This window comes from Pelophylax lessonae, assembly GCF_965119305.1.
Source record: "Pelophylax lessonae genome assembly, chromosome: 10".
NCBI classification, from domain to species: Eukaryota; Metazoa; Chordata; class Amphibia; order Anura; family Ranidae; genus Pelophylax; species Pelophylax lessonae.
The window spans coordinates 103,947,538-104,091,716 of record NC_138777.1 but is presented as its reverse complement, the minus strand read 5'-3'; positions in this window follow the sequence as shown (position 1 = coordinate 104,091,716).

The following is a 144,179-nucleotide window of genomic DNA, read 5'->3' as shown; positions in this document are numbered from 1 at the left end:
GACCAATAGATACTCAATGACCTGATATGATCTAATCAATAGCCCTATATATAGATAGAGATCAGATAAATATAGGGTATAAGCAAGTGACCGATAGATACTCAATGACCTGCTATGATCTAATCAATAGCCCTATATATAGATAGAGATCAGATCAATATAGGGTATACGCAAGTGACCGATAGATACTCAATGACCTGATATGATCGAATCAATAGCCCTATATATAGATAGAGATCAGATCAATATAGGGTATAAGCAAGTGACCGATAGATACTCAATGACCTGATATGATCTACTCAATAGCCCTATATATAGATAAAGATCAGATCAATATAGGGTTTACGCAAGTGAACGATAGATACTCAGTGGCCTGATATCTAATCTATTGCCCTATATATACAGTGCCTTGCGAAAGTATTCAGCCCCCTTGAACTTTTCGACCTTTTGCCACATTTCAGGCTTCAAACATAAAGATATAATACTGTAATTTTTTGTGAAGAATCAACAACAAGTGGGACACAATCATGAAGTAGAACGAAATTTATTGGATATTTCAAACTTTGTTAACAAATAAAAAACTGAAAAATTGGGCGGGCAAAATTATTCAGCCCCTTTACTTTCAGTGCAGCAAACTCTCTCCAGAAGTTCAGTGAGGATCTCTGAATGATCCAATGTTGACCTAAATGACTAATGATGATATATAGAATCCGCCTGTGTGTAATCAAGTCTCCGTATAAATTCACCTGCACTGTTATAGTCTCAGAGGTCCGTTTAAAGCGCAGAGAGCAGCATGAAGAACAAGGAACACACCAGGCAGGTCTGAGATACTGTTGTGGAGAAGTTTAAAGCCAGATTTGGATACAAAAAGATTTCCCAAGCTTTAAACATCCGAAGGAGCACTGTGCACGCGATAATATTGAAATGGAAGGAGTATCAGACCACTGCAAATCTACGAAGACCTGGCCGTCCCTCTAAACTTTCAGCTCATACAAGGAGAAGACTAATCAGAGATGCAGCCAAGAGGCCCGTGATCACTCTGGATGAACTGCAGAGATCTACAGCTGAGGTGTGAGACTCTGTCCATAGGACAACAATCAGTCGTATACTGCACAAATCTGGCCTTTATGGAAGAGTGGCAAAAAGAAAGCCATTTCTCAAAGATATCTATAAAAAGTGTCATTTAAAGTTTGCCACAAGCCACCTGGGAGACACACCAAACATGTGGAAGAAGGTGCTCTGGTCAGATATAACCAAAATCTAACTTTTTGGCAACAATGCAAAACGTTATGTTTGGCGTAAAAGCAACACAGCTCATCACCCTGAACACACCATCTCCACTGTCAAACATGGTGGTGGTAGCATCATGGTTTCGGCCTGCTTTTCTTCAGCAGGGACAGGGAAGATAGTTAAAATTGATGGGAAGATGGATGGAGCCAAATACAGAACCATTCTGGAAGAAACCCTGATGGAGTCTGCAAAAGACCTGAGAGTGGGACGGAGATTTGTCTTCCAACAAGAAAATTATCCAAAACATAAAGCAAAATCTACAATGGAATGGTTCACAAATAAACATATCCAGGTGTTAGAATGGCCAAGTCAAAGTCCAGACCTGAATCCAATCGAGAATCTGTGGAAAGAACTGAAAACTGCTGTTTATAAACTCTCTCCATCCAACCTCACTGAGCTCGAGCTGTTTTGCAAGGAGGAATGAGCAAAAATTTCAGTCTCTAGATGTGCACAACTGATAGAGACATACCCCAAGCGACTTACAGCTGTAATCGCAGCAAAAGGTGGCGCTACAAAGTATTAACTTAAGGGGGCTGAATAATTTTGCATGCCCAATTTTTCAATTTTTTATTTGTTAAAAAAGTTTGAAATATCCAATGAATTTCGTTCCACTTCATGATTGTGTCCCACTTATTGTTGATTCTTCACAAACTTTCGCAAGGCACTGTAGATAGAGATCAGATCAATATAGGATATACGCAAGTGACCGATAGATACTCAATAGCCCTATATATAGATAGAGATCAGATCAATATAGGGTATAAGCAAGTGACCGATAGATACTCAATGACCTGATATGATCTATTCAATAGCCCTATATATAGATAGAGATCAGATTAATATAGGTTATACGCAAGTGAACGATAGATACTCAGTGGCCTGATATCTAATCTATTGCGCTATATATAGATGGAGATCAGATCAATATAGGGTATAAGCAAGTGACTGATAGATACTCAATGACCTGATATGATCTACTCAATAGCCCTATATATAGATAGAGATCCGATCAATATAGGAGATACGCAAGTGACTGATAGGGATGATCGAACTTTTGAAAATTTCGGTTCGACCAGAACACCCGAACTTCCCGACAGTTCGGCCCGGATTTCAGAACCCCATTGAAATCAATGGGACCCAAACTTCGGTAATCAAAAAAACACAATTTTGAAGCCCTAAAACCCAATAAATGCCCCTAAAAAGTCCCCGGGGGAGGAGCCGGCTCGGAGTACGTCGATTCCTGGAGGTGTACAGAGAGCTGTTTGTGACGCTTGAAGCCCGCACTGCTTTAAGTGCATCCCAAGGTAAGTGTAATGGTATCTGTTTAAGAGGAAATAAATAGCTTTTTGCAAAACAGAGAGCATTAGATCTTCTCTTCTTTTATACACACCGGGTTCCTGGTCTATACGGAGTGATAGCTGGAGGCGGTGAAGGAAGGGACATCAGGCTGTTATCCTTATGCCCGTTACACACGTGCAGATCGTCGGCCGAACGATCGGCCGTCTTTTGTCCCCGGGCTGTCATGTCTGTTGAAAAGTGCAAAAGACTGCACAAGAATTTTGTCCGCCGACTACAGCCGACTGCAGAAGTGATGTCATGTGATGGTTAACTTTCCCTGTGTTTTTTCTTTTCTGAGCATGCCCAGTCTTGCAAATCTGCTGTCTGTCGGCCGAATTCTGTATTGACTGGCGAACAATCGGCCGCTCTGGTGTCGGCATACAAAAATTTTAATGCTTGCACGACAGATTCTTTTCGGCCGAAAGTGCGCTGTCGGCTGTCGGAAGCATCATACTAACAAGCCGAAAATCGGTCGATCGGTCGTCGGCCGAATCTTTTCGGCCGACAATCTGCACGTGTGTACAAGGCATTACATCCCAAAGCGTGTTTGACTCTCATGAGTCTAGTCCTAAGGTGAGCTGCTTATCTTGCACTAGCCACTGGGAGCACTGGAGTGAAGCATGCAGCACTTTTTTTTGTGATCACAGATGAAGATTGTTTTTGGATTTCATCTTTATGATTCACTATTAATTGGGACAATTAATATCACTAGCAATCACTATTATTAGAGTTGATTTATTAACATTGAGTTGTTATGTTATTTATGTTATTTAGACAAATTTATTGATATCTTTTCACTTGGCGCAGCAATATTGTTTATTGATTAGTCACTGGTGTTTTGTGTTTAGCACTGATTGTTTGCAGCCTTGTGTGCACTATTTTGTATGGTTTTTGAATTATTTGAATTTTATGGTTTGCGCTGATTATTACTATTTTATTTTGATATCTAATCTATTGCCCTATATATATATAGATAGAGATCAATGTATTGTATATGTTCTATGGTATATGCTGCACTAATGAATATACTTCACTATCTGATCTCTTAACTTGTAAAAAGCACAAATCTTTCTCCCTGACTAACTGCTACCAATGTCTCTAATTAGACTACACTGCACTGTTTGAAAAACTGCAAATCACTTTGCTCTCCCTGCCTGAAAAACACGATCCTCTCCCTCCCTATACTCACACTGCTAGCAATGTCTCTCTGCACTGTCTGACAAACTGCAAAATAACTATTCTCTCCCTGCCTCAAACACGTACCTCTCCCTGTCTCCTATCTCGCTCACACAATCACACTACATGCTGCGGCTGTGCGAGCAGCCTTTATATAGTGTGTGGCGTGTACTTAGCCCCTGAGCCATGATTGGCTAAAGGCAGCCTGCCTTTTGTCCAATCATGGCACAGATGATTTCATTGGCCAAAGCATGGAGGTCAGGGTGCATGCTTTGGGCAAACACATAACGCACTGCACGCCGCGCACACGCAGTGCATTATGGGCACTCAAATTTCCCATGAAGAAGCACATTTGTTCGCCATTCGACAAACAATCGAACGACCGATATTCGAGTCGAACTTAGCTTTGACTCGAACTCAATGCTAATCCTTAGTCAGAAGGTTTTTTTAATCATAATACATTCTATGCATTAAGATAAAAAGCCTTCTATGTGCAGCAGTCCCCCCTCAGCCCTCCTAATACTTGCCTTAGCCCATCTCTATCCAGCAATGTCCACAAATGCCTTGGACTCTCCCCTCTGATTGACTGAGACACGGCAGCGGTGCCATTGCCTCTCACTGGTGTTAATTTAAAGTCAGTCAGCCAATGAGGAGAGAAAGGCGGCAAGGGCGGGCCGCAGCTCCGTGTCTGAATGGACACATGGAGCTTTGACTCGGGTCAGGTGCCTCCAAAGCAAGCTGCTTGCTGCGAGGGCACTCACCAGGAAGGAGGAGCCAGGAGAGCAGAAGAGGGACCCAAGAAGAGGAGGATATGGGCTGCTCTGTGCAAAACCAACTGCACAGAGGAGGTAAGTATAACATGTTTGTTATTTTTATTTAAATAAATCCAAGACTTTACAATCACTTTAACCAAGTTTGGCTTTGATGGGTTTATACTCTCAGGGATCATGGTACTGTATACAAACCTGTCCACACAACTCTTTCCATCCCATGTCCTTTTTGACATAACTAATGGCACTAGGCAGAGGTGACCTTTATCACCCCTAATATTCTCTCTGGTGATGGAGCTATTTACTGAATCAATCAGAGCTCCCCATTTACAGTATATCAGGTATCCAGTTAGCAGGGAAATCACATTAGATTGGGCTCCTTGCTGATGATTAGATTTTAATTCTAACAGATGTGACTTCTTCCCTGTCCAAAGTTAGTGATGTGATCCAGGCATTTGGAGCAGTGTCATAATACAAAGTTAATGTTAGGGATGGGCAGAACTCCCAAACAGGGGAAATGTTCTAACCCGAACGGCGAACCCTATTGAAGTCTATGGGAGCCAAACAGGAAAAATCAAAAGTGCCCATTTTAAAGGCTTATATTCAAGTAATTGGCCATAAATGGGTTATGTTGGTTTGAGTACTGCCCTGGGGGACATGTATCAATAAAACAAAAAAAAAAATAATAAAAGATAGGTATTTCAAAAGCAGTGATTTTAAATATGATTAAAATCAGATTTAAAGATGTTGTATACCCCTCTGTGGTGTTTGTACCTATAGGTACTATAAATATCTCCTAATTTTTCACCATTTAGGAGATTTCTACATTGCATGCAGCCGATTACAGCATCGGCGCATCTGTCTTAAGGAACGGCTGCCCATGCCGTTTCTTCAGAGCCCTGTGCGGTGACCATAAGAGGGAATGACGTCACACGGCTCCTGCCAGTAGCAAAGCTGGAGTCTGCAGACCTGGAAGGAAGATGGGCAAAGATGGATGTGGCCTCAAGCGGGGACGATGAGGGCTTTGTTAGCAGGTGAGTGTCACATAATGTGCTAGGAAGCGTTGCATCCTAGCACATTATGCATTTACTTTGCAGGTAACCAAAAAAAACATTTTTTTTACAGGCTTTACTTCCTCTTTCAAAAGACTCATGGTTACAATTTACAGCACCCCACTAGGTAGCGGGAATGCCGATCCATGGTACTGGCAGCCGCAATTGCTGCCGGGCGGCCACGATTTCCACTGGGCACCCGCGATCGCTTCCCTGCTGAGAGAGAAAGAAGGCCAGCTGTTGTAAACATAGCTGACCATTGTTCTCTCTGAAATTATCACCTTCTCTATAGGATCACAGGTCTCTATGATCATTTCACAAGTCCCTCCCCCCACAGTTAGAATACACTCCCCATAGGCTCACAATTAACCCTTTAATCACCCCTAGGTTAACCCCTTCCTTGCCAGTGTCATTATTACAGTAACAGTGCATATTTTTAGCATTGTTTACTGTAGTAATGTCACTGGTCCCCCCAAACGTGTCAAAAATGTCAGTTAGGGGTTCGAACTGTCTGCCGCAATGTCGCAGTCCCGCTAAAAATTGCAGATTGCTGCTATTACTAGTAAAAAATAAAAAAATAAAAATGACATACATCTTTCCCTTAGTTTAGTTAGACATGATAACTTTTGCGCAAACCAATCAAAACACACTTATTGCAATTATTGTTTACCAAAAATATGTAGCAGAATACAAATTGGCCTAAAAGGATATGTAGCATCCTACAGGGAGGTGCTAGGTAAATGTATAGTGGGCATTGTCTGCCTAACAGCAGGGCCATGATTGCTTTTTTGGTTAGAGTGTCATGGCTTCCAGGTGTTTCTGCTGAGAGGGGAGTCTCCCCACTGGCTCTGTGAGAGGCTTCTCATAGGGAAGTGGAGGAAACCCAATCAGGGACACATTCAGGCTTGTAACTACCCCAGAAGGCAGATTCTGCTGCAAAGGATTCTGGGAGTGGGTATAAGTCTGAGGGGCGTGTGTGACTCATAGTCTTTGGCGGGAAGCAGAGTCCCAGGAGGGAGAGGATGGCTGTCTGTCCTCCTGTCAGAGGAAGCATATGTCTCGGGTGCTGCCTGAGAATCCAGAGAGTGCTGAGTTGAGCTGAAGGGGATCTGGTGTGCTGAGAACCAGCAGAGAGCGAGAGGGGTCCAGTCCCAGGAAAGCCTACACAGGTAGTGAGTACTGAGGATTGCCCCTGGGGGTCTGCCTAGTGTTAGAGGGGACCACTCCAGAGAAGGTTCTAGGATCCAAGTATCAGCTAGCTGTAAAGGGGGTGCCTGGTCAGAGGACCCTGAAGTGATAAAGGGGGTACCTGTAGTTTGGGCCCTGAAGAGTCAGTGCACAGTGTGTAGTGCATCAGTTAGGAGTTTCAGCCATACAGGAATTAGCAGCAAGCTACATAAAGCCAGTGCAAGGCTGGAGGGAGTAGTCAGTGACTTTGCAGTGCAAGCAGTGTCAGACATTCAATGTTCTACAGTCCTGGATCTTTTGGACTTAAGTCGAAGTTCCAGCACAGCTTTCAGAGATACAGTGTGTTCAAAGCGCCAGTAAGCGTTGGCTAGCATCGGCTGGCGTCAAGACAGCGCTAACGGGCATTTTTGCTATAAAGTCCTGGAATTGTACATAGTCGAGCCAAAGGAGTATCCCACTCATTCCTTTCTCCCATCCCCTAAAACTACAATAAAACAACCAAACAAAGATGCCGGAGTTGTCAATGTGTCAGTTCTCACACCCAGGGCCACAGCACACATGGGCTGGAGAGGTAACCGGTAACAATGGCAGACCCACCTCAGGCCACATGCCTGAAAATATTGCTACAGATGAAAATTTTTTGTTTTTTAATTTTTTTTTTTTTTTTGGGGGGGGGGGGGATGTTACATAGTAGAATGTGAAAAAAATTGATTTTTAATTCATACTTACCGTATTTTTTGGCGTATAAGACGCACCGGCATATAAGACGCACCCAATTTTAAAGTAGGAAAATCTAGAAAAAAAAGATTCTGAACCAAATACTGTAGGCTCTCTTAGACCCTAGGTGTGTGTGGGTGTGTATGCACATTTTACATTTCATTTACCCTGTAGTTGGTCCGCCTGAACACTTTCTCACACAGACCACACCCCACACACCACATCTGTGATCTATCCAGAAGCAACAGTATGACGTAAGGAGGGCGGTGTGTCTTCTCCCCGTGATTCGGGGGCGGAGCTTGTGGAGCCATTCTTCTGCCCATCAATCAAGCATCCAATAGAGTAGTAGGTGAAGTGGGGGCGGAGCAGGAGCAGCAGTATGAGGTAGGGAGGACGGAGCCTTCTCCCCGGGGTTTGGGGGGCGGAGCTTTGGCGGATCAATTCTTCTGCCCATCAATCACGGGCATCAAATCAAATAGGAGCGGGAACGTATGGAGCAGGAGGGGCAGATGTGTGGCCCGGGGAGACATGAGGAGGCACAGCTCGCACTGATGGATAACAGTAAGCTCAGCGTTGACATGATGCCCGGGCAGCACGTGGATAGACTGTCGGGAGGGGGGGACATGGCACGCTATAGGAGCGAGAGGGAAGCCCGAACACACACAGCCTGGCTGTGCAGGGAGGGTCAGAGAAGTCTCCACAGCCCGCAGTACATGCAACAAATCCAGCCTGCAGCACACACTGCATAAAAAGAGGACTGCGAGCAAGCACCACACAAAGTTAGGGGCAGTTTTAATGCAGGCAAAATGTGTATTTGTCGTATAAGTCGCACCAACTTTTCCCCCCCAGTTTTGGGGAAGAAAAAGTGCGTCTTATATGGCGAAAAATACGGTACCTGTAAAATCCATTTCTTGAAGTACATCACGGGACACAGAGCCATAAATTATAACATATGGGTTATATAGCACCCTGTAGGTGAAGGACACTGGCAACCAATCAGATTTGATGACCCCCCTATATACTGTAGCCCCTCCCACACAGGAAGTACCTCATTTTTGTAGCAAGCAATAAAAGACCCCAAAGAAGAGGGGAAGGACCTCTGTGTCCCGTGATGTACTTCAAGAAATGGATTTTACAGGTAAGTATGAATTAAAAATCTATTTTTCTTTTCGTACATCACAGGACACAGAGCCATAAATCATAACACATGGTACATCCCAAAGCAATGCATCTGAGGGGAGGGGGACAACAAAAAATACCACCATCTGACCCTTAACAGAAGGATTACACTGCCGCCTTCAGCACACTGCAGCAAAAAGCAGACTCCTCCTGGGTCCCAACATCCACTTGATAGAAACGAGTGAACGTATGCACCGATGACCAAGTCGTGACCTTGCAAATCTGAGCCATAGAGGCTTGATGGCACCTACTTCTCTGGTAGAATGTGCCTTTACAGGAAAAGGTGGAACCTTTCCCGCTAAACCATATGCCTGGGTAATAACCTGGCAAATCCAATAGAAAATCATAGATTTAGATGCTGCCAATCCCTTTTTGGGGTCTTCTGGCAGTACAAACAAGCTCTTGGTCTTCCTGACCAGATACACCCTGCTCTTCCAAGATTAAGGCTTCAATAGCCAAGCCATCAAATTTAGAGACTGTATAGCAGGGTGGAATATCAGACCTTGTGAGAGCAAGTCCAGACACAGTGGAAGAACCCAGGGCCTCGTCACTGCCAACCTCTGAATTTGTGCATACCAAATCCTCCTTGGCCAAGCCGGAGCTACCAGAATTACTGGTTTCCCCTCCAGGTGGATCCTGCGCAACAAACGTGATATTAGCTGTACCGGAGGAAAGGTATAGATCAGGGAATACTCCTCCCAAGGAGTCACCAAAGCATCCACTCCTGCGAGTGGATGCCTGGTCCTGGACACAAATCTCTCCAATTTGTTGTTGAACCTGGATGCCCACAGTCTGGGACCCCCCAGCCTAGGCAGATCATTTGAAAAATCTCGGGATGTAAAGACCATTCCCCCTGGAAACATCTGTTGACAGCTCAAGAAATCTGCCTGCCAGTTCTCTATTCCTGGAATGAACACTGCTGTTAGGCATGGCACAAACCTCTCTGCCCAGGACAGGATAATATCAACCTATTTCTGGGCTGATCAACTTCTTGTGCCTCCTTGATGGTTGACATAAGCCACGGCCGTGGCATTGTCAGATTGCACCCTGACAGGGTGACCCCGAAGTCTGGGTGTCCAGAATTTCAGAGCCCGACTGACTGCACGAATTTCCAAAATGTTGATGGGGAGATGACTCTCTACCCAAGATCATTTCCCCTGCACAGTGCCTTCCTCCAGAACCACTCCCCAGCCGGAGAGACTGGCATCTGTAGTCACTAGGGATGATCGAACTTTTGAAAAGTTCGGTTCGACCAGAACACCCGAATTTCCCAAAAGTTCGGTTCGGATTTCAGAACCCCATTGAAATCAATGGGACCCGAACTTTGGTAATCAAAAAACACAATTTTTAAGCCCTAAAACCAAATAAATGCCCCTAAAAAGTGCCTAGGGTTCTGGGTCATGCCCCATTAACTATTAATCACACAAAAAAAGTTCCTAAAAATTGTCATTTTTGATAAAAAAAGCCAATTATTGAAAAAATTAAAAAGAGAGATTTTTTTTAGATTTTTAGTATCTGGGGGGTCTAAAAGGTGTGCATGTGAAGTTTCAGCTCTGTAGCATGTCCAGAACCATGAAAAAAAAAAAAAGAGAATTTTTCAGTAGAACAGGGATGTGGGTCGGGACCCTCCTTTAACTTTAACACCTATATGATCTTTTTTTCTGGTTCTGGACATGCTACAGAGCTGAAACTTCACAGGTACACCTTTTAGACCCCCCAGACACAACATCACACAAAAAAAGTTCTTAAAAATTGTCATTTTTGATAAAAAAAGCCAATTATTGAAAAATTAAAAAAAAAAAGAGATTTTTTGATTTTTACTTTGGATTTAGTATCTGGGGGGTCTAAAAAAGTGTACATGTGAAGTTTCAGCTCTGTAGCATGTCCAGAACCATAAAAAAAAGATAGTTTGTATTAGAAAACAGGAGTCAGCACAGGAGTATGGCTCCGCTGCTGTAACACCTTGCCGGTTTAATAGAAGGCATTTTTTTGGGTTCTTTGCAGTCAGGAAAAACATCTGAACTTGTGTATAGTGGTACTGTGCACAAGTTCTGATGTTTTGCCTGCCTCAAAAGAACCCCAAAAAATGCCAAAAAAACGCTAGCGTCAAAAAAAAAAAAAATGCCCAGGTGTGTTTTTGCTGGCATTTTTTGGGGGTTTTTGGAGGCAGGCAAAACATCAGAACTTGTGCACAGTACCACTATATACAAGTTCAGATGTTTTTCCTGACTGCAAAGAACCCCAAAAAATGCCTTCTATTAAACCGGCAAGGCGTTACAGCAGCGAAGCCAACCCCCTGTCTGAAAGTTTTCTAATGCAAACGATCTTTTTTTTATGGTTCTGGACATGCTACAGAGCTGAAACTTCACATGTACACTTTTTAGACCCCCCCCCAGATCTGAAATCCAAAGTAAAAATAAAAATATCTCTTTTTTTTTTAAATTTTTTCAATAATTGCCTTTTTTTATCAAAAATGACAATTTTTAAGAACTTTTTTTGTGTGATTTTGTGTCTGGGGGGGGTCTAAAAGGTGTACCTGTGAAGTTTCAGCTCTGTAGCATGTCCAGAACCAGAAAAAAAAGGATTGTATGTATTAGAAAACTTTCAGCTCAGGGGGTTAGCTTCTCTCCACACCTTGCCGGTTTCAAAGCAGGCATTTTTTTGGGTTCTTTGCAGTCAGGAAAAACATCTGAACTTGTGTATAGTGGTACTGTGCACAAGTTCAGATGTTTTGCCTGCATCCAAAACCCCCAAAAAATGCCAGCAAAAACACACCTGGGCATTTTTTTTTTGACGCTAGCGTTTTTTTGGCATTTTTTTGGGTTCTTTTGAGGCAGGCAAAACATCTGAACTTGTGTATAGTGGTATATATACACACATACATATATTTATATACACACCTAGACATATATAGGTGTGATAGTAGCAGAAATATATTACTGTAAATGATTTCATTAGCGCAAGCATATATTTCTGCTACTATCACACCTATATATGTCTAGGTGTGTATATAAATATATGGATGTGTGTATATACACCACTATACACAAGTTCAGATGTTTTGCCTGCCTCAAAAGAACCCCAAAAAATGCCAAAAAAACGCTAGCGTCAAAAAAAAATGCCCAGGTGTGTTTTTGCTGGCATTTTTTGGGGGTTTTTGGAGGCAGGCAAAACATCATAACTTGTGCACAGTACCACTATACACAAGTTCAGATGTTTTTCCTGACTGCAAAGAACCCAAAAAAATGCCTTCTATTAAACCGGCAAGGTGTTACAGCAGCGAAGCCAACCCCCTGTCTGAAAGTTTTCTAATACAAACAATCTTTTTTATGGTTCTGGACATGCTACAGAGCTGAAACTTCACATGTACACTTTTTAGACCCCCCAGATCTGAAATCCAAAGTAAAAATCAAAAAATCTCTTTTTTTTTATTTTTTTCAATAATTGGCTTTTTTATCAAAAATGACAATTTTTAAGAACTTTTTTTGTGTGATTTTGTGTCTGGGGGGTCTAAAAGGTGTACTTGTGAAGTTTCAGCTCTGTAGCATGTCCAGAACCAGAAAAAAAAAAGGATTGTATGTATTAGAAAACTTTCAGCTCAGGGGGTTAGCTTCTCTCCACACCTTGCCGGTTTCAAAGCAGGCATTTTTTTTGGGGTTCTTTGCAGTCAGGAAAAACATCTGAACTTGTGTATAGTGGTACTGTGCACAAGTTCAGATGTTTTGCCTGCCTCCAAAACCCCCCAAAAAATGCCAGCAAAAACACACCTGGGCATTTTTTTTTTTGACGCTAGCGTTTTTTTGGCATTTTTGGGGTTCTTTTGAGGCAGGCAAAACATCTGAACTTGTGTATAGTGGTATATATACACACATACATATATTTATATACACACCTAGACATATATAGGTGTGATAGTAGCAGAAATATATTACTGTAAATGATTTCATTAGCGCAAGCATATATTTCTGCTACTATCACACCTATATATGTCTAGGTGTGTATATAAATATATGGATGTGTCTATATACACCACTATACACAAGTTCAGATGTTTTGCCTGCCTCCAAAACCTCCCAAAAAATGCCAGCAAAAACACACCTGGGCATTTTTTTTTTGGTATTGGAACGTGTTTTGTTTTTTATATGTCTGTGCCTGCTTTGTTATTTAAAGCGAACCAATTAGTTCTGCTTGAGTTTAGGTTCATATTTATATAACAAGAGTGATCTTTGTTGTTGCCTGTGCCTTAAAAGGTTATCAAATAATTGGGGGGATGGGTGAGATTTATTTTAGACTCATTTAGCCTAATTATGATGTCATTGATCTAGGGGGCAATCCAAAGTGTAACCAATGTTATTTAAGGGCCAAAAATCTTCCCTTCATCAAGAATTGTTTGAAAAAATGTGAACGTGCTAAAAGTGAACTGGATCATTAATGTTTTTATATTTTGGTGTGACTACAAGCACAGGCCTTGTTAGCAGTTGGTTTGCCAAACCAGCTGCTGACAAGGCCTTTGCTTGTAATCACGCTGGAAGAAATAATATTAAAGGTTCAGTACATTTCTAGTTCATTCACATTGCTAATTATTCTTTTGATTACCCCCTAACTTTTATTGGAATAAAGGTGTATCTGGACCTCTTAGCAATGGAACAGTGCGTCAGTTTCTTTTTTTGTTACATTATATTACAAACCAAGGGGACCATGATAATCCTCTGGGATGTAGAAGCTGCCTGTCTTGAAACCAGATTATTTACATCAACATTAATCAGAGTTCCACCCTGAAAATTTTATTTTAGATAAAAATACCCCCCGGGACAGTCAGGGCTAGTGCATTTAACCGCTTGCCGACTTCTCACAGTATATTTACTGCGGCAGTCAGCCCCGGCCAGGCAGAGTGACGTAGATCTACGTCGCTAGCCTGTGACCGGCTTTTGAGCCAATAGCGGGCGAGCGCGCGCCCGCTGAGGCGCGCGCCCCGGCTCGTTCACAGAGGAGTCCGCGCGTGTGACCGGCTGCCCTGATGTCCCCCGGTCACACTACGATCGTTGGTAGAGCGGGAGAAAGGCGGGCGGCTTATGTAAACAAGCCGCCTGTCATTCTCCCCTGTGTAAAAATGGAGATCAGACGGTTCTACTATGTAGAACCGTTGATCTCTGTTTTTACAATAGGAGACATGTCCCATCACAGTTAGAAACACGCCCCTAGGACACAGTTAACCCCTCCCTCTCCAATACAGTTAACCCCTTCCCTGCCAGTGTCATTTTTATAGTAACAGTGCATATGTATAGCACTGATTACTGCAGTAATGTCACTGGTACCCCCAAAAGTGTCAAAAATGTCAGTCAAGGGTCCGTCCGCCGCAATGTCGCAGTCCCGCAAAAAAAAATCGCAGATCACGGCCATTACTCGTTAAAAAAAAACACCAAAAATGACAAAAATCTTTCCCTTTGTTAGTAAACGCGATAACTTTTGCGCAAACCAATCAAAATACGCTTTTTGCAATTTTTTTTACCAAACATATGTAGCATAAAACAAATTGGCCGAAAATGTTAAAAAAATTTCATTTTTACATTTTTTTGGGGGGGAATTTCATATAAAAAAAAAGTGAAAAATATTGTTATTTTTGCAAAATTTACGCTCTTTTTTTGTTTATAGCGCATGATCAAAAAATCACACAGGTGATCAAATACCACCAAAAAAAAGCTCTGTTTGTGGGAAAAAAAGGACGTGAAATTCGTTTAGGTACAGCGTCGCACGACCGCGCAATTGTCCGTTAAAATCACGCAGTAAAAAATCGAAAAAAAAACACTGGTCAGGAAGGGGGTAAAATCTTCCGGGGCTTAAGTGGTTAAGCAACGATAGCCTCTAAAATGTCCCCTGTTTCACTTCACCTTTTAGAAGAAATACTTACCTTGAAAATGTCTTGTCAAGCGCTGCCATCTCAGGTGTGGGCAGCTTAAGCCAGAGCATCCTCTTTAGTATCCTCTTCGGTGACGTTGGAGTCCCAGAGTGCCCTGCACCGGCCCTGCTCGTCACTTCTGGTGCAGGCGCGTCATCCCTGCACAGCTTCTGGCCATGCCCAGAAGCTGTTCAGCAGGGAATAACGCGCCTGCACCAGAAGTAACGAGCAGGGCCGGTGCAGGTGCATTGACTCCTGGGATCAATGACGTTCATCTCCCAGAAATCAATGCAAGCAGGAAGTGACGTCGTGTCTGCAGGGGGAGGAAGAGGAAGGAAGGTAAGTATATTTTTTTTAAAAACAAGGTAAGTGAATGAAACAAAAATTGTAATTATCCAATTGTTTTTCAGGTAAAAAAAAGCAAGCAGGTGGTGAAAAGTACATTTTGACGGTGGAACTCAGCTTTAATGCCGAAAGATAGCAATGCCAATAATATAACTTACAGGTCCAGTGCCATTTTTCCACTTTTCATAGTTATGAGTGTGCAGTCTCACCAAGATCTGTTTTCTACAGTATAAGAGGCTATATCTTGGAGAGACCATATGCCAATTTGTGACCAAAAGTACAAATATTCCTTTTAGTTTCAATAGGTTTTTATTGAGTTTGACAAGTAAACAAGGGTAAACAGCCAAGTAAAGCGGTACATATGGGTCAAGGTGTAGCAGGCATGACAAAAAGATAGATCAACTACACATAACATTATAGCATAGCATACTAATACAGTCGGGTGAACATATCCATAAGAAGTCTGACATCGCCCCCCGGGCACCCCAAGGGGAACAAACTGTGCCCCGGGAGGATGGTATAAGACAGATCAATACAGGTTCACAGACCTCCAATGCGAACAATCTTACAAACGGTGAATCAAACAACATGCTCAAAACGTAGAGCCAGGTGCCTAAGGTCAACCCAAACGCTAAGGTAGAGCACTTGGGGGAGGCATAAGCTGGAAAGGCAAAATGGTGGGAAGGAGAGATAATGGGAGCAGGAATGGAGGTAAGGGAGAGCAGAAGAGAGGAAAGAAAGGGGATGAAAGAACAGGACAGGGAAAGGTCCAGCTAGATCCAGATAACAAATTCACAGCAACATATCAGTCTAAAACCGTACACTTGGGGTGAGATAGCCAAACTTCCCACCTCCTCCGGAATGAGGAAGCGGCAAGGTTGACCACCGCTAGCGTTCTTTCCATCAGACAGTGGTGGTTAAGTGCAAGGATGACTTCACTACAGGAAGGGGTTACAGGAGATTTCCAGTGCGTGGCTATAGCAGTTTTTGCTGCGAGAAGCAGGTGTATAATAACCGCTCTGTGACAAGGCTTAAATTCATGAATATTGACATGCAAAAGGGCCAACGCTGGAGATGGGGAGACCTTCTCTTGTGTTATATCCGAAATTAACATAAATAATTTATTCCAAAAGGACCGTAGTGAGACACAAGACCACATGGTGTGATACAGAGTACCTATTTCTCCACACTGTCGCCAGCACAGAGAGGGGTGTGATGGGTAAAACTTAGAAAGCTTGAATGGGGTGAGGTACCAGAAGTGGAGCACCTTCTGGTACTGTTCCCAATGGGTAACACATTTTGTGGCCGCATAGGTGTAGGCAAAGGCTTTCAGCCAAGAGGTATCAGAGTATGAGGACGACAGGGTACTTTCCCATTTGGTGACTGACGGGTGTTTAGAGAAAACATTATGGTTATTGTAGATGGCGTAGAACAGCGTGATACCTTTTATGTGAGTAGCTGTGTTTTGAAGGAAAGGATATACCAAACTGGGGATTTCTACACAAGTGGGAAGGGGGTATTTGTGGAGGAACGATTGGATCTGGAGGTAAGAGAAGATTGCTCCCTTTGGGAGGTCGAAGCGGGTTTGTAAGTTATCAAACGGGCTCAGGCGAGATTCGTGGAACAGGTCGCTAAGGAGTAATACTCCCTTGCGCAGCCAAGGTTGTATATTTAGGTGCGGGAGAAAGTGGCACAGCACCTTTAGTGGGACCTGTATTTTGTACATGGAAGCAGCAGGTGATTGTAAGCGACAAAATTCCCTCCACACCGAGAGGGAGGCTTGAACAATCGGGTTCTCGGAAGTCCCAGACCAGTTTCCCAGTATAGTAGCAATGAGATTCAACTGTAAGTCATGCCCAGGGACCTCAGAGGACTCAATGGAAGCCCACGTCTTGTGCGGAGACGGCGCCCACCAAAATTTAAGTTGGTCTAGAATACACGCCTTGTAGTAGGCGGTCAAATTAGGGACTCCCATACCTCCATGTCTTCTATGTAAGACCATGGTTTTAAGGGGGCACCTTGGAGGCCTGGCATTCCATATAAAACGGGTCAGCTGTTTTTGGAGAGCAGAGAAGAAAGACACAGGCAAGGGTATGGCAAGGGTCCTAAATAGATAAAGTAGCTTTGGGAGGACAAGCATTTTAAAGGAAGCTATCCGACCCATAGTGGACAATTCATGCGTATGTAACTGTTGTAAAAGTGAGGGCAGGGAATCTAAAAAAGGTTTAAAGTTGTGTGCATACAGTTGTGACGTATGGGGTGTAAGGTGAATACCGAGAAAGGGGATAGAATGTGAGGACCAGATAAAGGGAAACCTTCCGGCTAGGGAACTCTGTAGTGTGGGCGGTATATTAAGGCTCAGTATTTGTGATTTGTTGGCATTTAGTTTATAGTAAGACACCCTACTGAACTCATTCAGGAGGGTGTACGATTCTGGCAAGGAAGTGGCAGGGTCTGTAAGCATAAGCATAACATCATCTGCAAAAAGGCTTATCTTATGTTCCAACCCGGCCACTGACAAACCTTTGATGCAGGGGTGAGAGCGAAACCGTTCTGCCAGGGGCTCCATGAGAAGGGCAAATATGATGGGGGACAAGGGGCAGCCCTGCCTAGTACCATTTGTGATCTGGATAGGTTTCGATTTCATACCTGAGTTGAGAACAATCGCGGACGGGTTGGAATACAGAGACAGGACTGCTGACCGTATCCATCCTCCAATCCCGAAGGCATCGAGGACTGCCCGTAGGTAGCCCCAGTGGACTCGGTCGAACGCCTTCTCCGCATCTAAAGAGAGAAGCAGAGAAGGCGTCCGAGCAGCCCCAACTCTGGAGATCAAGCCGACAAGCCGTCTCGTCCCGTCCGGAGCTTGGCGGCCCGGGACAAAGCCAACCTGATCCGAGTGAACCAGAATAGGTAGAATTTTTTGGATCCTAAGGGCCAGCAGTTTAGCAAATACCTTAACGTCAGTATTTAAAAGCGAGATTGGCCTATAGTTGGCCGTAACCACAGGGTCCTTGCCTGGCTTAGGAAGGGTCACTATCACAGCCCTCAACATTTCCGGAGGGAGCGTAGATGAGGAGGAAGCAAGTTCAAAAACAGGTTGCAAGTGTGGAGTAATAATATCAACCAAAGCTTTATAATACTCATTGGGGAGACCATCTTCCCCTGGGGATTTATGGTTGGGGAGCCCGCGGATGGCTGAGCTAATTTCAAGGGAAGTAAAGGGTTGAGAAATAGACTGGAGTTGTTCGGTCGTGAGAGCGGGGAGCTTAACCTTGTTAAGAAAATCCGCAATCAGTTCAGGACAAGGCTGAGGAGTGGCAGGGTCCGATCGCAGGTCATAAAGCGATTGATAATAATCCGCAAATGCGTTGGCTATATCTTTTGGATTAGCCACAGAGACTTTAGTGTTGGGATGTATCACCGAAGCAATTTTACGTTTAGCTTGTAGCGTTTTGACCCGCCTGGCTAGCCACGCCCCAGCCCTATCCCGGAGACCATAGAATTTGGCCTTGGTGTATTTCAGGTGATTCTCATATTTATAGAGAAGTAGGGATCTTAATTTTTGCCTGTCAGTTACCAATTCCTGGGTAAGAGTAGGACTCGGGTTCGATTTATTGGTCGCCTCTTTGGTTTCTATAGTAGCCAAAAGTTCCTCAACTTGCTTCCTCCTGCGGTTCTTAAGACCTGAAGCAAGTTGGAGTAAAATACCCCTCATATACACTTTATACGTGAGCCACAGGGTGAAACGTGAAACATCATCCTTATCATTGAATTCAAAGAAATCATGGTGAGCCTGCACGATCTTTTGGTATGAAATCTTGTCCTCCAACAAGGAGGTATTCATCCTCCAAATAGGGGGGGGGGAATTGCCAAGCTTATCATCAAATTCCAGTGTTATCGGAGCGTGGTCGGACCAAGATATCGTACCAATTTCAGCGCGCAAAACATTTTGCAGAGACCTTTTGTCGGTCAAAAAATAGTCTATCCGGGAGTAGGATGAATGGGCAGCAGACAGAAAGGTGAAATCCCTCTCGTTCCCATGGAAGCACCTCCATACGTCGTATAGATCATGTTTCTGCAGCAGGGAGGAGAGAGAGCAGGACGGCCTTCTAGCTTGGGTAGTAGAGTCCATAGACGGTTGTACAACAGTATTGAAGTCCCCTCCAATGAGAAGTGTGCCTTGCACAATACCTTCCAGTGATTTAAAGAGGTGGGTGAGAAATGTCCTCTGCCTGGTATTGGGAGCATAGAGATTCACCAGTGTGAAAAGGGAACCGTTGAGTTCACAGATAAGAACAATATACCTCCCCAATGGGTCCTCAATGGTGCGTATATGCAGAAAAGAGACAGAGGCGTTAATGGCGATAAAAACCCCACAGGACTTCTTGGGAGCATTAGCCATATACAGGTGAGGGAAGTTGGAGAAGGACAACTTCGGGCACTTTTCCTTGGCAAAGTGGGATTCCTGCACAAACAGAACATCTGCGCGGAGAGACTTTGCTTCTCTCAATAACGAGGCCCTTTTAGCAGGACAGTTCAGGCCTTTAGTGTTTAGTGACATGAACTTCAATGGCATGGCAGCATGGGGGGATTACTTGGTAGAGTGGCAATGAGACATAACAAGAGAAGATGCAATGCAACTGCTTGCCAGTAGAAGATCCTGTACTTGGATGGATTAAAGGACAGGAAGAAGAAACATCCAAGGGAGTAGCCGTCATGATGGTATTGGAGCAGTATTGCACGGTTGAAGCAGAGCAGGAAAGGGATGACAAGCATAACAAGCCACTGTGGGTGCTGGACCAAAAAGAAGAGAGCAAAGGAGGGGGCAGGCAGGGAGAAAAAAAGTAAACAAAAACAATACACAAGTACATATAAAAAAAGCCTGAGCATGCAGGCGCAATGGGCGGCCGTGGCCGCTAAAGTACAGCGGGGGGGATGATGAAGAGGCATCACTGAGGATCGAGCGTCCAGTCAAAACATTGGACTGGCGGGCATCCGAGGAAAAAAGGGAAAAAAAGAACTGGAGAAAAAGGATATAGTAGAGGGTTCCCCGGCTCATCCATCCTGTGGTAGCTGAAGGAAACGGGGAGCAGAGCATTCAGGTTTCCATTCCAGATCCGGCTTGGCTCGGGCGCTCGGGGGGAGACCTCCCGGGAGGCACAGAATCCTCCGGCAGTAGATGCCACTGTTTAAACAGCTGGATGCCCTTATCCACACTATGAACAGGATACATTTTACCATTCCATGTGACTAGCAATTTGGTGGGGAAGCCCCATTTGTAGATAACGCTGTTGTTACGAAGAATTTTCGTGAGCGGGGACAACTTCTTTCTATTGAGAGCCGTTTGCTGGGATATATCGGTGTAGAGGGTGATACCCGCAAATTCATCCGGCACCACCGGGTCGTGCTTGGCTGCCGCCATGACCCTCTCCTTAACGTGATAATAGTGAATACGGGCCAAGGTATCCCTAGGTGCAGTGTCAGGCAGGAAGTTAGGCTTAGGGATGCGGTGGGCCCTATCCACACATAGCTCAATATCACTGAGAGATGGTATAAGGGATTTCATAAGGCGCTGAACAAATTTGGTCAAGTCTTTATGTGGCACCGATTCAGGAATGCCCCGGAACTTAATGTTATTGCGCCTAGAGCGGTCCTCTAGATCCGCAAGCTTGTACTGGAGGCGCTGCATCTCGCTTTCTTGGTCGGCATAGGCATCAACAAGGTCATTGTGAGCAGTGTACAGATCCGCCATTTTGGTCTCTAGATGCTGTATCCTGTCATCATGTATTTGCACAGTATCATGAAGTGGAGAGAACATGGTGGCCAGCTCACTAAACAATGTGCTTTTCATGGATAGGAGCATTTTTTTCATAGTGGCCTCAGAAAGAGCCTGGTCTGTGGCTGGAAAGGCCTCTATTGGTATACCTGGCATAGTGTTAAGTAGGGCTTGATAGGCTGCATTATAAGCTCCAGGGGGGGCTTCCCCCTCATGCCTGCGGTATTTCGTCTTGGTGGGGCTGCTTGTTGTAGGTGACAAGGGGGGGGAAGTCTCATCCAGGGCAGTCTGGGGGGGTCCCAAGACTCTAGCAGACAAGGCAGTGTCGGGTGGGTTACCTCCTGAGGAGCGCGGGAGGCCGATCCCGGGGCCGGCGCCATCTTGCCGTCCCCTGTGAGGAGCCGCCGGAAAGAAATCAGTGAGCCGCTGCGGCGGCTTGTTGTTCTTCCGCCGCTTTGACATGGCCGGGAACGATCGGCGGGATTCCCTGGAGGCTGCGGGTGAGTCGTGGAGGGAGAAGCTCGCTTCACTCCGTTGCTGAGAGCCGCTACGAGGAGGGAAGGCAGGGAGCTCTCGCACTAAGCGGCCATTAACATCGCCGGCCGGACACGCCCCCCCCAAATATTCCTTTTCAGAACAATGTTGACATCTCTAAATTTCACAGCGCTCCTGTTTTTGCACGTCAGTGTTGGTGAGTTGGTAAGTTTCTTGGATTTAGTAGTGGAATCAATAACAGGGTCTCCCAATGCAATAAAATCTCCTCCTATAATTGGTCTTTGCTGGAGTTTGTGGTTTTTGGAGCAAAAATAAGGTAAACAAAATGTCATTCATTTTACGCAGCAATATAGGGTTCCTTTCAAAAGAATTATTAGGCTGAAAATGAGATTCTTGCACAAAGAAAATATCTCCCTTCAAGGAAGAGATAATCTTTAAATGTGCCAATCTTTTGTAATCACATCTTTGCATGCGCATCGTAGATGAAGCAGTCTGTTCAGGTCAATGGGCTGCCCTACCCACAAGAAATGCAGGGGAAAAAGTCCCCAACCTTTTTTTGAAATTGTGCCACAGTGAATTGCATGTTGCTACTACACCATGCAGTTTAGCTTGTATGAAATTGTGCTGCAGTTGACAATGCATGGGATTCCAGTTTAGGAACTCTTGTAATTTTGCGCATGTTCTCCACCTGAAGAGAAGTGAACCTAGTCTAAGGCAGCCCATACATGAGTAAATGTTTTCGGTCAATTAACGAGTTAAATGAAAAAAAACTGACTTGATTTCCTCAATCCCCCATCCACATACTCGATGTAGATAAGGGAATCCTCCCCAGTGATCTATTGTATTCTGACAACAGGGAGACTTCCCTGCTTTCAGAATACACTGATTAGCACTGCCGGCTATAGCCTGTGGTTCTCATTGAGCTGAAAAAATCAGACAGGGTGGTTATACAGAAGTTGATCAGTGGACTTCTGTACAACCCCAGTCTCCATACATGGTTCAAAATTTGGTTGGTCCCTGCTGAGCTAGCCAAATTTTGATCCATGTATGGCAGACTCAAGGCCCATGGATACAAACCTATCCACCAATTTTGGGTCTGATAAAGTGCCAGCATGCTAATAATTAAAAATAAAATATTAAAATATTGAAATGATAATGTGCTAATAGATGTGATAGTACCAAATGCAGTAGATGAGCAAAAAATCCTAAAGTCAAAAATTAGGTCTAATTAAGTTCCAGCCTGCTGATAGTATCATAAATAATATAATGATGTGCTAATAAATATACCAAATGCAGTAAATGGGCAAATTTTTCAATAAAAAGAATACCACAGACTCTGTGAAAATAAATGTGACTTCCAAAATTGGAGTTGGAGTTTACTTAATATTTGGCACATCATCCACAAAGTGTTTATTATCACTCAAGCTTGCGACACTTCTTATATTAATGGACTCTTTTTAATACCTTTCTCACTTATCTATTTATTTATTTTTTATATATGAATTGGATTTGATGCACTGGTCACTTATATCAATTTAATGCACTGTGGAGTATGTCACATCATTATCTATGTTATTACACGCCTATATCGGATAATGTTTAGTTATATCTAAACAATAACTAAATATAGATATAACTAAACATTATCCGATATAGGCGTGTAATAACATAGATAATGATGTGACATACTCCACAGCATCCCTGAAGAAGTTGAATACACTTTTTACTAGTACTTTATATATTCTCTACCATCCAGGCCACACCGTCTCTGCCTTATGGTCGTCTATGCCCACCGGGGGGATGTTAGTTGGCATCCAGCACCTATACTCCGGTTGCTGTTATCCATCAGTCTCACCACTGGGAGTACCTACACATGCCTCGGCCTGTATGCCAATGTAAATGATTTTCCTTGTATATTCATGTAAGTAATCTCCTTAAAAATGTGATCGAATACATGACGTATATGTGCCACAAGGTGGAGGGGCCGCGGCCGAATGCTCCATACTTGACACACACGGATATTCAAAACACCAAAACAGCATGTAACTAAATATAATGTTGATATTCCATGCATAATAATTTTGTATCTATCTTTGTAATTCTATTTAGTTGCTTATCATTAAGCTCTATCCCTTGCACCCCTGAGGAAGCGGTACACACCGCGAAACATGTCGGGTAGTGGAGTTCGGATTGATTAGAGAGATACACACTGGCTTTGGCACATCCAGGCTGACTGTGGCCTCTGATAAGTCCGCCCACATATTCAAGGATTTGACCTTACTATGATATTTTATCTATTTATGTTGTTACTATGATATGTTCTCATATTGTCTTGTAACAGTATTGTTCACTATTGTCTGTCCCTGTGTTGGGAAATTTATGTGAGTAATACAATTTAAACTTTTTAGACAAACATTGTATACACATTTTGTGCTGTATTGGTTATAGAACGGTACCCTTTAAAATCCCAACCTATGCCCCAATATTTGATACTCTTTCCATTTTGACCAGGGATGAGGTACCTTAGGATTTGATAATCAATCTAATGAGCTAATTTTTGCCACTACGGCTTCATGTTTAATATTCACCATTGCTTGGAGTCACATATATTTATCTAGGATTTGTTTTAAAACTCTTGAATATTGTTTATGTTTGCATTTTTACTCACTAGCAATTTTGGAAGTCACATTTATTTTCACAGTTTGTGGTATTCTTTTTATTGAAAATTTTGCCCATTTACTGCATTTGGTATATTTATTAGCACATCGTTATATTATTCATTATACTATCAGCATGCTGTAACTTCATTATCCACCAATGTTATTACAGGTAGAGCAAGTAAGTAGTTGCATAAATAGTAGATAAAAACAGAAAATACCTTTGAGTTAAAGAGGGGAGGTAAGCACAGGCAAGGATCTGCTTAACGTGACATTATTCCACCAATATATAGATTGAGGTTTTATTTGATGGGAGATGGTAGTGAAGTCATCCAATATACAAGTAGGAGAACTAACAGTAACAAGAGAACAAAAAAAATGTTGGAAAAACTCAGGAGGCATTGATAGCAAAAGTTTTTTTTTTTTCTTGGGGTAAAACCAGGTGTAGTGGTGATTGCCATGAAGATAAATAATACAGATACAGTATTTAGGCATCTTTTATTTTAGAAGAAATGATCAGCTTCCTTGATATACTGTAGGTTAAGGTTAGGCCAAGACTGGCCATAGGGCACACTTGGCATCTGTGCGGTGGGTCGGAGCCGCCCAACTACATTTCCTGGCAGAAGCGGCCTGTTGGTGACCAGGGTCGCACACCATGATGTGAGTGGCAGCCACTGTCCGGATGGGGCTGACACGGGCCGCGTTCACTGCCTGTGTCTCTTCTCACAGTGTTGCGTGACGATCTGCATCCTCTGCAACAACTGCGCATGCGCCAAATTCAGGCATAACAAGCTGAGTGCTGAGCTTCACCCTAAAGAGGTAACTGAACTCAGCTAATTCCTTACATACTGAATGGTCTGCGGGGACACAGGCACAACACAAGCTCGGGAACCTTGACAGCCTGCTCGGCTGCTCAGGGCACAGTCACAAGTCATCATTATTAACAGTAGGGATAAACAGGGATACAGGATTTCACAGCAGGTGTAGCATGGAGATCGGGTGAGGGGGGGTTGGAGGGCTGTCAGTGGAAGGAAGGGGTGATATTTGGGCAGTTAGGGATCTGTCAGTGTGGTTTGGGGGGTCTGTCAGTGGGGGTTGGTAGTTGGATGGTGAAGGTCTGTGGGCGGTGGTTAGGGAAGGGGGTCTGTCAGTGGGGTCTTTTAGGGAGAGGGAAAGCTTACATGGGGTTTATTTTGCAGTTGTGGCACCAGCTTCATGGACCCCCCTCCCCCCCTGTCCCTGGCAGAATTGGCTGCTCGGTCTGGAATGCCCAGGCCTGTTTTTTGTTCCAGTCCGGTCCTTGTTAAGATAGTTAGAAAGGTACAGTCTGAGTTTGTTTTTGCTGGTGTTTTTTTCTCCTCTGTTGGGAGATCTGCATATAATGACTTTCTTTCAGTGGTGTGCACTCTATTCTGGAATCCCCCCCACATTTAATGTTATTGCAGCTAGAATGATCTCCTATATCAGCTATTTTAGTTTTAAGCCAATGCATTTCCACGTCATGGTCACTGTGGAAGTCCATATTTTGGTGAATGGAGATTTACAGCCAAAGCTCTCTGCTAACATAACAGATGTCGGTCCAGGCACCGCGTCATCGTGACCACGGAGTCGGGATCCGCAAGATGCCTGGACCGACATCCGGCTCAGCCTCTAAGCGAGCCGCTGAGAGCCTGAGCCGGCTGCTCCCTGCCCCTCCATAGCTTAGCACTTCAATGAGCGAGGAGAAGGCAGAGCAGAGAGCTGCTGACAATCAGAAGCTCTCTGCTTGGAGAACTGTCAGAACCGAGTGATCGGCAGTGTTCAATCGCTCGGTTCTCAGTGCAGAGGAGCCGGGCGACAGATGTAATCTCATACCTCTTTTTTAAGGACAGACAGGAACTCCCCCATCCTATTGCTAATGTCATTAATACTTTTTCCATAACGTCAATAGTTTTTTTTACATATTTGTGTATTCTCACTGTGCAGTTTTTGTGTTGTGTGTTTTTTGCACATTGTATTCACAAGGATACTATTTTTTTTTTTTCCCCACCATATGTATTCATTTTGTATAGGGTGTTTTCCACTAATACTTTATGGTCACTTTATTGATTTGGAGTAGCCCCACATTATCTTTATTTTTGTTAATGAATTGTTAGGGTTTTGCAAACTTTCCTCTATATTCTGTTTATCCAACTGAGCTGCCCAAAGGATTATCAGGACATCATGCGGAAAAAAGATTTTACCATCATTTTAGAGGTACTTTACAGTTATGTTGGCTAAGCAGTGACATGTTTTCAATATGAATCTTAGGAGGTTGAACTTGATGGAGCTTAGCTTCTTTTTCAATGCGGAAAATTTGTAGAAATATATAGCTGATGTTTGATCATCTTTGAGGTCCGGAAAAATTTCTGCCATCCTAAAACAAATTGAATTGCCTTTGGAGTTAGGGATGCTGTGGATGCAAGGTATGTTTTTTTTGTTATAATTAGAAAAAATGGATTTGACAGAAAATTCTGTTCCCAGCCTGAATCCATTAATTATAATTCAGTAAACAAAATAAGGTAGAATAAAGAGATTAACTATATTAAGGCTATCTATTGTTTTGTTGTAAGATAGTTCAATAACTTTTTAAAAGCATATTTACTTATAAGATCTAAAAATGTTTGCGCTAACTGTTTATTGTTGTCTTGTTTTCTTTTTTCTTGTGATCTTTGTTTAACTTCTCTATTATAAACTTTCTGATTTTATATACAAACCGTATATATCTCTAACTGTCAAACTATATACCGTACATTTTAGTGTTTTAAATATGTAACAACTCTGACATTTTTTTTCATTATTGTACCTGTATTTGCTGTGCACCACAAATAAATCTAAATAAATGAAAAATAATTTAAAAACGGAAGAGTATACTAAGTTATTTTAATTACAAAGGCATTTCAATTGATTTGATATAAGGTTAACTTTTTAGCTAACATAAATAAAAGAAAAAGAAGTGTATTTATTTACCATTATAACTGTAATGCAGTTGTTTTCTGTTCTATGTCCTTTAGTTTGTTTTCCATTAGAAATCTTTTAAATAACCAGCAATGCTCCTGGTATGCTAGAAAGTCAGTATGTAATTTATTTTGCTATAGTATTTCTTCTTCCAGTGAAAGTGTCTATAAAATTTTTAAAGGAAAGTAGGTTGCTAAAATGTACTTAATTTGCCATGATAGATTGAGTCCATGCTTCAGTGACTGTAATTGAATCTGTGACCTAGTTCTTTAGTAAAGAAGAAATAGTCTCTCGGGTTTTTTTTTTACAACCATCTTGTAATGAAATTTAAAACTGACTGTCAAAATGTCTGTACTTTTTAAACCAGTTGGTAATATTATTAGTCTACAATTTGTTACTTTTTAATTAATCTTAATAAATATTTTTATAGACAACATGTAGCTGAAAATGTGAAGTGTTATGATGTAAAAGTCAAGCAAGTAGCTCAATTTATACACTGTGAAATGACTGTTTATATTCTGCTGTTGCTTGTATATGTTTATAATACTCAACATTAACAATAGACTGTAACAAGATATTGCCTACATGTCTATACCGACATCTATGGCAGATGTAATTGTTATCATTTAAAAAATTAGCTTGAGGATCTCGGATGATATAATATTATCAAGTTGTTTAGTGCTTAAGCACATACACAGAGATGCTTTAACCCTGGGCTGAGAGAAATATGGAGGTTACCATTGTTGACTTCTCTGGAAATATGTAAAAAATTACAGTCATCAGGGTCATATAGAAAATCTTACAGCTTGTAAGGGAGCAAAATGTACACTGGTCTGGATTCACGTCACATAATTGTAGTAGGAGAACTCACAGTGACAGCGATTCCCAATCTAAACAAACAGAAGGAAAAATGTAAAAAATACAAAGGGGGAGTGTTTCTAAGGTTATCTCTCTGACTTAGAAAACTTCACATTATATGTTAACAGTCACCTAATAAGGTGAGCAGATTTTTAGGGAAATTTGACAAATTGTATACTGTAGATAGGGATTGGGGTCAGTCAGGAAATTGCACAACTCCCTTCAATTTAAATAATTTTATTACATTTCTTTACATACATAACAAATAAAAATATGACATTACAAAACCGAAAACATCAATTTACACAAAACCTTGAAATTTTGATGTCTCCAGCATGAGTCGTACCTGTATTTTTCTTTTCATTTCCCTCTTTTCTTTTTCCCTTTCCTTTTTTCTTTTTAATCCCTTTTTTCCTTTCTTTTTTCTCCTTTCTTTCCCCTTCCCTTCCTTCCCCTTTTTCCTTTCCTTTCTCCTTCTTCTCCCTTCCCTTTCCTTCCCCTTTCCTCATTCTTCCCAAAAAAATTGGTAAATTATACACTAAAATGCTTTGATTTAAGGGTATATATATATATATATATATATATACACACACACACATATACCAACCAATTACACCAAATAATATAATAATATTCCCGTGTTAGTAATAAAATAGTAAATAGTAAAATTAAGGGATGTATATCAGGTTATAAAACATAGTTATCCACCCCGTTCCATTCCATAAATTGTGTAGAAAAAAAGGGAGAAAAAAAAAACTCCATTTAAAAAAAAAAAGGGCTGTTGGTTCAAGGGGTGGGATTTTGGGGGCTTTCTTTCATTTTGGTGGTATATTTGTTTTTATTTTCTATGATAGGGCCTTTCTGGGGGAGTGAAACTTCTTGCCAAAGCCAATTTTCAGCTTTCAGTGCTGTAACACTATGAATGACAATTGCGCGGTAATGCACACTGTACCCAAACAAAATTTTTATAATTTTGTATTTAACTCCTTCTGAACCGGAAGTATTTACCCCCTAATTAAAAAAAATGTAAAAATCGAATTATTACGGGTACGGCGATTCACGCAGCTGAACCAGCCTGCCACAGTATATCTGCGGCGGGCAGGCGTCAAATGGTTAATCATCACTGAATTTATTTTCTTGCTAAACAAATGAAAAAAGCCTGAACATTTTGAAAAAATGTTTTTCATAGTTTCTGTTATACAATTTTGCGAATAAATAATTTTTCTCCTTCACTGATGTGTGCTGATGAAGCTGCATTGATGGGCATTGATGAGGTGGCACTGATGGGCATTGATGAGGAGGCACTAATATGCAGCACTGATATGCAGCACTGATAGATGGCACTCATGGGCACTGATAGGGGGCACTGATGGGCACTAATAGGTGGCACTGATAGGTGGCACTGATGGGCAGCCCTGATGGACACTGATAGATGGCACTGGTAGGCAGCACTAATGAGGAGGCACTGACAGCCATTACTAATGGGCACTGACAAGCAGCACTGATGGGCACTGACAGACATCAGTAATGGGCACTGATTGGCAGCACTGGTGGGCACTGTTTGGCAGCACTGATTGGCACTGAAGGACATCACTTTTGGGCACTGATGGGGCTGTGATGATCAGTGCCCTGATTGTGAGTGTAGATGTCCCCCCTGAAGAATGCCGCTTACTGGCTCTCCTCACATGCTGTCAGCAGGAGAAAAGGAATGCGAATAACAAGGATTTCCTGTTTACTCTGTAATCAGCTGTGATTGGACACAGTTGATCACATGGTAAAGAGCCTAAGTCATAGGCTCTTTACCGTGATTGGTGATGCACGGTTTCCAAAAGGAGCGTCAGGAATGGGAGGACATCAAATGATGTCCTCTCAGAAAAGAGTGCTCCTGCCCATGCAACATTTCACTATATAGCAGGCTGGAACCAGTTAACAAAAAATGAATTTGTCTTTTGTTTCAGAGGTGGTACTTCTGTTTCTTTTACATGTTTTTAAATGTTAGTTTATGTTGATAGGAACTTTTTTTAAGTTTAGGGTAAAGCAGAGCATTTCATTTTTCCTGACCATCTGTTCTTTAAGTTGCCCTTTGTACACCTCTGCATTGTTTAAAAGGAAACTAAAAACTGGGTGCAAGAATAGTGTGCACCAACTCACAATATGTCACTCATATTCAATGCACCCCCATACCAATAGATAAAAAAAACTTACATACACAAATTTGGCCTATTGTCGGAGAATAAATTTGTCCTGTTGCTGATTAGTTTTACTCTGCTGTCTCCTCTGCAGTATTTTAATTCTTAGAGTAAAGCCCTTAGCCAGGGATCTTTGGCTCTAGTACATTGAGGCCTAGCCTTGATATTTAAAATTGTCCTACTGCTGGACAATTTTACACTGTTCTGTCATCTGTGGGCACTTAATTCTTGCAGTAAAACATCTGCATTTGCTCTTTTTCTCAAGTAAATTTAAGACAATTCTCCCTTATTAAAAATGTCCTGCTGCTAGCCAATTTTACACTACTGTATCAAATGTGGTCTCTTAACTCCTAATGAGAGCTTGATAGAAATATGTCAGCAGCAGAAATATCTTGTATCAGTAAGAACAAGGAGAACCACAATGAGCTACTGGTCAATTTCTACCTACCAATCAAAGCAAGCTTATTACCATTTGATGAAGAAACTTTCATTGCTGCTAAAACTACCTAGGGGAAAAAAACAACCTTTGTTTTCAAACTGAAATGAATCAGATTAAGCTGCTACTGTTGTATGTAAGCCAAGCTACAATCTTGTGTTTATAAAAGAAGAAAATCAATTATATAGCCAAAAATATGTGTGGCTGAGACAGTCCAAGAAAATTATACTGTTCTATAACACCACATATAGCTTTAAGGCACCCTTCAAACATATTTTTTTAAAGGATTTCAGTTTTTTTCTATTTAACCATATTCTTATTGAGAGTTATCAGATAAAGGTGCATTCACCAAATCATGATGTTATACAACTTCTGTTAGAATAAAGAAGAGTGTACATGGTGTAAGACATAGAAGAACATAACAATTTAACTATAACAAATAATAAGTTAGCATATAAGGGACTATAAACCTTAGTCCATAAGAGCCTAATGGGGATGGCAATCCAACCCCCAATGGGGTCAAACTGTGTCCAGGGGGAGGGCAAGACCCCCAACCCACTGACCATAGAATTATCCCTATGGAAGTAATCAGAAGGTTCATAACTAGAGAAAACCCAATACATATTCTAAAGCATATGCATTCCAAACGTTGAACAAACAGGAAATATGAAAGGCCAAGAATTTCATCTTTTTAAGGGACAGCAGTTTTTAGTACTAGCATTGCACATTTAGACATGCTATCACTTCATCGAGTTTAGGAGAGGAAAGAGGCATTGGTTAGGGTGGAGTAAAAGAAAGAAATACCCCGTACATGTTTTTGGGACCTGCATTAAAGATAAAGCCAAGTTAGTTTAGGTATAACTATTTTATCATTGCACCTAGTGGATCAGTGGAAATATTGAATTTGTTTGATCCTATAAGCATCTTTTTCGGAAGGGAGCTATCCTTAATGCAGCCCCAAAAATTGAAGCCTTGTATCAGCCGGTCTTGTACTGAGAAAAATAGGATTAGCTACTCATAAGCCCTTATGGGAATATCTAAGTAGTAAAGATCAATGTCTGACTTCTTTGAATAAAGTAATAGGCCTCTAATGTAGCATCTACAGTATGGTGGGGTAACACACATTGGATGATAATGTTCTTCAAGAGGGATTTTTCAATAGAGACCCATAATTTATTCCAAGGAGGCACTATCCTGTGCTTTAGCTGATCAAGTAGGGATGCCCTGTGGTAAGCTAGCAGATCTGGGAAGCCGATGTCCCTAGATTCCCTATGCCTGGTGAGGGTGGCAAATGCTATTCTCAATTTCTTTCCTCACCAAGGAAACTTTTGAGTTTATGTATTACATTTGAAACAAAAAAGCTTGTGGAAGGGGTATTGGAAGAGTTGTTTTAGGGAGGACCTGCATTTTAGAAGCTGCTGCTTTGCCCATCCAGGACAAATGAATTCTACTTATACAGTCTAAGTCTTCTGTGATGCTGCGCAAAAGGGGTGGGAAATTAGTTTCATACAATAATTTGGACTGGAAAGCAAGCTAAATTCCCAAATACATGATTGGGAGGGAATCCCAATTAAAAGAGAATTTACGCTTTAAGTGATCTACCACGCCAGGGGAGATGCCCATAGAAAGAACATGGCATTTACTCACATTCATTTTATAGCAGGAACTTAATCCAAAAAGGTCTATTAGTTCTTGTACATTGGCAAATGATTGGATTGGATCCAATAGCAATAAGATTTTATCGTCTGCAAAAAGTCTTGTTTTGTGCTCGTAGCCTCCAGTGTGCAGACCCTTTATGAGTGGGTTGGATCTAATGGCCTCTGTTAACGGTTCAATAGCTAATGAGAATATTATAGGGGACAGTGGACAACCCTGTCCCACCTTGTTTGGTAAATTAAAGGCCTTGGAAATGGGACCCAACACAAACACTTTTGCAGAGGGGTTTTGTACAATCACATAATTGCCAAGTGGATAAAACCAGAGAAACCACTTCCGGTTCTGGCGCCCATGTAGCAGGGAGCGCGGAACAGCGGCTCCGGACATCGCATCTCACTCGCCTGCATCCATCGTCCATCTGAGCCATCCGACCCCCGGGACACCACCCGACATCCTTGTGGACTCGGTAGGCATGGACAAATTTGTTTTACACGCCCCCCCCCCCCCCGGCCGCTCCGCCGAACAGGCCTCCCGCTCCGGACCAGGCCTCAGGCGCCATCGACATGGCGGACGTGGCCCAGCCGGCTCCTCCTTCCCCACAAATCTCTGCCTCATCTCCTATCCCGAAAGGCACAGGTCGCATCGCTCGCTCAGGCAGTAGCAGCGTTGCTGTCCCCGACCATCACAGCGGCGGTGGACAAGGCCATATCCACGGGGATGGCTCAGCTCCGGCGGGAGCTAGGGGAACACTCCCATAGACTGACAGAGCTGGAGCACAGGCTCTCGGACATAGAGGAGGAGGTCCAAGGCTCCTTCTCACTGGATCAGCAGGCTAGACAGACCCAGCGATATATCCTGGAGAAGCTGGACTATTTAGAAAATCGTTCCAGAAGGAATAACCTAAGAGTGATTGGCCTGCCTGAATCCTTTCAAATAGACTCCCTCACAGACATATGCATGTCTCGCATCCCTGCAGCCCTGGGGATCATTTCTCCTTGTACAGTTGAAAGGGCACACAGGATTGGCCCCCCCTCTAATGAAAGGAGATCTCCACGTCCTGTAATAGTCAGGTATCTAAACTACGCTGACAGGCAACAAATTTTGAAGTCATTCCGCAACTCCAAGGGCCTCCAAATTGATGTTCACAAGCTGCTGATCTTTGCTGACTATTCAAAAAAGGTCTCTAAACGCAGGAAAGCGTTTCAGCCGATTTGCCAGGCATTGTATGCCAAGTCCATAAAGTTTGCTTTAACCTATCCTGCCACACTTCGTATAACGGATGCCACTGGGGAAGTCAAATCATTCACTTATCCGGAGGAAGCCACCCATTACCTCCAATCCGCTTTACATATCAACCTGGATTCCTCCTCTGGTCATCATCCCCAACGTTCCCCAGGAACCCGGGAACAAAGGAGTCCACGGAGGGGCTCAGCCAAGAAACAAAGGCTCTCAGGACATAGGTCCAGATCTCTGAGTGTTAATTTAACCGCTCTCTCCTCCAGCAGTGGTTGTTTTTCACCACTCTCCTAAGTTCAATACTCCAGTTTGCGTATGTTAATTGTATGCTTATGTTGTTTGCACTATTTTTAGTTTATGGGGAAGGCTATTCTCAGGTGCTCTCCTAGAGTTACGTTTGAGAATGATTTCTCTTATCACTAGAGCACAGTCTCACCGGAATCTGCTTCCTGGCTGTTTACACTCGCTAACCCTACTCTACTGATCTCCCGTGGGTCATGGAGCACGGACCAATCCCTTTCCAGGGCACTACGCAAAGAATCCGGTAACACTGTTCCTCACGATGATTTCTGCTACATGTGGAAAAAAGCGAAGCGTGGGCTTCCTGTTTTGCATCCTTCGGGACAGCTATGTTTGGGCTCTGATAGGGCCTCCCCGACCCTCTTCCCTAGCCAACCCTCCTGTCTCATCTCCCTTCCTGTTTTCTTTTGCCTCATGGAATATGAAGTGTGGAGTCATGTTGTTGTAACCATGTTTCTTTCTAGGTGTTATTATCTGCCGTCTAGTCGTATCCAGTCCCGGTCCCTAATATGACGTTAGTAACTTGGAATGTAAAGGGCCTCAGGTCCCCTCACAAACGCATGGCCGTTCTTCAGCATCTCAGACGCCTGAAGGCGGACGTGGCGGTCCTGCAGGAATCACACTTGCATGAAGAAGATCTTCATCGCATGAAAAAACTGTGGGTGGGCCAAGTCTTTGGATCCCCAGCGGTCAAAGGTAAGGGCGGAGTTATCATACTTATTCACAAACGCAAACCTAGCATCCTCATCTCCTCCCACTTTGACGATCATGGCCGTGTAGCTGTTCTCCACTTACAAACACTCCAGCAGACATGGACTTTGGTGGGTATATATGCTCCCAACTCCCCCCCTAAATCCTTTTTTCAGTCCCTTACTCCGCTTCTTGCACCCTACCTCCACCTTCCACTCTTGATGGTGGGGGATTTCAATCAATGTATGGACCCTCAAGAGGATAGGGCGGGAAGCTCTGTTCCCTCCCGGTCCTCTGCAACCTCCCATCCTACCACTCTGTCCTCTTTTGCCACTAGCCTTTCCCTCACAGATACGTGGAGATTGTCCCATCCGATAGACAGGGAATTCTCATTTTTCTCGCACCCCCACAACACGTTGACACGTATAGACTATGTGTTCGCAAACGACCCCATGCTACCCTTTACCTCACATTCCCACATTCATGACATAATGATATCGGATCACGCCCCAGCATCAGTCGCGGTTTCCTTCACACCTTCCGCCCCCGGTAAGAAAACTGGGAGGTTCCCATCTTATCTTGCTAAAGATAAGAACATCCGTACCATTTTACACGACACGTGGCAGGATTTCCTGACCCATAACTCCACACCGGATTGTTCCCCGACCCTCCTTTGGGAGACTGGTAAAGCCGTTTTGAGGGGTCGGGTCCTCTCCTATGCCACGGCCTACAAAAAAAGGATAAACGCTGCCTATCAGACGGCCAGTTCGAGTCTGCGGCAGGCGCAGACTGAACTTAACCGGTCTAATACTCCTCTCAACAGGGAAAACTGGAAAGTTGCTAAACTTCGATTTGAACAGTGGGCCGAGGCACAGGAGAGCCTCCACTCCTCATTCTGCAACTGGCAGTTTCACCGGTTTGGGAACAAGCCGGGAAAGCTTCTAGCCTCCCTTTGCAAACCTCCCCACACTCAGACACACATTCCCGCTCTCAGGGACCCTCAGGGCTCAGTGGTAGACTCCCCAGATGCAATAGTTAAGGTTCTGGAGCAATTTTACAGCACGCTTTATAGTCCTGACCCTATAGACGAGGCTGTGGCCTCTGAATTTCTTACTAACGCACAACTACCTAAGGTCTCCGATGAACACCTGGAGTTTCTAAACGCCCCTATCACAATAGATGAGGTTCTGGCCTCTATTAACACTTTGCCCCCTGGGAAATCCCCCGGTCCGGACGGCTACACCTCCGACTTTTATAAACTTATGGCCCCTACAATAGCTCCCACTCTATGCGAAGTCTTTAACCATATTTGGCAGGGACACCCTTATCTTCCCACGGGCTTCCAGGCCCACATCAAGCTAATCCCGAAAAAAGGGAAAGACCCTTTGGACCCCGGCTCATTCTGCCCTATCTCCCTTCTTAACCTGGATTCTAAACTACTCTCAAAAGTGATAGCTAACCGTCTGGCCTCTTTCCTCCCTACCATTATCCACCCAGCCCAGTCAGGCTTTACACAGGGACGTTCGGCCACTTCGAATATTCGGAAGGTTCTGGTAGCTCTAGAAACGGCAAAAGCTAACCCTGATTTGGACTCTGCCATTATCACCCTAGATGCCGAAAAGGCCTTTGATAATGTCAGTTTCCGTTGGCTGGAGTTGGTCCTGAGAAAATTCGGTTTTTCCGGTCCATTTCTCCACCTGATTCAAGCAATGTATGCCTCCCCGTCTGTCCAGATTGTGGCCGCAGGGCTCTCCTCCCAGCCCTTCCGCTTATTCAAAGGAACCAGACAGGGCTGCCCCCTATCCCCTCTACTCTTTATCCTGGCATTGGAACCCCTCTCCAGGATTCTCACCTTCCACTCACAGTTGCGGGGGATTCGGGTGGGAGACATAGAGCTTCGTTCTGCACTCTTTGCGGATGATGTCCTTGTTTTCACCTCGGATCCCCCCCACGACCTCCCTATTATTCAATCAATATTTGAGTCCTTTCGTCAATGTTCTGGTCTACGTATAAACTTTTCAAAGAGCGAAATCCTACCTCTGAACACGACTAGGACCCCCCATTGGGCCTCCTCGTCTCCACCTAAATTGGCCAAGACCCATATCACTTATCTAGGAATCAAAATAGGTCCCCACCCCTCATTCATTTACCGACTTAACTTGTCTCCCACTATCGATAGGCTAGTTGCCGACCTTTCCAACTGGAAATCCCTTCCCATATCCTTCTTTGGAAGATGCCACCTCTTTCGTATGTTAGGTTTCCCTAAACTGTTGTATCCTCTACAAACCATCCCACTCCTTCTACAACACAAGGATGTTCAGAGGCTTCAAAAGGCCCTTACCTCCTTTCTGTGGAACGGACGCCGATCTAGGATAGCACTCAACAAATTATTCCTCACAAAACGGGAGGGAGGGATAGGGCTTCCAAACATAAGGTTATACAACCTGGCCAGCCTGTTATGGGGATGCCTGGACTGGATACGACAAGAATCTAAATATACCAACTATGAGTTGGAACAAAATATGGTGGCTCCTTACGATCTGACCTCACTGTTGCACTGTGCTCATAAGGACTTGCCGCCTCATCTTAGATCCAACTTGTTACTAAGATATACTATTGCGGCATGGAGGGCAGTTCGTAAACAGCTACACGTTCCCATGAATATATCTCAGTTCCTGCCCATCCAAGGACACCCCTTGTTTCACCAAGCCCATCACCAATGCTTCTGCTCTACCTGGTCACCACGGGGCCTAACCAAACTCTCCCAATTATATGATCCCATCTCTGGAGCCCCCCTCTCTCTAGCGGATCTTTCCAAGCTTTATGGAGTCCTCCCCCAGCACCACTTGTTTGTACAGCAATGTCTCAGTTTTGCAAACTCTCTCTGCTCCTCCAAATCATTAAGGTTCAAAGCATCTCTAATGGACACCTGGATTTTTTCACGGAAACACAAAATCTCGCACCTATACCATCCTCTCAATGCGGACAGTCTCCACTCAGTTGCTTCGCAAATCGCTTCACCTTGGTTAAAGGCACTGAACTCACCTCTTGCTCAACAATATGCATTACAAGGATATCAATACACGTGTCGTCATATACGGAATGAATTTTGGAAGGAACAACAATTTAAGATCTTACACAGGGCCTATCTCCCCCATCTCTGTGCCTCACCTGATCAACGACACCATTTCTGTACGTTGTGTAAATCTCTTCACCCCACCCTACTTCACAAATTTTGGGAATGCCCCTCTATATCTACCTTTTGGGATAAACTCCTTCTCTTTGCCTCCTGCCTGGTAAACTGTACTCTCCCCAAAGACATTTATGCTCTGCTCTTTGGCCATTTGGACACTCAACTCACTGCTATACCCTCCCACCGCAAAGCCTCTCTGCTTCACTTTAAACCCTGGCTCGCCACCTGTTACATGGTTGCCTGCAGGGCCATTCTAAAGCACTGGATTGACGCCTCTCCTCCCACCCTCGCTGACATTAGAGCAGATCTTCTTGCACCCTGGAAACTGGAACAACTGGACACTTCTATGAGTTCCCACCGACACTCCTCCAGACCCCTGAAAAAGTGAGATGGACTCAGGCCAGACCTTGGCCTCACCTCACCGCCCTCCGCCATGGGGGATCTGAATCCTCAACTACTCCCCTTGCTGCTCACTACCTAGCCCTCATACATTCCGCTTGATTAGATTGGTTAATACCTCTGACAGGGAACTTATTACTACTCAAATGTTACCTTGTTGCCTGTATATTTTTCTAGTCTACTCAGCTACATGACTCCACACATTGCTTCACCCTATTTTTTTCCATATTCCAGGTTAATTTTAGCACTTCTACTCCCCCCCACCCTCCCCCACCTCTCCTACCTTTCCTACCCTCTCCCCCCCTATCCCCACTTGCTTGAAACACGCCTGACCCCGAGGGGACGGGCACTTCTAAACTGTTCGTAATATTTACATGAGAAAATAAATGTTTGAGACTTGCTCCTCACCAGAGTTATGATTTCAAGTGCTAGGCCCACACTGTTATTCTCGGTTTTTTGTATTGTCAATTGCACTACTTTACCTCTGTACTGTTTGACAAGTTTCAATAAAATATTGTTAAAAAAAAATAAACAGAGAAACCAAACTTAAGCAGGACATTGGACAGAAAACTCTGCCTTCTCCACATCCAGGGTATGAAGCAGAGAAGGAATTGGACTGGTCTCCACAAAATGAGTCAAGTAACCATCCTTCTTGTGTGTTAAGTCTAGAAGCCTTTTTGCTAGGATCTTAGAGAAGATTTTTAAGTCGGAATTGAGAAGTGATATCGGCCATAAGTTCTGTGGATGGTTGGGTTCCTTGCCTGGTTTAGGATGCACCACTATCGCCACTTCCAGCATTTATTTGGGAAATTGCTCAGCTGTGGCGGTTGCATGAAAGACATTAACTAAGTAGGAGATTAATAGCAATGAGAATGATTTATAGTATTCCAATGAGAGACCATCTAGATCTGGGGATTTATTTAAGCTAATGTGGCTGGGGCCACTGATGGTAAATTGAGTCTATTTAGAGAGGATAAGATATTCGCTAAGGAAGGTTGAGGGATATTCACATTATCTTTTAAGTTATACAATGATGCGTAGTAGTCGCAAAATGGCTGGGCTATGTCATGTGTGCTGAGGGCTAGGTCTCCTGTGTGATGGTGCTTTAATTGGACAATTCTCTTTTTGGCCTGCATTTGCTTAAGCTGGGATGCCAACCTTTCCCCTGCTTTGTTCATTTGGGAGTATGAAGATAATTGCAATTGCTTTATGAAGTTGTCATGATCCACCACTAGTCATTTTAAGCTTATCTATTAGAATTTTTAGTTTAGATAATAAAGGTTCTTGGGGATTCTTTTCATGCAAGCCATCCAAGTGAGCAATCTCCGCCAGTAAGGAAGAGATATGCATTATATTTCTCTCTGGAAGCCAGCTGTATCAATACCCCCTAATAAGGGCTTTGTGGGAGCACTAGAGATTAAAGACACTGCTGGAGTTATCAGCATTAAAGAGGAAAAATTCCTCCAGCTTTGTCTTTAGTTCGTTAGCATAGTTAGGGTTAGTCAAAACATACATATTGTTCCCCCATAAATAAGTGTTGACACCAGATTGCCCATGCAAAATAAGATGTTATGATCTGACTATGATATGATTATGACAATATTATTCTATTATAAGGGCTTTTGTAATAAGTGCTTATCTGTCAAGAAAAAATCTATCCTGGAATACAGTATCTCACAAAAGTGAGTACACCCCTCACATTTTTGTAAATATTTTATTATATCTTTTCATGTGACAACACTGAAGAAATGACACTTTGCTACAATGTAAAGTAGTAAATGTACAGCTTGTATAACAGTTTAAATTTTCTGCACCCCTCAAAATAACTCAACACACAAAATAACTCAACACACAGCCATTAATGTTTAAACCGCTGGCAACAAAAGTGAGTACACCCCTGGGCCCAATTAGCAATTTTCCCTCCATCATGTCATGTCATGGAACTCATTAGTGTTACAAGGTCTCCGATGTGAATGGGAGTAGGTGTGTTAAATTTGGTGTTATTGCTCTGACTCTCTCATACTGGTCACTGGAAGTTCAACATGGCACCTCATGGAAAAGAACTCTCTGAAGATCTGAAAAAAAGAATTGTTGCTCTACATAAAGATGGCCTGGGCTATAAGAAGATTGCCAAGACCCTGAAACTGAGCTGCAGCAAGGTGGTCAAGACCATACAGCAGTTTACCAGGACGTTTTACACTCAGAACAGGCCTCGCCATGGTCAACCAAAGAAGTTGAGTGCATGTGCTCAGTGTCATATCCAGAGGTTGTTTTGGGGAAATAGACATATGAGTGCTGCCAGAATTGCTGCAGAGGTTGAAGGGGTGGGGGTGGTGGTCAGCCTGTCAGTGCTCAGATCGCACACTGCTTTAAATTGGTCTGCATGGCTGTTGTCCCAGAAGGAAGTCTCTTCTAAAGATGATGCACAGGAAAGCCTGAAAACAGTTTGCTGAAGACAAGCAGACTAAGGACATGAATTACTGGAACCATGTCCTGTGGTCTGATGAGACCAAGATAAACTTATTTGGTTCAGATGGTGTCAAGCATGTGTGGTGGAGTACAAAGACAAATGTGTCTTGCCTACAGTCAAGCATGCAAGCATAATGGTGGGAGTGTCATGGTCTGGGGCTGCATGAGTGCTGTCGGCACTGGGGAGCTGCAGTTCATTGAGAGAACCATGAATGCCAACATGTACTGTGACATACTGAAGCAGAGCATTATCCCCTCCCTTCAGAGACTGGGCCGCAGGGCAGTATTCCAACATGATAATGACCCCAAACACAGGACTCCCACTATCTTACTAAAGAAGCTGAGGGTAAAGGTGATGGACTGGCCAAGCATGTCTCCAGACCTAAACCCTATTAGGTGTCTGTGGGGCATCCTCAAATGGAAGGTGGAGGAGTGCAAGGTCTCTAATATCCACCAGCTCAGTGATGTTGTCATGGAGGAGTGGAAGAGGATTCCAGTGGCAACCTATGAAGCTCTGGTGAACTCCATGCTCAAGAGGGTTAAGGCAGTGCTGGAAAATAATGGTGGCCACACAAAATATTGACACTTTGGGCCCAATTTGGACATTTTCACTTAGGGGTGTACTCACTTTTGTTGCCAGCGGTTTAGACATTAATGGCTGTATGTTGAGTTATTTTGAGGGGACAGCAAATTTACAATGTTATATAAGCTGTACACTCACTACGCAAAGTGAAATTTCGTCAGTGTTGTCACATGAAACAATATAGTAAAATATTTACAAAAATGTGCGGGGTGTACTCACTTTTGTGAGATACTGTATATGTTGTGAGAATTAGAGAAGAAAATGTAGTCCAGTTCAAAAGGGCTCTAGCATCTCCAGGGGCAGGTCTTCTTGAACTAAGAGGGATTTAAGGCCTGTCTTCATGGAAGGAATCCTAGAAGTTGTGTCCATTGCAGGATCCATAGGGGCATTGACAAAGGAGTGCACTGTACACAAAGTAAACAAGTGGTATACTGTCCAGCCGAACAGGATCCTATTCAATGAAGGAGGATGATAGCATGGTAAGTATAGAGTGTCCAACTCCCAAAAACCACAGTGGAGAACTATGCAGCTAACAGAGGTGACCTTAGGGGAATTGACAATGCCATTATTCATGTTCAAATTTTGCAAGCTAAAAGGGGTTTGGTTTGGTTTAGGAAGCCGATGAGCTTGGTCAATAATCAGTTCCTGGGGTTTCACTATGGGGAGTAGCTCCCTAATCATTTTTTGTAAGAACAAGCAGAGTTCTGATGTGGGGACCAATTCAGCTATGCCCCTAAACTTTAGGTTGTTTCGGCATGAACAGTCCTCTAAATCCGCCATTTTTATTTTATTTTTTTATGTAAAAAAGAATGTCATCTGCACATGCTTATGTTCCCTTTGACCCACAATAATGCCATGGATATTTAGGTTTAAAAGTAGAGTGGGATATTAATGCCCACATTAACAATACCTGACTCCTTTCTATGTTTGATACCTTAACATTGTTCATTGTATCTCCTTTATTTCCTTTGCTCCTAAGACTTTCCAATATTAATGTTTGTTTTTTAACATTTTTAAAAAAAATCATTTTAATGTTCTTATTATATTTGTTCTTATCCTGTAAGTTGTGCATATATTTGTGTTCATAATGGCATACTTATATGGCTTTAAATTAAGAAATAAGTGTCCTGTTCAATAATAGAACCTACTATGCATTTCCTATTTTATATTCATTTAGAAGATTTGTGAGAGATGCATTGTTTAATTCCGTTTTATATTTGTATTAGTACATGGGTTTGAGGATTTGATGCAGACTAGGTTGTTTTGGCACATATACTGTACATACCCAATTTTATCCATACATAGTATTTCAGTGGAGATGCGTTTACAGGAAGTTCTGAACTTGTCTGTTTCCGGGGTTCCGTTCTGAATACCGGAAGCGTCACTTCTGATTGACATTTAAGGCGGGAAGTGATGGCGCGCTATCCTCCAAACCCAGTTGATGCCTTCTGAGGGGAAACGTGTTGGATAGGAGAAGCTGCGCCGTCACATATCACGGTCCATACTGCAGGTGGCCGCGAACACCTGTAACTACAACCGTAACTCATCCTACTAAATGTAAGTGTTCTACTTTCTGCTTAATAAACGGTATTTGGGGTAATGCAATTGGCTCTTCCTCTCCTTTATATGAGCACACTGCCTAAACACATGGGAAGGTTCTTATGGAGCACATATAAGAGAGTCCCCATATACCTTCCATGTGGAAAACATCTTTTCAACATCAAATCATCCACTTCTGCCAGGGTGCATATTTAGGAAAGCTGTTTTTCCATGACTATTTGGTAAGAGACCATTTTATTAATTTCCACGTGGTGGTACACTGTGTGTGGGGGTGAGACCGTAGCTCGGGAGTCCTTTTCCAACATTGGGATTTATGCTTTGCACTACTTGTCAGTTGACATTTGGTAAGGAGCCATCTCACTTCACTGGTTGGGGACATGTTGCACCACATGGAATGTTTGAATTATTGAATCTCCAGAACCAGCTTTTCATCACTTTTTGGGATTTTATTATTTTTTTTTTTTATTTCTTTATTAAAGATTTAAAGGGAGGATAAACTATGTGCATATAACAATTTTAATTCCCCCCCCCTCCCCTCCTCCCCGTTTCAGAAATCAATATGTAAACCCTTGGTTTTCCTTTTTATAATCTTGCCATTCCTCCCAAATCTCTACTCTAGTTTCATACTCCTGTTCTCCCCAAGGCCTTAGTAATTCTAATTTTCTTGTTTTCTCCACCCTTAGCACCCATTCTTTATATGACGGAGCTTCTGTTTTCTTCCAGTTTAATGGTATTAAACTTTTTGCTGAGTTTAACAAGTGGGGGATTAAAGTTTTTTTATAATGTTTAATCGACATTGACGTCCCATGGAAGAGACATGTCCATGGATCTTCTTTAATCTTTATATTGGTGATTCTTTTAATTGATGATAAAACCTCTTTCCAATATATCTTTATTTTAGGACAATCCCACCATATGTGTGTCATTGTACCCGTTTCCATACATCCTCTCCAGCAGAATTTTGAGGTCTCCATATGGTATCTCCCCACTATATCTGGGGTTTTATACCACCAGGAGATCAATTTATAGTTCATTTCTGCTGTACTAATATCTATTGCAGAGTTATGGGCCAGCCTTATACATTTATCCCACTGGAGTCCCTCTCTGCGAGTCCCCAGTTCGCTCTCCCATTTCTCTACCATTAGAGGGACTACCTGCTGCTCTCCCTCATTCAATATTTTGAGATATTATTCTTATTTTTTTCGGAAGTGCATATTTGTTCGTATGGGTTCAGGTCATTTATTTCTCTTATTGGATAGGGTAAGGATTCTACAAAATGTTTAAGTTGGCGATATCTCCACTCATCTAAACTCCAATTGATTTTCTTTTTTTTGAGCTCAGATAGGGTATATATTTTCCTCTTCTCCATTATATCTTTTAATCTGATATCTCCTTCTCTTAACCAATTTCCGTGTTCTTTCCCTTCTCCTGGTGCAAAAAATGTTGTGCCCTGTAGTGGTATTAATGGTGAATTGTACTCCCATTTTCCTCTATTATATATTAAATCCCACATTTTTAGTGCTTGTCGTGTAATAGTGTGTGTGTCTTTTTTCAATTCTCTATATTTTGGTGGAATCCAAATGATTTTACCTAGTTTTGTACCACTTATTGTGTTTTCCATTTTAACCCAATTTTTCCCACTTTCTTTTTTTCCCCATTCCATCACCCTTGTGAGAATTGATGCTTGGTAACATTTTTTAATGTCTGGTAGTGCAAGTCCCCCCTCATTTTTACTTCTACTAGTGTTGTATATTTTATCCTAGGTTTTTTATTTTTCCATACAAACTTAGCTATTTGTGCATTTAGTGTCCTAAAAAATACATCTGGGATCTGTATTGGTATCATTTGGAATTTATATGAAATTTTTGGGAGAATCGCCATTTTTATAACATTTATTCTACCCATCCATGATATAGCCCTTGGGATTAATCTGTTTATTTCTGCTTTTATTTCATTCAGTAGTGGGATGAAGTTAGCTATGTATTGTTTCTCTGGTGAAGGTGTTAATTTAATTCCCAGATATTTTAACTCCTCACTTCTCCAGACAAAGGGAAATTCGGTTTTTAACCCATCTCTCTCTTGAGTGCTCATTTTAATACCTAATATTTCCGACTTTGTTTGATTAATTTTTAAATTAGAGAGTTCTCCATATTGCTTGAAAATTTTAATTATGTTTGGCAGGGAGATCCTTGGGTTGGAGACGTAGAGCAACAGGTCATCGGCAAATGCCGCCACTTTATGCTCTACCCCCCCAACCCCCACCCCTTTTATATCTGGGCATTCTCTTATTGTTGCCAAAGAGGGGGTTCCAAAGAGATCACAAACAGTATTGGGGACAGTGGGCAACCCTGTCTCGTTCCGTTAAACATATCAAATGATTCGGACATTGTCCCATTTATTTTTATTTTTGCTGATGGTCGACTGTACAATGTACCGATCCAAGCCATCATTCTTGGACCAATGCCCATTTCCTCTAGGGTTCTCAACATGAACCCCCAGTTGATCCTGTCGAATGCTTTTTCGGCATCAATCGACAGTATCAAACTGGAGCCCCAGTTTTTTAACATTTGATCTATCAATAGGATTGTTCTAATCCCATTATCTTTCCCCTGTCTACCAGGTGTGAAGCCGACCTGGTCGTCATGAATACAATCTTCCAACAGCCCTTTCATCCTCGTTGCTAGTATTTTCGTAAATAACTTAGTATCGGCATTCAAGAGAGAGATGGGCCTGTAACTTGAGCACAACGTAGGATCTTTCTCTTCTTTTAGGATAACTGTTATCGAGGCTAAAAGTGCCTCTCTACTCATATCGAATTGAGATCCCAGTCCATTCATATATCCCCTTAATCTTGGGATTAAAAAATCTTTATATTGCTTATAATAAATGATGGTGAAACCATAAGGTCCTGGGCTTCTTCCTGTCGGAGTATCTTTTATAGCTTTTTCTATTTGATCCGTAATTGGTGCCTCTAGGAGTGTTATTTTTTCCTTCTCTATTTTTTTCATTCTTGCCTTTTTCAAATAGTTTTTAATCTTCTCTTCTCTTTCGGGGTTATTTTCTTGTTTACCCACCCCCCCCTACCGCATATACCGCATATAAGTTACAGTAATATCTTTGGAACTCTCTTGCTATCTCAGTGGATGAATGGACTAAGTCCCCACCTCTATTTCTAATTTTGTCTATGAAATTTATTGATTTTTTTTTTTTTAAGAATTCTTGCCAAATTTTTTCCTATCTTATTACCCTCCACATATTTCTCTCTTGCTACTTTGTTAAATTCTTGTCTCATTTCTTGTTCTATTAATTCTTTTAAATCCTCTTTTTTTCTTTCTAGCAGAGGGGATTAGGGTTGAGCGAACACCTAGATGTCCGTGTTCGACGGGTTCGGCCGAACTTTAAAAAAAAGTCCGGGTCCGTGTCCCGGACTTTTACCGAACTTTTCCCGGACACCGAACCCCATTGAAGTCAATGGGGACCCGAACTTTAAGGCACTAAAATGGCTCTAAAACACCAAAGGAAAGGGCTAGAGTGCTGCAAATGGCAGCAAAACGTAATTAAGAGCATGGCAAGTGCTCTGCAAACAAATGTGGATAGGGAAATAACTTAAAACAACAAAAAAAAAACAGAAAAATAAAACAATGTTCTTCTTCATCTCTGAAGGACGAGGCCCATATGGAGTAGGAGGGAGGTTGAGGTGGTGGTGGATGTGGCGGTGACATAGGCGTGCGCACAGGGTGTGCTGGGTGTGCCTGGGCACACCCTAATCACCTAGGGCACATAGCATTGCCAGTGAGGAGATGGGAAAGATCTCCCTGGGACCTGCTCTGCTCTATTTCTCCTTGCCTACAGGTACATGGCCCCGATACATTACTCTCCCTGCTGGCAAACACATGCATGTGTATTTCAACTTTGGGGTGCACACCTTAATGCAATAGGCTGCGCACACCTATGGGCGGTGTAGGTGGAAGCGGCGGTGGAGGAGGACCAGGGCCGGATTAACAGCATCATGGGCTTGGTGCTGAGGATTTTGAAGGGCCTTAAGGGCCGTGCCTTGCCATGCACCCAGAGGAGGAAGGGTGCAGCCATGCATGCCTAATTCAACATGGGATGCTGTCTCTGAAGCCCATAAACACATCCATGCATCGCCAACTGTCCCTCCTTGTCCGGCCTTCACGCTGTGTGGGGAGGTTCTGAGGGTGCTGCCTGGGGAAGCGAGCATAGAAGCCAGACTTCTGTGTTTACAAGTGACAGAAGAGCGGTAACAGTGAATATGGCCAACCCGGGGCCTATATAAAAGGTAGGGGCCTGGAGCTGCAGCTCCAATAGCCCCTACATTAATCTGGCCCTGAGGAGGAGGACGAGGTAGCCAACACTGCTTCTTTTCAAAAATTTTAAATGAGGGTACACCCCAAAAGAGTGAGAAAGAGCAAAAATGGAACAATGGGTGGGTAAGGTCGGTATCCATTGCTATTCTGCATAAGGTACGGAAAAGTCCCGTGGGATCCATGCCTGGTTCATTTTAATGAACGTGAGCTTGTCCACATTGTCTCTGGACAGGCGGCTGCGCTTGTCTGTTATAACGCCCCCAGCCGTGCTAAATACCCGTTCAGATAATACACTGGCTGCAGGGCACGCCAGCACCTCCAAGGCGTAAAGGGCAAGCTCAGGCCATGTGCCCAATTTGGAGACCCAGAAGTTGAAGGGGGCAGACCCGTCATTCACTACATGTAGGCGTGTGCACACATACTGCTCCACCATGTTGGTAAAATGCTGCCTCCTGCTAAGACGTTCCATCTGAGCTGCTGGTGCTGCTGTTTGTTGTGGCGTGCTGACAAAGCTTTTCCACATTTCGGCCATGCTAACCCTGCCTTCTGAGGTGCTGGCGGTGCCCTGGTTGCGTTGGCGACCTCCTCCTCCTCCTCCTCTGCCTTGTGCTTCCACTGTGGCCCCGCTGTCAGATGGGAATGCCAGCAGCATGGCGTCTACCAGCGTGCGCTTGTACTCGCGCATCTTGCGATCGCGCTCCAGTGAGTGTATTAAGGACGGTACGTTGTCCTTGTAACGGGGATCCAGCAGCGTGGCCACCCAGTAATCAGCACAAGTTAGAATGTGGGCAACTCGGCGGTCGTTGTGGAGACACTGCAGCATGTAATCGCTCATGTGTGCCAGGCTGCCCAGAGGCGACGAAAGGCTGTCCTCTGTGGGAGGTGTATCGTCCGTGTCCTCTGTATCCCCCCAGCCACGCACCAGTGATGGCCATGAGCTGGCCTGGGTGCCACCCTGCTGTGAACATGGTTCCATCTCCTCCTCCAGCTCCTCCTCCTCCTCATCCTCCTCATCCTCCAGAACTGTGCCCCTGCTGGACAATTGCGTCCCTGGCGTTTGCGTGTGCAGGAACCCACCCTCGGAGCCCCTTGCGAATGACTGCCCTGAAAGCCTTGGAAATGTTACCTCTTCATCCTCCTCCTCCTCCTCATCCTGTGCCACATCCTCTTCCATCATCGCCCGAATTGTTTTTTCAAGGAGGCATAGAAGTGGGATAGTTAAGCTGAGAACGGCGTCATTGCCACTGGCCATGTTGGTGGAGTACTCAAAACAGCGCAACAAGGCACACAGGTCTCGCATGGAGGCCCAGTTATTGGTGGTGAAGTGGTGCTGTTCCGCAGAGCGACTCACGCGTGCGTGCTGCAGCTGAAACTCCACTATGGCCTGCTGCTGCTCGCACAGTCTTTCCAGCATGTGCAAGGTGGAGTTCCACCTTGTGGGCACGTCACATATGAGGCGGTGAGCGGGAAGGCCGAAGTTACGCTGCAGCGCTGCCAGGCGAGCAGCAGCAGGGTGAGAACGCCGAAAGTGCTCACAAACGGCCCGCACTTTCTGCAGCAGCTCTGACATATCGGGGTAGTTTTTAAGGAACCTCTGCACCACCAAATTCAGCACATGCGCCAGGCAAGGGATGTGCGTCAAACCGGCTAGGCCCAGAGCTGCTATGAGATTTCGCCCGTTATCACACACCACCAGGCCGGGCTTGAGGCTCGCTGGCAGCAACCACTCATTTGTCTGCTGTTCCATGCTCCTCCACAACTCCTGCGCGGTGTGTGGTTTGTCCCCCAAACAGGCAAGTTGTAAAACTGCCTGCTGTCGTTTACCCCTGGCCGTGCTGAAGTTGGTGGTGAAGGTGTTACGCTGTCCGGATGAGGAGGCGGTAGAGGATGAGGAAGCGGAGTAGGAGGAGTTACGAACAGGAGGCAAACTGAAGCGCCCTGCAATCCTCGGTGGTGGAAGGACATGCGCCAAATTGCTATCCGCCTCAGGCCCATCCGCCACTGCATTTACCCAGTGTGCCGTTAGGGAGATATAACGCCCCTGACCGTGCTTACTGGTCCACGTATCCGTAGTTAGGTGGACCTTGGCACAGATGGCGTTGCGCAGTGCACACCTGATATTTTCCCCCACTTGGTTGTGCAGGGAAGGGATGGCTTGCCTGGAAAAGTAGTGGCGGCTGGGCACGACGTACTGTGGGACAGCCACCGACATAAGGTTTTTAAAACTGTGCGTCTCCACCAGACGGAATGACAGCATTTCAAAGGCCAATAATTTTGAAATGCTGGCATTCAGGGCCAGGGATCGCGGGTGGGTAGGGGGGGTACTTCCTCTTCCTCTCAAGTGTTTGGGAGATGGAAAGCTGAACGCTTCCACGGGACATTGTGGAGATGGTTGTTGGTGACCCAGGTGGTGGTGTTGCTGACAGATCGTCTGTTTGCGGGGTGGCAGGTGCCGGTATCACTACAGATGTGGCTGGAGCGGCCGAGACTGCAGCAGAAGAGGAAGCAGGATGAGCCAGAGACGTTTCTTGGTTTTGAAGGTGTGTACTCCACTGCAGCTCGTGCTTTGCACTTAGATGCCTGATCATGCAGGTTGTGCTCAGGTTGAGAAGGTTCATGCCTCGCTTCAAGCTCTGATTGCACAGGGTGCAAACCACTCGTGTCCTGTCATCAGCACATTTTCTAAAGAACTTCCACGCTAGAGAACTCCTTTGAGCTGACTTTGGTGCGCTCGTTCCCTTGCTGCGTTGGGCAGTAGCGGGCGTAGTGTCTAGGGCACGGCCGCTCCGCTTCTGCACCCTGCTCCCTCTTCTGCTGTGCTGGTGGCTCTGTGCGACCACCGCCTCTTCCTCCAAACTACTCAGGTCACCTGCATGACGTTCATTCCATGTGGGGTCGAGGACCTCATCGTCCTCCACATCATCTTCCACCCAGTCTTCACCCCTGCCCTCCTTGTCGGTCTCCACAATGCTGAACGCCGCAGCAGTTGGCACCTGCGTTTCGTCATCATCGGAGACGTGCTGCGATGATCCTTGCATGTACTCATCTTGAGAAATAAGTGGTTGGGCATCGCTGCACTCAATCTCTTCCACTTCTGGGGCAGGGCTAGGTGGATGGCCCTGGGAAACCCTGCTGACAGAGTCCTCAAAAAGAATAAGAGACTGCTGTATGGCTTGGGGCTCAGACTGCTGGCCTGATTTGCAAGGGGGTGAGGTGAAAGACGGTTGGACATTGGCTGCAGGTGCCAACTCTGACCTTTCTGCAGTAGACTGGGTGGGAGACAATGTGAAGGAACTGGAGGCACTGTCAGCAGCAAACCAATCTACTATCGCCTCAACTTGTTCTGGCCTCATCACTTCTAGGGGCGTTTGATGCCCTACCAAATACTGATGCAGGTTCTGTCGCCTACTCACACTTGAGGAAGGTGTTTCACTTGTGCGTGTAGCTGGCACAGATCGACCATGTCCTCTCCTTGCAACAGGAGCTCTACCAGCAGCACCACGACCCAGGCCACGGCCCTTATTTGACGGTCTCCTCATATTTCTGTAATTTAAGATCTTGCCCTAGAAAGGTTTTTATTGAATAGCGGAATAGAAAATATGATCCAAAAAAAGTGTATGTATATCACACGTACACAACCACACTAGGCCCCAATTACTATTGTTTGTACCCCTAAAAGGCTAGATGAGGAGTAGGGGGAGTATGGAACAGGCAGCACCCTCAAACCTTCAGAAGTATGAGATGAACCCCAACAACTTGGAAAGGTGGATCTCTCTCACACGTACCGACACAGACTATCCCGCAATTCAATTGATCCTCAAAGGTTTTTATTGAATAGCGGAATAGGAAATATGATCAAAAAAAGTGTATGTATCTCGCACGTACACAACCACACTAGGCCCCAATTACTATTGTTTGTACCCCTAAAAGGCTAGATGAGGAGTAGGGGGGGTATGGAACAGGCAGCACCCTCAAACCTTCAGAAGTATGAGATGAACCCCAACAACTTGGAAAGGTGGATCTCTCTCACACGTACCGACACAGACTATCCCGCAATTCAATTGATCCTCAAAGGTTTTTATTGAATAGCGGAATAGGAAATATGATCAAAAAAAGTGTATGTATCTCGCACGTACACAACCACACTAGGCCCCAATTACTATTGTTTGTACCCCTAAAAGGCTAGATGAGGAGTAGGGGGAGTATGGAACAGGCAGCACCCTCAAACCTTCAGAAGTATGAGATGAACCCCAACAACTTGGAAAGGTGGATCTCTCTCACACGTACCAACACAGACTATCCCCCAATTTAACTGATCCCCAAAGGTTTTTGATTAAATAGCGGAATAGAAAATATGATCCCAAAAAAGTGTATGTATATCACACGTACACAACCACACTAGGCCCCAATTACTATTGTTTGTACCCCTAAAAGGCTAGGAGTAGGGGGAGTATGGAACAGGCAGCACCCTCAAACCTTCAGAAGTATGAGATGAACCCCAACAACTTGGAAAGGTGGATCTCTCTCACACGTACCAACACAGACTATCCCCCAATTTAACTGATCCCCAAAGGTTTTTGATTAAATAGCGGAATAGAAAATATGATCCCAAAAAAGTGTATGTATATCACACGTACACAACCACACTAGGCCCCAATTACTATTGTTTGTACCCCTAAAAGGCTAGGAGTAGGGGGAGTATGGAACAGGCAGCACCCTCAAACCTTCAGAAGTATGAGATGAACCCCAACAACTTGGAAAGGTGGATCTCTCTCACACGTACCAACACAGACTATCCCCCAATTTAACTGATCCCCAAAGGTTTTTGATTAAATAGCGGAATAGAAAATATGATCCCAAAAAAGTGTATGTATATCACACGTACACAACCACACTAGGCCCCAATTACTATTGTTTGTACCCCTAAAAGGCTAGGAGTAGGGGGAGTATGGAACAGGCAGCACCCTCAAACCTTCAGAAGTATGAGATGAACCCCAACAACTTGGAAAGGTGGATCTCTCTCACACGTACCAACACAGACTATCCCCCAATTTAACTGATCCCCAAAGGTTTTTGATTAAATAGCGGAATAGAAAATATGATCCCAAAAAAGTGTATGTATATCACACGTACACAACCACACTAGGCCCCAATTACTATTGTTTGTACCCCTAAAAGGCTAGGAGTAGGGGGAGTATGGAACAGGCAGCACCCTCAAACCTTCAGAAGTATGAGATGAACCCCAACAACTTGGAAAGGTGGATCTCTCTCACACGTACCAACACAGACTATCCCCCAATTTAACTGATCCCCAAAGGTTTTTGATTAAATAGCGGAATAGAAAATATGATCCCAAAAAAGTGTATGTATATCACACGTACACAACCACACTAGGCCCCAATTACTATTGTTTGTACCCCTAAAAGGCTAGGAGTAGGGGGAGTATGGAACAGGCAGCACCCTCAAACCTTCAGAAGTATGAGATGAACCCCAACAACTTGGAAAGGTGGATCTCTCTCACACGTACCAACACAGACTATCCCCCAATTTAACTGATCCCCAAAGGTTTTTGATTAAATAGCGGAATAGAAAATATGATCCAAAAAAAGTGTATGTATATCACACGTACACAACCACACTAGGCCCCAATTACTATTGTTTGTACCCCTAAAAGGCTAGATGAGGAGTAGGGGGAGTATGGAACAGGCAGCACCCTCAAACCTTCAGAAGTATGAGATGAACCCCAACAACTTGGAAAGGTGGATCTCTCTCACACGTACCGACACAGACTATCCCGCAATTCAATTGATCCTCAAAGGTTTTTATTGAATAGCGGAATAGGAAATATGATCAAAAAAAGTGTATGTATCTCGCACGTACACAACCACACTAGGCCCCAATTACTATTGTTTGTACCCCTAAAAGGCTAGATGAGGAGTAGGGGGGGTATGGAACAGGCAGCACCCTCAAACCTTCAGAAGTATGAGATGAACCCCAACAACTTGGAAAGGTGGATCTCTCTCACACGTACCGACACAGACTATCCCGCAATTCAATTGATCCTCAAAGGTTTTTATTGAATAGCGGAATAGGAAATATGATCAAAAAAAGTGTATGTATCTCGCACGTACACAACCACACTAGGCCCCAATTACTATTGTTTGTACCCCTAAAAGGCTAGATGAGGAGTAGGGGGGGTATGGAACAGGCAGCACCCTCAAACCTTCAGAAGTATGAGATGAACCCCAACAACTTGGAAAGGTGGATCTCTCTCACACGTACCGACACAGACTATCCCGCAATTCAATTGATCCTCAAAGGTTTTTATTGAATAGCGGAATAGGAAATATGATCAAAAAAAGTGTATGTATCTCGCACGTACACAACCACACTAGGCCCCAATTACTATTGTTTGTACCCCTAAAAGGCTAGATGAGGAGTAGGGGGAGTATGGAACAGGCAGCACCCTCAAACCTTCAGAAGTATGAGATGAACCCCAACAACTTGGAAAGGTGGATCTCTCTCACACGTACCAACACAGACTATCCCCCAATTTAACTGATCCCCAAAGGTTTTTGATTAAATAGCGGAATAGAAAATATGATCCCAAAAAAGTGTATGTATATCACACGTACACAACCACACTAGGCCCCAATTACTATTGTTTGTACCCCTAAAAGGCTAGGAGTAGGGGGAGTATGGAACAGGCAGCACCCTCAAACCTTCAGAAGTATGAGATGAACCCCAACAACTTGGAAAGGTGGATCTCTCTCACACGTACCAACACAGACTATCCCCCAATTTAACTGATCCCCAAAGGTTTTTGATTAAATAGCGGAATAGAAAATATGATCCCAAAAAAGTGTATGTATATCACACGTACACAACCACACTAGGCCCCAATTACTATTGTTTGTACCCCTAAAAGGCTAGGAGTAGGGGGAGTATGGAACAGGCAGCACCCTCAAACCTTCAGAAGTATGAGATGAACCCCAACAACTTGGAAAGGTGGATCTCTCTCACACGTACCAACACAGACTATCCCCCAATTTAACTGATCCCCAAAGGTTTTTGATTAAATAGCGGAATAGAAAATATGATCCCAAAAAAGTGTATGTATATCACACGTACACAACCACACTAGGCCCCAATTACTATTGTTTGTACCCCTAAAAGGCTAGGAGTAGGGGGAGTATGGAACAGGCAGCACCCTCAAACCTTCAGAAGTATGAGATGAACCCCAACAACTTGGAAAGGTGGATCTCTCTCACACGTACCAACACAGACTATCCCCCAATTTAACTGATCCCCAAAGGTTTTTGATTAAATAGCGGAATAGAAAATATGATCCAAAAAAAGTGTATGTATATCACACGTACACAACCACACTAGGCCCCAATTACTATTGTTTGTACCCCTAAAAGGCTAGGAGTAGGGGGAGTATGGAACAGGCAGCACCCTCAAACCTTCAGAAGTATGAGATGAACCCCAACAACTTGGAAAGGTGGATCTCTCTCACACGTACCAACACAGACTATCCCCCAATTTAACTGATCCCCAAAGGTTTTTGATTAAATAGCGGAATAGAAAATATGATCCAAAAAAAGTGTATGTATATCACACGTACACAACCACACTAGGCCCCAATTACTATTGTTTGTACCCCTAAAAGGCTAGGAGTAGGGGGAGTATGGAACAGGCAGCACCCTCAAACCTTCAGAAGTATGAGATGAACCCCAACAACTTGGAAAGGTGGATCTCTCTCACACGTACCAACACAGACTATCCCCCAATTTAACTGATCCCCAAAGGTTTTTGATTAAATAGCGGAATAGAAAATATGATCCCAAAAAAGTGTATGTATATCACACGTACACAACCACACTAGGCCCCAATTACTATTGTTTGTACCCCTAAAAGGCTAGGAGTAGGGGGAGTATGGAACAGGCAGCACCCTCAAACCTTCAGAAGTATGAGATGAACCCCAACAACTTGGAAAGGTGGATCTCTCTCACACGTACCAACACAGACTATCCCCCAATTTAACTGATCCCCAAGGTTTTTTGATTAAATAGCGGAATAGAAAATATGATCCCAAAAAAGTGTATGTATATCACACGTACACAACCACACTAGGCCCCAATTACTATTGTTTGTACCCCTAAAAGGCTAGGAGTAGGGGGAGTATGGAACAGGCAGCACCCTCAAACCTTCAGAAGTATGAGATGAACCCCAACAACTTGGAAAGGTGGATCTCTCTCACACGTACCAACACAGACTATCCCCCAATTTAACTGATCCCCAAAGGTTTTTGATTAAATAGCGGAATAGAAAATATGATCCCAAAAAAGTGTATGTATATCACACGTACACAACCACACTAGGCCCCAATTACTATTGTTTGTACCCCTAAAAGGCTAGATGAGGAGTAGGGGGAGTATGGAACAGGCAGCACCCTCAAACCTTCAGAAGTATGAGATTGTGTTCACTGTACCCCACAAAGATTGAGTTCACTGCACCCCACAATGATTGTGTTCACTGCACCCCACAAAGATTGTGTTCACTGCACCTCACAAAGATTGTGTTCACTGTACCCCCCAAAGATTGTGTTCACTGCACCCCACAAAGATTCTGTTCACTGTACCCCACAAAGATTGTGTTCACTGCACCCCAAAAAGATTGTGTTCACTGCACCCCAAAAAGGATGTTGTTCACTGCACCCCAAAAAGGATGTTGTTCACTCCACCCCAAAAAGATTGTGTTCACTGCACCCCACAAAGATTGTGTTCACTGCACCCCAAAAAGATTGTGTTCACTGCACCCCAAAAATGATTTTGTTCACTGCACCCCAAAAAGGATTTTGTTCACTGCACCCCAAAAAGGATGTTGTTCACTCCACCCCAAAAGATTGTGTTCACTGCACCCCAAAAAGATTGTGTTCACTGCACCCCATAAAGGATTTTGTTCACTGCACCCCAAAAAGATTGTGTTCACTGCACCCCAAAAAGGATGTTGTTCACTGCACCCCAAAAAGGATTTTGTTCACTGCACCCCAAAAAGATTGTGTTCACTGCACCCCACAAATGATTTTGTTCACTGCACCCCACAAAGATTGTGTTCACTGCACACCAAAAAGGATTGTGTTCACTGCACCCCAAAAAGATTTTGTTCACTGCACCCCAAAAAGATTGTGTTCACTGCAGCCCAAAAAGATTGTGTTCACTGCAGCCCAAAAAGATTGTGTTCACTGCAGCCCAAAAAGATTGTGTTCACTGCAGCCCAAAAAGATTGTGTTCACTGCAGCCCAAAAAGATTGTGTTCACTGCAGCTCACACACAGAAAAATGGATGTGGATCACTGACACCTGCCTATCTCCAATCCCACACCACACAGCAATATCGATTGTAGTTTGTAGAACACAGTTTCCCTAAAATTCAGCAGACTCTGTCCCTAACAGGATTGAGAAGAGATCGTAGATCAGGATTGAGTGCAGACCCCACCCCCCACACAGCAATATCGATTGTAGTTTGTAGAAGACACTGACCCTATAATTCAGCAGACTCTATCCCTAAAATGCCTACAACTCGCCCTGCCTAAACACTCCGACCTGTCCCTCAATTCTATCCGGACACAAATGGTTTTTTCCTGCCTATCTTTCCCTAATCAGCAGCCAGCACGTTGATGTGTGCTCTGTCCCTGAATCTAAGCAGCATAATGACGCCGCTGCGGCTGCCTCGAACTTATAAAGACTTGGTCACATGCTTCAGACGGCCAATCACAGCTACTGAGACATTTGCAGGCATGGCTGGGATGGCTTAAGGCACACCAGTTAAACGATTGTTGATTGGCTGTTGAAAGCCCGCCATGAAAAGAGCGCCAAAGCATGCAAAACCCGGAAATAAAACGACCGAACACGGATTTTTACCCGAACATACAGTAAAGTGTCCGTGTCCGTGTTCGGGTACAAAAAATCCAATTATTCGGTACGAACACGAATAATACAGTCCGTGTTCGCTCAACACTAGAGGGGATAGATCTTTTTTATTAGTTGTTGTTATTGTTTTTTTTTTTGTTTTTGTTCTAATTCACATATTTCTCTCATTAATCTATCTTTTTTTTCAGATCTTTCTTTTTCCCTTTGTGCTCCTTTTGAAATTAATATACCCCGCATATAAGCTTTTTGTGCTTCCCATATAATATTTTTAGGTGTTTCTTCAATGTCATTGTTTTGAAAATAAAATTCCAGTTCTTTTTCTATTTCCTTTCCCAATTTTTTTTATCTCTAATCAATTCCTCATTCATTTTCCAAGTGGGTCTCCTGGTTCGATCTTTGCCCATTTTTATTTTAACTGATATGGGGGAGTGATCTGACCAGGTCCTAATCCCAACCCTAGCCGCTTTCTCGATCCATCGGTGTTCTATTAGGAGATAATCAATTCTGGAATATGTCTTATGGATATTTGAATAATAGGTAAAATCTCTCTCTTTGGGTTAAATATTCTCCAAATATCTGCTAATTGATTCTGATATAATTTTGTCCTAAGCTCCTTAATCTGATGATTCGAGCACCTTTGGTGTCGTGATGTATTATCCATCTTAGGATCAAGGCTCAGGTTGAGGTCCCCGGCTAAGATCACTCCTCCTTTCTTAAAGTTTGTTAGTTTCCCTAAGATCTTCCCTAGGAAGGCTATGTGTCCCTCATTGGGGCTATATATATTTACTAATGTAACCTCTTCTCCATTTAATGTCCCCTTCAAAAAGAGGAATCTGCCCTCCGGGTCGGCTAGCCTATCTTGATTGAATTGAATCTAGTCCCTCTAGCGAGACCGATAGCTACCCCACTTGATTTTTTTTTAAATGTGTCTGCATAAAACCACGTCGGATGACTAGGGGAATACATTCTAATATTTGATTCATGTGTAATATGGGTCTCCTGTAGGAAAATTACATCTGCTTTTAGGTACTTAATTTCCCCTAAAATTTTTTGTCTCTTTATGGGTGAATTCATTCATCTTACATTATATTATAGGTAGTTTACTACACTCATTTGCTTTTATATGGTTTGCCTGGTGATCTATGTCCAAGAGTATGTTCCCACGCTATATGCCAGTGGTATTTGGTTTTTGGGCAGGTTTTTCCTTTCTTATTGTTTTTCCTACTTCCACCCTCCCCCCTCCTCTTCCCTCCCCCCTCCCCCTACCTCCCCCACTCTCCGACCCTGTGGGCCCCTAGTTTTCTCTTTTCCCTTTACTAGGGTAGTCGATTTACCTCCCCTCCATTTCAATCGACATTCTCCCAGGGTTGAGCTCTGCCCCTGCTCGCCCTTCCCTTCCCTCCCTCCCATATTTGGGGAGAAAGGTTTCCGCCTGCTATCTCGCCACAAGGCCGTCCTTTTAGAGTTCCTAACTATTTCCCCCTCTTCCCTCCTCCGCCCTCCCTCACCGCCCCCCCCCCCCCACTCCCAGCTCTCACAGTCTGATCTCTTGCTTATTAATTTATTTTTTCTTTAGTTTTCATATCCTTCTTTTTCTTCTCCTGCCACTGAGTTTCCTCCTCTAATTCTTCGGCGGATTTTCCTTGTTCTGTCCATCCTGGAACCACTATATCTGGTATCTTTAGAATCTCACAGAAGGTTGTAATATCTTCAGGGAACCTCAGTAAACCCGTCTTTCCTTCTCTTCGTGCCCCCAATCCTGGCGGGTGACTCCAAAAGTACTGTATATTTTGCTTCTTTAACTCTTCCACCACCGGTTTTAAAATCCGCACTCTATTCAGTGTTTCCTGTGAAAGATCTGGGAAAATTTGTAAATCTTCTCCCTCATATCTCAATGTTGGTCTATCTCTCATTTTTTCCCAGATTTGTGCTCTCACTTCATATTTATGAAACCTCGCTATCACGTCTCTTGGCTTATCTTTAGGGGCGTTTAGAGGTTTCCGTATTCTGTGTACTCTTTCAAATTCTACTTTATCAGTAATTGGGTTCTCAAGAATCGGATTAAATACACTTTCAAGCATTTGTTGTAATTTTTCTTCTTTATCCTTTTCTGGTAGACCTCTGATCCGCAGATTCTTCTATCTATTTCTATTCTCTTGATCCTCCATCTTATAAAGAATATTCCTCTGTTCTAGTTGCAATTTCTTCATTTGTTCTTTTAGATTTGATAGCTTTTTCCCGTGGGTATTTATCTTTTTTTCCGTTTCCTCAACTCTTATCAATGTATAACATAAACACAGGTGCATAGGTCATACCGTAGGTTCAGAGTCCGTATAATTGGACAGTGTAGAATATGGATGAAGGAAAAAAGTCCACTTGATAGGGCAGCCCTCAAGGAACCAAAGCCAAAGGTTCCACACACTGCAGATAAAGACAAAAATAGAGGCGCCTCTAAATGTAGACTGTAAATACATTTATTTAAACTTTCCCTTGCTTTGAAGAAGGAGCGCGACTGCCGCCTCCCCCCGGCAGTACGCACGCTCGGAAACGCGTCGCACCTCTGTGACGTCATCTACATCCGACGCTGTACCAAGCCTCGTTCCCACTGACGCACAGTAAACCTCTTCCTTCCCAGTGTCAGCATAGCTTGGCTCCGCTGCACTGCCGGTTTACATCCAGGAGGTCTCTATGCCAGCGGAACAGCTCCACAGATCGGGGATAACGTGCATCATCTTACTCATCTCGAACTTCGGAATGGGTTTTTATTGCGGGAATATGCTTACAGATGTGAGTGCATTCTTTTTGGTTTAAATAAATTTATTTACAGTCTACATTTAGAGGCGCCTCTATTTTTGTTCTTATCAATGTATGACCCAGGTCTCTGTATAGAGTGGCCATTTCGGCTTTAATTGATCTATCCAAATTGGAGAACATTTCAATCATTTCTGATTTTGTCAGGGGTTGATCGTTCATTCTTAGGTCATCTTCCTTCCCGGGGTCATTGTCCTCTGTTGTTTGTGTGCTCTCTCTGGATAGGTCTAGGCTTTCCTCTCCTGTTACACCTGATGCCTTTGTTCCTTTTGTCTTTTTATTTCCTTCGCTAGTTTGTTTTTGATCTTACCCCTGGTTGGGTTTCAGGTATCCCATTTTGACCTTTCCCTTCCTGAGTCATGTACATTTTAATAGTCCCAGGACTAGCCGTGATTTTTGCCGTTTTCCCAGATGTCTCCTTTGTCTGTTTGTTCTTAATTTTAGACATGTTGACTCTTTCTATATATAGTTGTTGATTGTCCCTTGTAATTTTATCTGGATATTCCCCTTCAGTCTTTAGGGAGCTGCCTATAGGGGAACCCAACACTTTTCATACAAACTTATACCCCGTTATTGAATTAATAGGGGAGTTGCTTCTTGAATGTCAATCTTTATGGGGGTTTCCCCTAGTGTCTTTTGAGGGGCTTCTCCTATTTTCTTTCGGTGTTTTTCCCAAGGTGCTCAATTTTCATTCAGTCCTGCTCTTGCTGGTAAGCACCGAGAATAAAAGATACGGCTTGAGAAAAAATTTTGGGGGTTACACCTCTCCCCATACTCCCCTCAGTCCCAGCTGGCCATATACCATAGTAAACAGGGATTAGACATTAATAAGGATATCCTAGAAAGTCCTGTCCACCCCTGCTATCTTGTGGTTCTTTTCTTCCACGAATATTAGTTAGGATGTTAACTCATAGGGTGGGTTGTTTCTACTGTATATTTAGGCCCTCTGTATCTCACCCTGCGGGTTTTTGAGCTGGTTCACTTTATGCACAGGTATTTCAATTGTATCAAAATAGTCCTCTCGCCAAGGAAACCGATAAGAAAAATACATATAACAATAACCAGCTAAGAGTATTTGGGGGGGGGGTTTCCCCCTCTCACCAGTCCATGCAGCTTGTTCTGGGGTCTCCCCACATGCTATCTTATAGCATTTTCCCTTCAGGACTATTGCCTACTCAGTGAGCAATTTGTTTTGGGATAGTTTATATCTCCTCCTTCCCGATTGTTTGCACTGGCTCGTTTTTTTTTTTTTTTTTATCCACGCATATCAGTTTTCTCAAACTAGTTCACTCAGGGAAAGAGATGTAGAAAAAAAACCACAAAGATAGCAAACATTAAGAATAATTGGGGGGGGGGATTTCCCTCTCTCACCAGCCCATACGTCTTGCTCTGATGTGCTCCTAGGGCTGAAGTATGATGCACGGGGGTCAGTCCAGTTTCAGCGCTGCTATGCCTGTCCGTCGGTTGTTTTTCCTGTGCTGTTCGCCGGACTGGCTACTAGGCAGCGGGCAGGCAGTCGCTCTATCTTCCTCCACGTCAGCTTTTCCCGATGCCGCAGCAGCGGTCAGCTGTTGCTTCCCCAGAGGTCTGGCTGAGCTCGCTCTGTGCAGCAGGTAGCGAAGCCTTAGCGAACCCTAGTCCCCATGGGTTCTAGCTGGAGCGTGCGGAGGGGGGGGGGTCAGCGGGATCCGGTCAGGCGGGTGCGGAGGTCTGGGGTATCCGCTCGTCCTCAGACATTCAGGACGGCGTTCCGGCACTCTAGCCTGCGGTCGGGTCTGGCGCCATCAGCAGGCTCCTCCCCTTCCCAGGACACCCTCGTGCACACAGAATCTGTTTTTGGGATTTTATAATGGATTATCACATATTATTTATCACATTATTTGTGGACTTCCTAATTTTTTATTGTATTCATATTTTGCATGATATCACTCTTTGTTGGTGGTGTTGCACATTTTTATCAATTCTTAAATCTTTGTATATTTTTCAAGTTTTTTTGCCTATTGTGGCTAATAATTTATTGGGAGATTTACTGTCCATATAATTTTTTTGAGCGCACTAGAATTAATATTTCACCATATGTTTATTCCAACAAGGTTTTGGAACCCTAGTTGCTGACATTTATAATTCATATCAGCGCACCCTTTTTTTCATTGATATTTAGGTTTTGTCTAATGCTAGATAGAAAGGGCTTGAGGGAAAAGGCAAAGAGAAGGGGTGATAGGGGACAGTCCTATCGAGTGCCATTGTGTAGGGTGAAGAAGTTGCTGGGTAGCCCAGTGACTCTAATTTGGGCAATTGGTTGCTTGTAGAGAGCTGCTACTCGAGCCAGCATCCAGGGGCTGAAGCCCAGGTAGGACAGGACCACCAGTATGGATGATCGAACTTTTAAAAAGTTCGGTTCGACCAGAATACCCGAACCTCCCAAAAGTTCGGCCTGGATTTCAGAACCCCATTGAAATCAATGGGACCCGAACTTCGGTAATCAAAAAACACAATTTTGAAGCCCTAAAACCAAATAAATGCCCCTAAAAAGTGCCTAGGGTTCTGGGTCATGCCCCAGGGACTATTAATCACACAAAAAAAAAGTTCTTAAAACTTGTCATTTTTGATAGAGAGCCAATTATTGGAAAAATTAAAAAAAAAAAAAATGTCTTTGGATTTAGTGTCTGGGGGGTCTAAAAAGTGTACCTGTGAAGTTTCAGCTCTGTAGCATGTCCAGAACCAGAAAAAAAAAGTTTGTTTGTATTAGTGCACTTATAGAACAGGGATATGGCTCCGCTCTTTCACACCTTGCCGGTTTTGTAGCAAGCGTTTTTTTGGGCATTTTTTGGGGGTTATTGGAGGCAGGCATAACATCTGTACTTCTGTGTAGAGGTATATATACACACACACTTCTATGTATATATACACATACACATATATAGGTGTAAAAGTAGCAGAACACTATACTTGCGCTAATGAAATAATTAACACCCATATGGCTCCGCTCCTATAACACCTATATATGTGTATAATACATATAAGTGTGTGTGTATATATACCCCCTATACACAAGTTTAGATGTTTTGCCTGACTCCAAAGACCCCAAAAAAATGCCCAAAAAAAACGCCTGCAATAACACACCTGGGCGTTTTTTTTTGGCGCATGTGTTTTTTTGGGCATTTTTTTGGGGTCTTTGGAGTCAGGCAAAACATCTGAACTTGTGTAAAGGGGTATATACACACACACATGTATGTATATATACACCTACACACATATAGGTGTGAAAATAGCAGAACACTATGCTTGCGCTAATTAAATTATTAACAGGCATATGGCTCCGCTCCTTTCACACCTATATGTGTGTGTATGTGTATCATACATATAAGTGTGTGTGTATATATATACCCCCTATACACAAGTTCAGATGTTTTGCCTGACTCCAAAGACCCCAAAAAAATGCCCAAAAAAAGCGTCTGCAATAACACACCCGGGCGTTTTGTTTTTGACGCTAGCATTTTTTTGGACATTTTTTTGGGGTTCTTTAGAGGCAGGCAAAACATCTGAACTTGTGTATAGTGGTATATATACCACTATACACAAGTTCAGATGTTTTGCCTGCCTGGAAAGACCCCAAAAAATGCCCAAAAAAACGCTTGCTACTAAACCGGCAAGGTGTGAAAAGCGAGAAGCCACTAACCTGTTCTATAAGTGACAAAATACAAACAATCTTTTTTTTTATGGTTCTGGACATGCTACAGAGCTGAAACTTCACAGGTAAACTTTTTAGACCCCCCAGATACTAAATCCAAAGAAATTTTTTTTTTTAAATTTTTTCAATAATTGTCTCTCTATCAAAAATGACAATTTTTAAGAACTTTTTTGTGTGATTTTGTGTCTGGGGGGTCTAAAAGGTTTACCTGTGAAGTTTCAGCTCTGTAGCATGTCCAGAACCATAAAAAAAAGATTGTTTGTATTAGGTCAGTTATAGAACAGGTTAGTGGCTTCTCGCTTTTCACACCTTGCCGGTTTAGTAGCAGGCGTTTTTTTGGGGCATTTTTTTGGGTTCTTTGGAGGCAGGCAAAACATCTGAACTTGTGTATAGTGGTATATATACCCGTATACACAAGTTCAGATGTTTTGCCTGCCTGAAAAGACCCCAAGAAATTCCCAGAAAAACGCTTGCTACTAAACCGGCAAGGTGTGAAAAGCGAGAAGCCACTAACCTGTTCTATAAGTGACAAAATACAAACAATCTTTTTTTTTTATGGTTCTGGATATGCTACAGAGCTAAAACTTCACAGGTACACCTTTTAGACCCCCCAGACACAAAATCACACAAAAAAAGTTCTTAAAAATTGTCATTTTTGATAGAGAGACAATTATTGAAAAAAAAAAAAAAAAAAAGAAAGAAATTAAAAAAAAAAAAAAATCTTTGGATTCAGTATCTGGGGGGGGGGGGGGGGGTGTCTAATAAGTGTACCTGTGAAGTTCCTGCCTCCAAAGACCCCCAAAAAATGCCCAAAAAAAACGCTAGCATAAAAAAAAAAACGCCCAGGTGTGTTGTTGCAGGCATTTTTGGGGGTTTTTGGAGGCAGGCAAAACATCTGAACTTGTGTATAGTGGTGTATACACACACATACTTATATGTATTTTACACTTAGACATAGATAGGTGTTATAGGAGCGTAACCATATTAGTGTAAATGATTTCATTAGCGCAAGCATATATTTCTGCTACTATCACACCTATATATGTCTAGGTGTGTATATAAATATAAGTATGTGTGTATATATACCACTATACACAAGTTCAGATGTTTTGCCTGCCTCCAAAAACCCCCAAAAATGCCTGCAACAACAAACCTGGGCGTTTTTTTTTTGACGCTAGCGTTTTTTTGGGCATTTTTTTGGGTTCTTTGGAGGCAGGCAAAACATCTGAACTTGTGTATAGTGGTATATATACACACATACTTATATGTATATACACACCTAGACATACATAGGTGTGATAGTAGCAGAAATATATGCTTGTGCTAATGAAATCATTTACACTAATATGGTTACGCTCCTATAACACCTATCTATGTCTAAGTGTAAAATATATATAAGTATGTGTGTGTATATACCACTATACACAAGTTCAGATGTTTTGCCTGCCTCCAAAAACCCCCAAAAAAATGCCTGCAACAACACACCTGGGCGTTTTTTTTTTTGACGCTAGCGTTTTTTTGGACATTTTTTGGGGTTCTTTGGAGGCAGGCAAAACATCTGAACTTGTGTATAGTGGTATATATACCACTATACACAAGTTCAGATGTTTTGCCTGCCTGGAAAGACCCCATAAAATGCCCAAAAAACCATTGCTACTAAACCGGCAAGGTGTGAAAAGCGAGAAGCCACTAACCTGTTCTATAAGTGACAAAATACAAACAATCTTTTTTTTATTGTTCTGGACATGCTACAGAGCTGAAACTTCACAGGAAAATTTTTTAAACCCCCCAGATACTAAATCCAAAGAATTTTTTTTTTTTTTATTTATTTTTTTTTAAATGTTTTCAATAATTGGCTCTCTATCAAAAATGACAATTTTTCTGGGTATGACCCAGAACCCTTGGCACTTTTTAGGGGCATTTATTGGGTTTTAGGGCTTCAAAATGGTGTTTTTTGATTACCAAAGTTTGGGTCCCATTGATTTCAATGGGGTTCTGAAATCCGGGCCGAACTTTCGGGAAGTTTGGATGTTCTGGCCGAACCGAACTTTTGAAAAGTTCGATCATCCCTACTTACCAATGGAAATGTGCCTTCCGGGCGGTTTACCTGGCCTCAAGATGTGTCAACCTTTGGAAACTTACCCAGAAGATAGCGCTTAGATGGTACCTCACCCCCTACAGGCTGTCCGTGTTCTCTCAGACTGCCTCCTCCGACTGTTGGAGGGGCTGTGGGCATGTAGGCAATATCTATCACATATTCTGGTCATGTAAATCACTCACCAGCTTCTGGAATGGAATCTTTCATACTATCTCTGAAATGAAAGGTATCTTGACCCATCCAAGTCCCTCATTGGCAGTTCTAAATACAGGAATTGAGGTCTTTCCAGTACAATATCGTAGTGTGGTCTCACACATCCTTCTAGCAGCTAGACTGCTTATTGCTAGAAAGTGGAAAACGACCCTAGCTCCCAATGTTTTGGAAGTCCTTGACATTGTCCGCACAAACTTTAATTTTGAATCAATGCTTGCTTGCAGAGCAGCTGCCAGTGCTAAGTTCTCCTATATGTGATCCATTTGGACCGAATGGTATGCACACCACTAGATATTGCTTCCTATCCAGCACCTTCTTCCCCTCCCTATTTTCCCCTCTCCAGATTCGGATCATACAATGTTGTTGTTTTTACTACTGTTTGTGTATACTATACTTTGTATGTGCCAATTCTTACTTTGGTATATGTATCCCTATGTTTCAACATGTTTGTACTTTTATATTTTGTTTTTTGAAAACCTTCAATAAAAAACTAATTTGAAAAAAAAGGAAGGAGTAATATCTGGTTAGCCAGAATCTTTGCATAACTTTTTAGAACTGTATTGGACGGGGGAGATAGGGCGGAAATTCTGAGGGTTATTGGTCTCTGTACCTGGTTTAGGCAGGGTCACTACTATTGCTTGTAGCATTTCCTGTGGAAATTTACTTGTGTCAGCTGCTTCCTTAAACATTGATCGGAGATTGGGTGACAAAATATCTATAAAGGCTTTGAAATATTCTGCTGAAAAGCCATCAGCGCCTGGTGACTTATTATTGACCAGGGAATTTAACATTTTACCTATTTCTAATTCAGTAAAGGGTGCATTAGGCTTCCAAAGAGTATGGTTATTTACAGCTGGAAGGTTAACTGACTTTAAACATTCCTCTGTTAGTTCAGAGGTTGATTGGGGGGTAAAGTTATCTTTGTTTAAATGATACAAATTATTTATAGAATTCCATAAATTAGTTTGCTATCTCTTTAGGATTAAATATTTGGCGTTATTCTTAACTAAGTAAGGGATTCTAAATTTGGTCTGTCTGGCTTTTATTTGTCTAGCTAAAAGTGTACCCTGTGAGTAATAGACCACCTTTAAATGCTTGAGGCCATTTTACAGATCCAAGAGTAGCAATTCATGTAATTAGTCAGGCAGTTTTGTAACTCTGTAATTATGCAAGTATAGTGTTTTTTTTTTATAGTGACTCAAGCTGGGATATGTGGTTTATTACCGAATGTATATGCTGTTGCCTCCTTTTCTTTTACAAAAGCTGATACTTAGATAAAGGATCCCCTCAAATGCACCTTATGGGCGCACCGCACAATGATAGGTTTAGAACCTGGTACATTGTTCAGCAAGATGTATTCCCTGAGATGAGCAGACATCTTCTCTCTATAATTCTGTTGGGTAAACAAGAGGGAATTTTTATGCCATAAAACTAATGGTGCCACATTGAATTTTTTTCCTGAACCTCTACCAAAATTGATGCATTGTTTGTTAATGTTATGGTGTGGATGTCAGCATGAGACACATTTTTTAGGGTTTCCAAGTTGGCAATAATCAGATCAATTTTTAACTATGTAGAGGGAGAGTGTGAGAAAAATGTATAATCTTTCTCAGACGAATGGAGACATCTTAATACGTAATGTCAATTTTCAATATGGAGTAAGGGCTGTAAGGTATGTCTAGGTGTTGAGCCAGGAGCCAAAGTATCGGCAACATTATCCATTACATAGTTAAAGTCTCCCATCAAAAGGAAATAGCCTTTAGTTATCTTTCTAACTTATTTTTTAAGAGGTTGTGAAAAAATTTAACTTAGGTTAAGAGCATATAAATTTAATTTAATAGGTGTACATATCATTGTTCAATTTGCATACTAACACAATGGAGTTGATTTACTAAAACTTGAGAGAGCAAAATCTGGTGCAGCTCTGCATCGGAACCAATCGGCTTCCAGATATCTTTGTCGAAACTTAACTGAACAAGCAGAAGTTAGAAGCTGATTGGCTACTATGCACAGATGCACCAGATTTTGCACTCTTCAGTTATAGTAAATCAACCCCATTGTATCTACCATTGCTGTCTATTAGCTGATTGTGAAGTGTAAAAGAAATGGAGTTTTTAATGGCAATAAAAACTCCTTTCTTTTTTGCCTCAGCATTTGAAAAATATATAAGTGAAAACAGCTTTTGGGAGCATTTCGGTAGATGTACAGCATGAAAATGTGACTCTTGAACACACAGTACATCACAAGCAAATTTTTTGACATTATTCCAGAGGGACATGGAAATTTCAGTAGAGCAGATTCAAGGGTGAAAAGTACCAGTGGAAGGACTATGAAAAGTAAAAAAAAAAAATAAAATAAACTAGAAAAAAATAAAAAACAGTAGCATCCTGCTAGTAGAACAATCAGGAAGCAAGTTCCTCTGACATTATCTTCCACACCGGGCATAGGTAGTACAGTAACCATACTAAGGAGAACATTGAGCATCCAGAGTGCTACAGCACTGAAGGTGAGTATTGTAACAGAGAGTATAGGCAGGAATCGTGTTCATCCTTCTCTTTTCTTGGATGGCGAACTCGACTGCTATGATGCTCTGGAAGAGTGCCCCCAGGAGAGATAGGATCAGACTCAGAGGGAAGCAACCCCCACTTTTGGACTATGCAGAGGCCTTCATTCACTGTGGTTATGTTATAGGTGACTAGTGTTGAGCGAACACGGACTGTATTATTCGTGTTCGTACCGAATAATTGGATTTTTTTTACCCGAACACGGACACGGACACTTTACTGTATGTTCGGGTAAAAATCCGTGTTCGGTCGTTTTATTTCCGGGTTTTGCATGCTTTGGCGCTCTTTTCATGGCGGGCTTTCAACAGCCAATCAACAATCGTTTAACTGGTGTGCCTTAAGCCATCCCAGCCATGCCTGCAAATGTCTTAGTAGCTGTGATTGGCCGTCTGAAGCATGTGACCAAGTCTTTATAAGTTCGAGGCAGCCGCCGCAGCAGCGTCATTCTGCTGCTTAGCTAAGGGACAGAGCACACATCAATGTGCTGGCTGCTGATTAGGGAAAGATAGGCAGGAAAAAACCATTTGTGTCCGGATAGAATTGAGGGACAGGTCGGAGTGTTTAGGCAGGGCGAGTTGTAGGCATTTTAGGGATAGAGTCTGCTGAATTATAGGGTCAGTGTCTTCTACAAACTACAATCGATATTGCTGTGTGGGGGGTGGGGTGAATCTGCACTCAATCCTGATCTACGATCTCTTCTCAATCCTGTTAGGGACAGAGTCTGCTGAATTTTAGGGAAACTGTGTTCTACAAACTACAATCGATATTGCTGTGTGGTGTGGGATTGGAGATAGGCAGGTGTCAGTGATCCACATCCATTTTTCTGTGTGTGAGCTGCAGTGAACACAATCTTTTTGGGCTGCAGTGAACACAATCTTTTTGGGCTGCAGTGAACACAATCTTTTTGGGCTGCAGTGAACACAATCTTTTTGGGGTGCAGTGAACAAAATATTTATGGGGTGCAGTGAACACAATCCTTTTTGGTGTGCAGTGAACACAATCTTTGTGGGGTGCAGTGAACAAAATCCTTTGTGGGGTGCAGTGACCACAATCTTTTTGGGGTGCAGTGAACAAAATCCTTTTTGGGGTGCAGTGAACAACATCCTTTTTGGGGTGCAGTGAACACAATCTTTTTGGGGTGCAGTGAACAAAATCCTTTGTGGGGTGCAGTGAACACAATCTTTTTGGGGTGCAGTGAACACAATCTTTTTGGGGTGGAGTGAACAACATCCTTTTTGGGGTGCAGTGAACAAAATCCTTTTTGGGGTGCAGTGAACAAAATCATTTTTGGGGTGCAGTGAACACAATCTTTTTGGGGTGCAGTGAACACAATCTTTGTGGGGTGCAGTGAACACAATCTTTTTGGGGTGGAGTGAACAACATCCTTTTTGGGGTGCAGTGAACAACATCCTTTTTGGGGTGCAGTGAACACAATCTTTTTGGGGTGCAGTGAACACAATCTTTGTGGGGTACAGTGAACAGAATCTTTGTGGGGTGCAGTGAACACAATCTTTGGGGGGTACAGTGAACACAATCTTTTTGGGGTGCAGTGAACACAATCTTTGTGGGGTGCAGTGAACACAATCTTTTTGGGGTGGAGTGAACAAAATCATTTTTGGGGTGCAGTGAACAACATCCTTTTTGGGGTGCAGTGATCAAAATCCTTTTTGGGGTGCAGTGAACACAATCTTTTTGGGGTGCAGTGAACAAAATCCTTTGTGGGGTGCAGTGAACAGAATCTTTGTGGGGTGCAGTGAACACAATCTTTGGGGGGGTACAGTGAACACAATCTTTTTGGGGTGCAGTGAACACAATCTTTGTGGGGTACAGTGAACAGAATCTTTGTGGGGTGCAGTGAACACAATCTTTGGGGGGTACAGTGAACACAATCTTTTTGGGGTGCAGTGAACACAATCTTTGGGGGGTACAGTGAACACAATCTTTTTGGGGTGCAGTGAACACAATCTTTGTGGGGTGCAGTGAACACAATCTTTGGGGGGGTACAGTGAACACAATCTTTTTGGGGTGCAGTGAACAACATCCTTTTAGGGTGCAGTGAACACAATCTTTGTGGGGTGCAGTGAACAACATCCTTTTAGGGTGCAGTGAACACAATCTTTGTGGGGTACAGTGAACAGAATCTTTGTGGGGTGCAGTGAACACAATCTTTGGGGGGTACAGTGAACACAATCTTTGTGAGGTGCAGTGAACACAATCTTTGTGGGGTGCAGTGAACACAATCATTGTGGGGTGCAGTGAACTCAATCTTTGTGGGGTACAGTGAACACAATCTCATACTTCTGAAGATTTGAGGGTGCTGCCTGTTCCATACTCCCCCTACTCCTCATCTAGCCTTTTAGGGGTACAAACAATAGTAATTGGGGCCTAGTGTGGTTGTGTACGTGTGATATACATACACTTTTTTTGGATCATATTTTCTATTCCGCTATTTAATCAAAAACCTTTGGGGATCAGTTAAATTGGGGGATAGTCTGTGTTGGTACGTGTGAGAGAGATCCACCTTTCCAAGTTGTTGGGGTTCATCTCATACTTCTGAAGGTTTGAGGGTGCTGCCTGTTCCATACTCCCCCTACTCCTAGCCTTTTAGGGGTACAAACAATAGTAATTGGGGCCTAGTGTGGTTGTGTACGTGTGATATACATACACTTTTTTTGGATCATATTTTCTATTCCGCTATTTAATCAAAAACCTTTGGGGATCAGTTAAATTGGGGGATAGTCTGTGTTGGTACGTGTGAGAGAGATCCACCTTTCCAAGTTGTTGGGGTTCATCTCATACTTCTGAAGGTTTGAGGGTGCTGCCTGTTCCATACTCCCCCTACTCCTAGCCTTTTAGGGGTACAAACAATAGTAATTGGGGCCTAGTGTGGTTGTGTACGTGTGATATACATACACTTTTTTTGGATCATATTTTCTATTCCGCTATTTAATCAAAAACCTTTGGGGATCAGTTAAATTGGGGGATAGTCTGTGTTGGTACGTGTGAGAGAGATCCACCTTTCCAAGTTGTTGGGGTTCATCTCATACTTCTGAAGGTTTGAGGGTGCTGCCTGTTCCATACTCCCCCTACTCCTCATCTAGCCTTTTAGGGGTACAAACAATAGTAATTGGGGCCTAGTGTGGTTGTGTACGTGTGATATACATACACTTTTTTTGGATCATATTTTCTATTCCGCTATTTAATCAAAAACCTTTGGGGATCAGTTAAATTGGGGGATAGTCTGTGTTGGTACGTGTGAGAGAGATCCACCTTTCCAAGTTTTTGGGGTTCATCTCATACTTCTGAAGATTTGAGGGTGCTGCCTGTTCCATACCCCCCTACTCCTCATCTAGCCTTTTAGGGGTACAAACAATAGTAATTGGGGCCTAGTGTGGTTGTGTACGTGTGATATACATACACTTTTTTTGGATCATATTTTCTATTCCGCTATTTAATCAAAAACCTTTGGGGATCAGTTAAATTGGGGGATAGTCTGTGTTGGTACGTGTGAGAGAGATCCACCTTTCCAAGTTGTTGGGGTTCATCTCATACTTCTGAAGGTTTGAGGGTGCTGCCTGTTCCATACTCCCCCTACTCCTCATCTAGCCTTTTAGGGGTACAAACAATAGTAATTGGGGCCTAGTGTGGTTGTGTACGTGTGATATACATACACTTTTTTTGGATCATATTTTCTATTCCGCTATTTAATCAAAAACCTTTGGGGATCAGTTAAATTGGGGGATAGTCTGTGTTGGTACGTGTGAGAGAGATCCACCTTTCCAAGTTGTTGGGGTTCATCTCATACTTCTGAAGGTTTGAGGGTGCTGCCTGTTCCATACTCCCCCTACTCCTAGCCTTTTAGGGGTACAAACAATAGTAATTGGGGCCTAGTGTGGTTGTGTACGTGTGATATACATACACTTTTTTTGGATCATATTTTCTATTCCGCTATTTAATCAAAAACCTTTGGGGATCAGTTAAATTGGGGGATAGTCTGTGTTGGTACGTGTGAGAGAGATCCACCTTTCCAAGTTGTTGGGGTTCATCTCATACTTCTGAAGGTTTGAGGGTGCTGCCTGTTCCATACTCCCCCTACTCCTAGCCTTTTAGGGGTACAAACAATAGTAATTGGGGCCTAGTGTGGTTGTGTACGTGTGATATACATACACTTTTTTTGGATCATATTTTCTATTCCGCTATTTAATCAAAAACCTTTGGGGATCAGTTAAATTGGGGGATAGTCTGTGTTGGTACGTGTGAGAGAGATCCACCTTTCCAAGTTGTTGGGGTTCATCTCATACTTCTGAAGGTTTGAGGGTGCTGCCTGTTCCATACTCCCCCTACTCCTAGCCTTTTAGGGGTACAAACAATAGTAATTGGGGCCTAGTGTGGTTGTGTACGTGTGATATACATACACTTTTTTTGGATCATATTTTCTATTCCGCTATTTAATCAAAAACCTTTGGGGATCAGTTAAATTGGGGGATAGTCTGTGTTGGTACGTGTGAGAGAGATCCACCTTTCCAAGTTGTTGGGGTTCATCTCATACTTCTGAAGGTTTGAGGGTGCTGCCTGTTCCATACCCCCCCTACTCCTCATCTAGCCTTTTAGGGGTACAAACAATAGTAATTGGGGCCTAGTGTGGTTGTGTACGTGTGATATACATACACTTTTTTTGGATCATATTTTCTATTCCGCTATTTAATCAAAAACCTTTGGGGATCAGTTAAATTGGGGGATAGTCTGTGTTGGTACGTGTGAGAGAGATCCACCTTTCCAAGTTGTTGGGGTTCATCTCATACTTCTGAAGGTTTGAGGGTGCTGCCTGTTCCATACTCCCCCTACTCCTCATCTAGCCTTTTAGGGGTACAAACAATAGTAATTGGGGCCTAGTGTGGTTGTGTACGTGTGATATACATACACTTTTTTTGGATCATATTTTCTATTCCGCTATTTAATCAAAAACCTTTGGGGATCAGTTAAATTGGGGGATAGTCTGTGTTGGTACGTGTGAGAGAGATCCACCTTTCCAAGTTGTTGGGGTTCATCTCATACTTCTGAAGGTTTGAGGGTGCTGCCTGTTCCATACTCCCCCTACTCCTAGCCTTTTAGGGGTACAAACAATAGTAATTGGGGCCTAGTGTGGTTGTGTACGTGTGATATACATACACTTTTTTTGGATCATATTTTCTATTCCGCTATTTAATCAAAAACCTTTGGGGATCAGTTAAATTGGGGGATAGTCTGTGTTGGTACGTGTGAGAGAGATCCACCTTTCCAAGTTGTTGGGGTTCATCTCATACTTCTGAAGGTTTGAGGGTGCTGCCTGTTCCATACTCCCCCTACTCCTCATCTAGCCTTTTAGGGGTACAAACAATAGTAATTGGGGCCCAGTGTGGTTGTGTACGTGTGATATACATACACTTTTTTTGGATCATATTTTCTATTCCGCTATTTAATCAAAAACCTTTGGGGATCAGTTAAATTGGGGGATAGTCTGTGTTGGTACGTGTGAGAGAGATCCACCTTTCCAAGTTGTTGGGGTTCATCTCATACTTCTGAAGGTTTGAGGGTGCTGCCTGTTCCATACTCCCCCTACTCCTCATCTAGCCTTTTAGGGGTACAAACAATAGTAATTGGGGCCTAGTGTGGTTGTGTACGTGTGATATACATACACTTTTTTTGGATCATATTTTCTATTCCGCTATTTAATCAAAAACCTTTGGGGATCAGTTAAATTGGGGGATAGTCTGTGTTGGTACGTGTGAGAGAGATCCACCTTTCCAAGTTTTTGGGGTTCATCTCATACTTCTGAAGATTTGAGGGTGCTGCCTGTTCCATACCCCCCCTACTCCTCATCTAGCCTTTTAGGGGTACAAACAATAGTAATTGGGGCCTAGTGTGGTTGTGTACGTGTGATATACATACACTTTTTTTGGATCATATTTTCTATTCCGCTATTTAATCAAAAACCTTTGGGGATCAGTTAAATTGGGGGATAGTCTGTGTTGGTACGTGTGAGAGAGATCCACCTTTCCAAGTTGTTGGGGTTCATCTCATACTTCTGAAGGTTTGAGGGTGCTGCCTGTTCCATACTCCCCCTACTCCTCATCTAGCCTTTTAGGGGTACAAACAATAGTAATTGGGGCCTAGTGTGGTTGTGTACGTGTGATATACATACACTTTTTTTGGATCATATTTTCTATTCCGCTATTTAATCAAAAACCTTTGGGGATCAGTTAAATTGGGGGATAGTCTGTGTTGGTACGTGTGAGAGAGATCCACCTTTCCAAGTTGTTGGGGTTCATCTCATACTTCTGAAGGTTTGAGGGTGCTGCCTGTTCCATACTCCCCCTACTCCTAGCCTTTTAGGGGTACAAACAATAGTAATTGGGGCCTAGTGTGGTTGTGTACGTGTGATATACATACACTTTTTTTGGATCATATTTTCTATTCCGCTATTTAATCAAAAACCTTTGGGGATCAGTTAAATTGGGGGATAGTCTGTGTTGGTACGTGTGAGAGAGATCCACCTTTCCAAGTTGTTGGGGTTCATCTCATACTTCTGAAGGTTTGAGGGTGCTGCCTGTTCCATACCCCCCCTACTCCTCATCTAGCCTTTTAGGGGTACAAACAATAGTAATTGGGGCCTAGTGTGGTTGTGTACGTGTGATATACATACACTTTTTTTGGATCATATTTTCTATTCCGCTATTTAATCAAAAACCTTTGGGGATCAGTTAAATTGGGGGATAGTCTGTGTTGGTACGTGTGAGAGAGATCCACCTTTCCAAGTTTTTGGGGTTCATCTCATACTTCTGAAGATTTGAGGGTGCTGCCTGTTCCATACCCCCCCTACTCCTCATCTAGCCTTTTAGGGGTACAAACAATAGTAATTGGGGCCTAGTGTGGTTGTGTACGTGTGATATACATACACTTTTTTTGGATCATATTTTCTATTCCGCTATTTAATCAAAAACCTTTGGGGATCAGTTAAATTGGGGGATAGTCTGTGTTGGTACGTGTGAGAGAGATCCACCTTTCCAAGTTGTTGGGGTTCATCTCATACTTCTGAAGGTTTGAGGGTGCTGCCTGTTCCATACTCCCCCTACTCCTCATCTAGCCTTTTAGGGGTACAAACAATAGTAATTGGGGCCCAGTGTGGTTGTGTACGTGTGATATACATACACTTTTTTTGGATCATATTTTCTATTCCGCTATTTAATCAAAAACCTTTGGGGATCAGTTAAATTGGGGGATAGTCTGTGTTGGTACGTGTGAGAGAGATCCACCTTTCCAAGTTGTTGGGGTTCATCTCATACTTCTGAAGGTTTGAGGGTGCTGCCTGTTCCATACTCCCCCTACTCCTAGCCTTTTAGGGGTACAAACAATAGTAATTGGGGCCTAGTGTGGTTGTGTACGTGTGATATACATACACTTTTTTTGGATCATATTTTCTATTCCGCTATTTAATCAAAAACCTTTGGGGATCAGTTAAATTGGGGGATAGTCTGTGTTGGTACGTGTGAGAGAGATCCACCTTTCCAAGTTGTTGGGGTTCATCTCATACTTCTGAAGGTTTGAGGGTGCTGCCTGTTCCATACCCCCCCTACTCCTCATCTAGCCTTTTAGGGGTACAAACAATAGTAATTGGGGCCTAGTGTGGTTGTGTACGTGTGATATACATACTCTTTTTTTGGATCATATTTTCTATTCCGCTATTTAATCAAAAACCTTTGGGGATCAGTTAAATTGGGGGATAGTCTGTGTTGGTACGTGTGAGAGAGATCCACCTTTCCAAGTTGTTGGGGTTCATCTCATACTTCTGAAGGTTTGAGGGTGCTGCCTGTTCCATACTCCCCCTACTCCTCATCTAGCCTTTTAGGGGTACAAACAATAGTAATTGGGGCCTAGTGTGGTTGTGTACGTGTGATATACATACACTTTTTTTGGATCATATTTTCTATTCCGCTATTTAATCAAAAACCTTTGGGGATCAGTTAAATTGGGGGATAGTCTGTGTTGGTACGTGTGAGAGAGATCCACCTTTCCAAGTTTTTGGGGTTCATCTCATACTTCTGAAGATTTGAGGGTGCTGCCTGTTCCATACCCCCCCTACTCCTCATCTAGCCTTTTAGGGGTACAAACAATAGTAATTGGGGCCTAGTGTGGTTTTGTACGTGTGATATACATACACTTTTTTTGGATCATATTTTCTATTCCGCTATTTAATCAAAAACCTTTGGGGATCAGTTAAATTGGGGGATAGTCTGTGTTGGTACGTGTGAGAGAGATCCACCTTTCCAAGTTGTTGGGGTTCATCTCATACTTCTGAAGGTTTGAGGGTGCTGCCTGTTCCATACTCCCCCTACTCCTCATCTAGCCTTTTAGGGGTACAAACAATAGTAATTGGGGCCTAGTGTGGTTGTGTACGTGTGATATACATACACTTTTTTTGGATCATATTTTCTATTCCGCTATTTAATCAAAAACCTTTGGGGATCAGTTAAATTGGGGGATAGTCTGTGTTGGTACGTGTGAGAGAGATCCACCTTTCCAAGTTGTTGGGGTTCATCTCATACTTCTGAAGGTTTGAGGGTGCTGCCTGTTCCATACTCCCCCTACTCCTAGCCTTTTAGGGGTACAAACAATAGTAATTGGGGCCTAGTGTGGTTGTGTACGTGTGATATACATACACTTTTTTTGGATCATATTTTCTATTCCGCTATTTAATCAAAAACCTTTGGGGATCAGTTAAATTGGGGGATAGTCTGTGTTGGTACGTGTGAGAGAGATCCACCTTTCCAAGTTGTTGGGGTTCATCTCATACTTCTGAAGGTTTGAGGGTGCTGCCTGTTCCATACCCCCCCTACTCCTCATCTAGCCTTTTAGGGGTACAAACAATAGTAATTGGGGCCTAGTGTGGTTGTGTACGTGTGATATACATACACTTTTTTTGGATCATATTTTCTATTCCGCTATTTAATCAAAAACCTTTGGGGATCAGTTAAATTGGGGGATAGTCTGTGTTGGTACGTGTGAGAGAGATCCACCTTTCCAAGTTTTTGGGGTTCATCTCATACTTCTGAAGATTTGAGGGTGCTGCCTGTTCCATACCCCCCCTACTCCTCATCTAGCCTTTTAGGGGTACAAACAATAGTAATTGGGGCCTAGTGTGGTTGTGTACGTGTGATATACATACACTTTTTTTGGATCATATTTTCTATTCCGCTATTTAATCAAAAACCTTTGGGGATCAGTTAAATTGGGGGATAGTCTGTGTTGGTACGTGTGAGAGAGATCCACCTTTCCAAGTTGTTGGGGTTCATCTCATACTTCTGAAGGTTTGAGGGTGCTGCCTGTTCCATACTCCCCCTACTCCTCATCTAGCCTTTTAGGGGTACAAACAATAGTAATTGGGGCCCAGTGTGGTTGTGTACGTGTGATATACATACACTTTTTTTGGATCATATTTTCTATTCCGCTATTTAATCAAAAACCTTTGGGGATCAGTTAAATTGGGGGATAGTCTGTGTTGGTACGTGTGAGAGAGATCCACCTTTCCAAGTTGTTGGGGTTCATCTCATACTTCTGAAGGTTTGAGGGTGCTGCCTGTTCCATACTCCCCCTACTCCTAGCCTTTTAGGGGTACAAACAATAGTAATTGGGGCCTAGTGTGGTTGTGTACGTGTGATATACATACACTTTTTTTGGATCATATTTTCTATTCCGCTATTTAATCAAAAACCTTTGGGGATCAGTTAAATTGGGGGATAGTCTGTGTTGGTACGTGTGAGAGAGATCCACCTTTCCAAGTTGTTGGGGTTCATCTCATACTTCTGAAGGTTTGAGGGTGCTGCCTGTTCCATACCCCCCCTACTCCTCATCTAGCCTTTTAGGGGTACAAACAATAGTAATTGGGGCCTAGTGTGGTTGTGTACGTGTGATATACATACTCTTTTTTTGGATCATATTTTCTATTCCGCTATTTAATCAAAAACCTTTGGGGATCAGTTAAATTGGGGGATAGTCTGTGTTGGTACGTGTGAGAGAGATCCACCTTTCCAAGTTGTTGGGGTTCATCTCATACTTCTGAAGGTTTGAGGGTGCTGCCTGTTCCATACTCCCCCTACTCCTCATCTAGCCTTTTAGGGGTACAAACAATAGTAATTGGGGCCCAGTGTGGTTGTGTACGTGTGATATACATACACTTTTTTTGGATCATATTTTCTATTCCGCTATTTAATCAAAAACCTTTGGGGATCAGTTAAATTGGGGGATAGTCTGTGTTGGTACGTGTGAGAGAGATCCACCTTTCCAAGTTGTTGGGGTTCATCTCATACTTCTGAAGGTTTGAGGGTGCTGCCTGTTCCATACCCCCCCTACTCCTCATCTAGCCTTTTAGGGGTACAAACAATAGTAATTGGGGCCTAGTGTGGTTGTGTACGTGTGATATACATACACTTTTTTTGGATCATATTTTCTATTCCGCTATTTAATCAAAAACCTTTGGGGATCAGTTAAATTGGGGGATAGTCTGTGTTGGTACGTGTGAGAGAGATCCACCTTTCCAAGTTTTTGGGGTTCATCTCATACTTCTGAAGATTTGAGGGTGCTGCCTGTTCCATACTCCTCCTCCTACTGCTCAACCATCCTTTTAGGGGTACAAACAATAGTAGTTGGGGCCTAGTGTGGTGGTGTACGTGCGAGATACATACACTTTCTTTTTGATCATATTTTCTATTCCGCTATTCAATTAAAACCTTTGGGGATCAATTCAATTGCGAGATAGTCTTTGTCGGTACGTGTGAGATCCACCTTTCCAAGTTGTTGGGGTTCATCTCATACTTCTGAAGATTTGAGGGTGCTGCCTGTTCCATACTCCTGCTCCTACTGCTCAACCATCCTTTTAGGGGTACAAACAATAGTAATTGGGGCCTAGTGTGGTTGTGTACGTGCGAGATACATACACTTTTTTTGATCATATTTCCTATTCCGCTATTCAATAAAAACCTTTGAGGATCAATTGAATTGCGGGATAGTCTGTGTCGGTACGTGTGAGATCCACCTTTCCAAGTTTTTGGGGTTCATCTCATACTTCTGAAGATTTGAGGGTGCTGCCTGTTCCATACTCCTCCTCCTACTCCTCATCCATCCTTTTAGGGGTACAAACAATAGTAATTGGGGCCTAGTGTGGTTGTGTACGTGCGAGATACATACACTTTTTTTGATCATATTTCCTATTCCGCTATTCAATAAAAACCTTTGAGGATCAATTGAATTGCGGGATAGTCTGTGTCGGTACGTGTGAGATCCACCTTTCCAAGTTTTTGGGGTTCATCTCATACTTCTGAAGATTTGAGGGTGCTGTCTGTTCCATACTCCTCCTACTCCTCATCCATCCTTTTAGGGGTAGAAACAATAGTAATTGGGGCCTAGTGTGGTTTTGTACGTGCGAGATACATACACTTTTTTGGATCATATTTCCAATTCCGCTATTCAATAAAAACCTTTCTAGGGCAAGATCTTAAATTACAGAAATATGAGGAGACCGTCAAATAAGGGCCGTGGCCTGGGTCGTGGTGCTGCTGGTAGAGCTCCTGTTGCAAGGAGAGGACGTGGTCGATCTGTGCCAGCTACACGCACAAGTGAAACACCTTCCTCAAGTGTGAGTAGGCGACAGAACCTGCATCAGTATTTGGTAGGGCATCAAACGCCCCTAGAAGTGATGAGGCCAGAACAAGTTGAGGCGATAGTAGATTGGTTTGCTGCTGACAGTGCCTCCAGTTCCTTCACATTGTCTCCCACCCAGTCTACTGCAGAAAGGTCAGAGTTGGCACCTGCAGCCAATGTCCAACCGTCTTTCACCTCACCCCCTTGCAAATCAGGCCAGCAGTCTGAGCCCCAAGCCATACAGCAGTCTCTTATTCTTTTTGAGGACTCTGTCAGCAGGGTTTCCCAGGGCCATCCACCTAGCCCTGCCCCAGAAGTGGAAGAGATTGAGTGCAGCGATGCCCAACCACTTATTTCTCAAGATGAGTACATGCAAGGATCATCGCAGCACGTCTCCGATGATGACGAAACGCAGGTGCCAACTGCTGCGGCGTTCAGCATTGTGGAGACCGACAAGGAGGGCAGGGGTGAAGACTGGGTGGAAGATGATGTGGAGGACGATGAGGTCCTCGACCCCACATGGAATGAACGTCATGCAGGTGACCTGAGTAGTTTGGAGGAAGAGGCGGTGGTCGCACAGAGCCACCAGCACAGCAGAAGAGGGAGCAGGGTGCAGAAGCGGAGCGGCCGTGCCCTAGACACTACGCCCGCTACTGCCCAACGCAGCAAGGGAACGAGCGCACCAAAGTCAGCTCAAAGGAGTTCTCTAGCGTGGAAGTTCTTTAGAAAATGTGCTGATGACAGGACACGAGTGGTTTGCACCCTGTGCAATCAGAGCTTGAAGCGAGGCATAAACCTTCTCAACCTGAGCACAACCTGCATGATCAGGCATCTAAGTGCAAAGCACGAGCTGCAGTGGAGTACACACCTTCAAAACCAAGAAACGTCTCTGGCTCATCCTGCTTCCTCTTCTGCTGCAGTCTCGGCCGCTCCAGCCACATCTGTAGTGATACCGGCACCTGCCACCCCGCAAACAGACGATCTGTCAGCAACACCACCACCTGGGTCACCAACAACCATCTCCACAATGTCCCGTGGAAGCGTTCAGCTTTCCATCTCCCAAACACTTGAGAGGAAGAGGAAGTACCCCCCTACCCACCCGCGATCCCTGGCCCTGAATGCCAGCATTTCAAAATTATTGGCCTTTGAAATGCTGTCATTCCGTCTGGTGGAGACGCACAGTTTTAAAAACCTTATGTCGGTGGCTGTCCCTCAGTACGTCGTGCCCAGCCGCCACTACTTTTCCAGGCAAGCCATCCCTTCCCTGCACAACCAAGTGGGGGAAAATATCAGGTGTGCACTGCGCAACGCCATCTGTGCCAAGGTCCACCTAACTACGGATACGTGGACCAGTAAGCACGGTCAGGGGCGTTATATCTCCCTAACGGCACACTGGGTAAATGCAGTGGCGGATGGGCCTGAGGCGGATAGCAATTTGGCGCATGTCCTTCCACCACCGAGGATTGCAGGGCGCTTCAGTTTGCCTCCTGTTCCTAACTCCTCCTACTCCGCTTCCTCATCCTCTACCGCCTCCTCATCCGGACAGCGTAACACCTTCACCACCAACTTCAGCACGGCCAGGGGTAAACGACAGCAGGCAGTTTTACAACTTGCCTGTTTGGGGGACAAACCACACACCGCGCAGGAGTTGTGGAGGAGCATGGAACAGCAGACAAATGAGTGGTTGCTGCCAGCGAGCCTCAAGCCCGGCCTGGTGGTGTGCGATAACGGGCGAAATCTCATAGCAGCTCTGGGCCTAGCCGGTTTGACGCACATCCCTTGCCTGGCGCATGTGCTGAATTTGGTGGTGCAGAGGTTCCTTAAAAACTACCCCGATATGTCAGAGCTGCTGCAGAAAGTGCGGGCCGTTTGTGCGCACTTTCGGCGTTCTCACCCTGCTGCTGCTCGCCTGGCAGCGCTGCAGCGTAACTTCGGCCTTCCCGCTCACCGCCTCATATGTGACGTGCCCACAAGGTGGAACTCCACCTTGCACATGCTGGAAAGACTGTGCGAGCAGCAGCAGGCCATAGTGGAGTTTCAGCTGTAGCACGCACGCGTGAGTCGCTCTGCGGAACAGCACCACTTCACCACCAATAACTGGGCCTCCATGCGAGACCTGTGTGCCTTGTTGCGCTGTTTTGAGTACTCCACCAACATGGCCAGTGGCAATGACGCCGTTCTCAGCTTAACTATCCCACTTCTATGCCTCCTTGAAAAAACAATTCGGGCGATGATGGAAGAGGATGTGGCACAGGATGAGGAGGAGGAGGAGGATGAAGAGGTAACATTTCCAAGGCTTTCAGGGCAGTCATTCGCAAGGGGCTCCGAGGGTGGGTTCCTGCACACGCAAACGCCAGGGACGCAATTGTCCAGCAGGGGCACAGTTCTGGAGGATGAGGAGGATGAGGAGGAGGAGGAGCTGGAGGAGGAGATGGAACCATGTTCACAGCAGGGTGGCACCCAGGCCAGCTCATGGCCATCACTGGTGCGTGGCTGGGGGGATACAGAGGACACGGACGATACACCTCCCACAGAGGACAGCCTTTCGTCGCCTCTGGGCAGCCTGGCACACATGAGCGATTACATGCTGCAGTGTCTCCACAACGACCGCCGAGTTGGCCACATTCTAACTTGTGCTGATTACTGGGTGGCCACGCTGCTGGATCCCCGTTACAAGGACAACGTACCGTCCTTAATTCACTCACTGGAGCGCGATCGCAAGATGCGCGAGTACAAGCGCACGCTGGTAGACGCCATGCTGCTGGCATTCCCATCTGACAGCGGGGCCACAGTGGAAGCACAAGGCAGAGGAGGAGGAGGAGGAGGTCGCCAACGCAACCAGGGCACCGCCAGCACCTCAGAAGGCAGGGTTAGCATGGCCGAAATGTGGAAAAGCTTTGTCAGCACGCCACAACAAACAGCAGCACCAGCAGCTCAGATGGAACGTCTTAGCAGGAGGCAGCATTTTACCAACATGGTGGAGCAGTATGTGTGCACACGCCTACATGTAGTGAATGACGGGTCTGCCCCCTTCAACTTCTGGGTCTCCAAATTGGGCACATGGCCTGAGCTTGCCCTTTACGCCTTGGAGGTGCTGGCGTGCCCTGCAGCCAGTGTATTATCTGAACGGGTATTTAGCACGGCTGGGGGCGTTATAACAGACAAGCGCAGCCGCCTGTCCAGAGACAATGTGGACAAGCTCACGTTCATTAAAATGAACCAGGCATGGATCCCACGGGACTTTTCCGTACCTTATGCAGAATAGCAATGGATACCGACCTTACCCACCCATTGTTCCATTTTTGCTCTTTCTCACTCTTTTGGGGTGTACCCTCATTTAAAATTTTTGAAAAGAAGCAGTGTTGGCTACCTCGTCCTCCTCCTCAGGGCCAGATTAATGTAGGGGCTATTGGAGCTGCAGCTCCAGGCCCCTACCTTTTATATAGGCCCCGGGTTGGCCATATTCACTGTTACCGCTCTTCTGTCACTTGTAAACACAGAAGTCTGGCTTTTATGCTCGCTTCCCCAGGCAGCACCCTCAGAACCTCCCCACACAGCGTGAAGGCCGGACAAGGAGGGACAGTTGGCGATGCATGGATGTGTTTATGGGCTTCAGAGACAGCATCCCATGTTGAATTAGGCATGCATGGCTGCACCCTTCCTCCTCTGGGTGCATGGCAAGGCACGGCCCTTAAGGCCCTTCAAAATCCTCAGCACCAAGCCCATGATGCTGTTAATCCGGCCCTGGTCCTCCTCCACCGCCGCTTCCACCTACACCGCCCATAGGTGTGCGCAGCCTATTGCATTAAGGTGTGCACCCCAAAGTTGAAATACACATGCATGTGTTTGCCAGCAGGGAGAGTAATGTATCGGGGCCATGTACCTGTAGGCAAGGAGAAATAGAGCAGAGCAGGTCCCAGGGAGATCTTTCCCATCTCCTCACTGGCAATGCTATGTGCCCTAGGTGATTAGGGTGTGCCCAGGCACACCCAGCACACCCTGTGCGCACGCCTATGTCACCGCCACATCCACCACCACCTCAACCTCCCTCCTACTCCATATGGGCCTCGTCCTTCAGAGATGAAGAAGAACATTGTTTTATTTTTCTGTTTTTTTTTGTTGTTTTAAGTTATTTCCCTATCCACATTTGTTTGCAGAGCACTTGCCATGCTCTTAATTACGTTTTGCTGCCATTTGCAGCACTCTAGCCCTTTCCTTTGGTGTTTTAGAGCCATTTTAGTGCCTTAAAGTTCGGGTCCCCATTGACTTCAATGGGGTTCGGTGTCCGGGAAAAGTTCGGTAAAAGTCCGGGACACGGACCCGGACTTTTTTTTAAAGTTCGGCCGAACCCGTCGAACACGGACATCTAGGTGTCCGCTCAACCCTATAGGTGACGTCTTCCTTTGTAATGGATAATTTTGCTGGATAGCCCCATCTATAGGTCAGATCCTGGTTGAATATGATTTTGGTGATGGATATCAGTTGCTTATGAGCCATAATAGTGAATTGTGATAAATCAGCATAGATGGAAATCCCAGAATAGGGATCTGGGAGCGGTGAATGCTGCCAGGATACCTGCATAAATTGCTCTTTCACATGGAAGTGGATTCTGGCAATAACATCCAGTGATATTTTTTCCAGAAGATGGGCATGTTTTGGGAGCTTATGCACCCTATCCACAACCAGTTTTCTGTCTGGGACCATAGAGAGTAGAGTAGACATTAGTTCAACAGGTGCCACTGATGGGGAAGTTTTCATTATGATCGTTGTGGGCTGCTGCTAATTCCCCCATCTTTTTTCCATGTAGCTGACTCTTTCCACAATATCAGTGATATCAGATTTGAGCTGTGACATAAAGGAGATCATACCCCTGTGCAGTGTTCCCCTTAAGGACACTGACATATCCTTCAGGGTAATGTCCAGAATAGGTTGTCCCACTGTGAGATAATTTTCAATATCTGCAAGTTCCCTAGTGTCATCCAGAGAGTCAGTAGTGAAGTAATGATCACCTGAGACACGCTGGGGTTCTGTGTGCAATCTGTCAGACTTCAGTGGGCTGTTAGTAGGAGAGCCCACACTGTATGAGGGGAGGCAGAGGAGAATCTATGTTGTGAACCCCTGGTACTGCTGTTTCTGAGGAGAGCTGTCCACAGAGGAAACAGGGGAGTAAGTGGAGACAGCGCCAGCTTGGGATGGAAGAGAGCTAGCACTGTGAAAGAAGTTAGTTAACTTGTGGTGACTGGTCTGCAGCTTCCCCTTCCCCCGTGGTGGTGTGCCTAGGACTCTCACCGACTCCTGTGTGAAGTTTTGCGGGTCACTGCTGCTGTGGGCTGCTGTCAGGAGCCTGAACGCGGGACGTGGTCTTGGAGCTCTAACTAGCCTCGGCCAAATTCCTCGGTAGCCGGCCATGCCTCCCCCTGAGGATTATGTATTTTAATGATTATTGCTCAAAATGTGTTTTAACTGATGATTTTTATTGTTGATAATGGTTGCGACGGCTGGTCCTTGTATTCTGCTGGCTGCCTTGCTTTTTGCCCATAAATGCCATCTCCAATATGGTGTTTCTATGGCCTGATGAAGGAACACATGCTCTGTAATGTGTCACCATGCATGTCTGTTATGCCTAGTTGTGACATCATATCTGCCCAACTGTGCATTCCACATCAAGTTTAAAAAAATAAATAAAACAAAAAAGAACAATACACACACACACCCTAATTAGTTACCTAGCCACAATATTTATTGGCATATTTAATGCATAGAAAAAAGTCAGCATCGGACCAAGTGATCCCCTCCTATTTCCCCTCCCCTCTCCCCCTCCCAAAATCACCCTCCAATTAAAACAATAACCAGCTCATCCCTCCTCAAAATAACCACCCTGCCTAGTGCGACAAAGGGTAGGTATGTAACTTCCAGTTGGAGCTGGTTCGCACCTCCCCCAAGGCCCCCCACTCCGTGCTCATCCACCTGCACAGAAACACTATGCAACCTGCCTGTACCCTGAGGGGCCAGCACCCCACCTTAAAACCACAATAGGTGAATGGGGTGTTGAATTCCACAGGAACTAGACTGGTAACTGAGTCAAACTACTGGATAATCAAACACTTAGTGCCTATAACGAGCCATAGAGCAAAAAGTCCAGAAACAATATGCATTGCTTGAAGTACAGTATATAACAAAATAAACAATCCATTAAAAAAGCATCCTCAGTAGAGTAAAGTAAGTTTTTATGTGAATATGCAGTGCTGAATAACTGATTCCTGAATTGGTATGATATATCCATATACTAGTGCAAAACTATGTGGAAGACAGTAGTTGAAATCACACCATGAGATAGCCAGCTGTTAATGGACTAGTGAGTGAAACCAGAGCTACGGGGGCCAAAAGAGGGCTGAGATATGTACAGCAGAAACAGTCTATATGTGCTATGTGAGTACTGAGTGATGTAGACTCATAGAGGTGTGTAGGGTCTGGCCTGCAGGACTGGGATTGTCCCATAGGAATGTGTAACCTATCCCCAAAGTCAAACTGCAGCTGCTATGACCATTGATATGGGTCTGTATAGTGTGTAGTACTCACTGGATCAAACCGATCAGTTCATCCGTCAGCCCTCAGCTGTAGTATAGGTCTCGATTGCTCCTCACATGTTGGACGTTCTAAGATGCTGGTCCCTGCTGCGGTCCTAGTCTGTGTATCACAGCAATGGATAGCAGTGAAGTCAACGGTAGTAGCAGTGTAGCTGTCCCCACCAGTATGCTGGATGGCTAGGCTCAGAACATTCCAATCAAATGTAAGGAGATCAACTCAAAGTGTGCGGTGACACAGGAAGGTGGGGACTGATCCTTCCATAATGGACCGCAGTAGGGACTGGTGTCTTAGAATGTCCAACATGTGAGGAGCAATCAAGACCTATACTACAGCTGAGGGCTGACAGTGGATGAGTAGGGAGTGGGGGCCTTGGGGGAGGTGTGCACTAGCTCCCACTGTAGGTCGCATACTTACCATTTGTTGCACTAGGCAGGGTGGTTATTTGGTGAGGGATGAGCTGGTTAGGGTTATTTTGATTGGAGGGTGACTTTGGGAGGGGAGATGGAATAGGAGGGGATCACTGGGTCCGATACAATGCATTACATGCCAATACATTTTTTTGAGAGGTAACTCATTAGGGTATTGTTGTTTTTTGTTTTATTTATTTTTTAATACTTGATTTTTTGATTACACCCTTCTTATACTAATTAGGTGAGTATCTCTCATTTTTGTGTCTTACTAAGCAGGGTTCCCAGGACTAGCCTTCTCTTTTGCATTCCACACCACCCAGGAAGCCCTGTGACTCCCAGTGCAGCTTCACAGCGGGGCGACAGCCTTATTCAACTGGCGGACCGAGACTTACAGAAGTGGACCTTCTTATTGTGCACACACCTGTTCATTTACTTAATCATGTGAGTGCAGGGTTTTTAGTTTAATAAATTTGCTTTTAACCTGCTACACTTAGGTGGCGCTTGTCCCTTCCCTCTTTCTTGCACATGTTTTACAAGGCATCTACTTTCCAGGGGAAATGTTGTTGACCAACATGCCACTGATACCCAAACTAAAAAAGGATCATATCCCGCCTCAGAATTAAAGGCCCATTTTAGTTATAAATAATGATCTGAAACATTTTAGTAGACTGTTAGCAAACTCAGTTATTCTTATCTTAATCTCCCCTCATCGATTTGGCTTCATTCCGAACAGACAGATTACAGACAACATCTATCTAGCTCTAGCTACAAATATAATCAAAGACACCAACCTCCATTTTGTTAAGGATCTCCTACTCAGCCTACTCAGCCACATCCATAAGGCATTCAATGGTGTCAGTTGGCATTCAGTGGTGTCACTGGCAAAATGTATCTATTCTTTTGCAATGATATGAATTCCAGGACAACTTTTTTTAGGAATTTCAAGCCCTTTATCACTTTTTGCAAACAAGAATTAAATTGCCTGGCTGTGAGTTTTTTGAGATAGGAAGAGGGACACGTCAGGGATGTCCCCTTTCTCCTCTTCTGTTTGCACTAGCTATAGAGCCCCTAGCTACAATTATTACTCTATTCCCAGACATCCTTATCTACTCCACATCCCACTCATAGTTTAAATTTAGTATGTTTGTAGACAACATATTTTTAGTTTCATCCAAACTAACAGTCTCTCTACCCACTATATTACGAGTCTTAACAGACTTCTCCTTTTTGGCAGGTTATTGAGTAAACCTTTCTACGTCTATGGCTATGCCTATTAATCTCTCTAGATCTCAATCTGCTGTACTCAGATCATCTTTCCCTTCTATCTAGTCTACTGAATGGTCTATCTTGCATCTGGGAATCTTACTTAAGCTGGCCATAGACGATTCAAATCTCAGTCAGTTCAGCAGGAACCTGCCGAGATTCGAACCATGTACGGACAGGTTGTGTGTACCAAGTTGATCAATCGATCAACTTGGGTACAACCAGCCTGCTGGATTTTACATGTGATTATCCCTAGCAGCTGGTATAGCCACTAGCAATAATCACTGTCTTCTCCTGGTAGGGGCAGCTTCCCTCGCCCCCCGCTGAGAGAATACAATGGTTCGGCAGGCGGGATTCCCCTATCAACACTGTCTGTGTTGATGGTGGAATCCCTATCAACGCTGTCTGTGTTGATGGGGGAATCAAGCTATTTTTTTTTCCTGCAACCCGTGTTTGCAGGACAGACATCTGCTCCATATATAGCCTGCCTTACCCCTAGCATAAATTTCCTGTTTAATAAAAACAACCCTCTGATCATCTTCAACATTTGTAGTATGCTATGGTTGTGGAGTACATATCAATTTTCCTTCCGTGTAGAATTACTGCTATAAAAATAAAAAATTTGCCAAACCTTTTCTACCTACCCTTTTGGATTAATTTCAATCTGACATCAACAAGTTTATTTAGGATAACTCATATCCTTGTTTTTCAAAGCCAGTGCTAAACCTTTTCCATATCAAAGGGAGCCAGGGCCTCCCATATTTTGGCTAGTTTACCTGGCCTCTCATTGTTTCCCCAGTTAGCTCAGTGGAAAATCAATGACTCCAGGGTCCCTTGGATCAAATTCTATTGTCCCCTTCTTTCTTCCAGATATATCTTGGTCCAAAAGTATTTCAGCTAAAGATATATCCCCATATAGTACTTAGGTTGCACAATCTCTGTTATTTTAGCCCTTCTACAAAAATAAAATTATTAATCTCCCCTACATCACCCCAGACCTCTTTTCTAAGTGTAGCACCCTCCTAGGTGGGTGCTAGTGAGACAATATAGTTTTTTGCTTTGTCTGCCTATCAGAGGAGCAGAAGGCAAATCTGTATTGCTTTTTGCCTATCAGAGAGCAGGATCTGTTAGTGAGTAGGGTTGAGCGAACCCGGACTGTATTGTTCGTGTTCGTACTGGACTTTTGGGTATTCAGTACCCGGACCCGAACTCGAACATTTCACTGTATGTTCGGGTACTGTCCGTTGTTTGGTAATGTTATTTGATGTTTTGGCGTGGTTTTAATGACGCGCTTTCAACAGGTGCAAGGCAGCCAATCAGCAAGTGTTTAACTAGTGTGCCCTATAAGCCATCACAGCCATGTCTACTAATGGCATGGCTGTGATTGGCCAGTGCAGCATGTGACCCAGACTCTATATAAGTTGGAGTCACACAGCGACGCGCGTCACTCTGCTATAACTATACTAGGGAGAGGTTCCTGACTGCTGCTGAGGGAGAGATAGGAGTTTACTGTAGGGCGAGGCTGGAGAGATTGCTTGTAGGGAAAGCATAGGAACAATCTGCTTTAATCATACAGCGATCTACATTGATTTGATTGTGTGGGGGTGCAGTGCACAATCTTTTTGCCCGGAGGGAGAGATAGGAGTTTACTGTAGGGCCAGGCTGGAGAGATTGCTTGTAGGGAAAGCATAGATAGGAACAATCTGCTTTTATCAGACAGCGATCTACATTGATTTGATTGTGTGGGGGTGCAGTGCACGATCTTTATGCCCTGACCTGAGCCAAGTGAGGAGGAGAAAGGAGAAAAAAAAACTTTTATCAGTCTGATAGGCGTGCGGTGCTGCACATTTCATGCAAGCTCAGTGCATATGTGTCTGCTTAATCTGCATTTAAAAAAGAAAAAACATTTTTTCCTTCATATTTAACTTTGACATACAGTCTTTAGACAGACATTGCTTTTCTAACCTGCTCTTCAAAAAGCACCAATGTGAGGGGAAAATAATTATTTTTCAGTATTTAGAGTAAAAAAATATTTTTTCAGTTTTTCATTCAAATGGGTGTTTTTTTTTAATTCAATAGCGGAATAGAACAACAACAGCATCCAACCTGTTAGGCGTCCGGTGTGTAGCGGGCATTTCCTGCAACCTCAGTGCAAATGTGTCTGCTTAATCTGCATTTTAAAAAGAAAAAAAACTTTTTTCCTTCATATTTTACTGTGACTTAAAGCGTTTAGACAGACACTGCATTTCAAATCTGCTATTCAACAAGCACCAATTAAGGGGACAATTATTTTTCATTTTTTCATTCATGCATTACAGTGCGATACACCCATTGCATACAGTTGTATTGTGCATTGCAATAAAAAAAAACATTAAGGGGCAAAAGAGTTTATTGCGGCCCTGTCCACATATGTTACAGTGAGATACACCCATTGTATACTGTTGTATTGTGCCTTGCAATAAAAAAAAACATCTAGGGGGAAAAAAAAGTTGATTGCGGCCCTGTCTGCATATGTTAGTGAGATACACCCATTGCATACTCTTGTATTGCGCCTTGCAATAAAAAAAAACTATTTAGGGGACAAAAGAGTTTATTGCGGCCCTGTCCGCATATGTTACAGTGAGATACACCCATTGTATACTGTTGTATTGTGCCTTGCAATAAAAAAAAAACATCTAGGGGAAAAAAAAAGTTGATTGCGGCCCTGTCTGCATATGTTACAGTGAGATACACCCATTGCATACTGTTGTATTGCGCCTTGCAATAAAAAAAAAACATTTAGCTCCAAAAAAATTGATTGCGGCTCTGTCTGCATATGTTACAGTGAGATACACCCATTGCATACTGTTGTATTGCGCCTTGCAATAAAAAAAACATTAAGGGGCAAAAAAAGTTGATTGCGGCCCTGTCTGTATATGTTACAGTGAAATACACCCATTGCATACTGTTGTATTGTGCATTGCAATAAAAAAAAAAAACATTTAGGGGCAAAAAAAGTTGATTGGCGCCCTGTCTGCATATGTTACAGTGAGATACACCCATTGCATACTGTTGTATTGTGCCTTGCAATAAAAAAAACTATTTAGGGGACAAAAGATTTTATTGCGGCCCTTTCCGCATATGTTGCAGTGAGATACACCCATTGCATACTGTTGTATTGTGCATTGAAATAAAAAAAAAACATTTAGGGGCAAAAAAAGTTGATTGCGGCCCTATCTGCATATGTTAAAGTGAGATACTACCATTGCATACTGTTGTATTGCGCATTAGCAATAAAAAAACTATTTAGGGGACAAAAGAGTTTATTGCGGCCCTGTCCGCATATGTTACAGTGAGATACACCCATTGTATACTGTTGTATTGTGCCTTGCAATAAAAAAAAACATCTAGGGGGAAAAAAAGTTGATTGCGGCCCTGTCTGCATATGTTACAGTGAGATACACCCATTGCATACTGTTGTATTGCGCCTTGCAATAAAAAAAAAACATTTAGGTCCAAAAAAATTGATTGCGGCTCTGTCTGCATATGTTACAGTGAGATACACCCATTGCATACTGTTGTATTGCGCCTTGCAATAAAAAAAACATTAAGGGGAAAAAAAGTTGATTGCTGCCCTGTCTGCATATGTTACAGTGAGACACACCCATTGCATACTGTTGTATTGCGCATTGCAATAAAAAAAAAAACATTTAGGGGCAAAAAAAATTATTACGGCCCTGTCTGTATATGTTACAGTGAAATACACCCATTGCATACTGTTGTATTGTGCATTGCAATAAAAAAAAAAACATTTAGGGGCAAAAAAAGTTGATTGCGGCCCTGTCTGCATATGTTACAGTGAGATACACCCTTTGCATACTGTTGTATTGCGCATTAGCAATAAAAAAAATATTTAGGGGACAAAAGAGTTTGATTGCGGCCCTGTCTGCGTATGTTTACCAGGCATCTAAGTGCAAAGCACAAGCTGCAGTGGAGTGCACACCTCAAAAACCAAGAAAGGTCTCTGGCTCCTCCTGCTTCCTCTTCTGCTGCTGCAGTCTCGGCCTCTTCATCCACCTCTGTAGTGCCAGTGGCACCTGACACTCCGCAAACAGAGGATCCACCAGCAACACCACCACCTGGGTCGTCAACAACCATCTCCACAATGTCCCGTGGAAGCGTTCAGCTTTCTATCTCCCAAACACTGGAGCGGAAAAGGAAGTACCCCCCTACCCACCTGTGATCCTTGGCCCTGAATGCCAGCATTTCAAAATTCCTGGCCTTTGAAATGCTGTCATTCCGTCTGGTGGAGACGCAGAGTTTTAAGAGCCTTATGGCGGTGGCTGTCCCACAGTACGTTGTGCCCAGCCGCCACTACTTTTCCAGGCAAGCCATCCCTTCCCTGCACAACCAAGTGGGTGACAAAATTAGGTGTGCACTGCGCAATGCCATCTGTGGCAAGGTCCACCTAACTACGGGTACGTGGACCAGTAAGCACGGTCAGGGACGTTATATCTCCCGTACAGCACACTTGGTAAATGCAGTGGCGGATGGGCCTGAGGCAGATAACAGTTTGGCACATGTCCTTCCACCACCGAGTATTGCAGGGCGCTTCAGTTTTCCTCCTGTTCCTAACTCCTCCTACTCCGCTTCCTCATCCTCTACCGCCTCCTCTTCCGGTCAGCGTAACACCTTCACCACCAACTTCAGCACAGCCAGGGGTAAACGACAGCAGGCAGTTTTAAAACTTGCCTGTTTGGGTGAAAAACCACACACCGCGCAGGAGTTGTGGAGAGGCATTGAACAGCAGACCAATGAGTGGTTGCTGCCAGTGAGCCTCAAGCCCAGCCTGGTGGTGTGCGATAATGGGCAAAATCTCGTAGCAGCTCTGGGCCTAGCCGGTTTGACACACATCCCTTGCCTGGTGCATGTGCTGAATTTGGTGGTGCAGAGGTTCCTTAGAAATGACCCCAATATGTCAGAGCTGCTGCAGAAAGTGAGGTCCGTCTGTGCGCACTTTCAGCGTTCTCACCCTGCTGCGGCTCGCCTGTCAGCGCTGCAGCGTAACTTCGGCCTTCCCGCTCACCGCCTCATAAGTGACGTGCCCACAAGGTGGAACTCCACCTTGCACATGCTGGCCAGACTGTGCGAGCAGCAGCAGGCCATAGTGGAGTTTCAGCTGCAGCACACACGCGTGAGTCACTCTGCGGAACAGCACCACTTCACCACCAATAACTGAGCTACCATGCGAGACCTGTGTGCCTTGTTGCGCTGTTTTGAGTACTCCAGCAACATGGCCAGTGCTGATGATGCCGTTCTCAGCTTAACTATCCCACTTCTATGCCTTCTTGAAAAAACACTTTGGGCGATGATGGAACAGGATGTGGCATAGGATGAGGAGGAGGAGGATGAAGAGGTAACATTTCCAAGGGTTTCAGGGCAGTCATTCACAAGTGTCTCAGAGGGTGGGTTCCTGGATATGGAGGACACAGAGGATACACCTCCCACAGAGGACATCTTTTCGTTGCCTCTGGGCAGCCTGGCACACATGAGTGATTACATGCTGCAGTGTCTCTGCAACGACCGCAGAGTTTCCCACATAGTAACTTGTGCTGATTACTGGGTGGCCACCCTGCTGGATCCCCATTACAAGGACAATGTACCGTCCTTAATTCCCTCACTGGAGCGTGATCGGAAGATGTGCGAATACAAGCACACGCTGGTAGACGTGCTGCTGGTGGCATTCCCACCTGACAGCGGGGGCACAGTGGAAGCACAAGGCCAAGGCAGGGGAGGAGGAGGAAGAGGTCATCAACGCTGCCAGGGCACTGCCAGCACCTCAGAACGCAGGGTTAGCATGGCCGAAATGTGGAAAAGCTTTGTCAGCACGCCACAACAAGCAGCTGTACCAGCAGCTGATATGGAATGTCTTAGCATGAGGCAGCATTTCACTAACATGGTGGAGCAGTATGTGTGCACACGCCTAGACGGACTGAATGACGGGTCTGCCCCCTTCAACTTCTGGGTCTCCAAGTTGGGCACATGGCCTGAGCTTGCCCCTTACGCCTTGGAGGTGCTGGCCTGCCCTGCAGCCAGTGTATTATCTGAACGTGTATTTAGCACAGCTGGGGGTGTTATCACAGACAAGCGCAGCTGCCTGTCCAGAGCCAATGTGGACAAGCTCACATTCATTAAAATGAACCAGGTATGGATCCCACAGGACTTGTCCGTACCTTGTGCAGAATAGACATGTATACCGGCCTTACCCAGCCATTGCTGGATTTGATATTTCTTACTCTTTTGGGGTATACCCGAATTAAATTTTTTTTTTTATTAAAAACCAAAACCAGAGTTGGCTACCTCGTCCTCCTCCTCCACTGCCGCCGCCGCTTCCACCTACAACGCCATATCCACTGCCATATCCTCCGCCACCTCAACCTCCTACTCCATATGGGCCTCGTCCTCCTCCTACATCATTCAAGATGATTATTTTTTCATTTTAAGTTATTTCCCTATCCACATTTGTTTGCAGAACACTTGCCATGCTCTTAAGATGATTTTGATGCCATTTGCTGCCCTCTAGCCCTTTCCATGTTTGTTTTAGAGGCCTTTTAGTGCTCAAAAGTTCGGGTCTCCATTGACTTCAATGGGGTTCAGGATCAGGACAAAGTTAGGGTTAAGTCCGGGTCACAAACCCGGACTTTTTTTCAAGTTCGGTCGAACCCTCCGAACCCGACTATCCAGGTGTTCGCTCAACTCTATTAGTGAGGTCTGCTCAGTGTGTTCAGTATGTGAATATTTGTGTCTAGAGAGTGTTTCACGTTGGTCCAATAGGGAGGCATGTTAGACAGTGGGAGGAAACCTGACCAATGGATACATAGGCTTTGATACCGTCCTGGTAATTGGCAGAGACAGGCTGTCTTGCGGGATACTGAATAAAAGCCAGGAGCACATGTGCTGTGGGGTCTTTGGCTGGAGAGAAGAGTCCCGGAGGGAGGGTGGCGGCTGCCTTCTCCTCTGTAGCAGTGGGGCGTGGCCTCGGGTGGGGTCACCCTGAGGGCCAGAGGAACGGAGCTGAACCCAGAGGTCCAGGAGAACTGACTGAGGGGGGTATACTGGAGACCCTAGAAAAAACAGTATTGTAAGTACAGTGGATCGTGTCAAGGGGCCTGACCTGAGGGGGGCCACCCCAAGAGTAGAATAGTCAGCGGATGGGTTTCGGCAGTCAAGAAATAGGATACTAGGAGAGTGTCCTAAAGATAATTTAGTTCATCAAGTCACCTGGAAAGAGACTTAACCCTAAACCCACCTAAGTGGCAAGGTGGAATAACAGGTTTTCGTAGCGAAAGTTAGAAGTCCTCCATTTTGTGAATAGTTAATCTGGAGTATCCCACTAGTCCCTTCTCCCATCCCTAATTGATCAAATAAAAACAAAACAACTACATACCCCTGGATGGATTATTGACTGCGCCAAGAAGTAAAGTGATAAACTGTGAATGTCAAAGTTGCTATTGGTACACAGGGGGACCCGTAAGTGTGAAATCCAGCAATCCTCAAGGGGGCATTTCTACATAAGAAATCTTCTAATAATCTCTGCATTCCATTGCAATAATTATTTTTCTTGATGGAAATCACATAAAGTAATAAATTGGACTCACCTCCAAGATAAATCATCTTTTGTCACCTTCCCCAATCTACAACAAAGTAAAAATGCTCCTCGGTTTGAATATTATCGCTACCTTCGGATTAGACAATTTTATTCTACACACTATTCCTTGACTTAAACCTCTCCTCCTACTTAATATGACAAAATCTGCCCAGATACACCAAGGTGTAAAGGTCTAAATTCAGCCCTATCTAACTACATGTTAAGTAATGATTCCTAGATTAAACTATCATACATGGATAAGTGAGAAGATGACTATGAATCCTGCTTTACTACTAGAATGGGATGAATTTCTGACTAACCCCTGTAAATGTACCAGGTTCCTTACAGTTTGAGAAACCACAGTGAAGTTACTCACTGGGTGGTACTTGACTCAGGATAAATTACACACTATTTATCCATCAGTACTACTTAAAGTGGATGTAATCTGACCTGGGCACATATATCTGTAGTGTTTACTTATCTCTCTCCAAAGCCCTAAGTCCCATGATTTTCTGCTGCTTCTTTCTTCCAATATCAACATGATAACTTCTGACAAGTTCTCCGATACTGGAGATAAAAGCAGCTGAAAATTTCTGTCAGTGCTATTGGTGCTATAAATAGATTAGCAGAGAGCTGATCTATTCACATGCCATTCATATGCCAGGACTCCACTCCCACAGCTAAAACAGGAAGAACAAATTCTAACACAATGTATACTTTCTAAAGAATATAGAATATATCAATCTGCACACAGCAGATATACATGTAAAACATATTTAGGGAAATTTGTTTCATCTCTGTTTTAACCCTATAATCTGAAGCTATTCTCTTCACTGGGTATATGTGAGTGTTTACATCCACTTGAACTGTTTTAAAGGCTGACCCGATTTTGGCACTTTTCCTCACATTATTTAGTCTTGTGATAAATTATTACCAGTTATGTGCACAGTCAATGAGTTCTCTTATAGAATTGTGGGCAGATCTATTACATTGACTATGGCAAATTGCTTTTTTTCTGTTCTTACTCACTTGTAGCTACATATTGAGTTATTGCACTACATTGAAAAAACTCTGACATTCCTATCTCACAGATTAAAACTAGGTTGGATTCCATTATGCTTTTGATAAATATTTTCCAGAGCTTACTTAATTCCATACCATACTTCAATACCAAGTTTGACTTTTGGTATGAAAGCATAAAATCTTTCTCTCAAAACCAACTCTTCTATCTTCCTTATGCAGTTTATCTGCTGTTTTGGTTGGACATTTGTATATGCTTTGAATTAACTTATTTGTTACTGCAATTTCATACGTTGGCACATGTGATCTTTTTATTTCTCTTCTATACGGTACCTGCTGTATGTTTTGTATATTCTGTCTGATTGGTTTATGTAGATGGCTTCATCATACTGTATCTACAAGATATTGGTTTTGATTCTTATAGTGTTCTATGTCAATACTTGCTGCATTGTACTACTCTCAATGTTGCAATACTTGCAATAAAAGTTTGCAAACAAACAAAAAAAATATTTAGAAAGCTGTAGTCTGGAGGCAAGAAACCTGGAACATATCATCTTTAAATTAAGAATACATACAATAATCCTTTTAATCTTTGTAACAGCTGAATCATAGATTTTCCAAATATTAAGAAGATATAAATAATGTTACTTCTTTAGGCATTCCACACTATGAATGCTGATAACTCCAGAGCATTTTTGTGCTAATTATTCCCATTTGAATATTTTTAATAAATGACACAAATGCATTAAGGGAATTAGCAATATATTTTCAACCTCACTATGCCTTCCTTCTGTACTGCTGACTTGTCATTGCCTCCATGGATTAATTAGCAGAACAGCTTTGCTAAATATAAAGTAAACATAGGCATTTAAAAGGGAAATTGGAATCCCATAAATAAGGATATGGCTTAAATGCATAACATTCTAGGTATTTTTGATTTACTTCCAAGACATATGATCTTAGCCACTTAGCTGGGTAAAAATGTTTTTTGTTTGTATACAATGCTCCAAATTCTATCCTTAAATGGTTTATTTATAGGTTTAACTTAAAGCGGAACTTCACCTAAAAAGGAAAATTCTGCTTTTCCTCCCCCTGCTAATTTATTTTTTTCTTAAAGCAGGTACCAATTTTAGACAGGTACCCACTCTACTTCTGCTTGGATCACCATAATGATCTGAGCGGAGGTTCGACGCCCCCCCCCCCTCCCTGCCCACAACCTCCTGGGACATATCACAGGCCCCAGGGTACTCCGGGTCCATTGGGAAATCGCAGAGCTACTTGCAAATGCACAGTGGGAACCTGGCTGTGAAGCTGGTTTATCACATTCAAGATGGCAGCACCGGAGACCCAAAGACCGGTGAAGAACTGGCCCAGGTGAGGACAACAGTGGATATCTGGACTCGGAAGTGTTTTTTTATTAAAAGTCAGCAGCTACATTGTATCTCCTTACCAAATCTAGCAATCAGACAAAAATGGCAACTGCTCCATTTATAACTAGCTGCACATGGAAGGGCTTTATACAGAACATACATGACAAAAATGTTCCATCACATTTACTAAACAGCAGGATGGATCTACGAGAGCCTCTATCCTGAAGCATATTTAGCATGGATAGCAATTAATTGTGGACAGATATTTCTTGAGATTTCTCAAACTTGATGTAAAGGTTTTTCACACCTGATGTACTGATAGCCTTTTTTCATTTCTTGAGTATATACAAGGTATTTAGTAAGAGGAATGGTAAGCTTTTTGAAATTGTAATTTTTTCCCACAATTCTTTGGAAAATTCTAAATTTTTTTTACACAAAATTCCCATATTAACACATTATTTCTCACACACAGCATATGCATACTTGAAATTACACCCCAAAACACATTTTGCTACTCATCCTGAATAATGTAATAATTGTATATTCTATGAGGCATTATGAGTAGAGTTGAGCGGACACCTGGATGTCTGTGTTCGGCGGGTTCGGCCGAACTTGAAAAAAAAGTCTGAGTCCGTGTCCTGGACTTTTTCCGAACTTTACCCGGACACCGAACCCCATTGAAGTCAATGGAGACCCGAACTTTCAGGCACTAAAATGGCTCTAAAACACCAATGGAAAGGGCTAGAGTGCTGCAAATGGCAGCAAAACGTAGTTAAGAGCATGGCAAGTGCTCTGCAAACAAATGTGGATAGGGAAATAACTTAAAACAACAAAAAAAAAAAAACAGGAAAATAAAACAATTTTCTTCATCTGTGAAGGACGAGGCCCATATGGAGTAGGAGGGAGGTTGAGGTGGTGGTGGATGTGGCGGTGTAGGTGGACGAGGTAGCCAGCACTGCTTTTTTTCAGTCTTTTTAAATTAGGGTAAACCCCAAAAGAGTGAGAAAGATCAAAAATATAACAATGGCTGGGTAAGGTCGGTATCCATCTCTATTCTGCACAAGGTACGGAAAAGTCCTGTGGGATCTATGCCTGGTTCATTTTAATGAACGTGAGCTTGTCCACATTGTCTCTGGACAGGCGGCTGCGCTTGTCTGTGATAACGCCCCCAGCCATGCTAAATACACGTTCAGATAATACACTGGCTGCAGGGCATGCCAGCACCTCCAAGGCGCAAAGGGCAAGCTCAGGCCATGTGCCCAATTTGGAGACCCAGAAGTTGAAGGGGGCAGACCCGTCATTCACTACATGTAGGCGTGTGCACACATACTGCTCCACCATATTGGTGAAATGCTGCCTCCTGCTAAGACGTTCCATATGAGCTGCTGGTGCTGCTGTTTGTTGTGGCGTGCTGACAAAGCTTTTCCACATTTTGGCCATGCTAACCCTGCCTTCTGAGGTGCTGGCGGTGTCCTGGTTGCATTGGTGACCTCTTCCTCCTCCTCCTCTGCCTTGGCCTTGTGCTTCCACTGTGGCCCCGCTGTCAGGTGGAAATGCCAGCAGCTTCGCGTCTACCAGCGTGCGCTTGTACTCACGCATCTTGTGATCGCGCTCCAGTGAGTGAATTAAGGACGGTACGTTGTCCTTGTAACGGGGATCCAGCAGCATGGCCACCCAGTAATCAGCATAAGTTAGAATGTGGGCAACTCGGCGGTCGTTGTGGAGACACTGCAGCATGTAATCGCTCATGTGTGCCAGGCTGCCCAGAGGCAACAAAAGGCTGTCCTCTGTGGGAGGTGTATCGTCTGTGTCCTCTGTATCCCCCCAGCCACGCACAGTGATGGCCATGAGCTGGCCTGGGTGCCACCCTGCTGTGAACATGGTTCCATCTCCTCCTCCATCTCCTCCTCCTCATCCTCCTCATCCTCCAGAACTGTGCCCCTGCTGGACAATTGTATCCCTGGCATTTGTGTGTGCAGGAACCCACCCTAGGAGCCACTTGCGAATGACTGCCCTGAAAGCCTTGGAAATGTTACCTCTTCATCCTCCTCTTCCTCCTCCTCATCCTGTGCCACATCCTCTTCCATCATCGCCCAAATAGTTTTTTGAAGGATGCATAGAAGTGGGATAGTTAAGCTGACAACGGCGTCATCGGCACTGGCCATATTGGTGGCGTACTCAAAACAATGCAACAAGGCACACAGGTCTCGCATGGAGGCCCAGTTATTGGTGGTGAAGTGGTGCTGTTCCGCAGAGCAACTCACGCGTGTGTGCTGCAACTGAAACTCCACTATGGCCTGCTGCTGCTCGCACAGTCTTTCCAGCATGTGCAAGGTGGAGTTCCACCTTGTGGGCATGTCACATATGAGGCGGTGAGTGGGAAGGCCGAAGTTACGCTGCAGCGCTGACAGGCGAGCAGCAGCAGGGTGAGAACGCCGTAAGTGCGCACAGACGGCCCGCACTTTCTGCAGCAGCTCTGACATATCAGGGTAATTTTTAAGGAACCTCTGCACCACCAAATTCAGCACATGCGCCAGGCAAGGGATGTGCGTCAAACCGGCTAGGCCCAGAGCTGCTATGAGATTTCGCCCGTTATCGCACACCACCAGGCCAAGCTTGAGGCTCGCTGGCAGCAACCACTCATTTGTCTGCTGTTCCATGCTCCTCCACAACTCCTGCGCGGTGTGTGGTTTTTCCCCCAAACAGGCAAGTTTTAAAACTGCCTGCTGTCGTTTACTCCTGGCTGTGCTGAAGTTGGTGGTGAAGGTGTTACGCTGACCGGATGAGGAGGCGGTAGAGGATGAGGAAGCGGAGTACGAGGAGTTAGGAACAGGAGGCAAACTGAAGGGTCCTGAAATCCTCGGTGGTGGAAGGACATGCGCCAAATTGCTATCCGCCTCAGGCCCATCCGCCACTGCATTTACCCAGTGTGCCGTTAGGGAGATATAACACCCCTGATCATGCTTACTGGTCCACGTATCGGTAGTTAGGTGGACCTTGGCACAGATGGCGTTGCGCAGTGCACACCTGATTTTTTCCCCCACTTGGTTGTGCAGGGAAGGGATGGCTTGCCTGGAAAAGTAGTGGCGGCTGGGCACGACGTACTGTGGGACATCCACCGACATAAGGCTTTTAAAACTGTGCGTCTCCACCAGACGGAATGACAGCATTTCAAAGGCCAAGAATTTTGAAATGCTGGCATTCAGGGCCAGGGATCGCGGGTGGGTAGGGGGGTACTTCCTCTTCCTCTGAAGTGTTTGGGAGATGGAAAGCTGAACGCTTCCACGGGACATTGTGGAGATGGTTGGTGACCCAGGTGGTGGTGTTGCTGACAGATCGTCTGTTTGCGGGGTGGCAGGTGCCGGTATCACTACAGAGGTGGATGAAGAGGCCGAGACTGCAGCAGAAGAGGAAGCAGGAGGAGCCAGAGACCTTTCTTGGTTTTGAAGGTGTCTACTCCACTGCAGCTCGTGCTTTGCACTTAGATGCCTGATCATGCAGGTTGTGCTCAGGTTGAGAAGGTTTATGCCTCGCTTCAGGCTCTGATTGCACAGGGTGCAAACCACTTGTGTCCTGTCATCAGCACAATTTCTGAAGAACTTCCACGCTAGGGAACTCCTTTGAGCTGGATTTGGTGCACTCGGTCCCTTGCTGCGTTGGGCAGTAGCAGGCGTAGTGTCTAGGGCACGGCCGCTCCGCTTCTGCACCCTGCTCCCTCTTCTGCTGTGCTGGTGGCTCTGTGCGACCACCGCCTCTTCCTCCAAACTACTCAGGTCACCTGCATGACCTTCATTCCATGTGGGGTCGAGGACCTCATTGTCCTCCACATCATCTTCCACCCAGTCTTCACCCCTGCCCTCCTTGTCGGTCTCCACAATTCTGAGTGCCACAGCAGTTGGCACCTGTGTTTCGTCATCATCGGAGACGTGCTGCGATGGTCCTTCCATGTACTCATCTTGAGAAATAAGTGGTTGGGCATCGCTGCACTCAATCTCTTCCACTTCTGGGGCAGGGCTAGGTGGATGGCCCGGGAAACCCTGCTAACAGAGTCATCAAAAAGAAGAAGAGACTGCTGCATGACTTGGGGCTCAGACTGCTTGCCTGATTTGCAAGGGGGTGAGGTGAAAGACGGTTGGACATTAGCTGCAGGTGCCAACTCTGACCTTTCTGCAGTAGAATGGGTGGGAGACAATGTGAAGGAACTGGAGGCACTGTCAGCAGCAAACCAATCTACTATCGCCTCTACTTGTTCTGGCCTCAACACTTGTAGAGGCACATGATGCCCTACCAAATACTGCTGCAGGTTCTGTCGCCTACTCACACTTGAGGAAGGTGTTTCACTTGTGCGTGTAGCTGGCACAGATCGACCACGTCCTCTCCTTGCAACAGGAGCTCTACCAGCAGCACCATGACCCAGGCCACGGCCCCTATTTGACGGTCTCCTCATATTTCTGTAATTTACGTTCTTGCCCTAGAAAGGTGTTTATTGAATAGCGGTACAAAACAACAACAGTATCGCACGGGTGTATCTCACAGTCAAGTATGCAAACTATGCCGCAATTTTATTTTTTTTACCCCAAAAGGGTGTTTATTAAATAGCGGAATAGAAAAACAGTATACAAATACAACGGGTGTATCTCACAGTCAAATATGCAAAGTATGCCGCAATTTAATTTTTTTCCCCCCAAAAGGGTGTATATTGAATAGCGGAATACAAAAAAGGATATAAAACGGTGTATTTCACACGTACAAACACAGACTAGGCCCGATTACAATTTTTTGTACCCTAAGGGGAGGATGAGGAAGAGGAGTAGGAGGAGTTTGGAACAGGAGGCAAACTGAAGCGCCCTGCAATCCTTGGCGGTGGAAGGAGATGCGCCAAACAAATTTAAAAGGTGTATCTCACACGTACCGATACAGACTATGCCGTAATTTCATTTTTTTCACCCCAAAATGGTATATATTGAATAGCGGAATAGAAAAAATTTTATAAAACGGTGTATCTCACACGTACAAACACAGACTAGGCCCCATTCATTCATTCAGGGCCAGGGATCGCGGGTGGGTAGGGGGGTACTTCCTCTTCCTCTGAAGTGTTTGGGAGATGGAAAGCTGAACGCTTCCACGGGACATTGTGGAGATGGTTGGTGACCCAGGTGGTGGTGTTGCTGACAGATCGTCTGTTTGCGGGGTGGCAGGTGCCGGTATCACTACAGAGGTGGATGAAGAGGCCGAGACTGCAGCAGAAGAGGAAGCAGGAGGAGCCAGAGACCTTTCTTGGTTTTGAAGGTGTCTACTCCACTGCAGCTCGTGCTTTGCACTTAGATGCCTGATCATGCAGGTTGTGCTCAGGTTGAGAAGGTTTATGCCTCGCTTCAGGCTCTGATTGCACAGGGTGCAAACCACTTGTGTCCTGTCATCAGCACAATTTCTGAAGAACTTCCACGCTAGGGAACTCCTTTGAGCTGGATTTGGTGCACTCGGTCCCTTGCTGCGTTGGGCAGTAGCAGGCGTAGTGTCTAGGGCACGGCCGCTCCGCTTCTGCACCCTGCTCCCTCTTCTGCTGTGCTGGTGGCTCTGTGCGACCACCGCCTCTTCCTCCAAACTACTCAGGTCACCTGCATGACCTTCATTCCATGTGGGGTCGAGGACCTCATTGTCCTCCACATCATCTTCCACCCAGTCTTCACCCCTGCCCTCCTTGTCGGTCTCCACAATTCTGAGTGCCACAGCAGTTGGCACCTGTGTTTCGTCATCATCGGAGACGTGCTGCGATGGTCCTTCCATGTACTCATCTTGAGAAATAAGTGGTTGGGCATCGCTGCACTCAATCTCTTCCACTTCTGGGGCAGGGCTAGGTGGATGGCCCGGGAAACCCTGCTAACAGAGTCATCAAAAAGAAGAAGAGACTGCTGCATGACTTGGGGCTCAGACTGCTTGCCTGATTTGCAAGGGGGTGAGGTGAAAGACGGTTGGACATTAGCTGCAGGTGCCAACTCTGACCTTTCTGCAGTAGAATGGGTGGGAGACAATGTGAAGGAACTGGAGGCACTGTCAGCAGCAAACCAATCTACTATCGCCTCTACTTGTTCTGGCCTCAACACTTGTAGAGGCACATGATGCCCTACCAAATACTGCTGCAGGTTCTGTCGCCTACTCACACTTGAGGAAGGTGTTTCACTTGTGCGTGTAGCTGGCACAGATCGACCACGTCCTCTCCTTGCAACAGGAGCTCTACCAGCAGCACCATGACCCAGGCCACGGCCCCTATTTGACGGTCTCCTCATATTTCTGTAATTTACGTTCTTGCCCTAGAAAGGTGTTTATTGAATAGCGGTACAAAACAACAACAGTATCGCACGGGTGTATCTCACAGTCAAGTATGCAAACTATGCCGCAATTTTATTTTTTTTACCCCAAAAGGGTGTTTATTAAATAGCGGAATAGAAAAACAGTATACAAATACAACGGGTGTATCTCACAGTCAAATATGCAAAGTATGCCGCAATTTAATTTTTTTCCCCCCAAAAGGGTGTATATTGAATAGCGGAATACAAAAAAGGATATAAAACGGTGTATTTCACACGTACAAACACAGACTAGGCCCGATTACAATTTTTTGTACCCTAAGGGGAGGATGAGGAAGAGGAGTAGGAGGAGTTTGGAACAGGAGGCAAACTGAAGCGCCCTGCAATCCTTGGCGGTGGAAGGAGATGCGCCAAACAAATTTAAAAGGTGTATCTCACACGTACCGATACAGACTATGCCGTAATTTCATTTTTTTCACCCCAAAATGGTATATATTGAATAGCGGAATAGAAAAAATTTTATAAAACGGTGTATCTCACACGTACAAACACAGACTAGGCCCCGATTACAATTTTTTGTACCCTAAAGGGAGGATGAGGATGAGGAGTAGGAGGAGTTCGGAACAGGAGGCAAACTGAAGCGCCCTGCAATCCTCGGCGGTGGAAGGAGATGCGCCAAACTAATTTAAAAGGTGTATCTCACACGTACCAATACAGACTATGCCGTAATTTAATTTTTTACACTCCAAAAGGGTGTATGTTGAATAGTGGAATAGGAAAAATTGTATAAAGCGGTGTATCTCACACGTACAAACACAGACTAGGCCCCGATTACAATTTTTTGTACCCTATAGGCAGGATGAGGAGTAGGAGGAGTTCGGAACAGGAGGCAAACTGAAGCACCCTGCAATCCTCGGCGGTGGAAGATGTGCCCCAAAAATTTGAAAGGTGTATCTCACACGTACCGATACAGACTATGCCGCAATTTAATTCTTTTTACCCCAAAGGGTGTAGATTGAATAGCGGAATAGAAAATATGATATCAAAAGGTGTATCTATCTCACACGTACAGACCCAGACTAGGCCCCGATTAAAATTTTTTGTACCCTAAAGGCAGGATGAGGAGTAGGAGGAGTTCGGAACAGGAGGCAAACTGAAGCACCCTGCAATCCTCGGCGGTGGAAGATGCGCCCCAAACATTTGGAAGGTGTATCTCACACGTACCGATACAGACTATGCTGCAATTTAATTATTTTTACCCCAAAGGGTGTAGATTGAATAGCGGAATAGAAAATATGATATCAACAGGTGTATCTATCTCACACGTACAGACCCAGACTAGGCCCCGATTACAATTTTTTGTACCCTAAAGGCAGGATGAGGAGTAGGAGGAGTTCGGAACAGGAGGCAAACTGAAGCACCCTGCAATCCTCGGCGGTGGAAGATGCGCCCCAAAAATTTGGAAGGTGTATCTCACACGTACCGATACAGACTATGCCGCAATTTAATTCTTTTTACCCCAAAGGGAGTAGATTGAATAGCGGAATAGAAAATATGATATCAAAAGGTGTATCTATCTCACACGTACAGACTCAGACTAGGCCCCGATTACAATTTTTTGTACCCTAAAGGCAGGATGAGGAGTAGGAGGAGTTCGGAACAGGAGGCAAACTGAAGCACCCTGCAATCCTCGGCGGTGGAAGATGCGCCCCAAAAATTTGGAAGGTGTATCTCACACGTACCGATACAGACTATGCCGCAATTTAATTCTTTTTACCCCAAAGGGTGTAGATTGAATAGCAGAATAGAAAATATGATATAAAATTGGTGATTTTTCAATAGCACATGTAAACACAGCAGTGTCTTATGTTTTATGTCACGGTCAGCTCTGCAGCAGGCTATGAAGGGAAAAAAAAAATTCCCCTTTAAGTTTGTCATTTTTAAATAGCAAATTAGTACAGACTATGCCACAATTTCATTTTTTTTAACTTAAAAGGGTGTATATTGAATAGTGGAATAGAAAAAAGTGTATAAAATTGAAAATCACACAATAGCACATGTGAACACAGCAGTGTCTTATGTCACGGTCAGCTCAGCTCAGCAGCAAGCAGGCTATGAAGGGGAAAAAAAAAATTCCCCTTTAACTTGATTTTTTAATAGCAGATTAGAACAGCAATCAGTAGTGAAATATAGCTGAACGCTGCACACAACAGACTGATAAAAATAGATTTTTTTTTCTCCCTCCTCCTCCTCAGTGGGCTCAAGTGAGGGCAAAAAGATTGTTCACTGCACCACCCCTCACACAGCAAAATTGATGTAGACTGTCCCTGCCTAATCTCTCCAGCCTGTCCCTAAAATGCTCAAAAAGATCGTTCAGTGCACCACCCCCCACACAGCAAAATTTGATGCTCAAATAACTGTCCCTGCCTACGCTCCGACCTGTCCCTGCATTCTTTTCGGGCACAATTTTTCACTGTCTGTCCCTAATCAGCAGCCAGCACGTATGATGTGTGCTCTCTCCCTAAACTACAGCAGAATGACGCGCCTCGCTGTGGCTCTCGAACTTATAAAGACATGGGTCACATGCTTCAGATGGCCAATCACAGCTACTAATACATTAGTAGGCATGGCTGGGATGGCTTAAGGCACACCAGTTAAACGCTTGTTGATTGGCTGTTGAAAGCCCACCATTAAAAGCGCACCATTACATACAAAACAGGAAATAAAATTACCGAACACGGATTTTAAACCCGAACATACAGTAAAGTTTTCGGGTCCGTGTTCGGGTAACAAAAATCCAATTATTCGGTACGAACCCGAATAATACAGTCCGTGTTCGCTCAACACTAATCAGGTCGCATCTATAAGCTAGCCGCTTTTGCGGATGATATCTTGATGTTCCTCACGGACCCTATTTCACAATCCCTAATTTGCCTAAAGATTTTTTCCTCTTCCAATGTTTAACTACTTGCCTTCTGTGCACTTAAACACCCTTCCCATCCAGGCCAATTTTCAGCTTTCAGCGCTGTCACACTTTGAATGACAATTGCGCGGTCATGCTACACTGTACCCATTTGAAATTTTTATCATTTTTTTCACACAAATAGAGCTTTCTTTTGGTGGTATTTAATCATCTCTGGGTTTTTTATTTTTTACAAAAAAAAAGAATAAAGACAAAAAATTTTGAAAAAAAAAAAAAGTTTTTCTTATTTTCTGCGAGTAAATTTTGATAATAAATGTTTCTCCTTCACTGATGTGCGCTGATGAGGCGGCACTGATGGGCACTGATAGGCTGCACTGATGGGCACTGATGAGGTGGCACTTATGGGCACTGATGAGGAGGTACTAATATGCCGCACTGATGAGCACTGATAGGCGGCACTGATAGGCGGCACTGAGAGTCGGCACTGATGAGCACTGATAGGCGGCACTGCTGGGCACTGATAGGCGGCACTGCTGGGCACTGATAGGCGGCACTGCTGGGCACTGAGAGGTGGCACTGCTGGGCACTGACAGGTGGCACTGCTGGGCACTGAGAGGCGGCACTGAGAGGCGGCACTGACGGGCGGCACTGATGGGCACTGATAGGCGGCACTGATGGGCACTGGCGGATGGCACTGGACACTGACGGGTGGCACTGATGAGCGGCACTGATGGGCAGCACCATCAGTGCCCACACTCAGTGCCCATAGTGCTGCCAGTCAGTGCTCATCAGTGCCTAGATGAGCAGGCACTGATGGGCACTGACTATCAGCACTATGGGCACTGATTGTGGGCATTGATGGGAGGCACTGATGGCGGGCACTGTGGGCACTGATGGGGGGGCACTGTGTGTGTGTTTTTACCTTGTGTATCGGTGCCCTGATTACATTCTCCTGTGTCCCCGGCGCTGTGAGGCTCCCCCTCCTTCCTCACTCTGCAGGCTCCGTGTGAGGAAGGAGCGCCGGCGATGAGAGATGATCTCATATGTTTACATATGAGATCATCGCTCATTGGACGGCCAGATCACGTGGTGAATGGCCGCTGTGATTGGCCATTCACCACAATCTGTGATCGGCCGTGTCCAAGGGACACGACCGACACAGATTTTCCCCGCAGCGCGCTCGCGGGAGCGCGCTGGGGGCGTGTCACTGGGAGGCCGTTTAAAAACGGCCTCCCGAAAAATCGAGTCCGCGCTGCAGCCGTATATAGGCTGTAGCGCGGATGGGTAGTGGTTAACAAATCTCCAGATCACTTATACTTATTACCAATACATATTTTAAGAGTATCGATCACAATTAGTTTTTACTAACTGACAGTTGTCATCACAAGACATGGCTTAATTCAGTACCCCAGAGCCAATTTGTTAAGACTCCGTCGTAACTATACTCACACCTTTATAGGCAAGCCCAGGTTTGAAAACAAAGATTCATATCCAAGGGGTACAAACCTACAGATCTAGATTTTGAAATCAATAAAATATCTATTCTTGATAGAGTGTCTTCTGTCTGATCAACCTAAGGCTAACACCAACACTGATTTTGCAAGGTGGTCCCTTTTTACTGAATTTTTCACCCAACATAGACAAATTCAGAACATTTTGAATACCTATTTGGGGGTACTCAAAAATAACCGAGTTTTGGGTTCTTCCCTCCCAGAGAGATCTTGTGCTTTCAAATCATAGATCACTTTGTTGCCCCATGAGGGGGGGTCTAACAAAAGAGGAATCTTACGTTTTGGAAACTTACTGGATATACACTTTAAAATCTTACACACCCCACGGACTAAATATAGATTGGGATATTAATGTATTCATTAATGCATCTTAATACTGGTGGACAGTCAGTGGCACATTTCTTTGGGGGGTTTGCAGCCTTCCAACTCCAGTCATTCCTATTTTTTCCCATTTTTATTTTTTTAAATTTCTTTACTTTTATTTATTTTTGGTAGTTTTTTAGTACTTTTTCTTCCATTTTGTTATAATTTCTTTGCTATGTCCCTCTGTAATTTTGACATAGATTATCACCTTGGATATGAATGATCACATAGTTCATTGGTAGACATATTTTTTATTTTTATCTGTATATTTCCTTTTTTCTTTTGTCATTTTAATTTCTTAATGTACAAATTTGTGAGTGAAAAAGACTAGTGCGCTAAAAATATATATAAATGAATAAACATAATAAATTATGACAATAATGAAACACGGAAAGAAAAAAAATGTCATTAAAATTGTCCATAAATAAATGGTGTCAATGAACAAACGTGCAAAAAGCAATAAAAAATGAATGCAAAAAAAGAATCACTGATAAAACAATCTAGTACCAATGGAGCCTTAAAGGTGAAATCCAGCAAACGATTCCCTGATATTAAGTGAATTCACACAAACTTAAATGTCGAGTGCCCCACCGTGATCAAACGAAAAAATGGCCGTCTGCTTACCAGAGGAACATGATCAAAAAACCTGTGGTTATCATACACTCTAGGGTTTGACTAGTCCCAACAGATGGTGGAATCCCTTTGAGTTACGGCAATCCATAGATCGGGATACTTCATGCACATCCAGGGCTTTCCAGAACTTTAAGAAATGTGCAGTTTACAGTATTTATAAGTAATTAAGATTTGCATTCTGTAATTTCATAGCTGGTCAGTTTAGTAAAAAATTCACTAGTTGGAACGACTATAAAACTGTTTGTGCCACCCAGTTTTCCTTTAATGTACAAATTTGTCTCCATGGAGGAGCGACCTGATGTTTTTACATCAATCCCTCCCCTATATTGTATAGTAGAACACCTGTATGAGTCTTCCTGGAGTCTGTCATAATTCTCTTCATTTGGTGATTTTTTTTTTAGCTATTTCACACATATGATCTCTGATTATATATAGTGGCAATTTATTTATTTACTATTATGATTACTTCATAGATCATAGATCAGGTTTATTTCCTGATCTAAAGTGAGGTTTGGGGAACGGATGTTGGCTTGTCCTGTAGGAACCGCTCACTGGCCACAGGGACGGCCCCTTTCTACACTCCCTTCCCCTTGTTCACACTGTTCCGATAGTAAGGCTTAGTCTTAATGAAAATGAGGCTTAAGCCACGCATCGGTGACACTTTTTTCAATAGGTTTCGATATCAAGGACTGGTTTAATTTGAAACCGAGGCTTGAACCTCATGATGGCACTATCTTTAGAATCTCATGGCGCTGCACGGCTCTAGGACTGCTACTAACAGGTGTAGTATATTTATCATCAGTTTATGAGGTATATATATATATATATGTAGTGATGAATTTTGACTGGTAATCCCTTTGAAAACGTAATTTATGACAAAATGCATCAGACCGTTATTTCCTGTCATTAATCACTCTGGCTTTTACACACTGGCTATCTACAGATGTTGGTAAGTGTTTTTACCATTGGAATACATTTTAATTAAGCGGTTTTATACTATGCTTGTGGGTCCGCCCCCTATAATTCATCATTGAGGCAAACTTTGACCCTGAACCTCACAGTCAGCAGACACATTCCAGCCAATCAGCATACCTCCCTCCCACACCCTCCCACCTCCTATAAAAAAGCAAGGGCAGCATCCATCTTAGATTATTCTGAAGCAGTGTGTTAGTGAGAGCAGGGAGAGTGCTGCTGCTGTTAATAGCTAGGGACAGTTGTTAGTCAGTGTTCTCGGTCTTGTTAGTCATTGTTCTTGGTCCACTCCTGCTGTAAGGACAGCATCCCCAAAAAGCCCTTCTTAGGGCTAGTATTTGAGTAATATATATATATATATATATATATATATATATATATATATATATATATATATATATATATATATATATATATATATATATATATCTATTGTGCAGTTGCCTGCCCGCTGTGTGTGAGAGGCCACAGACCCACCACAGACTGTTGCACACCACACTCATTTCGGGTGGCACAGGCACAGTACCTTGCAGTTTAAAAAATATTTGTTTTTCCTCTGTCATAATTGCAGTGAGTGTCAGGTCCACAGAGTGTACTGTGCCCACTGCAGTGCCCACCACTGATATATATACGTTGGCACAACAGCTTGTTGCAAATTGAAAAAAATATATATTTTTTATAATTGCAGTTGCCTGGGCTGCCAGTGAGTGATTGTCAGGTCCACAGAGTGTACTGTGCCCACTACAGTGCCACTGCCCACCACTGATATACAGTATACGGTGGCACAGCAGCTTGCAAATTAAAAATATATATATTTTTTTATTATTGCAGTTGCCTGGGCTGCCAGTGAGTGACTGTCAGGTCCACAGAGTGTACTGTGCCCACTGCAGTGCCACTGCCCACCACTGATATATACGGTGGCACAGCAGCTTGCAAATTAAAAATATATATATTTTTTTATAATTGCAGCTGCCTGGGCTGCCAGTGACTGTCAGGTCCACAGAGTGTACTGTGCCCACTGCAGTGCCACTGCCCACCACAGATATATAAACGGTGGCACAGCAGCTTGCAAATTAAAAATATATATATTTTTTTATAATTGCAGTTGCCTGGCCTGCCAGTGACTGTCAGGTCCACAGAGTGTACTGTACCCACTGCCCAACACTCCTATAGGGTGGCATAGCACCTTGCACTCATAGTACCACAAATCTGAAAAAAAAATGACAGGCAGAGGCAGGCCACCCCGCAAGGGCCGTCGTGGTCGTGGTGCTGTGATTTCCTTTGGCCCTAGAATAATGCCCAGTGTTCAGAAGCCACAGACCCTGAACTCAAAAAATTCTGAGGACATAGTTGACTGGCTTACACAGGACACCCAATCTTCTACAGCTTCCGCTCGGAACCTTAATGCACCATCCTCCTCCAGCTCAGCTTCGGGCACCTCTCAATTTACCACTCGCCCGCCCGCCGGCACCACCACCAACACTAGCACCACAGCTGCTTCACTTGATCTGTCAGAGGAGTTATTTACACATCAGTTGGAAGAAATAAGTGATGTGCAACCATTAGTGCCAGAGGATGTAGATAACGGGGATATGTCTCAGTCAGGCAGCATTATACACATGGACATACATTGTGATGATGATGATAATGTTGTACCTGCTGCTGCTGCCTTTGCTGAGTTGTCAAGTGAAGCGGCTGATGATGACGATGTGTCCGTGGATGTCACCTGGGTGCCTGCTTGAAGATCAGAAGAAGAGGGGGAAAGTTCAAATGGGGAGACAGAGAGGAGGAGGAGACGAGTTGGAAGCAGGGGGAGGTCATCGCAAGGAGCTAGTGGCACAGTCAGACAGCATGTATTGGCACCCGGGATCAGCCAGACAGCACGCCAATCAACGCAAGCTGTTGCCACCACCAGAATGCCGTCATTGCAAAGCTCAGCAGTGTGGCATTTTTTTTTTGTGTGTCTGCCTCTGATAGCAGCGATGCCATTTGTAACCTATGCCAAAAGAAACTGAGTCATGGGAAGTCCAACACCCACCTAGGTACAACTGCTTTGCGAAGGCACATGATCTCACATCACAAACGCCTATGGGATCAACACATGAGTAAAAGCAGCACACAAACTCAAAGCCACCATCCTCCTCCTGGTCCAGCATCTTCAGCCACGTCAACCACTGCTGTCCTCCTTGCCCCCTATCAACAACCCGCCCCTCCGCTTCTCACCTTCAGCAGTTCCTGCTCATCTGCCCACAGTCAGGTGTCTGTCAAGAAAATTTTTGAGCGTAAGAAGCCAATGTCACAGAGTCACCCCTTGCCCGGCGTCTGACAGCTGGCTTGTCGGAACTCTTAGCCCGCCAGCTTTTACCATACAAGCTGGTGGAGTCTGAGGCCTTCAAAAAATTTGTCGCTATTGGGACCCCGCAGTGGAAGGTACCCGGCCGAAATTTTTATTCACAAAAGGCAATCCCCAACCTGTACTCTATTGTGGAAAAGGAAGTCATGTCATGTCTGGCACACAGTGTTGGGGCAAGGGTCCATCTGACCACTGATAGCTGGTCTGCAAAGCACGGTCAGGGCAGGAATATCACTTACACTGCGCATTGGGTAAACCTGCTGGCGGCTGCCAAGCATGGAATGCGTGGCTCTGCTGCAGAGGAGTTGGTGACACCGCCACGACTTGCAGGCAGGCCTGCTGCCACCTCCTCTACTCCTCCTACTCCATCCTCTTTGCTATCCTCCTCTTCTGCTGTTGCGTCTTGCTCCACACCAACTGCACCCCCCAGCTCCCCAGGGGCTATTCCACATGTCGGATACGACAGTGTCACGCTGTCTTGGGGTTGACTTGCCTTAAAGCAGAGAGTCACACCGGACCAGCACTACTGTCTGCCCTGAATGCACAGGTGGATCAGTGGCTGACCCCGCACCAACTGGAGATCAGCAAAGTGGTGAGTAACGGAAGCAATTTGTTGGCGGCATTGAATTTGGGCAAGTTGACACATGTGCCGTGCATGGCACATGTGTTGAATCTGATTGTACAACGCTTTGTGCAGAAGTACCCAGGCTTACAGGACGTCCTCGAACAGGCCAGGAAGGTGTGTGGCCATTTCAGGCGTTCCTACACGGCCATGGTGCACTTTTCAGATATTCATCGGCGAAACAACATGGCAGTGAGGCGCTTGATTTGCGACAGCCCGACATGTTGGAATTCAACACTGCTAATGTTCAGAAGCGGTCAACAAGTATTTGTATGACCGGGGTGCTAGGACAGCCTCTGCGGAGCTGGGTATTTTTTTGCCACGTTACTGGACGCTCATGCACAATGCCTGTAGGCTCATGCGTCCTTTTGAGGAGGTGACAAATCCCATATGTTTTCTTCCTGGAGCGTGCCCTACGAAGAGTGCTGGATCAGGCCATAGATGAGCGTGAAGAGGAAGAGGAAGAGTTGTGGTCACCATCACCACCAGAAACAGCCTTATCATCGCTTGCTGGACCTGCGGCAACGCTGGAAGAGGAGTCTGAGGAAGAGGAGTCAGAGGAGGAATGTGGCTTTGAGGAGGAGGAACACCAACCACAGCAGGCATCCCTGGGTGCTCGTTGTCAACTATCTGGTACCCGTGGTGTTGTACGTGGCTGGGGGAAGAACACACCTTCAATGACATCAGTGAGGACGAGGAATTGGACATGAGTAGCTTGGCATCCAACCTTGTGCAAATGGAGTCTTTCATGCTGTCATGCCTGTTGAGGGACCCTCGTATAAAAAGGCTGAAGGAGAATGACCTGTATTGGGTGGCCACGCTACTAGACCCCCGGTATAAGCAGAAAGTGTCTGATATGTTACCGAATTACCGGCAGTCGCAAAGGATGCAGCAGCTACAAAATAAGTTAAAAAGTATGCTTTACACAGCGTATGAGGGTGATGTCACAGCACAACGGCAATCCAACAGGGGAAGAGGTGAAAGTAATCCTCCTCCTACCACAACCAAGCCGGCAAGGACAGGACGCTTTACAGACGTCTTGTTGATGGAGGACATGCAGAGCTTTTTTAATCCTATGCATCGCCACAGCCCTTCGGGGTCCACCCTCAGAGAACGACTCGACCGACAGGTAGCAGACTACCTTGCCTTAACTGCACATATCGACACTCTGAGGAGCGATGAACCCCTTGACTACTGGGTGTGCAGGCTTGACCTGTGGCCTGAGCTATCCCAATTTGCGATAGAACTTCTGGCCTGCCCCGCTTCAAGTGTCCTGTCAGAAAGGACCTTCAGCGCAGCAGGAGGTATTGTCACTGAGAAGAGAAGTCGCCTAGGTCAAAAAAGTCTAGATTACCTCACCTTTATTAAGATGAATGAGGCATGGATCCCAAAGGAACTGACAGTGGGGGATGCATTTGACTAAAAAAGGCCTGATCAGATGCCTTGGGCTAAAAATGGTCCTCACGCTGCTGTATTTAATCTCTGCATGCCGGATGACTTACGTGACGTCTCCGCCACCAACTACGGTTCAAGCCGCAATGTTTTAGTGCACTTTCTGCCTTGAAAACCTCAATTTTTCCAGCCGCTGCTACAGCAGCGGCTGCAACAATACCTGCTTTTTCATGCATGTGTACATGCCTAATTTTTCTGGCCTCTGGTGCTACACTGTGGCTGCAAAAAAAAAAAAAAAGGCACATACATGTGTCAATTCCCCTTCGTGATCATTACCTTTTTGTGGTGAAGGGGCTTGCGTATCACAATGAAGTGATCACCTCTAGGAGTGTGTTGGCACACCCCAGATGATAAGGTCGTTGCTTCATTGTGAACAGACCAAAAGCGATCCGCGGGATAATTTTTCATAGAAAAAACATACATTTTCTTTAATTTAAAAAAAGAGGACAGCCTCTGCGGAGCTGGGTATTTTTTGGCCACGTTACTGAATGCTCATGCACAATGGCTGTAGGCTCATGCTTCCTTTTGCGGAGGTGGCAAACCTGGTAATCGAACGCAAGGCAACATCATCGACCTCATCCCATATGCGTTTTTTCTGGAGCGTGCCCTGCGAAGAGTACTGGATCAGGCCATAGATGAGCATGAAGAGGAAGAGTTGTGGTCCCCATTACCACCAGAAGCAGCCTTGTCGTTGTCGATTGCTGGACCTGTGGCAACGCAGAGAGAGGAGTCTGAAGAAGAGAAGACAGAGGAGGAAGGTGGCTTTGAGGAGGTGGAAGACCAACCACAGCAGGCGTCCCAGGGGGCTTGTTGTCACCTTTCGTGGACCCTTGGTGTTGTACACGGCTGGGTGGAGGAAGAGACCTTCAATGACGTCAGTGAGGACAAGGAACGGGACATGGCTAGCTTGGTATCCAACCTTGTGCAAATGGGGAGTTTGCGGTTGTGCAAATGGACTGACTGACTGACTGTTAAATGGGTGTCAGGTCACCTGTGGCCAGGTGACAACTGCACCCTGTTGAAGGCAGGGGCGCAGCGCAAGGTAGTGAACTCGATAGCAGACTGCTGCGGATGGACCGGAACATGAGCCCAAGATTCCCCAGTCCGCGGAGTCAAAGACCCAGCAGGTGTTCACCAGAGCCTCTAGTGGTGAGGATGGACTTGGCTGCAGCTGGGCCCAGGTCGCGGCCCCTGGGGTCCCCCAGGTCACGCTCCGTAGAGAGAGAAGGGAAGCAGCCACTCAGGACACACGGAATGGTGATGGGTAAGCCGAGGTCGGGGTAACAGGCAGACAAGGGTAACCACGGGACAGGCCAAAGGTCAGGGTAACAGCCAAACAGGAACAGTCAGAGACAAGCCAAAGTCGGAAAACACAGAACAGTAGATCAAGCACACAGGAAACAGGAAACTAGCAACAGGGAACAGCAAAGCTGACCTGCAGTGCACTGGTTAATATAGACTTCCTGGAATGGCCTAGGGTGGAGCCAAACAGGGAAGAGAGATGATAAAAGCAGCCAGAAGGATAGTCTGGCCCTTAATGCAGACATGAGGATGAAGAACAGGTAAACTACCAGACATTTATTGCATGTCCATGACAATGGGGAGTTTTGTCTGTCAGAGTTTGGTCAGACTGTCACTGTGAAGCGGGCGTAACCCTTACACCACCTGATTGATACAACATCATACCTGATCGTATACACACACTGGATGTTTTAAAGCACGTTATTCCAAACAATTTAGGAATGTTAGGTGATTTATGCCCTTTATGGATTAAAACCCGACTCTGTGTCAACTACCTAATTTTCCATGGGAGTTTTGCCATGGATCCCCCTACTGCATTCCACAGTCCAGGTGTTAGTCCCCTTGAAACAACTTTTCCATCACTATTGTGACCAGAAAGAGTCCCCGTGGGTTTTAAAATTTGCCTGCCTATTGAAGTCTATGGCGGTTCGCCCGGTACGCTGGTTCGCAAACATTTGCCGATGTTCGTGTTCGCCGTTCGCGAACGGCAAATTTTAGGTTCGCGACATCACTAGTCCCAACACTGAACCACTGATAACCTTAGACCATTCAGAGTAAGAATCATTAACCACTACTCTCTGAATTCTATCTTTTAGCCAATATTTTATCCAATTACAAACCGATCTTTCCAAGCCAGTATACTTTACCTTACACGTTAGACGTGTGTGGGGAACTGTGTCAAACGCTTTTGCAAAATCCAAGTATATTACGTCCACAGCCACCCCTCTGTTCAAGGTTTTACTTACCTCCTCAAAAAAAATCAGGTTTGTTTGACAACTTCTGTTTTTCATGAATCCATGCTGTCTGTTGCTTAAAATATTTTTTTTCCAGCAAGAACTCATGTGGTCATTTATTAAACTCTCCAGTATCTTCCCGACTATAGATTTTAAACGAACAGGTCTATAGTTACTTTGCAAAAACTTTGATCCTTTTTAAATATAGGCACCACATTGGCCCTATGCCAATCCAGTGGTACTATTCCAGTCCTTAATGAGTCCTTAAAAAATTTGAAACAAAGGCTTTGATATTACAGCGCCTAATTCTTTTAGGATGAGTGGGTGGATGCCATCTGGTCCAGGTGCTTTATCCACCCTTATTCTGTCTAAATATTTCTGGACCATATCACTTTTGAGCCATTGTGGATCATTTGGGGCTGTGTCAATACCATCCTCATTATGGTCATGAGCTCCCCCATGCTCCTTTGTATATACAGAGCTGAAGAAAGTATTTAATAAATTTGCCTTCTCTTTGTCCCCAGTCACCCACTCCTAATTATTTTGTAAAGGGCCTACATGCTCAGACCTATCCTTTTTACTGTTAATATATTTGAAGAATTTTTGGGGGTTTGTCCTACTATCTTTTGCAATCTGTCGTTTATTTTAACTTTTTGCGTCCTTGATTTCCTTTTTACATATTCTGTTATATTCTTTGTAACAATTAAACAATGATAGTGTTCCTTCATTTTCATATTTTTTAAAAGCTCTTTTCATTTTATCTATAGCTTTTTTAACTTTTGCATAAAGTCTTTTTGAAAATTTCCCATTTCTGTTCTGTGCTCATCGATGCCAATATTCCCTCCCAGTCTAAATCCTGAAGAGCAGCCCTCATCCTTGGAAAATTTGCTCTCTTAAAGTTAAGTGTTTTGTATTTCCTGTATGCGAATACCGAACTGAAAGGAAGATTAGGCCTTCCAGACATTCGCAGATGCCATTGGGCATGCCATTTGACAAGAGTGGTAGACTGGCAGGTATACTCCATAACTAAAAATTGGTTTATCTCGAACACTCAGTTTCACGAATCCCATTGCGACAACTCCCATGGGTTAGACCAATCCATTTCCTGGCTAGCTGTACTAACCACCCATTATTGGACCCACGCTTCAAACCTTTCAAGTTACATGTCAGAAAGTGTCAAGTACATTTATCCTCCTCCCCAGGACCATTAACCCCAATCAAACAAAACCCTGACTTCCCTCCAGGACTCTTAGATTCATTTCTTACAGACTCCTCCCTTGACAGCCTGCAGAACATTTCTATGATAAGCGTTCCCTCCTGACGCATGCGGCCCTGTCCTCTCGGACACCGCATCAGACTCTCTCCTTCTGGACATATATGCAAATAAGACATTTTCTGACCAGTTCTGGACCCCCCCCCCCCAAGTGTGGGCCAGATCCTGCACCCCATTCGAATCACTCTGTACAACAAGAACTGAACCAAAGGCACACGATATCAGATCTTTATATCGCTATCTTGTTCTCTATCATTGACCATAAACAACATAAGGTTAACCAACAATGGGAACGAGAACTCTCACTGAACCTGTCAGCCGAAGGAATAGGAACGCATTTATATTTATATCCACAAAGGCTCCTTCAATGTTTCCGTTCAGGAAAATGGGTTCAAGATATATTCTAAATGGTATCGCACCCCTGAATTAATCCATAAATTCTGTCCCACGGTGTCCCCCTTTGCTGGCGCTGTAATAAAGAGCCAGGCTCAATTCTACACATTTGGTGGTCGTGCCCAGCTGTCCAGCCCTTTTGGAAAGAGGTCCATTGCCTCATCTCTAGATTTACAATGTGTACACTATAATACAACCTGGCTCATTTCCTTCTACATCACACATCGTCAGCTATAACCAATACTCCATCTAATCAACACTGTAAAAATGTGTATACCGGTACTGCGGCATAAAAATTCACCTCTGAATATAGTCGACTGGTTTAACCGCATTAAGATTGTCGCAGAAATGGAGGACCTTATACACCAAGCCAGAAAGACCCCTTCGAAATTCTGGAAAACCTGGGCCTGTTGGGTGGAATTTGTGAATTTGACAGAATTCTCCCAAATCATGGGCAAACATGCTAATAATCTTGAAACTGAGCAAAGCAGGAGGAAAGGGGTGGGATATCCCTTACCCTCTTACACATTCCCCTTTTTTACTCCCCCCCCCCTTCTTTTCCTCTTTTCCCTTATGCCTCCTTAACCTCCCAACCCACCTCATCCCTCCCGCCTCCCCCCACATCCTTTCCAGAAGCCTTTCCCCCTATCCTTTTATAAGTCTTGACCATCAAGGACTGGAAACCCTTTCTGAATCATATTGATTGCTCCTCCTACTTCTGGGTAATGTTATATTAGGTTTCAGTTCATCAAATGCATTTGAAAATTATTATTAAGTCTATAGTTTATATCATATATGCTAATCTAGGACCTATGATCCCTATTTCTGTTCTGTCTGATCCCCCAGGATCAGCCCTTCCTGGTTTGTTTATATATTTGCTCTTACACGTCTGTTTACCCTTCTCTGTAAAAACTTACTAAAATACTTGGATACAAAAGAAGGGCAATGCTGTATCCCTCCCTGACACACTTTGCTCCCAGATGGGGTGTCAGGGGTGGGTAAACAACACCCCTTTGCCTTATACCAAACATTTGGTATTGCTTATATTGTTTACCTCTGTTGCCACCCGGTTATGTCATATGTTCACACCCAAATGACTCCTCCTTACAATGTCTCATTGTCTGTTTTTGTATTTCTGTTATTTGTATAAATTTGAATAAAATATTGAAAAATTGGGGCGTGACCGGAAGCGGACCGAGGCGGACGTCTCTGCGAGGAGCTCCGCCGCTCACACTACAATCTTCCGCAATCCTCCTTCCCTGCTCTGCCCAGCGGCTCATCACTACCCCACTACGACTTCCCAGACTCCGGGGGACCTGGCAGACAAAAATTTTTTGAAATCCAGCCATCGGATCCGGACTTCCGTCCGCGGCCTAGCTAGGCCTAAAGCCAGGGACTTTCCTGGAAACAGCACTCCGAGGCCTGCCCGCCCGCCACGGCCCGCCATCCGGAGTTCCAGAGGGGAGGTAGGCACCAATAACGTCCCCACTCACCATCCTGCTCTACAGTCCTGCCCCCCTCTGCCCTAATCTGCCCCGCTGTGCCTCCGGGACCATCTCCACTGTCGGCCGCGGCCTACCTGACAGCACCATCTTCCCGGCCCCCTCACGCTTGCTGGGCACCCCTGGGTCCCCCTCCCCCCCCTGCCAGGACTCAGGACCCCAGACCTCACCTTCACCCTGGGAAGGTTTGAATGACCGTTTGTCCATCTGAGCAGGACATGTCTGCCTAGTGCTCCGCATCTCTGGGGGCATTACAGCCTCTCCGGACCGAGTGATCACTGCTAACCTAACTGCTTACCGACCCACCGGCAGCCAGGGACCTCCGGGATCAAACCACGATGGTCTACGGCGGACCGAAGAACAAATTTAAGAGTAAATCCATCTGGGACGCTCTCCTCAAAACCGCTCCTAAGATGGCGGCGGCGCCATCCACCCGCTCGCCTCACACAGCTCCTTACACCAAGCCTGTGGTGCTTTTACCAGATGGTGAGACAGACTACGATTTTGGCCTCACACCCCTAACTTTAAGGGGAGACACACTGCAGCCAGACCTGCTCCAGCAATTTGAGCGGATGCTCACTAGAGCCCTCAAAATCACCTCAGATGCCATTACTGACAGGCTCACCAGGGAAATCAGGGAGGTTGGCCACCGCACTACTCTCTTAGAGCAGCGCACTGAGGAACTAGAACTCACAGCAGGCAATCATTCTGAGGACTTGGAAGCCCTTCGAGAGGAAAATTCATCCCTACACTCCCGCTTAGAGGACTTTGAAAACAGGGCCAGAAGATCCAATGTCAGGATCACAGGTATCCCAGAGTCTGTGGAGGACCTTCAATCCACCATCACTGCCTTGTTTCAGGAACTGTCCCCATCAATTCCTATAGAGCGTTTGGAAATGGACAGGATCCATAGATCACTGGCCCCGCGCTCAGATGACGGTCCCCCATAATTTCACATAATAGTGAAACTTCACTTTTTTCGCACTAAAGAACAACTTATGGTAGTTGCCCGCAATAGGGATTCCCTAATTTTCCAGGGTCACCGTTACCAACTCTTCCAGGATTTATCCCAAGCTACCCTGGCTAAACGTAAGGCTATGAAGCCACATCTGCTTGTTCTTCAACACCACAAGATTACCTACAGATGGATCTTCCCCTTTGCTGTCCGCTTCTCCTATAAAGGCTCCTCTTACCAATGTAAATCTCCTGAGGATCTTCATGGTACTATTCGTGAACTCCACCTGACACCCCCTGATCACTCTCCTGAAGGCTCCAAGCCCCATGCTGCATCATCCTCTCCACAGAAGACTCAAGCTCACCAGGATCGTGTCCCCCAGCACAGGATCCACAAGAGAGGTCGCTATTCATCACCAGCTCCAGCCCCGGCTCCTGAGGACTCCATGGACTGAGGAGACCCCGCGGTGTTCAACTGCTCTTTGTTACTAGGACAGTTGTATAGCTGCCCTGCTGATCCCTTTCTTTGATGCCACCATTTTTGGTATCCTCCTGGAACCGTAACTATAATGTTTTTATATATATATACATATGTGTATTTTTTTTTTTTTTGGTACCCTCCAGGATGTACCACTTCTGTAGGTGAGACTGGTGGTGGAGTTTCCCTAAATTGGACTTTTTCTTCAATTTTTTTTTTGTTTTGTTTTTTATCTCGCTCTGCCATCACCCTCACTTGAGTGCTATATTTTGTCTCGGGTCCTGACCCGAGTGAGAGCTCTACATTATACACTTTCAGGTACTCCTACTGGTTGTCTACTGCACCCCTATTTATGCTCATACCTGGCACTTCTGGCGGATCATTTTGTTGTTCCTTCTTGCATCACAAACGGTGCTGTGGCCTTTCTGGGTTGCTCCGCCACTGCAAACACTTACGGGATAAACGGGCGCTTCCATTGGCCTGTTCTCCTGACTCTGCCATCATACTGACTGTTCTGAGCATCCTGGTTCACATTTCCCAGTTGGAGTCCCCACGTCCCCTTCTGCTCACTGCACCCCACTTGTAGTCCTTTAGTACCAGACACTTTTGGACTGGTATCTCTTGGACAAGTTGACTCCTCCTGGCGGGAAATTTACTTCCTTCCAGAGGACCCTTTTCTCTTTTTTCCTTCCTTCCCCTTCCATTCTTGAGTTTTTTTCTCTCCCCCATTTCCCTTCCTCCCCCTTTCCCGCCCTCCTGCTCCTCCTGTCTTCCATCCCCACCCGGAGAGAGTCCCCCGCCCACTGTTCCTGCCTCCTACCCCTGCCACGCTACTTTTGCGCTCCATTATGTCCACCTTAAACCTTCTTACTCTTAATGTACAAGGCCTAAATTCCCCCTCCAAACGTGTGAAGGCATTCCGATCATTCTCTTCGCTATCGGTTCATGTGGCTTGCCTTCAGGAAACGCACTTTTCCATTCACTCAACTCCCAAACACTTTGGTCACCAATACCCACAAGTCTACACTGCCTCTGCTCCCACGAAGCAACGGGGTGTGCTGATAGCATTTCACAGATCTACCCCATTTACTCTACAGAAGGAAATAAAAGACCCTAAGGGTCGCTACCTCATACTGCTAGGACGGCTTCTTGACTCGGATGTCACTATAGTTTCATACTATGCTCCTAATAAGAAACCCCAGGCCTTCCTTTCCCACCTATTGTCTGTCATGGACTCCAATCAAGTACTCTACCCCCTGCAGGACAAATCTCCTGCTCCACTATCCGCTCAGCGCCTCTCCTTCCAACAACTCCTAACTCAACATTCATTAGTGGATACGTGGCGTGAACACAACCCACGCCGACGACAGTACACGCACTATTCCCATCCACCTAAGTTGTTTTCGCGAATTGACCACATCTTGATCCACATTGGCACATCTCTCCTTTCCACCTCCACTATCATCCCCTGCGCCTGGTCTGATCATGATGCGGTCATCTCCTCCTTCTCTTCCTTGGTACCTAAACCCAACCTTCGCTCTTGGCAAATCAATTACGGTATGCTGGCTAACCCGACCCACCGTCTAAAATTGGAGCATGCAATTTCTGACTATCTGTCCACCAACACTCATCCGGACACGTCCCCACTCATGTTGTGGGAAGCCCACAAACCAGTTATACGGGGGGTTTGCATTAGCCGAACCTCTCACCTCTGTAAGGAACGCCGCCTCTTACTACAAAATTTAGAAGCTGCCTTCTATAAGGCCTCCACAGACTTCCAAGCCACCCCCTCGCCCTCCAGGAAACAAGCCCTTGATAAAGCTCGACTTGAGCTTGATCTTCTCCTTTCAGAATTGGCGGAACGAATACTCCGGCAGTCGAAACATAATTTATATATGAAAGCTAACAAACCTGACACCTTTCTTGCCTTGACGCTTCGTAAAGCCAATTATACTCCCAAACCTATACGCCTTAAACAGGCTAAGGACACATACACCTGTAATCCCCTTAAAATTCTCCGCACCTTCAGTGATAAACTCTCCACGCTCTATAAGGACCCCTCCACATTTGACCGCACTCGCTTAGACGCCCTCCTGTCTTCTGTACAGCTCCCTGCACTGTCCGCCTCTCACAGGGAGAATCTTGATAAACCCATCACTGCTGAGGAACTCTTACAGGCAATTAAGACTTTGAAACCACGTAAACGTCCGGGCCCTGACGGCTTTTCCGCTACATACTATAAACGCTTTGCCTCTGTACTTATCCCCCCGTTAGTTGGGGCACTTAATTCCCTGCTCGACGGTCACTCCTCTCACATGGATTCGCTCATGGCCGCCATTTCCATGATTCCCAAACTCAATTCAGACGACACCTCCTGGTCCAATTATAGACCCATCTCTATACTCAGCATTGACATTAAACTGCTTGCCAAAGTCCTGTCCTCTCACCTCAATGTGGTCATAGGCACTTTGGTCCTACTGACCAGACGGGTTTCATCCCATCCCGCCAGGCTGGGGATAATATTCGTCGGGCCACCCTGCTGGCGCATATTGCCAGGAAACGCCGAATTCCCTCTTGCTTTCTCTCCCTAGACATTAGCAAGGCATTAGATTCTCTGTCTTGGCCATACCTCACCTCCATCCTTGATCGCTGGGGTTTCGGCTCCCACTTCCTGCAATGGGTGAATGCCCTCTACAAGAACCCTAGAGCATACGTTTATTATTCAGGCTACAAGTCGGACCCTTTCCCCATAGAGTGCGGCACGAGACAGGGTTGTCCCCTTTCCCCCCTACTATTTGCCTTGGCCATTGAGCCCCTTGCAATCCTCATACGATCCAATCCGAATATTTGTGGAATTGAACTGGGGGGTCACCACCATAAACTCTGCCTTTTTGCGGACAATGTCCTGCTTTTTCTTACTGCCCCACTCACGTCTGCCCCTAACCTCCTTGATACCCTAACTAAATTTGGATCACTCTCGGGCCTTGTTGTCAACCCACGGAAATCTCTAGCCCTCAATGTATCCCTATCAGCCGATGTCCTTACCCACCTCAAGTCTTCCCTCCGCTGTATCGACCACGTATCTGAGACGGGCTTGGGGTGCCACAGTTCTCCAAATACTACTATGCAGCACAGTTGGCTCAGCTCCCTAAGTATCATGCAACAAAGGAAGTTCCATTGTGGGTCTCCATAGAAGCAATGGACTGTGATCCTCTCTCTGTGGCTAACCTCCTCTGGCTCCCACCCTCGCAACGGAGATGTGTTATCAATCCTATCACTAAGCACAGCCTAACCCTTTGGGATAGACTTAAACGTCGTTTTCACCTTCAGTCCCCCCATAATCCCCTGCTTTCTTTTCTCCGCAACCCCTCGTTCTACCCAGCCTGGTCCTCCCAGACTTCTTTCTCCGAGTGGACTAGGGTTGGCTTTATACGTGCTTACCAGTTCTTCACTCCCTGGGCTTTTCAAACCTTTCCAGCCTTGCGTGAGGCCCACAACCTCCCTCCTGGCGAATTTGTTCGCTACTTGCAACTGAAACACTTCTTTAGCCAGAACACACCGGGGCGCGATAGCTCCCATGCCTTCTCCACCTTTGAACGGGCTTGCAAAACAGACCTGCATAGGCGGGGGCTCATTTCTGATCTCTATGCTCAACTCCTTTTGGTTCAAGAGACCACCCCCACGGCATATGCTTCCAAATGGGAAAGGGACCTACACCTCTCCTTGGAAGACTCTGACTGGATCCAAATTTGGCAAGCCACTAAATCGGCTTCCCCAAATATTGTAGCCTTGAAGACAAATTACAAAGTCCTTACCAGATGGTACTTGGTCCCAGCCAGAGTCTCCAAATATGTGCCACAGTACTCACCTCGTTGCTTTCGTGGTTGCGAGTCTCCAGGTACTCATGCACACATTTGGTGGGAATGCCCCATGGTCCGTGCCTTTTGGTCCGAAGTGTATCGGGTTTTAACTACAATCTTTCACACACCCCTTACCCCTGATCCTGCTTCTGCGCTCCTGAACTACAAGCCACCTGACCTCACACGTCGCCAGTTTAAACTTTTCCTGTATGTCACCATGGCTGCCAAACAGACCATAGCGAAGGCCTGGAAAACTTCCTCCCTTTGTTTCCTGACCATGAAAAATAGAGTCACTCAAGCTATGATCCATGCTAAAACTGAAGCTATCCTGCTGGATAAACTTATAAAGCTTACGTAAAGCTCTGGAAACCATGGATTGACAACTGTCTTCCGATAGGCTTTGATGAATCCCTTGTACTAGCTTGACCTATGGTCACCGCTTCCCTACTGGTATTGTCAGTCTGAACCTCATCAGTGGCCCGGGACTCCCTCCGGGCACCCTACCTCCCCCGCACATCCCCCCTCCACTGTTTTGCCCTTCCTTTCCCCCCCTATCCTTCTTGCCCCTATTACTCTCTTCTTCCCCCCCCCATATTGCCTTGAGTTGGCCGCTAACTAATTTGTTTCCCTGTTGTGGCTGGACCACCAACTTTTGCTGTACTACGGCCTCCCTTTTTGCCCTACCCCCAGCCGCCCTTATGCACTGTGTTTATCCTTTGTACCTGTAATCCGGGGCGCCCAGCTTGCCCCTTTCCTATTCCTAAACCTGTTTGTTATACTACTACTTGCTGTTAATAATGTCATTTTGACGTGTATTCATCTGTTATGCACCACTATTACCTATTGCTATTGTTTTGTACTACATTCCTTCTGCTTTAATAAAAACCGTTTGAACAGAAAAATATTGGAAAATAAAATAAAATAAAATAAAGAAATGCATGTGCCTTGCAAGCAGTTGCTGGTTCCATTCCTTTATTAATATTTCCGGCTGACAGGAGCCTTTCGAGCACCACACCCCACAGATCCTGCACTGACAGCTTTCATCCCAGGTGACTGGCAGCTTGTTTTTCGATTAGGCCTGCTGATAATAACAGTGAAGGGCCAATAAAAAGTGATGTAAATGCAGTGTGGGGTTCTGTGTCAATCTTAAGAAATGACTATCCTTCAAACCTGAAGGATTTGGTCTGTGCCCAATATGGGCATTAATGATAAATTATAATTCCATTTGAGTCACTTATAGAAAAGGTCCATGTGACATAACACCAAAAGTTTATAGGAGGAAACATTAAGGGATAACTCTCTATTAGAAGCAGCTGCCTAAAAATGTTTTGAGAGGTCTATTCCATTTAGGCATTTCTCCTTGGCAAGAACTCTTGTCAGCAGAATAGCAATATATGATCTTCTAAAATCAGACAAAGTCATGCTCTCATTTTTCTTTAATCAAATCGGTCATTCTAAGACATTTTGAATTCCAAGTAAATTATCTGGAAATAATATTTCATGTTTAAAAGAAAGAAAGAGTGATTTGTATTGTTGGCATCTGATTAAAAAAAAAAAGTTCTATAGAGTAAATCCATTTTAAGAGTATTTATTCACCCCACCCATGAGCAAGAAATATTTCTCTATGATTGAACATCCCAGTCTATTTCATTTAGAATTGGGGTATAATTAATTTTACATATATTAGCAAAGTGCAGATATTGCCAAATGTCTCAATTTGTCTTGCTATCATTGAAAAAGTAAGTATAAATACAATAAGGAGGACTCTGAGGTGGAAAGGTTAACATTTAAAATTTCAGTTGCACCCTGGTATTTCTTTGAGAACGACAAGCCATCTGCCACAGTGGCAGACAAAACTTGCAATTAATTTGTTCACATATTGCTGTGAATGAATGACGTGGCTCTATGGACAAAGCCCCGCCCAGCTACACTGTTTTCTTTAAGTTGTGACAATGGGTGTGGTGAGAGGATGTAAAATGTTACTAAAGGTGAACTTATACACACACCATATATTTCAGGATTTAATATGAACAAGTTTAATGTGATTCCAGTGAAATAAAAAATCATATTTGTGAAAGAGGACACCCTTCCTTGTTCTGTTATGCAAGGTAAATGGGGATGAGAGAAGGAAATTAATCATAACTTTTGCTGACCGCTGACAATAAATTGTACTAATCATGTTGAACATATTTGTCTAAAACATTAATAAGTTTAAGTTTTTTTTAAGAAATCCCCAGTCTGTTGAACTTCTGTTACTCTGTTAAAAATTGTTTCCTGCATCCGTAGATAATACCAATGTTGGCTGGAGATTCCCATTCACAAAATGTATAATTGACAAAGCCCTGAATTATCTCTAGCCTTAGTTTCCAGAATAAAAGCAGTGTGATCTCTATTAATCAAATGAGAGAGAAAATTGGTGTGTTTACTAGAACCTATACCTTGGAATGCGAGACTGGCCTATAATTTGCTGGGAATACTATGTTGTACAATTATCTTGTGTTGTAGCAGTCTCCATCCTCCCCCAGGGTGCAATAGAGGCTTTGTTTTGTGCCTCTAGTTTTACCTCTGCTTTCTAGGGAAACTGGCCCAGCATGCAGGGGCTACCTGTCTCCTTGCAAATGAAGGGATGGCTTTTTCCTTTTGGGGTTGTGTAGTCAGATCGGGGTGTTTGGGTGCCGTATATGCCTCCCCTCCCCATCCGCTGATTATCTTACCAGGAGCAGAGAACGACTTGTTTCCACTTGCCCCTTTATGCGCGTCAGCAGAGTGGCGACCCGTGACATCATGCCGCTCCTTGGGTGGGGCTATGTCATGAGCACCAGAACATCTCCAACAGGGAAAAAGTTCTAGCGAACATGCAAACTCTATTAAAGTCTATGGGAAACGAACATGAAAAATCAAAAGTCCTAATTTTAAAGGCTTATATGCAAGGTATTGCCAAAAAAGTGTATAGGGACTCGGGTACTGCCCTGGGGGACATGCATCAATGCAAAAAAAAATATTTAAATGATAATTTTTGCAGGAGCAGTGATTTTATTAATGCTTAAAGTGAAACAATAAAAATGAAAAATTTCTTTAAATATCGTGACCAGGGGGGTTCCCTTAATGTGCCTGAAAAGTGGCACATTTGTACGATATATGCAGGCTGTTGCAGCAATACTGACATTTCTAAAGGAAAAAATGTCTTTTAACCACTTGCCTACAGTGCACTTTCACCCCCTTCCTGCCCAGACCGATTTTCAGCTTTCAGCGCTCTCACACTTTGACTGAGAATTACTCAGTCATGCAACACTGTACCCATACAAAAATTGTGTCCTTTTTTTCACACAAATAGTGCTTTCTTTTGATGGTATTTGATCAATACTGGGTTTTTTATTTTTTGTGCTATAAATAAAAAAAGACTGAAAATATCGTGAAAAAACGCATTTTTCTTTGTTTCTGTCATAAAATTTTGCAAATTAGTCATTTTTCTTCACAAATTTTGGCCAAAATTTATACTGCTACTTATCTTTGGTAAAAATAACCCAAGTAAGTGTATATTATTTGGTCTTTGTGAAAGTTATAGAGTCCACAAGCTATGGTGCGAATCATTGAAAATTGATCACACTTGTTCACACCTGATGTACTGAAGGCCTATCTCATTTCTTGAGACACTAAAAAGTCAGGAAAGTACAAATACCCCCCAAATGACCCCTTTTTGGAAAGTAGACATTCCAAGGTATTTAATAAGGGGCATGGTGAGTTTTTTGAAGTTGTAATTTTTTCCCACAATGCTTTGCAAAATGAAGATTTTTTTTTTTTTTTTTACAAATTGCCGTATTAACAGGTTATTTCTCTCACACAGCACATGTATACTTGCAACTACACCCCAAAACACATTCTACTACTCCTCCTGAGTATGGCGATACCACATGTGTGAGACTTTTTCGAAGCCTGGCCACATACAGAGGCCTAACATCCAAGTAGCAGCGTCCGGCATTCTAGGAGCATAAATTACACATATAATTTCCTGACAACCTATCGCACTTTTGAAGGCCCTGGAGCACCAGGACAATGGAAACCCCCATAAAATGACCCCATTTTGGAAAGCAAACAGCCCAACGTATAATTTTTGAGGCATAATGAGTCTTTTGAATATGTCATTTTTTCCACAAGTTTTTGGAAAATGTGGAAAGAAAATTAAAACACATTTTTTTTACACAAAGCTGTCCATTTATGCAATATTTTTAACACATAGCATGTACATAGCAAAAATTGCACCCCAAAATACATTCTGCTATTCCTCCTGAGTTTGGCGATACCACATGTGTAACACTTTTTCACAGCCTGGCCACATACATAGGCCTAACATCCAAGTAGCGCTTTACACAAAGTTGTCCATTTATCCACTTTAAGACTGGTCCTATTTTTGACACTTGGTGTTTACAAGCTAAAATCATTTTTTTTGCTAGAAAACTACTTGGAACCCCCAAACATTATATATTTTTTTGAAAAAAATTCACTTTTTTGAACTAAAAAATAAGAAAACAGTAAATTTAGCACAATTCTTTTCCATAATGTGAAAGATAATGTTACGCCGAGTAATTAGATACCCAACATGTCATGCTTCGAAATTGCGCATGCTCACAGAATGGCGCCAAACATTGGTACTTAAAAATCCCCATAGGCAACATTTTAAAAATTTCTGCAGGTTACTAGCTTAGAGTTACAGAGGAGGTCTATGGCTTAAATTATTTCTCTCGCTCTAACGATCGCGGCGATACCTCACATGTATGGTTTGAACACCATTTACATATGTGGGCGGGACTTGCGTATGCGTTTTCTTCTGCGCGCGAGCTAACGGGGACAGGGCGCTTTAATTTTTTTTTTCCTATTTATTTTATTTATTATTTTTTTATTTTTACACAGTTTAAAAAAAAAATGTTTTGATCATTTTTATTCCTATTACAAGGAATGTAAACATCCCTTGTAATAGAAATAGGCATGACAGGCCCTCTTTATTGTGAGATCTGGGGTCAAAAAGACCTCACACCTCACAACTACACTAAAAAAGAAAAAAAAAAAAAATTGTTGAGAGAGGAAAAAAAAAAAGAAAAAAAAAAAAGCGGCCCTTTAAACCGGTTGCTAGGCAACGTCTTTTGACGTAGCTCCGGTCCTCCAAGACCATAGAGTTGAGTGAGGGCCATCTTGCCCTCACTCGACTTCCTGTCTCTGAGGATCCGGGACCGGATAGTTTTCCCCGCTGCCGGCGGGTCCGGTAAGCTGGGAAAACGTCTGGGACGCGGCAGGAGGGGGGGGCACCTCTTCCCCTGCACGGTAAGGGTAATTCCGCGGCGAATCCGCCACTGGGACCACCCTTATCTGAAAGCCGACCGCCCGCCGTTTCAAAAAATACCGGGGTTATGGGGGTTATCTGCTGCCATAACCCCAGTATTTAGCTTTTAATAGCCGACGCATATAGTCGTTAGGCGGTCAGTAAGTGATTGCATGCATATGGCAAACAGGTGACGATGACTGATGGGGTGACAGGTGACGATGACTGATGGGGTGACAGGTGACGATGACTGATGGGGTGACAGGTGATGATGATTGATGAGGTGACAGGTGACGATGATTGATGAGGTGACAAGTGACGATGATTGATGGGGTGACAGATGACAATCACTGACGGGGTGACATGTGACGATGATTGATGGGGTGACAAGTGACGATCACTGATGGGGTGTCAAGTGACGATGATTGATAGGGTGACAGATGACGATGACTGATGGGGTGACAGGTGACGATGACTGATGGGGTGACAGGTGACGGTGATTGATGGGGTGACAGGTGACGGGCGATGGTCACTGATGGGTGACAGGTGACGGGCGATGGTGCACGGCGGTACTGATGGCAGTCTCTGGTGACCGGTGAACTTTAGGCTATGTTCACATGTGAGCGTAGCGATCGCGGGTAGAATCACTGCGATTCTGCCCGTGATCCAGAAATCATTGCAAATTGCGGGACGCCTGTGCGTTGCCCGTTTTTTGCAATAGCACCCCAAACGCTGTGCGATGTTGCTGCGATTTCCGCCTGCCGAATCGAGGTAACATCACGCAAACAACGCATGACGCCCCAAAGAAACTCTTGTACCTTTTTTGGGCGTCATGCGATGTTTGCGCGATGTTACCGCGATTCAGCAGGCGGAAATGGCGGCAACATCGCACAGCGTTTGAGGTGCTATTGCAAAAAACGGGCAACGCACAAGCGTCCCGCAATTTGCAATGATTTCCGGATCGCGGGCAGAATCGCGGTGATTCTGCCCACGATCGCTACGCTCACATGTGAACGTTATGGGTGTCAATTTCTGGGCACTGATGAGGTGACTGTTGGGTGACAGGTGACATTGGGGGGGGGGCTGAGGACTGTGTGGGGACCTTTATTGGTGTGATTTTACTTTTGCAGGTACACAGAGCAGTAACTCACTATTTCTAGCTCTTCTCCCCTCATACTGGAAACTGTATGAGGAGAGAAGAGCTAGTAACAGTGAGTTACTGCTCTTTGTTTACATTTTCTGATCGGCTGTGAATGGATTCACAGCCGATCACATAGTAAACAGTCACTGTCAGTGACTGTTTACTACTGCCGGTGACAGCTGTGTTCCTACGGAACACAGTGCCACCGACATGACCGCGCTGCACGCTACCGATCGCGCATGCGCGGTCATCTCCGGGGCGCCTCCATTGTGATCGGCTGTGTCATTGGAACACAGCCGATCACGTGGGAAACGGCCACGCCCAGTGGCTGTTTCCCCCCTGCCGGTGACCGGCTGTGTCCCGGGGAGACGCCGACACCGGCAGTGCACGGCGGCGCGCCCGCGATCGCGCGCCTGCCCTGCATTTCCTGGGTCACGTCATATGACTTCCACCCAGGATAATAGCAGCACCGTCCCGCCGTCATATGACGGCGGGCGGGCGGTAAGTGGTTAAACTTGCTCCCGGCTGTAATGTATTGTCAGCTCCCGGCAATACAGATTAAAAAACATGAAAAAACAGCATAGAGTCCCCTCCCCAGTCCATACCAGGCCCTTCAAGTCTGGAATGGATTTTAAGGAAAACTTCATGTCAAAATAAAAAATAAAAAAATAGTGTGGGGTCCCTCCCAAAATCCATACCATACCCTTATCCAAAGCACCTTGTCCCCATGTTGATGGAGACAAGAGCTTCTTCCCGACAACCCTGGGCTGTGGTTGTGGGGGTCTGTGGGTGGGGGGGCTTATCGCAATCTGGAAGCCCACTTGAACATGGGGGCCCCCAGGTCCCGGCCCACCCTATGTGAATGGGTATCGGGTACATCGTACCCTACCCATTCACCAAAAAAGTTTAAAAAAGGAAAAAAAACACATAAAACTGTTTTTTTAAAAAAAAAAGCCCAACGACACAAAAAAATGCTTTGCCTTTTCTGAGGCTACCCACCGTATTCTGAGCTTCAGCTCTGACAGCTGTTTTATAGGAAAGTGTTGTCAAAAGGAGGCAGAGCCACCGGGGGACATAACCAGATGGCTACGTCCCTTGCCTATAAAACAGCTGTTAAACCTGAAGAACGGCATACGGAGGGACGCCTTAGAAGACGCCTTAGAAGAGGCGAAGTGTTTTTGAAATATTTTCTATTTTTCGGGTCAGTGGGCATCGTGATTGATGATGGATTTACATCAAGGGACACTATAATTTTTTTTTTTCTTTTTAATAAAGGTCAAAAACTGTCTTATGTAGTTCCTTTTTTTACACTTTTTTTGGAAATGGGTAGGGATGTTATAGGTAATTAAGCTCTTAACTTTTTTTCCCCCTGCAAAATAAATGCATAACATGTGACACTTACCTGCAATGAAGCCTGCGTTGTCCCTGTTGCCGGCAGCATCCATGTTCACCCTATAGGTAAAAGTCATTAAAGTGGGTTTACAACCACTTTAAAGGGGGCTTCCAGATTCCGATAAGCACCCCACCCACAGACCCCCACAACCACAGCCCAGGGTTGTTGGGAAGAGGCCCTTGTCCCCATCAACATGGGGACAAGGTACTTTGGGGGGCACCCCAAAGCGCCTTCCCCATGTTGAGGGCAAGCGGCCTGGTATGTTTCAGTAGGGGGGGCACTTGTTCATCCCCCCTATCCTGGCCTGCCAGTCTGCATGCTCAGATAAGGGTCTGGTATGGATTTTAAGGGGTACCCCACACTGTTTTTTGTTTTTGTTTTTTAACTTTGGTGTTGAACTCCCCTTAAAATCTATACCAGACCCTAAGCGCCTGGTATAGATTTTGTCGTTTTTTTTTTTTTTTTTAATTCTGTCATAGGATTCTCCTTAACCATTTAAATACAGGGCACTTTCACCCCCTTCCTGCCTAGACCAATTTTCAGATTTTAGTGATCATTGGCATCTATGGGAAATATTGGTCAGCTTGGCATGGCACTGAGCACCGAGAGGGGACCCAGGACTATAACATATCTATACATTTTAAAAGTGGGGTATGCCTGTACACTACACTGACTGCACTAAACTAATTTAACACACTATCCACTAACTACAGGCCTAATCTCTATTGTCATACACTATACATGGCTGCAGTGTAAGCAGCAGTCCTATATAGTGTGGACTTAGCCCCTGAGCCATGATTGGCTAAAGGCACCCTGCCTTTGGCCAACCATGGCTCTGACAGGACATTGTGCTGAGACTGGCCAAAGCATACAGGTCAGGTGCATGGTTTGGCCAATCACAAGCACCGAGCGCCCCGGGTGTTCGTGTTTGTGGCAAATACCCAAACGCGTTTGACTCAAACATCAAACCCATCTCTATTAAGGAGCTGTTCACTCCTATACCACATTTTTGATATTGGACGTATCTCTCCCTCCTCTTCCCAAGATCTGCACAGTGGTTGTGCTGATTTCCTTCAGGTATGGCACTCACTGGTCTTGATCCGACCATGCATAAAAATTATTATCTATCTTGTATGAGCCTGCTGGGCCATATAGTGCACAGGTCTGGGCAATACTTACTGTACAAGGATATTTTTTGACTCTATGTTCATTCACAATTTATTCCTGGCATGCATTATATGTGCTGTTGGTTTAAATAGCCCATTATGTGCCCTGCTGACACACTGGGGGAAGGGGCTCTTGATGTGTTTATATTGAAAGCACACAGCTGGAAACAGCATCCTGCACACTTCGCACTTTCACCCCAAAACTTTGCTCAACTCCATCCCATATAGTCAGTATTTGCCTCTTCGACACAATTGTTCCAGTTAGAGCACCTATTGGGAGGAAGCAGCCAAACTGAGGTATAGGCTTCTAGCTAGCGGTAACTCTTCTTCCTGTCTTAAGAAAGTCTATAGGAAAACAATATTGAAGACAAGACAAGAATTACTCTATGATTCCAAAAAAACTAATTCACAAAACCAGATTTTAATCATTACCCAATACACTAATCAATATACGCAGATTCGGACTAATGTCAACAATTATTGCAAACTCTTAAGCATGTACTCCATCATCAGTCCCTTTGTCCCGGATAAGCCAGCCATTACTTAAAGACAGGCTAAGTCCATCAGAGATTGGGTGGTCTACATTAAATTTAAAGGGACCAACAGGAAGGATCCGGGGGATCCTTGCAGAACACACGCCGGCATGGCGGGATGTGCCCGCCTTTCCTATGGGGGTGCCTCCACACTCTTCCCTGTTTAGGGAGCTGTTCATTTTGGATATTGGACAAATCTCTCCCTCCTCGTCCCAGGGCCTGCACAGGCTTACGTTGTTATACTTCATGTATGACACTCGCTGGTCTTGTTTCCCCCATGCATAAAAATTATTATCTATCTTTGTATAAACCTAATGGGCCATGTAGTGCACAGGTCTGGGTAATACTTACTGTAAAAGGATGTTTTTTGACCCTATGTTCATTCACTATTTACCCCTAGTATGCACTATATGTGCTGTTGGTTTAAACAGCCCATCATGTGCCCCGCTGACACACTGACAACATAATAGCTAATTTTTGCATTATTGATCCTTTTGATTTGTATTTTCCTGCATGATAATTCCTTAGCTTTCCTGCATAGCACTCTAGATTCTATCTACCTTTGTGCAGCGCGGACTCCGAGTGACGTAATGATGGAGGCGCGCTGCAGCCGGACCCGAGCCGCAACAGAGATCCTCTGTCTGAAACGTAAGATTTTCCTGCTTGAATCGTCTACCTATATGTAAGTGCAATTGTTTTAATAAACCTGAATATATAAAAAGGTAATGCACTATTAGTCCTCTATATTTTTTATACACCTTGCTGGAATACCGTGGGAGCCATCTACCCTAACATAAGGAGACAGGAAGAGTGCCCCACAGTTTTTCATCTGCCGATTGAGAGGCTGTTTTTTCTTTTTCATTTGGTAAGAGGCTTTATAAGCTTTTATCACCTGGGGGATTGTGCACGTGTGCAGGTGTATATAAGGATACATATAAGTCACCATGACAGGAATGTATCATCAGGCACTTACCTTTTTTCCGCCGGGTAAGGAGGCATTTCACTAGGTGGAGGAATCACCCAATCACTCATCACTTTATCGATTTGTTATTGGACTTTTCACCACTAATTTATTCGTTTTCATTTACAATATAACACTTTGAAGGACTATAAAATATATTAATAATTTTACATGTGGATTTTTTTCACACACACACGGTAAAAAAAAAAAAATTTTGTTCAATTTATAAATTGGAATATCCTTTGATTTCATATATCATCTTAAGATTTTGCAATTTCACATTTATCCTTTGTGATTATTGTGTTTAGATAATATAGGTTGTATATATATATATATATTGATTTTTCACATTGAAAAGCGCACCATCACATTTCGACACCTAATTTTCCTTTATTCTGATAGCAGCCTTTCACATAATCAGCGCACCCTTCTTTTCAACTGATACTGCTTTCCAGATTCTTGCAGTGCCTCAACTCCTCCAGTCAGCTCTCCTGGACCTCTGGGCTCAGCTCCACACCTCTGGCTCCCCAGGCCGACCACCTGTGGCCACAGGCCAACCACTTCAGAAGAGGAGGCAGCTGCCACCCTCCTTCTGGGACTCTGCTTCCCGTCAAAGACCTCGTGCACACATGCCCCTGGCTTTTTATACCCCACCCCACAATGCATCAAGACAGCAGTCTGTGCATATCCCTGGGGCTGTATCAAAAGCCTGTGTCCTCATTGGTCAGGTTTCCTCCACTGTCCAATGTGCCTCCCATTGGGCACAGTGGGGACACTCCCTCGTACACTGGGCACACTGAGCAGACCTAACTCACAGATCCTGCTCCCTGTTAAGCAGAGTGCAATATAGAATTTAGCTGCTGCTCCTCTGATAGGCAGACAGAGCCAAAAACTATACTCACTCTCTAGCACCTACCTAGGATGGAGCTACATGTATGTTTACCTCTAGAAGTGTTTTCGATCCGACCTGCTCAACACGCCTGAAGAAAGAAAAAGATACTGAAACATGTCGGGTGTTGTATAGGGGACTGCCATCACACAGACCACTGTTGGACCACAACTTGTCCTGTATCACACCAGCATGGACCAGAGGGCGTTAGACAATCTAATAGCCTTGTTAGATGAGAATGATCCTTTGGATTTGATTGGCACCATAGATTTAAAATCCCTCCTGTCTAGTGTCTCGGAGGACCACTTAGTATCCTTCTCTTCCAATCCTGCTTTAAAGAAAAAAAACAACATCTATCCTTCTCCCAGTCTGAACCCCAATCTAGCAGCTTTTTTAAAACTCACCTCGAAGAAGATCCAAGCCCTAAAAATGAATCCCCAGGTGGATAATTTATTGATCTAGTAGAGACAGGCCCTTCTTGATTTAACCAAAAAGATGGAGATCACCATTCTTTGATAAAGGCGGAAATATAGTGAATATAGAAAAATATGCCCAAATGTGCATGAACATTTTACGAAATTAAAATTGGTATTTGATGAGTATAGGTTTAAAAAGTCCCATAGTGGGGAACCCTTGCCCATTTTTTCATTAAGAACTACAAACCATCTGCCACAGTGGCAGAAAGAACTTGTAATTAATTTGTTCACAGATTGCTGTGAATAAACAAGGTGGCTGTGTGGACGAAGCCCCGCACATCCGCTCTGTTTTTAAAATTGTGACAGCGGGTGTGGGGAGAGGATCCCCTGCCCACCGTCACAATGGGGAATTGGGGGGTTGCGATGGAGGATTGCCTGAATATGGCTGTAACATTTAACATGTTACTAAAGGTGAACTGATACACACACCATATATTTCAGGATTTAATATCAGCAAGTTAAATGTTATTCCAGTGAATAAACAAATCATATTGGTGAAAGAGGACATCCCTTTCTCATCCTGGTATGAAAGATAAATGGGGATGAAAGAAGGCAATTATCCCTAACTTTTGTTGACAGCTGACAATAAATTGAACTAATCACGTTTTACATATTTGTCCAAAGCAATAGAAAGGTGAAGTTTTCTTAAGGAATCCCCAGTATACTCTGTTAAAATCTTTTTCTGCATCCGTAGATAATAACAATGTTGGCTGGGGGTTTCCATTCACAAAATGTACAATTAACAAAGCCCTGCATTATCTCTAGCCTTAGTTTCCAGAATAAAACCAGTGTGATCTCTATTAATCAAATGAGAGAGAACATTGGAGTGTTTCCTAGAGCCTATACATTGGAATGCAATTTTATATCCACATTTATTAGGAAAACTGGCCTATAATTTGCTCATTCAATGGGAACATTACCTTGTTTATGAATCAGTGAAATATTTGTACCAAGTGTTTCTGATCAAAAACTGTTACCCTCAGCTAAATACCTCATGTAAGAACATTAATGAGAAAAGAGAATATCCTTAAATTCTATATATCAAGGGCTGAGCACCCATTGGGTCCTGGACTCTTGCCCACGGGTGTTGCAGACAAAGAATAGGCTAATTCCACTTGAATGATATATTTTTTTTTTAACAGTTAATAATTTGTTTCTGTTAGATATGGAACATTTTCTCTATTAGGATAAGCCTTTTGTATTATCCACAGAAGGTGGTTTCTCTGAATTTCCCCTGAAATTGTATACAGTTTGAAAAAATCTTTAAATACCTCTCACAGCTAAATCCTTAGAAGTGTGCACTAGGGAGCCCCTTTGAGTTTTGATCTTGGGTAAAAAAAAGCTTATTGCTTTTGTTTCAGAGTATGAGCTAACAATATACTTAGTTTATTTCCCCATTTATAATGATCTCTGAATTCTTAAGACAACATATGTTTAGTTGTCTGCATCAGGATCAATTTAAGTTCATCTCTTTTCAAAACTAGAGTTTGCAAAAAATGCAATTGCACTTTTTATGTAGTCTTGCCAATTTCAAAACTCTTCTATTATCTTTCCTTTTCCTCTTCTCACCATGTGCTCTAAAATTGCCACGAATAAAGACTTTATGTGCTTCCCAGGGAGTAGCTGCTGATATGCCTGGTGTACTTACTGTATATTCCAGAAAAAGAATGTGAGATTAGCAGCTATTGAACTATGTATGAAAGGGTCTTTTAACAAGGACTTTACCATCCAATTCAGAAATGTAGGGGCATCAGGCCTGTGATGGAAAAGGGCCACCACCCAGGGATTAATCCAACAACTTGGGGTATATCTGCTTGCTGAAGGAAACCAACATGAAATTGAGCTATAAATACTAAGTCTATTCTGAAATAAAAACGATGTATACTATATGTGAATAAAATTAATACAACTTTTCTTTCCTAATATAGAGTGTTCTCCACACATCCATTAACTGTAGACTAAACCTTTTCTAAATAAACTTTGATATCACTGTATGACCTCTACTAGAGTCCAATATCGGTTCCAAGGCTGTATAAAATAAGGACCCCTTCCTTAAAATCATATAACACCCATTAAAGAAATTGGGTCTGGTTCAGACTGGGATGATATAAAGGTGCTATGGTATATATATAATATCAGTTATAGACTCTTTCTGTCAGTGACCACCTTGTTTCATTTATTGTTGGACAAACTGTGTAAATAACATAATGATGCCTTTAGGTAAATGTCCTGTAAATATACATTAGAAGTGAAATAATGCTTAAATTTATGCCTAATTGCATGTCTTTTTACATGTAAATTAAGACCTTTAAATACTGTAGAAAACGCGTGCCAACAAAACTCGGTTGAGTTGCAAAAATCCAAATGACAACTAAATATAAGTGCTGACAATCATAAAACATGAGTGCCCAAACCATAATGAATGAACTTAAAACAATATTGTAATTGAAAAAAAGCATCAATAACACAAGTTATAAGCAAATATTAGTGACAATGGGCTTCATTCACAGAACCAGATTGCATTTGGTATTTAGGTGTTTTCCCAAATACTGCATGCGGTTCTGAAAATTTCAATTCACTGCTGCTTTATGCAGGATGCAGCAGCAGAGAAAAATGTAGTTGACCTTATACAAAGCCAAATCATAAAACATAAGTGCTCAAATCATAATAAACGAACTTGCAACAATAAACTAGCAGTGAATTACTTATGCCCTGCTATGTAAAAGAAAACTATATACACAATTTTAAGAACCGCTGCAACCACTATAAATGGTAAACTAAAACCACTCAAACAAAAATGGATAAAAGGAAATGGTGCGCTATTCAGAAATAGGTAATAAAACCATTTTCAATTACAAAACACTAATAAGTGCCGTTTGAGTACAAGAGAAAACAAATATGCGAGGCATTGTTTGGCCGCCGGAGAAGATGGCTGCCTGAAGTCTCAGGCCCGCTCCTCCTTGGCACCCTAAAGAGCCACCCAGCTCTCCAGTCTAGCCTCTCACACGCCAGCCTCTGAGAATAGCTTGCCTCTGACCGGGGGATTATGTCTAGGAAGCGCACGCAGCAGCACAGGTCCTGCCAGCTCTTAAAATTCTTCATGCAGCCCCCAGAGCTCAAGGACAAACATGGCGCTGGCGTGGTGAGGGGAGAACAACAGCCGTCAGTCATGCAGCCTCAGCATGAAGAGAATCCTGCCTCAGACATGGGGGAGTCAACAGAAACAACTTCACAGCAGACTCCCCCTCCTTCTTTTTAAGGGAAGAGGCTTGCCATCTCCCCTGCAAAATCACTGGCAAATCTTCCCCCAGTCTAAATGCAGCATGATGCTGAGACTAGTAGTCTCACAGCTGACAGCCTCTCTACACAAGCCTTGGCTGCTTTCCCTACAACTGATGCCCTTGCCTTGGAGCACTCCATCAAAGCTATGCTGCTCTCTATGCAGACTGATTTTCAAAAATAACTCTGCTCCTCCATTAACCATGTGCATGAGTGCTTTGACTTTCTGGAGGAACACACAGAGCATATTGAGAAACACTTGTCATCAGCCACTGCAGCCCACAACGCAGTTGTTGACATACGTGATGAACAAGCTAAAACCATTCGGCAGCTACGCCTGAAATTCACAGATCTGGAGGATCGCTCTAGGAGAAACAATATTAAGATTAGGGGGGTACCAAAATCTGTTAATTCAGCTGAAATAATGCCTTTTACCCACCAACTGCTTTGGAAATTTGTACCTGCCCTTGCATCGCAAGATTTACTTATTGATTGGGCCCACAGAATACACAAGCTGCAGCACTTGTCACCTTCCCTTACTAGAGATATCCTGGCCTGTGTACACCTTTTTTCATATCAAGGAACAAATAATCTGAGCTGCTAGATCCATGTGCTCCCTGCCAGATCCCTTCTCCAAGATGGCTCTATACAATGATATCTCCTCAGCTACAGCACAGGCCCGCAAAGATTTTTCACCAGTTACATCAATCCTAGTGGAACGTAAAATCTGCTACAAGTGGGAATTTCCTGTAAAGCTGCTGGTCACCTTCCAAAACCAACAAGTTTCTATCCAAACCCCTAGGATGGCATCAAACAGCTGCTCAATTGGGGCTTAATCTCTTACCCACCACCGTCATCCACCAATTCTAAACTGCCCCCCTAAAGTCTCTAACCGCTGGGATAAAAATGATCCACCTTAAAATTGCAGTACACTTTTGAATTTCTCCAATGCAAAATTGGACATAATTGCTGGATGGCAAAAAGTTCTCATGTTTTTTGGTCTGTGGAGGAGCAGATGCCATGTTGGTATCACCCCCATGCTCCATTACTACCGTGTGCTAAGCACACAGTTTAGGTTTTTATTTTGTGTCTTTCTTTGCCTTGTTTGTCATGGTTTGTGTATTACACCTGTTCATGGCTCCCACTCGCTGTGCACAACAACCTCTCCAGTGTTTTTTTTCCTTATTCTAATTTTTTACTGTTCCTCATAAATATTGTAACTACTGTATATTTGTAGTCTCTGACACTGTACTTAGTACTATTAATCTTATTGCTCCTCTTTACATCATAGTGGCATCTAGGGCTGGCCCAAGACATTGTGCTGCCTGGGTCCAAGAATAAAATGCTACCCCCCCATTAAAAAAAATATCACACCCAACAAAAGGCCCCCACATCCATTATTTTATATAAATATAAAATGTAGAAAATATTATATATACTGTTATCTTCTTCCATAACTCGCCACCAGACCAGTCCACCAAACACTCACTGTCTGCCCTCACTCCTCCTGTCACTCCTGTGTCTGCCATGCCCACCGCCTTAAAATATTCAGCCTGCCCTGCAGGAGATAGAGTGCGCTGATGTCTGACGTCTCCTCCACCTCATACTCATCATTTTGCACTACAGGTGGCAGTATGAGATGGGGAAATGCCTCCCATAACGTGCCACAAATTGATGACATACCAAACTGCTGGAAGAATAATCTTGGGAGTCAATTTGCTGCCCCTCTCCAAGTTCTGCCTGGGTCCAATGGAACCAGTGGGACCCATGGTAGGGCCGGCCCTGGTGGCATTGCCAAGTCAGCCTTCCTTATGTCACTTAAAATTACCTTGCTGAATGTCAAGGGCCTTAACAGCCAGTTTAAACTTTCCCTTCCATGGCGTAAAGCTATCTCACAATGTACAGACATTCTGTGCATCCAGGAGACACACTTCTTTAAGACTAAAGCACCCCATTGCACTCACAAAGTGTTTCCCCTAATGCTTTCATACTCAGCTCCTCAGTCTCCTTTGTCCACTCCCTTATGAAAAGGTTTATATTCCTTTCAGCATCTTTTAATAACACTCCCTTGACAATTGTCAATATCTATGCCCCAAACACTCACTAGGAAATCCTTTTACAAATTGGTCATGCAGAAAGTACAACATTACTCCAGAGACCAACTAGTCATCTGTGGAGACTTCAATGATATCGCTAATCCATTACTAGACTCCTCTAACACCAATAGGAAACGTTCCACTGCCCGTTTCTCCCTTCTCTCATTAGAACATCTATATGATCCTACGAGATGCCAAGATGACATTGAAAAGGATTATGCTTTCTGTTCACATACCCAGAAACCGTACTCGAGGATCAACCTGTTCTTGCTTTCCAAGGGTATGTTGCAACAAGTTTCTACATCCTCTATAGGGGTAATAACATGGTCCGACCATGCTCCTGTATCAATATCTTTACACTCTCCCTCTAAAGAAAAACAAACAAAATCTTTGGCGTATGAATACCTCACTTCTCAGCTCCCTGGAGACCCAAGAACAGATTAGGTCCTCTCTTCCTCACTTTTTTTACCTCCAACTCTGGTTCCATTGCTAACCTTTCAACTCTTTGGAATGCCCATAAAGCTGTCATCAGGGGAATCTTTCTAAAAATAGGCACCCAGGAAAAAGAAAAAAACACAGCTCAACCTTCAACTAATTTCTAGATCAAATACGGAACCTAGAAGCCCTTCATGAAATCTGACACACTGAACACTGACCCCACTGCACTACTTTATAAAACTCAAACTCCAGTGGTATTCACAAGGCAAAAAAGCGGGTACATTTCTAGCTCAACAATATAAACATAAAGCGGCGCAATCAAAAATACCATTCTATCATTGACTCTCAGGGTGGTAGGCTTTCAAACCCGAAAGACATAGCCAACTGTTTTGGCTCCTTCTAAGAGAAGCTGTACAATCTCTATCTCTCACCCAATCCTCCCAGATGCTTATTTAAAACTTCCTAGCTTCACTTCAACTCCCTTCCCTAACCTCACAGCAGATAGAGGTCATGACATTACCCTTCACCATTCAGGAACTTTAGTCAGCAATGAAAGCACTCCCATCCCATAAAACACCAGGACCTGATGGTTTTTGCTATAAATATTGTAAGACCTTTCAGGAA